The following is a 144,179-nucleotide window of genomic DNA, read 5'->3' on the forward strand; positions in this document are numbered from 1 at the left end:
GGTTCAGTGGAACCATAGTGATGAGAGCTTGAAGCCATTCATTCCTGTTAGAAGAAGACAGAAATAGGCCTCAAGGCCAAACTTATGTCTCTGAGAACAAATTTGACCCAAAATCTCAAAGTTTAGGATTGGCTTTGAACTAAGAATATAAAAGCACATTTTCCAAACTTGTCAGGATTGTGTTTCATTTCTAGACTTTTATTCTCAAAGGGATGATGAGGAAGAGACACGGCTTAAGAAGTTTTGAGCTGAGAAATGAAAAGAAGTCACTTTTCTTTGCTGCCACAGAACTAAGTAGGGGGAAAATTAAGCCCAGGGGTTCATTTAACCTGTTACAACAAAACACAGAAACCAGACGGCACAGTGTCATTTGCAAGGTGATGTGTCTTTGTTGGAACTGAAGGCTGTCGCCGGTCGGCTGTCTCCATGGAGTCCCCATCTGGCCCTGCACTCCCCACAGGGATGATTTCATCAGGAGCTGAAAGAACACAGAGGGATGAGCAAGTGATCGAGCCACAGACTGTCTGTCTGGGCCAGACCCTGGGGAACACGTGTGGACACTATGGGCCTCCTTTTCTACTCAGCGTGATCCTGGACAGGAAGAAGTCTTCACAGCCAAGGCCAAACAGCCCGGACAGACCACTGCCTTGTGGCTATACGATTTCTTTGAATTGCCCTGTGCCATCTTTTTGGTCACACCCACATCTTTGCTACTGCATAACTCACACATTAGCACCAAGTCTCCTTGTCTTCTGGACTGTCCGTGAGTTCTGAGCAGCAGACATGGAGGCTGAAGGTCAGAGCCAGCATTGCCACTACTTGACCTGTAACCCTGGATGAGTTACTGAAGCTCTCTGGGCCTCCGATTTCCTCGTATGAAAAATGGAGAAATAGCACCTACCTTCCAGGGTTGTTATGATCATTAAACTAGATGATTTATACCAAGTGATTCACACAACGCCCCACAGAGCACAAACTCAAAGATGCCAATTAGTATTTCTAAGCATGGGAGGGAGCCCTGGGAGAAGGCCCTGGAGAAAAACTGCCTCCGGGACTGTGAGCCAAGACAAGAGAGAGAGTGGGATCACAGAAGGAATGAGATAGAGGCCGGGTGGAGAACACTGAATCTATCGCCTCCTGCGTTCCCTGCAGTTTCATTTGGAAGGGCAGCGTCTGAGAGTTTAAAGTCATATATCATTCCTATTTCCTTTTTTAGGAATCATTGTCCCAGAGACATTCAAGTACAGAAAGGCGCATGTATTAGGTCTGAGGCTCATGTACATCTAGTGTTATAGAAAGCCGGAAATCAAGAGGGGCTCCTGTCTTCGGCCTTCTCTTGCCAAAATAATGGATGATTTTTTTTCACTATTAGAGGCTGTTAGCACCTCAGACTTCGTCCTGACCCTGGATTAGTGATCAGTTTTGTTTTAAGATCCTAAGAGCACAAACGATGAGACTGAAGCAGGCTCCATTCGTGAATGCACTGCTCATTGAGGAATGTCAGTGATGACATACATGTGGAAAATTTGGGGCTACCAGACCTCTCCCCAGTCTCATCTCAGTCTCAGGCCCAGAATGAGGTGAAAATTGGAGGAAGGGCCCTGGAGCAGAGAAAGGGGGATTCCTGGGACATGTAGGGCCATGTCACTGAGGCAACTTCCAGCAATGATTTACAAGAAGCGTTTAGCTCATGCATATATTGAGGCCAATGTGAAAAGGAATCAAGGTTCATGAAACTCTCAACTGTGACATTTTATAGGTTATGGTGCAACCAGAGTTAGCTAAGTACAGTTGTCATTAGCTATAGGTTCATTTGATTGCTATTACATATTCTGTCTCTCTCTGACACACACATACACATACACACACACACACACGACTGAATTATATTCAGCAGTATTTTATGCTCTTTGGAAATTGTTACTTATTCAGATACAGGGTGTTTTGTTTTTGCTTTTTGCTGATTCTCTGCTAATTTTATTATTCCCAATACCCTCATCTCTTTCATTTTGAATTATGGAGTTTATTGCAGTATTGTATTTTTTGAGATGTAAAAACTATTATAATTAGAACTAAAATTTTCAAAAATGGAAACATGCAGGTTAAATGATAAGAATAGTGTATTTGTGAAATTTGGGTTCCATTTTGTTTTGTCATCATAGCAAATAGAGAAAAAATGAGTTGATTACAGATGGAAGTGTAATTTTTTTTCTGTTGAGAAGACCTGGTCATCTGCCTCCACATCCATCACCACCCAACAGCACTACAAAGGGCAGCTGAACTCTCCCCCAATACTCCTCTGTGCCCCAGTTTCTCCAGATGTAAAACAACACCACACAACACATCTGTCTCCCCCTCAACTCAAAGAAATGTTATAAGAATCTTTGAGAGAAAAAAATATCCACAAAAGTGTTGTGATCCCAGAATTTATTTGTTTTATATCTTTGTAATTGTATGAAAAGCGGAGGTCATTCTAGTGAAAATGAAAACTGAGCTGGAAAGGGCTGGAATTGCTAAAATGAGCGGAAATACGGTAAAGGACACCATTCCCTGTACCCAGCAGCTGTCAGGCTGTGTTCATGATCTGCTCTTGCTTCCTGAGAGCACCATGATTGCTTTGTAACCAAGAGGAATAATCTATTTGCTGGCCTAACTGCTCATAAGGTATTTTGGAAGTGAGCTCAACACTAGGAAATAATATTTTACAGATCTCTTCGTCTCCTCTTTATTCAACACTATTTAATTTTTTTCCCCTTGCAATTTCTCTTCTCAGAAATGTAGCTTTTCAGCGTTGATTCATCTCTCCTGCCTCATAGCACATTTTTCTCTCTTCTAGCCTGACCATTTTTCATTTTTCTCACTTGTATCTTAACTGGATCTTCCATCTCCTCCATTTCTACTCTTATTTCCTTTAAATTCATTTTCTTCTTTCCCTTTTCTCTCCCTAAAGAGTGAACAGACAACAGACAGAAAGGACAATCAGCTAGGATTGTGCTGAGAAAACGAACTGACACAGCACAGTGAAAGTTGGACAAGCCAAATCTGACTCCATCAATTTGGGTTGATGCCTCTAACAATTCAAACAAGACTTGGTCAGCACAGAACTGCAAGGCTGTCTTGGAATTTTCACACATATATGTTTGACATTCTACTCCAATTCAGTTCCACAATCCAGATGGTGGAAGAATTTTGTTTACTTGAGACGAATTCTCATCCATCATCTTTCGCTCCCACAAGACCATTGCTCACAACCCCCAAGGACTGCCTATGAGTACCATCATTTTGTTACAGTTAATGCTCATTGTTGTGCACACCTGGGAAATGTAGGCTTCTGGTTAATTACATTTTCTAATTAATAGAAATTACAAGGTACATCTTCCATGTGTTGCTGACATCTAGACACCTGGGATACTCTAAACACCAAAGCTAACTTGAACAAGTTTAGTCTTTCTTGGAAAATTCAGAGGAAACTTCAGGACTCATGGAACATCAAGGGTACCAAAGTGTGTTGTAGATGTGGGTAGTATAAGATAATTGGGATTTTCATTTGGTACAATGTAAAAGTGGTTTGGGGGTATATAATCGCACAAGTCACATGGGAAATAACGGTACCATGTGAAGCACATTATATCTTTTTTAAATTTTCCTCCTCAGTATTATTAAGTGTTTAAATGTTCAAAGGAAAGAAATTCATGACCTGCCAGATTACAAAACAGTATATACATGAAAATTCCATTTTTGTAAGAAAAAGCATGTCTGTATAGACATACACACAGCCTCCCATATACAAGTCAAGGAAGATATGACCCATATTTTAATAGTAGTCTCTCTGAATGATGTAATTATAGGTGTTTTGGTTTTCTTCTTTTGGTTTATCCGTACTTATTAAAAATTAAATATTTCTTCTATAATACAAATAAACAAATAGTCTTTAATTGGAAAAATCACATAGCTCAGTATTAAAATCAGCACAGCAATCTATCTCAATATAGGTCAAGAACAGATTAAATGAAAAGAATGGTTGCGGAAGAAATCTTCCCATTTGGAAAACACCTATCACGTGAGATTGTCAAACACAAACTTGGAGGCTGGGGGGTAAGGGGCGGTAGTGGCTGCAGCGATAGCAGCGTGGAATGTGAGGAAATGCTGTTGCCTCTGTTGGGGAATAGAGGTGGGATGTGGATCATCACCTGTTATCACAGGCAGGCTCTATGAGTCATACACGATATGATATGGGGTTACAGGAAGGATTCTTACATTTGCCATTAAGATAATCACTTCACAGCATTTCTGCATCTGTTTCTAACCTTCTAAACAGAATAAGATATGGAAGACCACATCTTGGTTTCAACACTGATTCTCCACGACTAGGGTGGAGGGTTTGGCCTGAGCAGGCACTCAGTCGTCTCCAGGGCGCTGCACCACCATGGCTTCACCCAACCCACGGCTTCACCCCATCCTGGTCCTTGACAGCACAGGGCCTGTGCCACCTCCCACCTCTCTCCCCACCCTGGACTGGCCTTTGCTCTGTATGGTCTCCACTTGTGCAGAGCCCTGTACCCCTCCCACTTGCTTCCATCTCAGTTTTCCCAGCATTCACCCTCATCCTAGAGGAAGAGCAGCGGACGTGTGAACAGAGAAAAGAGACACAAATTCCAAAAATGAAATTTTCGGGGAAATTCTACCAGTGAGTGTAGACTTCTACCCTAGTGATACAAAGAGTACAGTGGCATTTCCAGGATAAGGGAAGGGGTGGCTGTTCTAGGATCACGCTGCCTGATTGCCTCTTTCCATCCATGGGCAAAAGAGGCCATGCCGTGCAGGAAATAAATTCCCAGCTTCCAGAAGTCCCCACATTTTCCAGACACCAGAGCAGATCCTTGCCTATTCTCGTTTCTGCTGTTGCGTGCACCTTGTCTAAGAGGTTTTCCAAATCCCAGTGTGTGTTTCAGCATCACTTGTGCACACTGTCACGCTGGAGCACCCTGCACAAGGCTGGGATCCTGACTTCCTGTGTAGATTCCTCTGTCCCATTTGTCTGAAGCTCTTTGCACGCAACAGATTGTACTTAAAAAAAAACAAAAAAACAAAAAAACAAAAAAACCTCTGCAGTACCTCTTACAGTTTTGTGTTAAGACCCATATATTTGTTAAGCAAATGAATGCCCAAGTGACTCAGCAGTCCACACACCTGATACTCTGCTGTTTTCAGATGCTACATACTATCTCATCTATTTCTCAAAGCAACCCTGTGAAGAAGGCCCTCCATTACCCCTGCCTTCAGGATGAGAAAAATGGCTTGAAGAAGACTTGCCCGAAGTAACACACAGGTCACTGACTGCCAGGACCTGGAATTCTGATTTCAGTCTATTGCCCTTTCCATCATGATGGTGATCCCCAAGCCGGTTGGCTTGTCAGAATCCCCTATAAAGTTGGTTAACGAACCAGTCACAGCCCTACTGCAGACTTGCCAAATCCCTCTCAGGTGAGGCTCAGCCGTCTATACTGTCAACAGGTTGTTCCACAGATGATCCGGCTGCCCTCCCACCCATGCCGCCTGTGCTGACCAGCTCTGATTTGACATCTGGTTGATGCTATCAAGGGTGTCAACACAAAACTTCAAGGCTAGCCCTGACGCTGAAAATCCTATGTTCCTCCATTAGTCACCTCCTTGTGTGTGAAGAGTTCATTTATACCTCCCAGGGTCCTCCTTCTGTAGGAGCTAGGTTAACGGCTCAACTTCTAGAAAAACCCAAGGTTAAAAACAGCTGTGACACTCATTAGCCCCAAGGGGGAAAGGTCAGCAAAGTTTGACAGCCGCTCTTAGGAAGGACTGAGAGAGGCTGCAGAAAGCCCTCGGAGCTGAGAACAGGGACCCAGCCTTCCTTAGAAGCCTGGCTCCAAACCAGCTGGGACCCCCCTAATTGGCCACGTCTGGGAAAGGTGCTTGTATAGTCACGACTCTGTAAAGCAAGGGGCAAGGGCCCTGGCAATTAAGTGACCACAAACCCATCCAATAATTACTCATCGGGGGACTGCAAATGGTGGGAAAGTTCTTCCTGTTTGGAAAAGTGAGTGAAATTTGGAGGGAATCAGCAACCCGCCCCCCTCCAGCAGCAGACCACTAAAGTCTAACCCCATCAGGAGAGAGACCCTCACCACTCAAGTTCTCCAGAGGAATAATTAGGAGTTGATTGAGAATTCCCCCAAGCTGACTTAACCTGCCACGAACCCAGCAAGCAGACGCCCTCTGACTGTGATTTATAAGGAAGGGGTCGCCTCCAGAGAGGGGCCTGGGCTACTTGCCTAAGTGCTGTGTGCAGGTCAGCCTGGAAACCATTATTATCATCAGCAGGAGGATCAGTTAGGAGACAAGTTGAAGCAAGTTGAAATTTGAAAAACACATTAACAGGGGCCTGACGAGATGCCAGAAGAGTCTGCCAGCAGGGACAGCTGGAAGGCCAATTTCTGAGTCAATACTGAAAGGTGGTTGCTTAAATATCTGAGTCAACACACACTGATTTCTCTCCGGCTCAATACTCCCGTTTAATTGCACTGGGGAGTCTCTCCACTGACACATCTAACACCAAGATACATAGTTAAGTGAAAGAAAAGCATGTTATTGAAGTGCAAATGAGGTCCTCCGTGCAGCCTGCAGGCCTGGGTCCCGCTGAGCGCTCCCTACTGCCCTGGCAGAAGGTGGCTGGGCCTTGCAGGGACTCCATGTGGCCCCCTTTTTAAAGAGGGTTGAGAGACGCGTGAGCCCCAGGCCTCAGCTGGCCAGCAGAGAGAAGTCTAGGTGCGCTGCAGCTGCACAGGCTACCAAGACTCTGAGATACTTTGTCAGGATCCATGGTCCTCTCCGGGGAGAGGGGGCCAGGAGTGCCTGTTTCCCACCCAAGAGATCCAAGTCAGATGGAATGGTGTGCAACTGAAGAGCCATGTGTTTGGCAGCCAGGTGACCACCTGGTGAGGTTGGTGGCAGAGATGACGAATGAAGCAAGTCTTGAATGTCCACCCAGCTGCCTGGAGCCTGGGAAGCAGGTTGGTCTCTGAGGAGTCCAGACAGGTCATGGCTACTGATGGAGACACTTCCCCATCGTGATGCCCACATAGGGGCCGGGCACGATGGCCCAGGGGTAGTGGCGAGGGTGGGGGCTCCCACAGTGACACTCTGGCAGCCTTCACTGACTTCAGAGCTAAGCATGATATAGGAGACCTAGCTGGACCTGAAAACCCATGAGAACCAGGACCCGAACCACAGTGAAGAGGCAGGTCCCATAAGCAGGTGGCATGAGTCCTCCACTGCTAAATTCTTTTTTTTTTTCTTCTTGGTTTTTTTTTTTTTTTTTTTTTTTTGAGACGGAATCTCGCTCTGTCGCCCAGGCTGGAGTGCAGTGGCGCAATCTCGGCTCACTGCAAGCTCCGCCTCCCGGGTTCACGCCATTCTCCTGCCTCAGCCTCTCCGAGTAGCTGGGACTACAGGCGCCCGCCACCACACCTGGCTAATATTTTTGTATTTTTAGTAGAGATGGGGTTTCACCGTTGTCTCGATCTCCTGACCTCGTGATCTGCCCACCTCGGCCTCCCAAAGTGCTGGGATTACAAGCGTGAGCCACTGCGCCCGGCCTCCACTGCTAAATTCTATGTCTGCTGCCAACTGTCAGAGATGAGGAAGAAGCCCATGTCAGTGGTAAACCCAAACTCAGATTACTGGGGCACATTGTGAAAGGGCAGTTTCACAGTTCAGTACGTCTGGGTGTGGGTAGCTTTGGGTCCAGTGGCACTCCTGGTGCACATCGGTCTGTCATGAACCCACAGTGTGGGAGTGCTTCCTCATTAATACACCTGCTAATACACTGAACAATCAGAGATCTGTTCAGATGGGGCCCGGAGGATCTGAGACACACATGGCTGGGCCATTGTCAACCCAAGCAGTTCAAGTGCAGTGGCCACCACTTAGGGAAACTATGGAATTGTCTTGGTCTGATGTTCAAAACGAACTCACAGGGAAGTGATCTGCCCAAGATAAACAAATCTAAAATGAAGATCAAATGCTATTTCTTCCACTTACTAGTTGTGGGACCTTATATAACTGTTGTGTAAATAAGATAATGTGGGTAAAATGCCTGGCACAAGTAGTTGCCAAAAAAATGCCAGTTCACCCCTCGAGTTTCCCACCAAAACTGAGGTGGCCTCAATTTTTCCTTCTCTAGTTCAATGTTGCTTTTTGTCCAGGAAAGCCACAGTTAGAAGAGGTGCTGTGAAATTTCTGTCTCTCACCTCTAAGCAAGACATCCAGCCCTGCTGGTCCCTGTGGCAGGACCTTCCCATCTCCCACGCAGCAGAAGTTTGAAAAATTAATTTACTCATCTTCCTGGAGCATAAAGAGTTTTTAGACCTTCCCTTCTGAGCTGTTTATGGAACCGCCATTTAGGAATTCAAATGGCAGAGCCATTCTCCCTCTGAAGGTCCCCGGGAGCCCCAGCACCTCCTCACCTACCCCTTATTTCATGCTCATGCTTTTTTGCACGTCGATAAGCAGTCTCAAGGCCAAGACTGTCCCAGGTCCCCACGCACCTGTCTGATTTCATCCTTATGTCTCCCTTCCTCTTGCAGCCCTTTCCAGGCACACTGGTCTTCTTGTCTCCTGTGAACTTGCCAAGGCGGTTTCTGCCTTGGGCACAGCGCTGCCTGGAAGCCCCTACCCAGGTAGCCACATGGGGGTTCTTCCTTCATCCAAGTCTCAGCCGAAATGCTGCTCCCTCTCAGAAGACTTCACTGGCCCTTTACTTAGTTTTATTTTTTTCTTAACATTCATCACTACCCAAATGATCTTATTTGTTTAGTTACATGTTAATTGTCTGTTTCCCTCTACTAAACCACAAGCTGCCCAAAGGCAGGGACCTCACGTGTTTAGTTCAGTGAGCATTGCAGATCCCAGGACTGACTAGACGCTTTGTCCATTCCTGCAGCAGCAAGTTTTCCAATGAACACTATCAAATGGATCTATGAGTGTTATAATTCTATATTATAATTCTGTAATAGGTTGGACAACTACTCAGGGTTTTGGGCACTGCCAGAAACATGCAACTCCAGGAAGGAGAAGAGTGGGGACGGGAGGGAAATGCCTCCAGGCAATGGCAAAAACTTTGCTTTGAGCTTCTCATGTCCCAGAATGCAAATGTCCATCTGACCCCAGGATCAGAGTGAGAGAAGTTTTGCTCTGTCTCCTCTCACCTGAAATGAACAGGGGGCTGCTGTTCATTCCCTCAACCTCAGGTTCTAGGATCAAGCTAGACAGAAGCCTTCGGGCATCAGGGCAATGCCAACGCCAAGGGCTCAAGCAACACTCAACTTTAGAGATATTGTCTAATAAAGATAACAAGAGCTAGACTTTTTATATGGATTATTAAGCTGTTCTAATTCATCACATGAATCATTTCATTTGTCTTAAGAAATTGTCTCAGTGACCAGAGATGGTTTTTAGAAAATGCATGAGATGTGATCCCCTCTAACAAACATATACTGTGGCCGTGCCGCATTTAACTCCACACGGATCACCTAGCATGGGGGTTCTAGAAAAGGATGGGTGAGCTGCTGCTACAGGGGTTCATGTTGTCCACCCATCCCTGGTTCTTCATTATTCCTTTGTGACTCCATACTCAAAACCAAGCCTTGTCAGTCCTGAGAATGGCTCTGGCTCCGAGGGAGCTGAATGACTGCCAAGGTCATCCAGAATAAGCATGAATTAAGCAAACCCTCCTGTCCCTACGACCCTCAGGACAAAGTGGAGAAGAGAGTAACTGGGCTACTCTGTGGAAGTGTCAATTCCCTGAGGTCTCTGTAAAGCACCAGATAGTGCAGGAAGAGGAAGTCTCAGCTCTCAGCAAGACAAGGCAAGCTACTGAGGGCCACGCTGTCCAGAGAAACTTCGTTTTGTGGATGCACAGAAAGTAATACGTTTTTCTGGTATTAGAGATTCTTTTGGAAGCGAGTATAGAAGGCCCTGCCAGAATGAGAGCCCTTGGGACACCTGGGATGGGGGTGCTTAAAACAACAGTTTATTCAAAATACAGCGAGCAAGTCAGTAGCATCCTGCCCCAGGACCCCAAACTTCACCTGTGCTATCCCTTCCCAGCTCTTTCTCACTGCCCATGAAGTGACCTCTGAAGTGTCTGATTGTCTTTATGAGCAATGCAAGACTGGAAGTATTTTAGACCAGGCCTGCTGTACTCACCGTCTGCATCTGCTGCATCTCTGTCGGGGGTCAGCTGCTGACTGTCGGCATAGCTCATGACGGCAACAGTTCTCCTGTCTTGATTTCCCTGAGCACTTGCTTCTGCAAAAAACCGTGAGAGGAAGGAAAAGTGAGGATAGTTGCATGAGTGGGTTTCATGGCGGCCAAATTGGGAGAACATTGGCTGCCCCTGGCAGGTTTCCCACAGGTGCCCATCATGTGAAGGACTGGATGGAAGTTCCAGCTGTTGGATGTCGTGCTAGGGAGGCTGAAGGACATTTAACGTGTTTCATGTACTCATTACCTAGAACGAGGAAATGCACTGTCTGAGAACAAAGTGGAGGAGAGGAGGCTCATTTGAGGAAGAGCTCTCCTGGACACTATCCTTTTTGTTCCTGTCACCTTCTGGGTCTCTTTGTGCTAGGGTGGAGTGGGGCACAAGAAAGACCCCGTAGGGCCCTTTTAGACATAGTTCTTAATGCTGACTGCACATTAGAATCACTGAAGTGCCCTCACTCCTGCTCCTCCCTAAGTAACCCCCACAAAAATAGTGTGTGTCCCATGGGAGATAATCTGAGGGAATAGACCCATGTGCAAAGAGTATCAGTGAACATAACAGTGTTTCCATGCCCCTCCCCTATCACTGTCTTTGAGAGGCTCTATCTTGCCTCATGGAGATGTCAGTGGTCACTGGGAGAAAACACCCTGGCCCCCGGAAGTTAATGGGGTTCCTTAGGAAGCAGTATCTGCATGAGGTCTCCCCTGAGAGTTCCTGGCCTTCCTGCTGGAGCCCCCGTGCTGCACTCAGGGCAGATGAAGGTAGGCAGGGAGAGACAGACTCACTCTCCTCCAGAGCCTGGTGGCTGAGGCTCACAGCAGGAAATCCAAGGTTGCTGGGGAAAGGGAGAGGGGACTGGGAAATGCACAGAAGCATGAAAAGGGTTGGGATCCTTCCTTCCCGGGACCACATATATGTTCGTGCAGTTTTCTCTACATGGAGGCACCTGGCCAAGGGGTTCGGGGTGAGGACTGACCTCAGCCCACACAGAGGGTTGCCATTTTCCTCTATGATAAGCCATGTCTGGGGGCTGTCGACCCCATAGCCCACAAAGGGGTCCTTGTTCTTAATTTGCATAGAGACACTGATTGGGGCCTCGGGGGATGGGGGCTGCTATCCCCTGACCTCCTTTCACACCTACCCTCCCTCCTCTTTCTCAGGCTCCGTTCTGAGGGCTCCCGGTTGAGGCACCCTTCCTCACTTTCTACTCAGGGCTGCTTTTCCCTAGCTCAGAACTGAAAGCGGGTTTGATTCTAGTGACTCAGACCTTGCTCCAGAGCACTGGTTCTCTAAGAAGTGTGGGAACCCTCAGCGGATGAGTGGGAGAGAGCAGTGTGGGGTTAGAGCCAGGCACAGCTGAGACCCATCTGCCCTGTCCTGTGCCAAAGCCTCCAGCCCTGCCTTCCCCTCTCCAATGATCACGTGGCATGATGCCCCCTCCCCACTTTACTTTGTCCATTTCTTGACGAGGAAGAGAAAAGGGGGGAAAGTTTGTTTGCCTGCTCTCTAGAAACCCCTTGTACTGTGGGGCTGGCATGATGGTGGGTGGGAGGGAGTCGGAGATAGCAGTGGATGAGGTGCTCAGAGCCTGGAAATTCTGGGGCTAAAACCTCTAATGAGGACTGCTCCTGGTCCTTATTACCAAAGTTATTTCTTGTTTTTTATTTAGATATTTGTATCTCAGTGTCTACAACAGTAAAATGTGGCCTAAACCAACTATAGCTCACAGGGATACTATGGTGAGCTGATATTAGAATGAAAGCATTATGACAAGAATTTTAAAAATTCTTCAAATAATCCATCTTTTCTTTGGGATAACCCCCACTTTTAAAAATAGTCATCATAATCCACATGTCCCAAAGAGACATACTGCATATAATAGCTGTGTAAATAAGGAACCTCTGGACTTTGAGATTCCCCCTGTGGGCCTCTGGAGTGGCTAAAGATTAGCTCCTGTCAGAAGGAATTCATTCCCTTCTTGGAGGTTCAGAAAGGCTTGCCTCCTGCTACCGGGTTTCCCCTTCAGGTCAGCACTTCCATCTTAGCCAGGCTGTAGCTAAGGGACCCTGAGTGTGTGGCATTGACCAGCCTTGCAGCTGATGGAGACCTCGCCACTGGATTCCAGCTTCTTTTTGGGGGTACCATGAGCCATACAGTAATCCTGGTCCAGCTTAGTACTGGGTTGTTTTACCCTAAACTCCCACCCTCTTGTCATTCCTGGAGCTGGGTGAGTCACAAATTTTGTCCCTCATCCCAGTTTTGGAAGCTAGAACAAAATGTGGAAGGCAAAAGGCTCCAGCATGCGAGGGAAGCCTGTGCTGGAGCCTCTGAGGCTACAGAGCAGACGAAGCACTCACAAATCATTCCCCAGCTACCAGAGAGCAGCATGGGAAACGCCGAGAGAAGAACCTTGAAGACTAATGTATGTAGAACTCTTCAGCTGGATCTATCGGCCCAGCTCAAAGAACATCATAATTACCAGGATGCAAGAGAAGAGTGTTCAGGGCAAGATGGTTGAACTGAACCCTGGAGCTTGGTGGTGGGCAGGGATGCTATCTGTGTTGACCCTGCAGATACTAAACATATCTGAAGTGGTTAGTGGAAAAACTACTCAACACTAATGACAAAGCTTCTCTTTTTTGCTTACCCTTGTGATCAAGTGGGGTTTTAGATCTCCCCATGATCTCATCCTCTGTGGCATTCAAGTTCTGGATCAAAAAGTATGTGGTCATTTTCCCTTTACCTTTCACTTCGATTTCACCCCTCTCAATGATTTCAAATCCTTGATTTTTCAAGGCTCTGCACAGAGAAAAAAAGTGCATCAGATATCAAAGATTGTGGGTCTGTAACTCAAGAGTTGGCTACAATGCAAAGGGCTACTCAAGAGGAAAAGTCCAGGACAGAGGACACACAACAGCAGGGGAGGGAAGATCCCAGACATCCGCCTGCTGAAGCAGGACAGAGGCCATGGGGAAAGTGAGGATAAGATATTCTGAACAGGATGCCAAAGGCCAAAAGAGAACACAGGGACCCATCAAAACCCTCCCAACCCTGCCACCAATTTTCCTCCCTCCAGCTCACCCCTCGTATGGGCATCTCTCATGTTTCTACACACCATGCTGTCAGTGCCCATGTGGACACCACCTTTCATGGTTCTGCCACGTAAGACTCTTGGGTATCAACACTCTTCTTTCCATCTTCCCCAAGTGCACCATATACCCCATGCTTGCTACTATGCTCATCCTAACTACCCAAGCTTTCTCCACCATAATTTCTGTCTGCCAAGGAACTGGGGAGGAGGACTATAGGGTAGGGACCATGAAAAGAGACAGAGCTATGGGGTAATTTCAAAATGTTTCCCTGTTTATTTATTTACTGGCCACCAAGTGATGTTGGAGAAAAGCCAAAGAACCACTCAGACCAATGAAGATTCAAATTCATGACCACCTGCCTCGGCACTCCATCGAGCCTTCCCTTGTCCTTGGCCAGGTTGGTAGAGAGTTCAGACCTTCAGCACCCTCCTCATGTGCCTCCATTTGGCATCTGCTCCCCTCACTCATACACTAGTGGCTGTGCCTCCTACTTTATGCCCTGATTCATCTACAAAATTACACTGATTACAGGTGAGAGCCTGTGACTTCTCACCCCATGACCACACCATCCTGTCCCCCAATCTCCAAGGATGAGGTATCTTTCTTGTCCAGGGGCTCCTCACCCATGCCACCTTCCCACCACCTCTGGGCCTTGCTCCATTGGCCACCCCACGCTCATCTTCAGCTCCCATTCCATTTGCCTTTCTCCTTCTGCTTTTCAGTGTGCTTATGTCTCTTCCATCCTAAACAGAAGCAAACAAAACAGCCTCTCACCTGCTTTAATCTCATACAAATTTTCTCTTTTTTATTCTTCAGCCCAAGGTCTATCACACCATTCTACTACAACCACTTTTGAGAATGTCCCCAAAACCTCTAGTGAGTATTTTTCAGTCCTTATTACTACATTTGACATTTTTGTTCAATTCCTCCTTCCTAAAGTCATCCACAAGAGTGCTTCTCACCCTCAACTCTCCTGGTCCTTTCTGAGTATTTCTTCTCCTGTCTCTTCCCTGGGCTCCTCTTCCTTCTGTGCCACTTAAATGTTGGTTCTGCACAGGATTCCATTCTTTTCCCACTGTTCTTTGCACACTACATCCTTCCCTGGGTTGATCTCATCAACTCTCATGACTGTAATTACCACCGATATGTTACTTACTCCAAGTCTGGATCTTCAATAACTCAACTCCATCCATTTTGTGGCACCTCTAGCTGAATGTTCCACAGTACTTTTGAACCCAATGTGTCCAACCTAAACTCATTGCCTGCCCCTATGATCTGGGATACTTCTCATTTGTCCCATTGCAGATGGCGAGGCCACCATTCAAGCCCTAGTCACCCAGAATGGAGACCTGGGCTCCTCTTTTCTTCTCCTCCCCCATTTCTAACTACTTTAGCTGGTTTTATTTTCCCCCATATTCCCACCACTAATGTTCTGATTCAGACCAAACTCCTAACAGGTATCATCTATCTCATTTTCTGGTTCTCAAATATGTCCTTTCAGGGTCTCTAGAGTGGTCAGTGTCAAATAGGACCCTGACCCTGTCACTGTCTTCAACCTCACATTCCTTGGGGACTTTTCCTCATCTACGGCACAGGGCCCTTGCCCTTCAGTAAGGCATGTGCAGCTCTCATTGCTCCTGCCTCATATTTTCCAATACAGAAAAGCTCAGGTGTTTATAGTTCTCTGCACCTATTCTACATGTGAGCCTCTACCCACTTTTTACACCCAATACCCCAATTTTGGCTAAATTTTACTCTGGAACTCCTTGCTCAAGGTTCAGCTCAGGAATCTCCTCCATGAAGCCCTTTTTTTTACTGGGTCAAGCACCCTTGCCCTGGGCTCTCATGGCACCCCCGGTGACTACCTTGAGGATAAGAGTGCAGCAGTTAAAGGGGGAACACTGAACTCTGACTCTGTGGGCAGCATCTGAGCTATTCTCCTTCCTAGCCTACCTGGTCCTGAGGCAAATGATTAACCTTTTTGTGCCTTTTCTTTCATGTAAATAATAATAATAATGTATCTTCACAGAGCTGTTGCAACTGTAAATGAATTAATATATAAAAGAACTTAGAATAGAATGTGGCCTATTTTAAGTGCTCAAGAAACTATAAGTATTGTTTTATGCACATATTTATCATTGTACTTATCTCACTTTAAAAATAATCAACTACAACTTTTCTTTTTTCTTCTGCTAGACCAAAGGTCAGCACACTTTTTATATAAATAAAGACCAGATAGTAAATATTTTAGACTTTGTGTATCATATGGTCTTTGTTGCAGTGATTCAACTCTGCCTTTGTAGCATGACATCAGCCATAGACAATATGTAAATGAAAGTGCATGGCTGTGTTCCAATAAAACTTTATTTACAAAAATGATCAGCAGACTAGATTTGGTCTGTGGGGTTATAATTTGCTGTTCTCTGAACTAAACTATATGCTCCTTGAGAGTAAAAACTATGTTACAGTTAGAAGAGCAGCTAAATTTATTATCTGCCACAATATCTTCTGTAAGCCATTGAGACATGGAAGAAAAAACATGAGTTTCCTGCACTACCCCAACCCATGGCTGCTAGGCACTCTGTAAGTTCTAGAAAGAGGGAGGGACAAAGGAAGGCATGAATAAATGGAAGGCTACCTGTAGGCTGTGGGGCTGAGGTGCACTTTGTTGGGAAGCCCATGACTTTCCATCCTAGAAGCTGTGTTCACAGTGTCACCAAACAAGCAGTACCGTGGCATCTTGTCTCCTACAACACCTGCTAAGACTGGTCCAGTATGGATCCCCACTCTGATCTGTACAGAGAGAGCATCACTGAAAAGAGAACATCTAATACTCTTGCTTTTATCTGTAAGTTGAGATATAATTTACATAAAATAAAAAAAACCAAATATTAAAGTGTTTAGCTCCATGAGTTTTGACGAGTGCTTATATCCCTGTAACCACCACCCAAAATAAAATGTAAACTAGTTCCATTACCTTGAAAAATTATCTTGTGCCCCTTCTAGTTAAGCTGTCTCCCCATCTTCTTCAGCAGAGATAACTACATTTTCATTTCTTCTTTTTTCTTTTTTGAGATGGAGTTTCACTCTTGTTGCCCAGGCTGGAGTGCAGTGGCGCGATCTCAGCTCACTGCAACCTCCGCCTCCCGGGTTCAAGCGATTCTCCTGCCTCAGCCTCCAGAGTAGCTAAGATTACAGGCGCCCCCCACCACGCCTGACTAATTTTTGTATTTTTATTAGAGACACGGTTTCACCATGTTGGCCAGCTGGCCAGTCTGGTCTCGAACTCCTGAACTCAGGTGATCCACCTGCCTCAGCCTCCCAAAGTGCTGAGACAATAGGCATGAGCCACCGCGCCCAGCCTTTTTTATTTCTTTTACCAAAGAATGATTTGCCTGTTCTAGAACATCACATATGTACAATCATATAGTATATACTGTTTTATATCCGGTTTCATTTACTCAACATAATGTTTTTGAGATTCATCTATATTGTCTTACATATCAGTAGTTCATTATTTTTATCACTGAATAGTATTCTATTGTAAGAATACACCATATTCATTATCCAGTCTCCTTTTCACAAACATTTAGATTATTTTTCAGTTTGAATCTATTAAGATTAAGGCTGCTATAAACATTTCTGTACAGATATTTTTGTAGACATGTTTTCCTTTCTCTTAAGTAAATACCTAGAAGTGGAATTTCTGAGTCACAAGGTAGATACATATTTAATTTTATTTTTTAATAAAACAAGCAAAAAAACTACCCAGCAATTCTCCAAAATTGTTCTACTGTTTTACATTTCTATCAGCAACGTGACACTTTCAGTTGCTCCCATTTTCACCATCATTTGGCCTTCTTGTGGGTGTGAAATGATATCTCACTGTGGTCTTAATTTGCGTTAAATTGGTGACTAATGATGTTAAATTAAGCACATTGTCACACACATATTGGCCGTTCATATATTTTCTTTTGTAAAAAGTCTGTTCCATTTTTTGCCTGTTTTAAAAATTGAGCTGTTTGTCTTTTATTGTTAATGTGTATGAGAAGTACACATATTTGGATATGTAATATGTATGTATTACAAATATTTTTATCAGTCTGTGGGTTTGTGTATTTATTTTCTTTAATAAGCAGAATGTTTTAATTTTGATGAATGTATTCATCTGCTTAGGCTGCCATAGCAAAATACCACAGGCTGTGTAGCTTAAACAATGGAAATTATTTCTCACAATTCTGGAGCCTGGAAGGCCAAGATCAAGCTGTGGGCAGGGTTGGTTTCTCCTGAGGCCTCTCTGCTTGGCTTGTAGATGTCGACCTTTTTGCTGTGTCCTCACACGGTCCTTCCTCTGTGCACATGCATTCTTAGTGTCTCTTTATGTCCAAATTTCATCTTCTTATAAGGACATCAGGCACATTGGATGAGGGCTCACTGTTAAGGCCTCATTTTACTCAGTAAAGGCTCTAGCTCCAAAGACAGTCATGTTCTGAGTACTAGAGTTTCAAAACAAGAATTTTGGGCAGGACACAATTCAGCCCGTAACAATGAAGTTTGTCATTTTTTTCCCTTCATGGTCAGTGCTTTTTGTGTCCTATCTAGAAAAAAAAAATCATTGTTTACCCCAAAGTCATGATGCTATTCTTTATTTCCATCAAGAAGTTTTATGATTCAGATTTTATGTCTAGATTTGTGATATATATCAAATGTTTTTTTGTATATGGGGTAAGGTAGAACTGAGGTACATTTTTTCTTTCCATATGATATTCAATGGTAACAGAATCATTTTTTAAAAAGAGGTTGCCTTCCCCACTCAGTTGTTTGGTGCCTTTGTCAAAAATCAATGGACTAAACATGGAGTCTATGTCTGGACACTCTGTGCTGCTCCAGTGGTCTCTTTGTCTATTCTTCTCCCAATCTCACTCTGTATTTTTTTTACTATTGCTTTAGAATAAGTCTTAAAATTAGTGTGTACATCCTCCAATTTTGTTATTTTCTAAGAGTGTTTGGGTTAGTCTAGATTCTTTACATTTCCATATAAATTTTAAAATCAGCTTGTGAATATTTTCTAAGAAGCCTGCAGGGATTTTGATTGGTATTCTACTGAATCTATACATCAATTTGGGGAAAATGGACAGCTTAAATATATTGAGTTTTCCAATGAATACGGTATATCTCTCCATTTAATTAGGTCTTCTTTAATTTCCCTAAGCAATATCTTATAGTTTTAAGCATAGAGGTCATGTATATCTTTTGTTAGATTTATTCCTAGAAATTTAATTTTATTTTCTTTTTATTTGATTTTCAATTTTTTGTCCTTAGCATATAAAAATTTAATTAATTTTCCTCTATTTATGCTATGACCTCGCTAAACTCATTTATTAGATCTTGTGGTTTCCTGTAGTTTGTATAAGATTTTCTAGGTGAACCATTATTTGTTCTGTGAATAATGATAATTTTATTTCTTCATTCATTTCCAAACTTAATGTCTTATATTTCTTCTTCTTGCTTATTGCACTGGGTAGGGTTTTTGGTATGCTTTAACTGGAAGTGGTTGCCTTTGTATTTATTCTGCTTGGGTTTGCTGAGCTCTGGATGTCTGCATTGATATCCTTCATGTTGAAAAATTCTCAACTATTATCTTTTCAAATATTTCTTCTTACCCATTCTCACTCTGTTCTCATTCTAGCATTTCAGTTACATATATGGGAGTCCATTTGATATTGTTCTACAGATATAGAGTGTCTTGTTCCCCTTTTTTACCCTGTTTTCTTCTTTGCATTTCAGTTTGGATGATTTCTATTTCTCTGTCTTCAAATTCCCTGATTTTTTTCTCTATTGTGTCTAGTCTTTGTTAAGCCCATAAAATTAATTCTTTATTTCTGATTTCTGATGTCATAGTTTTCTGTTAGATATAGATATAGATGTAAATATAGACAGTATGTATGTATTTCCCATATCTTCACACTTGTTTTGCTCTTTTTATTATAGACCCTTTAAAATATTTATCAGACTTATTTTAAAGATTCTATCTGATAATTCCAACATCTAGGCTATTTCTGGACCTGCTTCTATTGGCTATTTTCTCTATTGGCTGTCCACTACATTACTATTTTCTTGTTTCTTCTTGCATCTCATATTTTTCATTATCTAATTGAATGACCCATATTGTGTGTGAAAATACAGTAGAGACTGAAGTAGATAATATTTATCCTCCAGAAAATGTTACATCCCTACAGAATTAGGCTGCTGGAATGGGCAGTAAGTAAATCTAATCCATATTTGAGTTGGGTCAGGGCTTTTCTAGAAATATTGGTAGATTCCATGCACCACTGGTTTCAAATATTATGAAGGCTGAATCAGAACTTTCAGTACAGCAGAGCTTAGAATCTGAGCACCAGCAAGGCTCTGAGGACCTTGAATACTGTACAGCCAATCCACAGCTTTTGGAATTGTAGGAGATCTCCTTCTGCATTACAGCCCAATAGTGAGATTTTCAGAAGTCTCTTTGCTCTTCAGTCCCACCCTGGCTCTCTGCACCTTGGGAAAATTTTCTCTGCCACTCCTCCTTGCCCTCATATTTCAAAAGGTCATCGTAGTGTACTTGGTGAAGACGAAGAGTACTTCAGCTGGATTTCTCTCAGTTCTCTTACTCTAACATTAGCCTTTAATGGGCCACTGCTTTGCATTTGGGAAAGGCCCCAAACACCTCAGGGACTCGGGAGTTCTCTCAGCTCTCCTCTCCTGTCCTAGTTTTTGGCTGACTAATCCCCTGCACCTGGCCTATGAGGAAGAGTTGGTAGATGAGTACAGACTCTGTGGCTGGGACTCTTTGGCATTCTAACCTGTTGTTTCAGCCCTGTGACCATTAAAAATCCACTAAAATTTAGACAGGCTTATCCCTACCCTCACCTCTGGTGGATTACTTCTTCTGCTGCCCTGCCAAGATTGAATGCAATTATGGGTGACTTCTCTTTGAAAGGGTTTGTCACTTCCTGGAATTTAGTTTATTTTGATTCCTTTGCTTTCTGGTGGGAAAAAAAAAAAAAAAAAAAAAAAACAACTGCTAGCATGGGAACAACAGTCTCTTACAGCTTTCTACAACCTAATCAGATTGCTTGTTGTTTTTACTTTCTAGATTTTCTTCTCCTTGAAATAAAATTGTAACTTCCTCTAGGAAAAGAGGATTCTCTGAACCCTTCAAAGCACTGAGTAATACTGTCTCATACATGGATGGATCTCAGTAAATGTATATTAAAGCTATATGAATAAAATAATAGAATATCTCAGTGCAAAATAATTGCACAATTCTGTTAAGAGAGAAAGTATTTCCAGTTCTTTCCCCTACATCCTTGAATAAACCCATGTGGTATGCTGTTTCTGGTGGATATTTAATGATGCTCCTAATTATGTCCATAGTCTTACCTTGGAATTGCTAACATCCTTTCCTATTTTTTTCTTGGTAAATCCACCTTGAGAGTTTCCCAGAATTCATTGTCTAATCTCATTCTTATTGGTGTAGCATTATTTTCATCTCTGGCGCTATGACCCTTTCATACACACATGCACACACACACACACACACACACACACACACACACGCACACTACGCTTTCCATTTTTATTTTTATTTTTTCACCAGTGACTTACACAAGCGTCCTTTAACTGAAACATTTATCTCTTACCTAACCTTCTTATATCTCTTCCCTCATTACCTCTCATCCTGATTTTTTATTTATTACATTGGATTTTTATTCCACTGATGCACACTGTGTTTACAATGAGTCATTATGGCAGCTGTCTTGTTCTTGTGACTATCTAAGGCCAGCTTTTACTTAGAAGACTACAGTAGATGCTGTAGCCATGATCTGCACTGTTTCTCAGCTTGTAACTCACCATGGTCAGAGTGAGTGCAGCACATTTTCAGAATCTCCTGTAAAAAGGTTATAATGTGGAAAAATCATATTCCATCTTATAGTTGGCTTTGTTTATTTTGAATTGACTAGTTTATTTTGAATTTCTGACTGATATTAGCAGAGGAAGGATTTAGAAATCAAAGGCAGAGAGACGCCGCTCTCAGCCATCCGAGGAGCATTAGGATCTGCTGAGCCAGCAGAGGAAGACATTCATTTTTCATCTCCAAAACTGTTCAAATTTTTTAGAGTGTGAACAAACTTCCAGACTTGGAAGCGTACTTTTCTGTGAGAAAGGCGAGCAGATGTCTCGCTAGTGGCCACGTGGTGGAAGGAAAGCCATTCTGAATATCTTTTTTTTTTAATTTTATTATTATTATACTTTAAGTTTTAGGGTACATGTGCACATATCTTACGGCATCACGGTGCCTGGCCTGCTGACTGCAGGCAGCTTCACACCTCAGCCTGAGTTCTGAACCTGTCAGATGGCATGCTGGAGACATAATTTCCTAAGCAGGAAAAGTTGGCTGCTCACTAAACCTGAACCACTTGTTGAAATGCTTGAACAAAAAAGCAGGAATTATAAATGAGCTGGTTTTTAAGATGGATTGAGCCCTGCTAGGTAAATAGGAAGAACTGCTCAGCACTGTCCTAAATTACCAACAAAGGAAGCTTGCAGTCAATCGTAGGAAAACCTTGAGCACCGCAGCAGCCTCTGAAATTTGAGAAAAGTTGAGACTATAGTAGCCTTAGGAATATCTCTATTAGGGACATATGCAAGAGAAGAAAAGGGCTAGGATACATTACCCATTTTAATGACGGCAACTTACCCAGTAATCACCTAAGCACATAAGCAGAATTCTACTTTCATGTGCGAGATGTTTGGCATTAAGCCAAGTACTCAGTTGCTCTGTACCTGGATGGATTCTCCAGTAACAGGATTCATCACTTCCTTTGCAGAAATTCTCATCCCCAAGGCAAAATTAGCCACTCTTTGAGCATGGCTTCCAATAGGCACTGGTACACCTCCTACCACCATATAAGCATCTCCTACTGTTTCTACCTATCAGAGAAAAAAAAAATAGGTATTCAGAGGGATTCCTTCATGCACTAAACATGTCACTACACTTTTTTTCATTTTCCATATATTGACAAAGGGACTATACTAAAGCTGGTGATTGATTCTTTGCTAAGGGTATGAGGGGCATGAGGGAGGAGGTGAGAAGGAAAAGGACTCAGGAAACAACCATGAGAGAGCCAAAAGGCCTTTCCTGCTTTTGGTGGAAACAAATCCCAGAGAAGTGGAAGCTCCTGGAGTAGTTACGTGATGGTATATATGAGATAACACATTGTTTGGGTTCTATTTTCTGCTGAATTTAGGAGTAGGAGAACTATGCTCTAGGAAAACATCTGACATCCAGGTGCCCCTCAAGGACACCAGAGTGCCATCTTAGCACTGAGCATTCTAAAAACAATTCCTAAAAACTAGAATTCCTAAAATACTTCCAATTCCCTTTCAGCTTTTATTCTGACCCCACACTCATGCACACCAAACCCCAGACCAACGCAGACAGAGGCAAAGGGAGACTTCGAATCAAGCACTCGCCCTGCGTGAGCACACCGTGAAACATCCCACATTGCACAGACACTTACTTTATAGACCGCGTGCACACTGGTTAATCTGTCAAACTTGGAGTACATGGAGTTCAGCATGTTCACTATTTGTATAGGTTCACAGGCAGTACAGATGTTAGTAAATGTCACTACATCGCTGAAAAGAATCATGCAGCTTTTAAATTCTCCTACAACAGAAACCAGGTATCAGTGAGAAACAAGGAGATCGACTAATAAGTCCATGAATTCTGGATTAAGAGGCCCTGTGAGAATCAAACCTGCCTGTGCCTTGTGGGAAAAGGAGCCGGATGCCATTCTCCATTCAACATCACCCAACACACGTTTACTGAGTGCCCGCTGCAAGCTAGTCCTACTAGGAGAATCATATCACAGGGGTCAAGCAGACCAGGCGCTCGCCCCCAAGGAGCCCCCAGTCTAATGAAGGAGACATAAAAGTGAACAAATGCTTCTAGTAAGATGCGACCAGTGCTGTGAGAGGACAGAAGGGGCCCCTAGCAAGTGGGCCAAGCAGAGCCTGAGCTACAGGAGGCCTGGGGACAGGGCTGACAGAGACTGGTCACTGTGAAGTGGAGGGTCCCCGTCTTTGTATGGCAGGGAAGCTACCTTGTCCTGAACACTTGCTCCTAAATCATGCCCCTGATTCCACCTTGGCCCCCATTCATGCTAACTTCCACATAGCAGCCAGATGCCCTGTTTAAGTCAGATCTCCTATTCTTTGATCTCAAATCTTTCATGACTTCCATCACACTTAGAATGCAACCCAAAGTCCTGACCATGGCCTACAGAGAGGACCCCCCACCTCTGTCCCTGCCACCTCTCTGACCCCATGTCCCTCTGGCTTCCTCCACTCTGGCCACACTGGCCTCATGGGCTTTCTCCAGCATGCCAAGTGCCTCCTGCCTTCGGGCTTCTACACCTAAAAAAAACAGGTGTTTCCTCTGCCTGACACTTTTCTCAAATATCTACAGGGCCTGTTACTCACATTTCAAATGTAACCAACTCAGTGAGAACTCTCTTGACCACCCTGTATAAAATAGCCCCTAGACTGGCTAACCTCTTAGCTCAATTGCCTTCCACCCACTCCATACACATGTGACATTATATATATATATATACATATATATACACACATATATATGTGTATGTATATGTATGTGTATATATATATGTGTGCATATATATTTACATATATATACATACACATATATGTGTATATATGTATGTGTATATATATATGTGTGCATATATATTTACATATATATGCACACATATGTGTATATATAGTGTGTATATGTAAATATATATATTTAAATGTATATATGTAAATATATATACACAATATATATGTGTGTGTATATGTAAATATATACACACATATACATATATGCATCTATATGTGTGTGTGTATATGTAAATATATATACACATATATATATATTTTTTGAGACAAAAGTCTCGCTCTGTCACCCAGGCTAGAGTGCAGTGGCACGATCTCGGCTCACTGCAACCTCCACCTCTTGGGTTCAAGCATTTCTCTTGCCTCAGCCTCCCAAGTAGCTGGGACTACAGGCACATGCCGCCATGCCTGGCTAATTTTTTGTATTTTTAGTAGAGACAGGGTTTCACCGTGTTGTCCAGGCTGGTCTCGAACTCCTGAGCTGAGGCAATCTGCCCGCCCAGCCTCCCAAAGTGCTGGGATTACAGGCGTGAGCCACCACGCCCGGCCTCATATTTCGTATGGAATGGTTTATTTGGTTATTGTCTACCTCCCCATTAGAATACAAAGCTCCATGAGACAGGAGACTGTCAGTTTAGATCTCTGCCATATCCCAAGCACCTAAAGCAGGGCCTGGCACATAGGAAATGCTCAATAAACATCGAGTGAGTGAATCAATGACTCCTTGAACACAGCCGGGTGCCTTCTTTGTTAGTTAAGGCTCTGATGGTAATTTCCCGTTTGTGGAACTTTCCCTTCTCCTTGGCTTCTGGCCTATCGTCCTCTCTTCATATTCCTCCTGTCTTTCTGATCTCCTTGTTTTATATCTTTCCTTGGCTTCTCAACCTTCTTAAAAGTTCCCTAAAGAGTAATACTCCACTCTCTTCTCACTTCCTGTCCTCTATGTGATCTTATCCACCATTCACAGAGTCTATGATTAACCCTGCCCACACTGCAATAACTGCCAGATGTATAGCTCCATGCCACAATGTTCCTATGAGCTCTCACTAAGATTCCTACCACGATCAGGCTATGTGGAGTATCCCACAGACATCTCCAGCTCAATGGTTCTAAAATGGACCTTATTATTCTCCCCCAACCCTGCTCTTCTTTCTGGCCCTGTCTTAGGATAAAGCATCCCATTTTTCCATGCAAGAAGCCTCAGACCCATGCCTGCCTCCTCTGTCTTACCTTCCCCATCTAGTCAGTGAGGAAATCCTGCTGATTCTTCCTCAGGCTGCCCTAGTTCAGGCCTCTACCATCAATCAGCTGTGCCCTTATGGGCTTTCAGCCCCACCTCACACATTCACTACACTGCAGCCAAAATCGGATTTATAAAACTCATCATGTCGCTTCCATAATAAGAGAAGAAACTTCAATGAATTCTCACTGCCTACAAAATAAAAGACAATTTCCTTTTCCTTAATAGTCCAGATTCATCACTGCATCACCTGAACCCCACCCTACCCACTCAGTGTCACCAGACCCCACTTTTCCACATATCCCATGCTCTGGGAACATGCCCCATGGTATTTATTTGCACATTGCCTTAACTTTGCTCTTACTAGCCCATTCTCTGGAAATGCCTTTTTCCTCTTTGCTTGCTGAAATTCAGCCTCAAGGCCCAACTCCAGTGTCACACACTTTTGAGAGGTGCCTCCACAACTCCAACCCACCCCCCATCTCCTTATCTCCTGACATCTATTTATTATTAATTTGCCTGTCCCCATGTTGCCATAGCACCTTATGTGATGGAAAGAGTATGGATTTTGGAGTTAGATGGCCTTAACACAGTTAGTCTCCAGCTCTTTCATTTATCAGCTGTGCTGAATGTCAATATGCTCAGCAATATGGTATGGACAACACCTCCCTCATAGAAATGTTGAGAAAATTTAATGAAACAGCACATGTAAGATGTCTAACATGGATCCTGGCACAATAATTGCTCCTTAATGCAAATTAGTTTCTTTTCCTTTGGTCATTTCCACCCCCATTAATTTATTCTGCATATATCTATCAAACTCACAAGGCTGTAAACTCCTCTGTGTCCCCAGATCTGGAGCAGCACCCTGGCACAGAGTAAGTTTGCCAGGCATGTCTGGTGAATGAACACAATCCCATGACAAATGGAAAGTGAGTTCAGGGTAAACACGGCATGCCTGCCTCCATAAATAGTATACTGTCCCAGAATGGTCCTCAGAAGAACCCTATGATTTAACTAGTGTGCGAGTGTAGTATTTCTAGTTATAGTTAAGAACCCTACCCATTGTCACTGAGTAATGAGGCCAGTCTCAGGACACATCCTTAAATTCTTAGAGAATTTAATGTGTGTGTGGTTGACAACCATTTTTATATAATTCATGTTTCACTCCTGTATTACTTTTATTATTATTATTATCAATGTAGAGAGAACAAACCTAAGAATGTGCAGGTGGAGTAGTTACCCCAAGATCATGTCACTTACAAGTGACAGAGCCAGAATTCAAAACCACTTCTGTCTGGCTTCAAAGCCTGTGGCTCTGACCACTAAGACATACCACCCTCTGCTCAGAGGACCCTGTGCAGGAGAGGGTGCCTTACCTGCAGCCACCTTTTTGCCCTCCCTTAGCTGGTTGGCCACATGTTTGGGCAGCATGGCATAAAGCAAGGTCTCTGTTTTCTTCTTTTCAATGGCCAAGTGCTTGGAGAGGACCCGTAGCTCCTCCTTCTTCCTTTCCAGCTGGTTGGACAGCTCTATCTCAGCCAGCCGCTGCTGGTTCAGGAGGATGAGATCCCTGGTGATGTCATGGGGGGCAATGTCAGAAAGATGCATATTGAGTTCTTCCAGCTCTTGCAGGCTGCGGAGCTTCGGAGAACACAGGTACACCATGCACCGCATGGACTCCATCCAGATCATCTGGCCTTGCCGTCATGGAGAGAAATGCAACAATAGAGTATGTCACCAGTAGGGACTGAGACGAGCTCGCTGGACAACCAATCATCTCCCACACTGTGTGCTTCTAGCCACTGCACAGTCACGCTCTTTCTCTTTTACCCAAGGTCTGTGAGAACTTATTCATCTCCCCTCTTTCCCTAGCAGCTCTGGCCATTGCCTACATTGAAGTGGCTACCATCTATCAATGGCCTCCATGCTACTGATGCCAACACAAGTTTCTTGGCCTTTTCTTTACTCAGCCTTTCTGCTGTTTGATGCTGTTAACCAGACCCTTCTTCCTGAAATCTCACTTCCTAGGACTTCTCTGACACTGCTTTCTCTCTGAGATGTCCCCTAATTCTTTGAATTTTTTATTTACATTATTTTAATCTCATTCCTTAAACGTTAGTGTTCCTGAGGGTTCTGTCTTGGTATTCTCATTTAGCATCACACAACTGCATCCTACACCATGCTGACTGAATCTGAATTTCCAGAGAAACCTTGCTTCCTGAACTCAATATGTGTATTTCTTTAAAAATAGATATGTTTGTTATGTTATTGTAAAAGCAGTACACATTCACTGTGGAAAACAAAAAAAGTGAAAGAAAATAGTAAACATCACCCATAATCATACCACATGGAAAATTACTGTTAATATTTTGTAGTATGTCTTTGTTTTACAAAAAAAGAGGAATTACATGGCATCTTCTTTTCATAATCTGAATTTTTCACTTAAAATATATAACATATTCTTTCATAGTATTAAATATAGATATGCATCTTAATTTTTGCTGGTTACCTTGCTCGTACTGCATTTTATTAAATAATAAGCTAGTATTGATTGTATTATATCTAGCTTATCATTGTATAAACAACATTGCGATGAATAAGCTTGAGGCAGTCTTTGTGTATAATCATGGCTAGTTAGTTTGTTAAAAAGATATATTCTCAGACACGGGTTACTTAGACAAAGAATATGCTCATTTTTAAGGCTTTTGATACATATTGCCAAAGTACCCTCTAGGATGATTGTGACAATTAATACCTCCATGAATAGTGTTTCTTTTTCTTCTGTTCTCCCTATTAGGTATCTGTTCATGGATATCTGCACTGAACTCATCTTCAATCCCCTACACAAATCTTGTCTTTCTATTAGTTCTTTCATTACATATGTGGTTAGTCCCTATGATGAGCTAGGCACACCGTTTTAAGCATTGAGGATACAGCAGTGACTCAAACTGACAAAAATCCCTGCCTCAAGGACATTACGTCTTTTTTTCAGTTAATTGCACCTTCATCACCCAGTTACCCAATCAAGGAAGCTAATTATTATCCTAACGATTCTCTTCCACCCCCTACATCCAGTCACCAAGTCCTGCCTTAATTATCTTGTGAGTCTATCCTCCAATTGCCACCCCAGTGCCACTGCCAGAGTTTAGCACCTTAGAGTTTCTTCCCTGCACTCCAGAAGCAGCCTTTGTCTGGCCTCCCAGGATCCATTTTCTCTACACTCGGACCCATCCTTCACACACCTCCAGAGTGATCATTCTAAACATCAAATCTGATCATGGCAGACACTTCAACATGTTTCCAGCTGCATGATAGAGTTCAAGTCCTCATCTTGCCAGCCTCCTCTCCCATCACTCCACTCTATACCTCACTCGGGTTCCCAGAACACGTCATTCTCCCCTTGGACATCCCCCCAGCTCTACCTGTGCTTATCCCTGGAATAACTAAACATCCCTCTAATAGAAAGATAGCTCAAAATGTGTGCCCTTTCATGGCATATACAAAAATTTGCTCAAAATGAATCAAAGACCTAAATGTAAGAGCTAAAACATAAACTCTTAAAAGAAAACATAGAAGAAAAGTTTCACAACATCAGATTTGGCAACAGTTTCTTGGATGTGGCACCAAAATCACTGGCAACAAAAGAGAAAATAGATAAATTGGATTTCATCAAAATTAAAATCTTTTGTGCATCAAAGGACACAACCAACAGTGAAAAGGTAACACACAGAATATATTTGCAGATTATATATCTGATAAGAGGTTAACATTCAGAATGTACAAGAAATTCCTACAACTCAACTGCAAAAGCAAACAACCCAATTAAAAATGGACAGAAGACTTGAATAGACATTTTTCTGAAGAATAAGAATTGGCCATTAAGCACATGAAAAGATGCTCAATATCACTAATCATTAGAGAAATACAGATCAAAACCACAATGAGATACCACTTCACACCCATTAAGATGGCTACTATTTTTTAAAAAGCAAATAAGTGTTCATGAGGATGTGGAGAAATTGGAACACTTGTCCATTGATGTCCATGATAGGAATGTAACATAGAGCAGCCACTATGAAAATCAGTATGGAAGTTCCTAATTTTAATAAATTAAAAATAAAATTACCATATAATCCAGCAATGCCACTTCTGAATATATATTCCAAATAAATGATGGCAGGGACTCAAGGAGACATTTGTATGCCAACATTTGTAGTAGTATTATTTGCAATAGCAAAGTGGTGGAAGAAATCCAAGTGTCCATTGATGGGTGAATGGATACAGAAAATGTTGTATATTCATACAATGGAATATTATTCAGCCTTAAAAAGGCAGGAAATTCTGACACATGCTACAATATGGATGAACTTTAAAGACATTATGCTAATCGAAATAGGCCAGTCACAAAAGGACAAGTACCGTATTATTCCACTTATATGAGGTATCAAGACTTGTCAAATTCATAGGAACAGAAGGTACAATGCTGGTTACCAGGGAATTGAGGAAGGACAAATGAGTTATTGTTTAATAGGCAGAGTTTCAGTTTTGCACAATATAAAAAAGTTCTGGAAATGGATGGTAGTGAATGTGCTTAATACCAATGAACTGTACATTTAAAAATTATTAAAATGGTGAATTTTGTTATGTAAATTTTACTAAAATTAAAAACAAAATGTGGGCCCTACTAATAGTGAGTTCGATGATCATGTTGCTACAGAAAATACAGACATTAATTTAATACCAATAGTACCTCATGCATTCTGAAAATTTTGGTAACATATCAGAATTTTATAATTACATAATGTATATACTTTTATAATTATGTATGTAACTATATTACATATATAGTTTATGTCTAAACCAGAGATGGTTGAGGAAATAAAATATATTCTTTACAGATCAAGTCAAGTGGAAACGTCAGAAGAAAGAAAACATGTTCTCAATGTAGCTCCTATCCCACTTTTTAGGAAATTGGAAAACTTTGCCTCTTCCCTTTCTGATCAATCTCTCAAACAGGCAGGGAACAACAGGAAAGGAGTGAGTGATTACCTCGAAGTTTGAGTGTGGTCTGACTTTGCCATGCTACAGGCATCATTTCTCTCCATGTCTTCAGGACAAATTGACTGTTGATAAATTTGCGGATGCTGAAAATGTTGACGGTAACTTGAGGATGAATGATGGAGAAATACTCATCCAGTTGAATCTTCTGGGTTTGGAGTCCTGGTACGTACTTCTGAATGTTCACTCTGGCTTGCTTCACCCTTAGCTATCCACAGAGGACAGATATAAGACTGAGGAATAGAAAGCAACCCCTCTCCCCATAAACTTTCCCTTGGAAATAACATTCTAGCCATGTTCTGTGGCTCACTATCGGGAAAGGGGGTCAGTAACGGAATCAATGTCATGGAAGTAATAAATTTTTTTGAAACAATCAAATCTGTGCTAATGTCTGAAAGAGAAAAGAATAGTACAAGAGTGCTGAGAGGCTTATTTCTGACTAAAGAGAACTGAGGTTACAGCTCTCTATTGGGCTAATAGTTCCTCCCTCACTCTCTGAGACAACACTCTCTCTCACTCTCTCTAGCATTTACTAATGAAGAAACTAGCAAATTCTATAGCATTGGATCTATCACCCAGGCCTGGGTGAAGAAATCCATCAAGGGGGTGGGGGGATAACTTTCACTACTATCTCCAGTGAACACACAGAAAGAAGAAGTAAAATAGGTGTCCTTTAAATGAGTTCATAATCAATTCAGTTGACATATATTTTATCCATGGAAATGGATTAACAATCAAACTTAAATAGTTACGCTCACAACTCTCACAGAGCAGTGGCTTGAGTTGACATGACCCCTTCCCTGTATTCAAGATGCAGAATGTGAAGCTGGGTGGGATGGAGACATACATGGTGGTCAGAAGGATGGGAAGAGTTCATGGGTAGAATTCCACCCTATTGTTGCTACTGACTGTGTTCTGTTGTCTCTTTATGTAGTGAATTTTAGCGTCACTTCCTTTTCCCCTTTTTTCTAATGGTAAGCTTTCCCATGCACTTACTAGTTCAAACCTCCCTTTCTACCCTATGAAGAAGATTCTGCATTCTGGATTCTGGAGGATACCACAATATGAAAAGGAAATCAATGGTCCTGCCAGGGTAAAGCCTAGTCTTCCAAGCCCTGGGAATTTCTCAGGGACTTGAAAATCTCCACTGTTCATGAAGGACTGTAAATCATGCTCACTTCCCTGGCTTAGCCCCAATTCTAAGCTACAGAGGGAAGAGTCTCTTACTGATTCATCAAACATAATGTGGAAAGGAAAAGCGTTGCAGAATGTCTTCTCTTCAATCCAGAGTCTCTCAGGATAAATTGGCTCAAAGGTGTTCAAGAGATGCCCTGGACATAGAAAAAGAAAGTGCTGATGAGAAGCAGCTCCCACCTCCACCCTTGCACAGAGCAGAACTTGGGATAGGGATAGTATCTTAAGTGTTTCACAAGCAAAGTGCAATCTCACTTCTTTTGCATGGGCTCCCTCAGCATCTCCAGATGGCCACAGCAATTCTTCTTCCAAATTAAAACAAACAGAAAACTTGCTACCAGGTTGAGAAGCCCTCCTGCCCCCTGCCAAGTTTCTGCCTGCCACTGAAGAGTTTCTGGGCCAATTGAGTATGTCTCGCCATGAACACAGAGTCGGCATTGAAATGGTGACAGCCAGACAATGAGCTAGCAGAGCAGAGCGTGTGCTCCGGGCCCAGCATCAGGGACATTTGCCATGGAGCTTTTTAGACTGACAGTTTTGGGTGGCACGTGAAAATTTAACCAACAGTCCTATTTGGCAGGGGGTAGAGATTCGAAATGGAGCCTTTTTGATATGAAAATCTCCTAGACAAAGGATGTCAATTGCGTGTTTGACTCACTTGCCATGGCTTGAAGGACGCAAAATGCAGCCCTTTGAGCCCTGCAGACCTTCTCCCAGATGCGTGTCACCTGGCCCATTGAGCCGTGACTCAGAGCACCCTAACTCCCTTCTCCCAGTGGATCAGAGCCCTTATTCAGACTCAGGCGTTAGGTGCTAATCGTTAAACGGGCTCAGTGCCCACAGGGGTACCTTAGCAAGCCTAATGCCTGCATTTTGCAAATGAGAAGATGGAGACTCTTGTCCAGGGTCACACAGCTCCTTAGGCACAGAGCCAGAAACTTGCTTTCTTGGCTCTTGATCTAGTGTCGTTTGCTGGGCGACTAGGGTTGTTATCCACAGATCTCCAGTCCAGAAATGTGTCCAAATGGAGAAGCCCTGACTGCAGAAGAGGAGCTGTGGAAAATTCATTGTTCCTGATGGCACATCAGTGCTCATCTTCCTTCTCTCCACCCATCACCTGTTGGGGGTGATTCCAATTGTGTCTCCAAAAACTTTTTCTTAGGACGGGGAGACGATGTCTCCATGTCACCTGGCACAAATAATGAGAGGCAATGGAAGGACAATTAGAGCCTGACATTTTAAAGTTAAAAACCATGGTCACCAAATCCAAGCTTTGCAGAAACGAGTGCCAACATAATTGCAGAGGGCTTGGCCCTGTCAGTGTACACTGGTAGCTACTCCTGAGAATCAAGCAATCTTTCTGATCTCAGAGCTGAGCTTGGGAGAATCACTCACTTACCTTTTCCAAACATGACTATGCTTCTCACAACATCCCAGTGGGATTTTTTTCACAGGACAAGCAGAGACATTCAAATATTTCTCCTTCATCCTGAGGAAAGCTGCCTGGAGGGCCTGCAGATGGCAGGGAGACAGGTACCTGGTCACATGACTGGAGAAGCACAAACCCCATTTGCTGTGATGGGGTCCACCTTTAAATAAGGAACTGTATCCATGGCCAGAGGAATATCAGGAGGGCTTACAAGATCAATTCTACCAAGACTTTAGCGTTCCCGGTATTTTTTAACCAAATTAGTCCTCATGCTGTTTCTCTATCAAAGAAAGCAATAACTTTTTAGAAAATCTCAAGAGGGAACTAGGATGATATCTGGTAAGAAAATCATGCACGAACATTTCTTCCTGTAGTTGAAGATTCTGCAGTGAACAGACTCTGAGATGGACTTTGAAAATACTCTAAGGAATCACAGACTAATCCTAATCTGGGTATTTTCACAAGCTATGTGCATGGAGAGCTGTTTACCTAACATACGTGGTAACCTAAGCAGGCAATGATCACCCTATCAGTTGCAACTGAGGTGGCCAAGTACAGAGTCTTGAGTTGACTCAGGACCTATGACTGGTTCCAGCTGCAGAAGTGGGCACTGAAGACTGGAAAGATCAATTTATTTGAGGAGGATTGAAAAAAAAAAAGCCATCAAGTTCAAACTTCAAACCCTTCATATGGTTATTGTTATAGGTGAAAAATTGTCCAGGCTCAGGTACATCCCAGAATGCTTCCCAGTATATATCCACTTAACCTTAACCCAGCAATTCTCAACTGGGAATGATTTTATCCATTACCCCCACTATGCAGACACTTGGCAATGCCAGGAGACATTTCTTTTTCTTTCTTTCTATTTTTTTTTTTTTTTTTTTTTTTTGCCACAAATGAGGCGATGAGGTTCTACTAGTAGGAAAAGACCAGGGATGCTGCTAAGCACACTATAATGTGAAAGATACCCCATCAACACCAAAGAATTATCTGGTTCAAAATGTCAGTAGTGCCAAAATTGAGAAACTTTGCCTTAATTCCACTATTAGAAGGTCCAGTTGGTCTCCCATCCAAGCACTAACCAGGACCAACTCTGCTTAACTGCCGAGATCAGTCACATTCAAGGTGGTATAGCTGTAGACACTCATAAGTGGGAATTGAACAGTGAGAACACATGGACACAGGGAGAGGAGAATCACACATCAGGGCCTGTCAGGGGGCAGGGGGCAAGGAGAGGGAGAGCATTAGGACAAATACCTAATGCATGCGGGGCTTAAAACCTAGATGATGGGTTGATAGGTGCAGCAAACCACCATGGCACATGCATACCTATGTAACACACCTGCACGTTCAAAACATGTAACCCAGAACTTAAAGGAAAATGTAAAAAACCAAAACAAAAAAACAAAAGGTCCAGTTGATTCTGTTGTTTGTATAGATTTTTCCAAGACTGGTAGCTCTACTTAAGTGCAACTGTTCTTTCTAAAGGCACAGCAAACCCAGGACCTCTTGGTCTCTCTCGATGCCCTGACTGTCTTGTAACCTTTTTGGCTTTGTCTTTCTCATCTTCCTGCGAGCCTTCTGTACAATTAGAAACACAACATGCTCCTTCTCCCCTGTCCTCTCCACTTCTTCATTCATGTCAAGAATGTCCATGGTTACATCAATGTCAAAGAAGTCTTTGGCCACAGCCTCAATGATACCTGCAGCAGAAGGACACCTATTGTCAAGGGATGGCCAAAGGCAACTTTATCAGCAAAAATCATAAAATAATCAAATTGTAAAACTTCTAATTAATATTCTGAAGTTCACCAAGCCCAGGCCCTGCTTCAAATCAGACCTCAGTAATAGCCAATTAAATAAAAATATGCAGAGACTGAAGTTATACATGTTTGGATACCAAATATATCCATGCCACTTTAATTTCTAGTTTGGCATCTATTCATTTGTTTGTTATTTCAGGTAGGCATTTAACTCATTAAACAAACAAATAAACCTAGAGATAATGTAAGCAAAATTCAGTTGTAAAAGCATTAAGGATCAAGTTTAAAAAAGTGTTCCCCTGGGAATCTATCCCAAGTTTATATACAAAATATAGGGAAAGCACCGGGCGCGGTGGCTCACGCCTGTAATCCCAGCACTTTGGGAGGCTGAGGCAGTTGGATCACAAGGTCAGGAGATCAAGACTATCCTGGTTAACACAGTGAAACACTGTCTCTACTAAAAATACAAAAAATTAGCCAGGTGTGGCGGTGGGCACCTGTAGTCCCAGCTACTTGGGAGGCTGATGCAGGAGAATGGCGTGAATCCGGGAGGCGGAGCTTGCAGTGAGCCAAGATCGCACCACTGCACTGCAGCCTGGGCAACAGAGCGAGACTCCGTCTCAAAAAAAAAAGAAAAAAAAAATATATATATATGGAAACCATGTATGAAGATGTTCATGATAGCATTGTTTACAAAAGCAAAAGATTAGCATCAATGGAAAATTTAATAATAGGAGATTAGTTAAGATAATTACAATATGGAATATCATTCAGCCATTTAATATGTGGTTTTAAAGATTATGTGGAAACATGCTTTTTCTACAATGCTAAATGCAAATAAAGAGCTGATACAAAATAATATATGCAGAATTATCACAACTATGTAAAAACCTGTATAATTTAAAATGTTGAAAGAAAAATACAAATTACTCGTTTTTGTGGAATTTTGGAAACTTATTTTAAAAGCTCAAGGACTTTGGGAGCAGTGGTCAAGATGATATGAAGTCACACATTCTAAGAGAGTCTTAACTTCTTACCGGTAGCCAGTTATTAGCCATCCTGGAAAATCTATGGGGAAACCTTCCTCACTTCAGAAGCCCCATAGCTCTGCGGCCAGCTAAGCCATTTCCATACCTGGTACAATGTGACACAGACCACTTCTATCCAAGTAGTAATGGAGAAACATTTTCCCATCTGCTCCTCTCTCCACACGAAACGATGGTGCATTCATCTCCTAATTAAAAGACACATTTTTCCCAGTGGACACAAATTGTGTAAATTATGCTTTTGAGGCTTTGTGAAACACTAGTATTTATCCATTACATCATACAGAACTATATCCCAACCCTCTCTCCAATCACATAAAAACTCCCACTGTTTCTGCTCCTGTATGTCAGGAATTTTATACTATACCTACTGTACTTTAAACAACTCTATATGGCAAGTACTAGTTTCATTTTAAGAGGAAGAAACTGAGGCTCAGGGAAGGTAAACCTAGGTTAATGGTAGAACAACATTTGATTCCCAAATGAGCCTTTGCACCGTGCCATGCTGTTTCTACCCATATTTCAAAAGCAGCTGTCTGCTGGTAACAGGAAGCCTTAGTGAGTTTCCGCTGCGCTTGGCCTGTGACCAAGTGACCATGGGCATCTTCACTTTCCAACATATCAGGGAATCAGAGAATTTGCAAGTAGATTTAATCAATGTCTTGTTCTGAAAGGATAATGTCATCTGTGATGTCAATTTGAACATTTAGAAAGTAGAACCTTCCACCGGGCGTGGTCACTCATGCCTGTAATCCCAGCACTCTGGGAGGCCAAGGCGGGCGGATCATGAGGTCAGGAGATAGAGACCATCCTGACTAACACGGTGAAACCCCGTCTCTACTAAAAATACGAATAAATTAGCCGGGCATAGTGGCACATGCCTGTAGTCCCAGCTACTCGGGAGACTGAGGCAGGAGAATCGCTTGAACCCAGGAGGCGGATGTTGCCATGTGCCGAGATGGCGCCACTGCACTCCAGCCTGGGCGACAGATAGAGCGATCTCAAAAAAAAAAAAAAAAAAAGGGGGAGAACCTTCAAGGATACATCAGAAGAGATCCCCTTTCTTCAGAAATATTGACATTCAAGTACGTATCATTTCACAGTAAATGAGATGTACACTAGGAAAGAAGGATAGAGACTTTTCCTAGGGGAGTCTCTAGCTAGTTAGTGGGCAACTCAGCACCCTGGACACACAGCTTTTGGTCCAAGTGAGGGAATAGGTAAAGGAGATGGGTTCCTTCCAAGATCTTTGTCATCTTCCATGGTGAAAGGTTGTTAGTTAAAATGGGTTTCTTTTTTTTCCCCAAATACTTTTTTATTTTTTTTTTTTAGATAGGGTCATGCTCTGTTGCCCAGGCTGGAATGCAGTGGCACGATCACGGCTCACTGCAGCCTCTGCCTCCTAGGCTCAAATGATCTTCCCACCTCAGGCTTCTCAGTAGCTGGGATTACAGGCATGCCACCTGCATGCCCGGCTACTTTTTTTTTTTTGTATTTTTTGTGGAGATGTGGCTTTGCTGTGTTGCCCAGGCTGCTCTCAAACTCCTGGGCGTAAATGATCTTGTCCACCTCGGCTTCCAAAAGTGCTAAGATTACAGGCATGAGCCACCACACCCAGCCCTCAAATACCATTTTTTTTTTTATAATTCCAAAAGTATGTACCTAGAGAAAGTACATATATTTATTTGTATGTATGTGTGTTTACATCTTTACAAAATGTAAAGAGTAGTTGAGGTAGCACATATAAAAAGCATAAATAAAATAGGAAATTAACAGTTAATTTAAAAATTATACCCAAATCCTACATAGTGAAAATAAAGTAACACAATATAGAGGACTGAAAGAAAGTCCACGTGATCCTGTTTCATGCCCCTCACTTCTTACCCCCTGCCCAGAGACACTTCCAAAGGTTTGTGCTTTTAGTTCTTCAGGTCAATGTCACTAAGTCTCTAAATAATATAGTTATGCTTTTATTTCTTGCTTCAAATAGGGCTTTTTAAAAGTGGAGAATTAGGGCAAAGAATAACAGAATAAAAAAATATTTTTGCCTAAAGAGACAATCTATAATACTTTGCCCAGAATAAAGTACTATACAGCTGTTAGGTATCATTACAGAACAGAATAGAAAGCCCAGAAATAAGGCTGTACACCTAAAGCCATGTGATCTTTGACAAAGTTCTCATTATTCCCAAGAATAATGAGAACAGCACAGGGCAGGATCTTTGGAGACCGGTGTGGGTTTGGGTCCAGCTCAGCCACCATGCCTGGGTGATTTGGGGACAGTTACTTGACCTTTCTGGACCTCAGTTTTCTCATCTGAATAACAGGAAAAATAAGACTGCCTACTCTTATGGCATCAAGAAGGTAAGTCAATGTTGACACATTACTTAGCCTAGCATCTGCCTCATAATTAGCACTCAATAAAGGTTAGCTAAAGCATAACAAGATTAAAGGCTCAGTTATAACCAGAAATATATACCTTAAGGGCACTGCCAAATTACTAGATAGACACAAAAAAACTGAACATTATCTTACTTTATTATTTTTGCCTAAAGAGACAATCTATAATACTTTGCCCAGAAAAAAGCACTATATAGCTGTTAGGTATCATTGCATGTATTTTCTTCCAACTTGTATATTATAATATTTAAATATTTTATTTATCTCATTATATGCAAAATGTCCTCAAATACCACCAGAGAAGTTCTATCCTATTGATCTCTAGCATCACTTATAAGTGAGAGCTAAACGTTGAAATACACATAGACATAAAGATGGCAACAACAGACACTGGGGACTACTAGAGGAGGGAGGAAGGGATGGGGGTCGAGGGTTGAAAAACTATTGGGTACTATGCTTGCTACCCGGGTGTTAGCGTCAGTCATACCCCAAACCTCAGCATCATGCAATATACCCATGTAAAAAACCTGCATTTGTACCCTCTGAATCTTTTTTTAAAAATTGAAATTATAAAAAAGCAAAGAAAAAAAGATCACAGGATAAAAAATATATGTCTTAGAAAAAAATTAAAAGGGCCTAACTGTATTTCTTTATATCCTAATTGTTGTGCTTTAGCTAAGAAATTGAAAGGAAGTTGTCATGCAAATTATCGTAATTCTTAAACTGGCCATATTGAACAGAGAGAAAAGAAAGGGGAAGGAATAGAGTTATTATTTATTTATGGAAAGCTGATTTTTCTGGGCTGATTACAATGCTAGAGACTTTTACATCTTATCTCTTGTAATCCACATATTGCTATGAGGTAGGTTATTTTTTCCCTATTTATTCCTTTTTGTCTCTGTTTGTGTCCAATACCTTAAAAAGTACTTGATACATAGTATCACTCAATAAATATTAGTTACCCAGTAAATATTATTAAATAAAATAAATTGAGATTCAGAGATGGCAACTAACCTGCCCAGGATTGCACAGCTGTTAAGTGGTAGAGCCAGTGGGACAGTCTCATGGGCCCATCTGACCCCATAAGCAGGGCTGTTTCCACTTCCTCAACCCTTGAGTAGTTCACATGATAACAATAGGACAGGCCCAGCTATTCATGCCCAACTATTCATGACTCATAATTGAAGTCAATTAAGGCTTCCAAGCCTCTGATTCCTTATATGAAAAATGGAGAAAATAATACTTATCCCATTTATCGTCTATGGGGGGGTGTAAGGGTTGCTGAGGCTTTTTAACATCCACAATCCCATTTTGTCCCCATGACAACCCTGAAAGGGTGGATATGAACACCAATATAGAAATGGTGAAGGAAGAATCTCGGTGAAGTATAAAAGGCCCTAAAATTAAACTATGTTCTATAAAGTAATAAACTATTATTATGATATATATAAATGCTCTTTCACCTTTTCTTGTCCAAAAAATAAAAGAGAATCTAGGCATTTGAATTTCCAGTGAGCTCTACAAACAAGAAACCCAAGGAAAGAACTCCAGAAGGATATATCCCAGTAGGGAAATTAGTTTCCTAACACCTCAGTCAGTCACCCATGGGTTAATCAGAATTGGATGGTTTCGATTCTGGCTCTTAGCCCTGTCAAGTCTTCCCTTCTGATACATGAATAACATGAATCTGGCTGCATATGCAATTTATCAGCTCCATCCTGGCCAGGAAACCTTAGGAGAGCTTTTGCAAATGCACTGAAACCTGACTGTTTTCCAGCCTTTGTTCCAACTGTAATGAGTCTCCAGGATTTAATTCCAAATCAACACCACACCCTATCTGAAAAGGCCATCCCATCGGTTTTTGTGAGCCAGTTTATAAAAGTGGCCAGCAGGTGTTTCTTTTTCATTCTCTTCCAAAAAGAACTCCTGAGCCCACCAACACCAGGTACCAAGGACTCTGCAGATGGGAGAGTTCTCCTGCAACCGCGCCTCTGTTGGGGGAGGCGGGGAGCTGGCCCAGGACTGCCACAGCATTTGCTTCCTCTTGGGCAGCCAAGACCAGACTCAAGTGGCCTAACCTGATAAGAGAGTGCCAGGTAACTGTGGAGGGCATCCAGGTTTTCAGTAAACTCCATGAGATTTCCTCCCAGTGTCCGTAGCATCCTGTCATAGCCAAACATCTTACAGAATTGAAAGAAGTATTCTCCAAAGAGTTTCAGGATGGCTTCCATGGAGACACCTGTAGAAACCAAAGCATATCCCCTAAATAAAATCCCCTGGAGGTGTGTTTTGTCCTTTGTGTGGTCTTCATTTATTTCCAAAGGGTTCACATCCTGGCTGTGTGACACTATTGAGCTACTCTCTAAGCTGTCACTTGCCTCCTTGGTAAAATGCCAATAACCACATTGATGTCATGGGGCTTTTGTGAGGAGCCCCGTGCAGCCTGGCACTGGGTAGGTGCTTGTGAAACATAAGTCTCCATGACAAATATTTCCTCAAAGACGAGAAAGGGATGCAGAGATGCTGTACCCGCTTAGCTTCTGAAGCCAGTGCCCAGAACAAGCTTCACTCTGGGTGGGGAGGGCGCAACCCTCCACAATCACTCCCAATACCTCCCACATCTTTAAATGTAACAGTCAGTCTCTAACAAGAATACAGGGATGCCTCTGAGAAATAACTAATACACAATGAAAAAACTATGCCTTCAAGGCTACAGGATCCTGATTTACCAAAAAGATGATACCAAATACTTGCAGTGTCTTTCCCTTTCTCTCCTGACCTCATCAGATCCTGGCCTCCCCGTGAGGCCCAGTGTCCATGTTCCATTCTCCATAAAGATTTCTCTGAATTCTCTCTTCCTAAGTGTTGCATTTTTTTTTCTTCCTAATTCATGGTAATTCTGGAAAGAAGCAACCTGGTCCTATACGTTCTCTGTGCTAAACACAGCGTAGGTGCCTGATGAACACCTGGAGGTAGATTTGCAGCATTAGTTGGGGCTGCTGCCCACCTCCCCACTCCCCAGTCTGCACTGTTGGAATAGACAGTGAGCAAGTGTCCGCTTTATGGGAGAGACAGAAAACATTTTAAAAGAATATTTTATAGTTCTGACAACACACATTAATTATGGTTCTGTTACTCAATGTTTGCCCAGCTCTTATAAGGTAGCTAACCTTATTATCATATCCTTTTTACAGCTGAGCCTGTTGGGGCTGAGTCATCTTTGTGAACTGACTCCAGTCACATAGAGTTGCAGAGGCCAGAATTGTTGAAGAGGCTCCAACTCTAAGTTTAGCACTTTTTGTACCACATCCCCCAGCCTCTGAAGCAGCAATGAGAGAAGCAAGGAGTCTCCCCAAGGCAAGCGCTGCTTATGCATTGGCATCACTGACATAGGAGACAGGGCATCCATCCATGCTGCTGGTCTGGAGCTCCTGTGAGAAACGCCCTCTTATTTACAATGAGGCTGTGACACATGTGAGTCCTGGGGGCTGGGGCAAATGTCTGTAATGCCCAGGTTTATGGAAGGCCTGAAGAGCTCACCATCACCAGTATCTGTGGTTGCATCCTTGAATAACTCTGTGATGCTCTGGCTGGATTTGGAATTCACAGCAAGGGACATTCCAGGTCTCGTGAGCTATCCAGGGCTAAATCCTACAGAGGACAGACCAAGGAGGTCTAGGCACTCTCCAGCCCCTGCTTGCTTCCTAGGATGGTCTGAAGAGCAGTTTCCCTACAGCTCATAGTCCACAGCCAGACCATGGGGCAGATAATTGTTCTGTAAACTGAGCAGGATAGAGTCCCCACTGAATTGGTCTAGTTTTGTCAGAGATTAGTTGTACATATTTTCCAAGATGAGTTATACATATTTTCCAAAAACTGATTAGTCTGATCTGAATCTAGACGAAGCTTGGGATGGTAGAGAAGCCAGTGGTGATGGCCTGTGTTAATTGTCTCCATCGGATTCTTTGCTTGTGGGTGCATCCTGGCTGGCTGCAGGCAGGCTTGTCTATACCAGTATTCAGGGGCCACCTGCTAACCCCTAGGAGATCTGAGACAACTTCTACCAAGTTCCTTTCCAATGCCTGAGTCTCTGGGAGGAGGACTGCTAAAAGGTAGACAGACAGATGGGAAATTGTCCTTCTGCTCTCCTGCTTCCATCCCTCTGTTACCTCTAAATCTAGCTTATTCAGACTAAGAAAAAACAGCTGTTCTGTGCATCCTGGAGGCTGGAGCTCTGAGCAGGTGCATCCTGTTACCTGCCAGGAAAAGCAGGGGTCCCAGTGACCCCCCCTTCTCCCAAGAACCTCTGCCAGGAGGACTGGGCTGCCTATAAGCCAAGCAAAGTTATATTCAAGTGAGAGTGCCAGCTTTGGGTAAAAGACTGCCTGTTTGACTTTTAAATCTTTAAACTTACAAAAATCCATGAAGCTGTTTGTTCCAGGCTCTGGTTATTTTGTTTGTGGATGCCCAGCTCTGTTAAAAGGAAAGGACATCTGGCTGAGAGATGAACTGTTTCCCAAACAAGGATCTTGGGTTTAAGTGTGATGTTTTCCACCTGTAATGGGTTTGGAGCTTCTTCTAGAATTCTTAGTTGAGAATGCTTGTCCAGCAGAGAATAAAGGCCACTTTTTAAAAAAAAATCAACACCTGTCTTAGTCTTTTATATAGTTTCACCTCACTGTATTTAAGATTCCAAAAACCCGCTAAGTCATAGGGGATCCAAGATATAAAGGAAATGGTTAGAAACTGCAAGAAAGAACTAAACTAATTTAGGTGCCTTAAAATGTTTTTTGATAGTGCAGGGGAGAATTTTTACTATGCTTAGTATTCTTTAATGTAAGAAAGAAGGGAAAACAAGGAAATAAACATCTATTTGCCTACTTGTGCAACATTAAACACCAGAAGGATAAACCTGGATCTATTGAGATTGGTTACCTACAGGACATTGGTAGGGAATGGGGTGGAAAGATTAGAAAAATCGTGGAGTTGAGGAAAATGACATTTTTCTGAGCATAACTTTTTGAACAGTTCTGGTTTGGGGAGTCATGTTAATGTTTCATATGCTTATAATAAATAAAATATAAGATCAACAAGGATAGAGAAAACCCCTAAGATGGAGTACAAACAGAAACAAATTCACAGAACAGCATTTCAACAGAACAATGTTTTTTTTTTTTTGAGACGGAGTCTCGCTCTGTCACCCAGGCTGGAGTGCAGTGGCGCAGTCTCGGCTCACTGCAAGCTCCGCCTCCCAGGTTCACGCCATTCTCCTGCCTCAGCCTCTCCGAGTAGCTGGGACTACAGGCGCCCGCCACCACGCCTGGCTAATTTTTTTTTGTATTTTTAGTAGAGACAGGGTTTCACCGTGGTCTCGATCTCCTGACCTCGTGATCTGCCCGCCTCGGCCTCCCAAAGTGCTGGGATTACAAGCGTGAGCCACCGCGCCCGGCCAACAGAACAGTTTTGAATAACATAATTACCTAGGAAAAAAATTAACCCAGTAATATTTGAACATAGTATTTACACTACTGTGTCCTCAGGCCAAAAAAAAAAAAAAAAAAAGAACTTTAAACAAATATTTTACTGCAGTTAGTAGGCTTCTTTTTCACAGCAGTGTGGGTTAGCAATTCTGAAACTATGTTCTGAACATGTAACTATATTGTGGATAGTGGGAGCCAGGTTCTTCACTATCTGAGAATGAAGTTACAGTTATGGAAAGGGGAGGAATGAAACCTGTGCCTCTGGATTAGAAAATCTAACATAATAAAACAATTAAATCTATCATGGTTTTAGATAGATATATATATATATTTTATATATCTACATCTATATCTATATTATATATATTTATATATATATATATAGAGAGAGAGAGAGAGAGAAAGAGGGATGTATGTATGTGTATATGTGTGTGTGGGTTTGGGTGTGTGTATATGACATCTATTTTCCAGTACTGCCCACTAAGAGGGCCTAAAAGCAGTGACATCCCAGTAGCAGTGGGGTTGCCTAATGTCTAGATCTCAGTTTTTAAATGACCTTCTCTTGTAAAAGGAATCAGGGCCTTGGAGAAATGGCAGATTCCAGGGCTGGGGCAGGGAAAGGATGAGATCAGCCTATAATATCTTGTTATGCAAGAAGGTAAAGAAGTGATCAAAGAATGATGGGGACATGTCAAAAGGACACGGGGGCCAGTTTAGGGGGGCTCTCACTGGCTAACTCTTGCAGAATTTGAGCATCAAAATAAATAATAAAAGGAAAGGATTACGGCCTGTTTTTAAAAAATAAGAATCACAAATCTACGTTGATATAAGTAAATAAATACATGGGGGAGAGGGGGAAATTCTTCCTTACAGAAACTCAATGAATAAATACAAAAGGAATAATATCTTAGAAAATCACCATTTGACTTCCATCATAAGTAGCGATTCAGAAAAGAATCATAAATAAATACTAAAACTATGAAAGAGGGAGTTTGAGAAATGACAAGATATTTGCATAATCTGAAAGTATCTCCTCACAAGATACTAATTACAAAGGGAAAAGGTGACTTTACAGTGGAGAAAGCTGGCAAATTCTACGTAAATCAAGTGATCAAAGTTAGCCTCACTAATAATAGGACAGATCAATGCAATATGCCTCCTGATATGATAAACTGGGAAGGAAAAAGATCACGTCTGTGATCTTCCTGCCAAGAAAGCATAACCTGAATTATATCATGAGGAATATCAGATAATCCTGAATTGGGGGACATTTTGCAAAATGTCTGACCAGAACTTTCCAAAGATACCAATTTAATAAAACATCAAGAGACTCAGAAACTGTTCCAAGCCAAAGAATACTGAAGAGACATGATAAGTGACATGATCCAGGATTTTCTTTTGTTCTAAAGGACATCATTGGGTCAACTGGAAAACTCTCAATAAGGACTATAGATTAGATAATAGCACTATATCTATGTTCATTTCCTGAGATTGATTGTTGTACTGTAGTTATTTAAGAGAATTTTTAAGGACAAAAAGGCATCACATTTGCAACATACTAACAATTTCAGGAAAAAAGTATAAATCTAGATATAAAGAGAAAGATAGACACTATATGGTAAAATGTCAACATTTGGGAAATATGGGTAAAGACTACATGGGAATTCTTTGTATTACTCTTGTAAGCCTTTTGCTAGTTTGAAATTATGTCAAAGTAAAAAAGAGTCTGTTGATTGCTTCTGAAAAGACCATAGGCAATATTACATAATAAGACCATAAAGGCCACGTTTATCCATGGCCAGCTGAAATACAGCTGCAGCCCAGGCCTCTGTAATGTTATGAATTTTGTTAGTTATAATCGGGGCATTATCAGTATATTTTTAATGTCTATATCTTGTTAGAGACTCATACTGAAATATTTATGGATGAAATTGTGAGAAACCTGGTAATTGCTTTAAAGCACTCCAGAAAAAATAAAACCAGAAAAAGAGTGGAGGAATCAGATAGACAAAATAAGATTGGCAAAATATTGTTAATTAGTGAAGCTGGGTGGAGGGTATGTGGGCTTCTGTAAACAATTCTCTCTACTTCTGTGTATGTATTAAAACATGTTTTTTAAAATAAATAAATAAAAGAATTGAGTTTTTTTTGGTTGGTTTTTTTTTGTTTGTTTGTTTGTTTGTTTTTCCTTTGTTTTTTTTTTTTTTCAGACAGGGTCTCACTCTGTTGCCCAGGCTGGAGTGCAATGGTGCTATCATGGCTCACGCAGCTTCAACCTCCCCAGGCTCAGGTGATCCTCCTGCCTCAGCCTCCTAAGTAGCTGGGACTACAGGTGTGTGCCATCATGCCTGGTTAATTTTTGTATTTTTTGTAGAGATGGGAGTTTCGCCATGTTGCCCAGGCTGGTCTTAAACTCCTGGGCTCAAGTGATCCACCCGCCTTGACCTCCCAAAGTGATGGGATTACAGCACCCAGACAAGACTTTTTTTCCGGAAGGAAAATGATGGTCACAAAGCTTCTATGCTTGGTTCCCCAGGTGTGGAGACCTCTAACAAGCTTTTACATTGGAATGTTGCATGAACTCAAACTTTCTGACTTAACAAGCATGGGTCTTCTTTGTCACTGGGAAACATTTGCTTCTTGCTGGGTTTCAGCTCAAGGTACTGGAAAGAGTAGAGTTGGGCTGTCAAGGGCAGAGGGACAGAGGGCACCTGTTGAAGCCCCAGTGAGGAGGCTGGCAGGGACACCATAGCCACCAGAGCAGAGCCTCCTGGACAAACAGCCTACTCACAGCCAGACTTGCAAGAACCCTGCCCACCTCCCATCACCCAAGTCACAGGCAACAAGAGCTATTCCTCATGGCACTCTTCCTGAGTCACCCAGCAAAACATACGCTCTTCAACAGGAAAGAGAAGTACATGCTCTACATTTGACAAAGTTTTCCATTGAAAATGGGTAATTTCCCCCCAAAGTGTTGGTATCCAAAGGATTACTCTTCAGATACCTGAAAAGAGCCATAATCTCACATACTCTTTTTCTCCAATGATATCACTAATGTCAGGCATGAGTTAGTTTATGGGGAAATATTTTGGAGTAGGAGAAAGAGGAGTTTAAGAAAAAGAAAGAAAAATCTGCCCGTGTCCATGCTGTAGTTTGCAAGGAGGAAGAAGACTCTAAAGTGGGAGGGTTGGGTTTCAGAAGTAGTCGTAAGTTTATACAGGCATAGAGAAAAAATAAACTGGAAGTCCATTAAGGAAGGTGGTGCTCTGCAGGGATGAAGCAATTCCGCTGAAGCCTGGTAGAGAAGAAGCCTCCTGGTTCCCGTCAAACCTTGGAACAGAGTAGTCAGCCCTATCATGGCCACAGCAGAGGGCCAGGGGTCTATCTGGTGGCGAGCAGGGGTGAGGGACAGGGCGAGGTACCTTGTTGTGTACCCACTTGGTGTCAGGCATTTTGCTCACCTTATTTGATTTCTTCTGTAGATGAAACCCCCTGGGTTGTTGTCCTACAGAAGAAATCAAATAAGGTGAGCAAAACGTCACAGGTATCATTGCTGCATTACCAGGGGAACATTTACCCCAGGTTATATTATCAGGAGCCGGTGTAGCCAGGGGGCTCACCCAGGTCTGTCTGATTCCAAAGCCCTTGCTCTAGACATTGTCAACTTCCCCTCCAGTCTGTGGGATTAAGCATCAGCCTTGGAATCAGCAGACCTGAATTCAAGTCTCCATTCGTGGCTGGTTGCACAGCCTGGGTTACTTGTCCCATCTTCAGAGGAGAATAGTGAAGAGCAGACATTATAATGCCTGATTTCAAGACTTTGTCAATTTTGTGTTGTTCTTATTTTTAAAGACGTGAGTGCAGAGAGGCTTGCTGGCATTTGCTGATAGCTAACTGTTGAAACACATTTTACTATGGGTGTCTTCGCAAGCAAAGTCTAGACGGACACAGCTGTGCCAAATGGCTGTTGTGTGTTGTTTTGAATTTTGTCACTTCAGATCACTAATAACCCACTTACACACTAAGTAGGCACTTATTCATATACAGAACAATTCCTTATGCAGTGCTCAACCTGCCATCTGGTCCCCTCCTGAATTATGCTAATTGGAAAGCACAGAGCTATGCAGTGGCAGAGCGGTCTGGAAAAGTCCCAGCAATTGCTTCAAGGTAGGGAAATTGCATTCTGAAGCCCGCATGGAAAGCAAAGCCCTCGCTAGTGGTGACTAAGCACTCTTATTCCTTTGTCAAAGGGAGGATTTTCAACTGACCAGTATATTTTGTCAGAGAGTAAAATGTCCTTCCTGTAGCCTTCTCTTTGGCTGGGTCTTGCTCTCTCAGACTCATGGGAGTTGTAGACATACAGAATCACCACGGGCTTCCTGGGGCAATCCTGATTCCACATCTCATACATGTGTTCACTCGATTTTGCATCCCAACTTCTTGTTTGAAAAATGCATTCACCATACTCATTTACTCTTTCAGATAGATACAGGCCAATAGATGTTATGGAAATAAACGACAAGAAGAAAAGACTTCTGACATTCAAAGCTAGGCAAAGAGAAACCACAGTGATGTACGTTGGCTTTCGGTGGAAAGGTGATGTGGACCAGCCCACACATTGGTCTATAGACTGGCTGCTGCCTCTGCTCATGTTGATTGGGTTGGGAATGTGACGGCAGTGGGGCAGGTATGTGATGGCATCTCACTGCTGAAGGTACTGCCACACCGTTTGATGTACATGAGCACAGACAGCCACAAAAATGGACTGGGGTGATATGATCATACAGAGTATTTCTTTCTGGAGATATACAAGCTGATTCAAGTTCTTATATTAGTCCAGTAGGGCCACCGTGACAAAATGCCATAGATGGGGTGGCTTAAACAACAGATATTTATTTTCTCAGAGTTCTGGAGGTCAGAAGTCTGAGATCAAGGAGATAACATGGTTACTTGGCTTGTAGAGGGTCACCTTCTCACCATGTCCCCATGTGACAGGGAGTGAGAGAGCCAGCGCTCTGGTATCTCTCCTATAAGAGCTCCAATCCTATCAAGAGGGCCCCACCCTCATGAGTTCATCTTAACCTAATTATTTCCCAAAGGCCCCATTTCCAAATATGAATTTGGGGCATGGGGGCACAATTCAGTCCAGAGCAGTTCTTAGGTTAAAGGATATTTTTAGAATCTTGAAAAAGATCTGCATCCACCCTTGAGAGCATGAAATGACCAACTTTTCCTGTAAAGGGCAGATAGTAAATAATAAATGTTTTCGGCTTTGCAGGTCATATGGTCTCTGTGCAGCTACTCAGCCCTGCCACTGTAACACAAAAGCAGCCATGGACGATGTGTAAGCAAAGGGGCACAGCTGTGTTCCAATAAAACTTGATTTACACAAACAGGTAAGGGCCCAGATCTGGCCCATAAGCTGTATGTAGTTTGCTGACCACTAATCAGAGAGCTCAGAACATAATTTTTTTTTTTTTGAGACAGAGTCTTGCTCTGTTGCCCAGGCTGGAGTGCAGTGGCACGATCTTGGCTCACTGCAGCATCCGCCTCCCAGGTTCAAGTGATTCTCCTGCCTAAGCCTCCTAAGTAGCTGAGATTACAGGGGCACACCACCACGCCCAGCTAATTTTTTTTTTTTTTTTTTTTTTTTTTTTTGCATTTTTAGTAGAGACGGGGTTTTACCATGTTGCCCAGGCTGGTTTTGAACTCCTGACCTCAAGTGATCCACCCATCTCAGTCTCCCAAAGTGCTGGGATTACAGGCCTGAGCCACTGCACCTGGCCCATAATTTATTTTATTTTATTATTTTTAAGTTCCAAGGTACATGTGCAGGATGTGCAGGTTTGTTACACACATAAACGTGTGCCATGGTGCTTTGCTGCACGGATCAACCCATCACCTAGGTATTAAGCCCAGCATACATTAGCTAATTTTCCTAATGCTCTCCTTTCCGTCGACCCCCACAACAGGCCCCAGTGTGTGTTTTTCCCCTCCCTGTGTACATGTAGAACATAATTTTTTACCACAGCCATTTGAAGTGAACAGCAAAGCCTGTCTTCTTATAAGGGACAGTATCTAGAGGTACAAAACATAGAAATACCCCCATCCTTCCTTCAGATTCAACATTCGGCTGACATTTACCAAACACCCAGTATGTGCCATGCATGTTGCTAAGTGCCTTACATTTGTTATTTGATTTAATTCATTCCTTCCCACAACCCTGTAAGGTATTATTCCTTTTGCAGGAGATCAACGCTCAGTGAAATTCTAGCCCAAGGTCACACAGCTGGTGTGACAGAAAAGAATCCACCCTCCATTCTCATTCTGGAATAACGAGACGTTCTTTCGCAGAGGGCTCAGACCAAATCAAGACTATACGATACAGCCACTACGTCCTTCTGCTGCTGGGCTCCCTTGGAATAAAATCAAGAAAAGACTAAAGGTGGGCTTAATTTCACTACTCATTCTAAGCTTTTTTGCCCTTTTATTTCGAAAGCTCTGTCAAAACTCCAGATTTTCAGCTCAAAAGTAGTCATCTCTCATTACAGAATTTCCACCTAATGATTTGTATTCTTCCTGTGGAAGGAAGGTTACCAGATGCTCGTCTTACTTAGCTAGAAGAAAGGAGGTAATTGCAAACCACTGGACTTGCTTGTGGACCTCCAGCCCTCACTAGGATCACAGATGTGCAGAATTGTCAGCCACAAGGGCAGCACCTAGGCTTTGCCTATGTGGGGTGGACATGTTAGAATCAAGAGGGGATCTGTCTGTCTGGTTTGCAAAAGCATATTTAACATCGTAATCACATACTTTTAAAAAAATTAAAGTGATGCTTAAGAAAATAAAACAGGTAATCTCCTTGGCAGGTGTGTCAAGCACGAAGGCTGACAGGTGACCCTCTGGGGTGGTTGTGCTGCTGCCACCTGTTGAACAAAAAGGCCGTAGCTGGGGAGCAGAGCTGAGTCGAGAACCCAGGTCTCCAGGCTGCAGCCCCTGGGAGCAGCACAGTGCTGTAAAGAGGACACATCCCACGTTCAGACTCGAGCGCAGAAAGCTCGATGCTGTGTGCTTTTTGATAGCCCAGCCGCACAGAAACCTCCCCTGGTGTTAGCTTCTGGAGAGACAAAAGGGCCTGGGAGTCCCCCCAAAACAGGCTGGACAGGATAGGGGTGAGGTTTGCAGGTACCACTGACACTTCCCAGTTCCTGGGCCAGCTTTGGCCTGGAATCTCTCTCTGTAAGCTGCTTTGGAGAGCAGAGTTGGTTGGTGGATTCGGGGAGAGGCCCAGCTGTGATTCTTGGGAAGCCACGTGAGCCCTGTCTGCCAGCTGCCTGCGTCCTCCCTCTAAGTGCTGCCGTGGTGGCAGGCTGGGAACTGGCTTCAGGAAGCATCCGGGAGATGTTGCTGCTCTTGGCGCCTGAATTCCAGGAGCTGAAGGAGCAAATGACTGTTTCAATCCTTGTGCCTTATTTCCAGCCTCAGATACAACCTTGGTTCTATCAAAAGATGCAGGTGGGAAGTGACCAGGGGCTAAAATACATCTGGTTGGAAGTTGTTTTAACAACCAGTTGGGACACCAGATTCCTCCTAGCTATGATCACCATCACCTGCCAGGCCTCGTTGGCAGCTCTGGCCCCTGCTTGGCCCTGTGGCTCCAAGAGAGCAACATGATGAGATGAGACAGCAGGTGGCCCAGAGTGGGCAGGGGAAGCAGGTGACCACCTGTTACCAGAGAGGACTCTGAGCACCACACACATCTAGCTTCCTCAGCCTCAATGACTTCCCCCTCCCAGCTTGGCAGAGACTTTGGACCTCTCCTGGATACGGATCCCTGGAAGGTCTTCTGAATCCAGGAGATGACCAGGAACATGAGAAGAGATGTAGATATCAGTCACATCGCCATGTGAAAGCCATGGGAAAAGTCCTCTCATCTGTCAGATCCAGTTGCCTGCGAGTAAAGCTGGCACTATCTTTTTAATATTCAGATAATTTTTCTGAAATCCAAAGGAAAGGGAAATAAGCTCAATGCCTCACATGACACAGGCACTTTCCACATCACTGCTGCGCTCTGGAGAAGCTGCCTGTCCCTGGGGGGCTTAGCATTAGCTAGCTGCCCTGGCGTGTTCTCAGGCACGCCTGCTGGGCTGATGACTGTGATACCTGGTACTGGCTTAAACCTATATCATTTCACAAATTGTTCCTGAGAATGGCAAGCCAATTTGCTAGGCCCTCAGAGGCACCATGAAACCAACTCAAAACCATGGCCCCTGCTGCCAGATCCTCTGCAGGCTGCATAAGAGCCAGCTTGCACACTCCTGGGGACTGGGCATAGCCTGACACTTCCAACAGGGCTATACCCGGTACCAGGTGCCAACCATGAGGCCTGATGCAGCGTCTGCCTGGAATCATCCTTAAATGCCATCTCACATTCTCACAGTGATCCAAGGCAGCACTGCCTATGAGGAATGGGTGAAGAAAGTTCAATGGGAATGGAAAGAGGGACCTCATCAAAGATCCTGGAAGTACAGAGGGGGGTTTCGGCTTCCTGCATAGATCCCTGGAGCCTGGGACAGTGGAGGCTGCCTGCCCCTCCTTCCCCTCAGGCCTGCCCTGGCTCATTGAGTACTCAGTGCTGGTGAGAAGGAAAGATAAAGAAAGGGAGGGTGTACTGGGTTGCATAGTGTGCCCCCAAATTCATGTCCACCCAGAACCTCAGACTGTGATCTTATTTGAAAAGAGAGCAGATGTAACTAGTTAAAATAAGGTAAGGACATAAGGGATTATGGTGGGCCCTAAATCCAATGGCTGCTGTCCATATGAGAAGGTCACGTGAACACACAGGGAAGAAGGCCTGTGGAGATGGGGACAGAGATTGGGGACATGTGTCTACAGGCTAAGCGGTGCCAGCAACTGCCAGAAGCTGAGAGCGAAGCAAGAGACAAGTTTTCCCTAGAGCTTCCAGGGGAATGAACCCAGCCAACACCTTGGCTTTACACTTCTGGCCTCCAGAACTGGGAGAGAATTGATGTTTATTGTTTGAAGCCACCTGGTTGTTGGTACTTTGTTACAGCAGCCCAGCAAACACAAAGGGGAGGGAGGGAAGAAAGAAGAAAGGAAGGGAAGGAGGGAGGGAGGGAGGGAGGGAGGGAAGGAGGAAGGGAGGAAATGTTTTCTGAAAGCCTATTATATGCCAGATACCACATATGATATTTTCACATACATTTTCTCATTTAATCCTCCAAATAACTCTGAAGAGTAGATCTTGTTCAACCAATGAGAAAACTATGACTATTTAGGTCATTTGTCCTCAGTCATTAAACTAGAAAGAGGCAGAGCTAATGTCTTTGTTTTTTTTTTTTTTTTCTTGTTTTTTTTTTTGTCCTGTACCTTTTCCCCTCTGGGCCTAGGGAGTGAGCAGATAAACAAGATTAAAAAATCCAGTGCTAATACATCCACAGCAAAAACCATCCTGGGAGGACATGTACATTGTCAGTGGGACCATCCACACATGGTCCCCCTCCTATGACCCTGTCAATGGCATTTTCATGTCCAGGCAGATGGGAAAATATGCGATGGAGAGCAGACGGGGGAAGGGCCCTCAGCACGCTGCAGTGCACCCCACGTCCATTTCCAGGTAAGCACGAGTGTAGGTGGCATAGGTGGATTCTCAATGTTGTTCCTCCTGACACCCAGAGGTAATCATAGCAGACCATTCTAAAGGTATTGCAACACCTGTAAAGCCAACATCGAAGCCAAACATGATGGCAGTGGTGCAGACGGTGCTGCTCATCATTTTTGTCTGTAAGAAGCCTAAGGCCACTCAAATGGAAAGGGTCATACCTGAGCCCTCTCCTGGGTTAGAGTGCCCCCAAAATTCATGTCTACCAGGAACTTGTGAATGTGACATTGTTTGGAAATTGGGTAATCAAGTTAAAATGATGTCATTTAGGATGGACCCTAAATCCAATGTGCTTGATGTCCTAATGAGAAGATGGAAATTTAGACACAGAGACACAAATACAGAGAGAAGACAGCCACGTGAAGACAGAAGCAGAGACTGGAGTTATGCCGCCACTAGCCAAGGAAAGCCTGGGGCCACCCGAAGTTGGAAGAGGGAAAGAATTTTTCCTGAGAGCCTTCAGAGACAGCACGGCCCTGCCAGCAACCTGATTTTGGACTTCTGGTCCCCTGAACCACAGAGAATGAATTTCTGTAGTTTTAAGCCACCCAGGTTGTGATACAGTCGGTCCTCATTATTTGAGGATTTCATATTACAAATTTGGCTACTTATGTATCTGTAGCCCCGAAATCAATACTCACAGAGCTGTCAAGGTCATTCACAGACATAGAATTTCCACCGGCCAACATGAATGCTTCTAGCCAAGGTAGAACAAGGCTGTGCTCTATGTTCTTATTTTAGTTCAAACTATAACCAAGTGTCCTTCTTGCAGTCTATTTAGTGTCATCTTTTTCACATTTTTCTGCTTTTCTGTTGGTGATTTTGCTGTTTAGAATGAACCCCAAGTGTAGGCTGAAGTGCCATCTAGTGTCCCGAAGCACAAGAAGACTGTCACATCCTTCCAGAGAAAAAGCAGTGTTAGATTAGCCCTCCTTCAGGCATGAGTTACGGTATGGTTGGCCAGCAGTTCAATGTGAATGAATCAACTATGTATATTAAATATGTATTTTTTTCACAGAAGCACACATGAAACAAAGTTATGCATTGATTGGTTGGCAAAAATCTTGTGACCAGAGACTTTCAGGAAACTAACCCTGTATTTCCCCTAGGAACAATGGTTTGGTATTCACTAATTCAGTATTGCAGCAGCTTTATAGACTATAACCACTGCAAATAATGAGAATCAACTGGGTTTTGTTACAGCAGCTCTAAGAAAGCAAAACAAGTTCTTTCATACTTACCCAGAATGTTGCAGGCCTCTTGGATGAGCTTAATGGTGATGATGTCATCATACATTGCGTAGGTCATGAAGGCATCTTGTACTTCTGCAGAAGTTCTGGAGGAGAAATCGAGGTGCAGTGAATGCTCATCAGCTGGAGCTTTGCCCAGGAATATATCCACTGACCCAGCAAGATATAATATAGCAATAACCTTCTTGATCATAAGGAATGTGAGACACTGGAGTGTTTGGGTGCCAACTCCTCCAGGAAGCCTTCCCTGGACCTCAGTTTGAGCCTGGAGATCCCTTCTCAAGTACCCAGGATAGGCTATGCATTTCCTCAACTTATATAAAGATTGTTGGTCTTACCCACTAGCCTGGGCTCCTTGAGGATGAGCATTGTGACCTATTTTTATCTTTGAACCCCCAGCAAGTGGCACTGTACTGAGCACATGTTCAGAACTTAATATATGGTAGTAAATTGGAACTCAATGGTCATAGAGTCTTGTTCTCTGAATGGTAGAGCAGCTGCTTGAGTTTCTCACTGTTTTGCAGTGTAGTTGGCTATGTTGCAGGAGTTATGGACGGACTTTAGTCCTCAACAGCTAGCCAAGCCTGCTGAAAAGAGGCTTAGCCTGGGAGTCTGAGACTTGCACCCTTGGCTTGGCCCTTATGTGAGCCATCAAACTGTAGTTGGCAACTGAGTTAACAAATGGGGGAAGGAGGTTGGTCAGGGAATGCTTCTCTAAGAAAGGGAGATTTTGCTGAGACTGAAGGATAGAAAGGCAAAGAAGAGCCTTCTGGGCAGAGAGAACAGGCTTCTAGGCAGCAGAGAGCATGTTTGAAGAACAGAGAGGGGTCAGAGCATTCAAGCTTATCCAGAGCACACCATAGAATCTTGACATTGTGAGAAGTATGGAATTTTCTACATGTCCAATTTTCTAAATGTCCAATTTCTTACTGCACACTATTTCTGACTGCTGGGTTTCCAGTTTCTTCTTGAATGCTTTCAGTGACAACAAGCTTATTCCTTTGCAAGGCAGCACATTCCACTTACCAACTGTTCTCTTTGATGGAAATGTCTTTCTTATGTTCAGATGAAACCCCCTTCTGGGCCCTCATAATACCTCCTATTTATTGAGCATGTGCTTTTGGCCCAAGAGATGACCAGTTTATTACTTATCATTCCTGGTACTGTTGAGAAGGCTGATGCTCAGAGGGATTAAATGTCTTGCTATGGTCACCGGTTGACAAGAGAAGGATCTGGGCTCCGAACTTCAAAGCCCACCACAGCATATACTGTGCTGCTGGGAATTTACTCACTGGCCTTAGTTCTACCCTTTAGGAAAATGCAGACTGGGCTGGTCCCTCTTCTGGATACCTAACCTTCTAATGTTTGAGGATCCTTATTCATCACTAAATTTAACTATCTTTTTATCATCTTTCTGGACTTCATTCAATGTGGCAATTATTATTACCTGCCCTTCCTATCTGCCAGGAGTGTTGGTAAGGATAAAACAGGATAACAAATCTGAAAGAGCTTGGGGAAAATGAGAACCACCATGCAGATCCAAGGAGAGCTGTGATGACAATGAGAACAAAGGGGCTGCGTAGCGAGTGAGATGGTCACCAGGGCTGGGGTTTAGGAGACTTTGGTTCCAAGCTTATGCCTTACACAAATAAGCTCTAAGGGAAAATCACTTTCCCCCTCTGGGCCTTGATTTCTTTATCTGTAAAATAAAGGAAGTACTGGGCAAGATTCGTGTTTCTCCATCTTTTTTAACTTCTCTGCTACACACACATCCACTGGGGAGTCTCAGACAGCCCCAGAAACGCTTGTGCATGCAGTTGAGGATCCTGGACTAGAAGCTGCTTGAATTCTTCTTCACCTGTAAGAGTTCCTGTTTTGGCCCATGCCTATACAGTGCTTTCTAAGCATCTTTGGAGGCAGCTGTTCAGAGAAACCGGCTGTAGGCCTGCTCAGGCGAGGAGTGCTGTACACCACCCCTTCTGCCTAAGTGGGGCACTCTCCACCATGTTGGAGTTGCCTCTTACTCGCCCCCAGGGGCCCACAAGTCTCTGTGAAAACATGTGCCCTCCTTCTGTGCCTATAAGCAAAACAGAAACACATGGACAAGACCCCAGTTTAAACTTGACACATTGTCATAATGTGTTCTGAAGACCTTAGAAAGGGTTAAGTGACCTCCAGGACCGTCAGAAACATAACAAACTCTGTGGCACTCCCCGGCCCTCTGATGGGACCACCCATTCACCCATCTCTGGATCTGGCAGCCTGTTCTTTCCTGTAGGCCAAACTGATCATATTTTAGTGTCAAATATTTATTTGGGTTTGTATATAGGTTGCACGTTGCTGGGATGCCAGACGTGCCCAGACTGTTATGATTATACAGGGATTTTCAGCCTTGTTTATTGATCTCCACGATCCTGCATATAACATTTCCCACAGAGCCAGTGCACACTTGCATATGTAGTCATTCAAGCTGCTTTAGTAAAACAGTATGCTCACCAAGAATTTTTTTAAAATAAATAAACCAATTGATATCTTCCAATGAGATGACAAAGCCTCTCACATGCAGAGGAGAAAGAGAGAAAAATGACTATTGGAAAGCATTTTGAAGAGATCGAGAGTTGGGGATGCAAGAAATGTGAGAAATGAAGTAAGAGTTAGATGTTTCCAGCTCACACAAAGAGGAGTACCTGTCATGGAATATGAACAATGTCAGCCACATAGGTGCTTGTATGCATCCATGTGCAGGAGACTGAGGAATCAGTGTTTAATTGGCACCAGCAGGCATTCAATATATGTTCCTCTTTAGTTAGTTCCAACTAGCAATACCCAAAATATCTGAGCAGAAAATCAGGGCCAGCCTGCCTATAGCAGAGCAACTCACAGAGCAAAATAAATACACAGATTCCTGAGCCCCAGTAGGTGGTGTCTGAAAATCCATATTTTTTTAACCACTTGCCTCAGATGACTGTCCAGGTTTGAAAACCACTGCACAGAAACACTTTCTAGGATTCAGTCTGGCAAGGCAACAGGTTACAAATGATACATTTTACGTGGTTCAACCTTACTAAACTGATGTAATGGTTTTTCAGAGTCCAGGGTGAGCTACAAAGCCCATAGGAAAAATGAACAGCACTTTGTAGCAAGATTCAGGCCAAGAGAATGGGATCAATTTAAGCCATAGGAACTCATTTTTTCAACAGCTCTCTTAATGGTAGGTGGGGAATTCACATAACAAACTTGCCTGTCAATGTGTGACTCAAGGTGTATTTGGGGAAAGGGGGGCCCAGAGAGGCAAAAGATTTGTCCTGGTGTCACGACCATCTGGAATTTAGAAAAAGCACCAGACTGTCTTTGTAGCCTGTCCTCCAGCTAGCCTGTCTGGCTCCCCACAGCTTTCTTAATAAAATCCAGACTTCTTAGGTGGACATACCCAGCTCCACGACCCAACCTCTGCACCCACTCCTCACCTCCAGCCATTTCTCCCATACATCCATTCCTCCAGCTACTCAAGCTCCTCTCTTCCCTGCCTTCCCACAGGCTCTGCTCCACTAGAAAAGCTCTCACTTTCCCTGATCTGGCTAACTTGATCCTTCCTTCCCAACTCAGTGTCAGAATCCCGATTCTGGACATTCTCAGCCACTTGCAGATCCGGGCGTCCCTGCTTTTCGGCCCCCGTCCGAGTCTCTGTATCACCTGTCTTCGTGCTAACTGCGAGTGGAATTGATTTGCCCATCTGCATGCTTCCTAGACTACCAAGTTGAAGGATCGTGACAATGTCATTTGATTTAATATCTTCAATACCTAGCCTTGTACCTGGCACACAACAAGTACTCAATAAATAATTGTAAGATAATTTAGGTGAGAGACCTAACTTGACAGAGGCTCACAGACTCTGTGTCAGGGGGAGACCTAGGAGTTAACCCTGGCTCTACCACCATCTAGCTGGATGACTTGGAGCAAATCTCACTGTGCCTCCATTTCTTCATTTTTACAATGATAGTATTCAATTAGGTCATTGTTGTCATGAAGACTGTCATGTCTGGTCCTCCCCTTCTCTCCCTCAGCCACTAATGATGTCTCCTTCCTTGACCTCTGATTCACTTAGAAGGATGCTTAAGGCATTTAAGCCAGCAGTTCTCAAAGTATGACCCATGGAACCCCTGCGAATACCTACGGTGTTTTTAGGAATCCATGGGGCCAAACTATTTTCAAAACCAAATTAAGACATTATTTGCTTTTTGTACTGATTGGTGTTTGCACTAATGGCACATAAGCATTGGTGAGTAAAATTTGGTGCCTTATAGCATGAATTAAGACAGTGGCACAAAACTAATACATTCTTTATTATATTCTTTTTTAAATCTTCAGTATATTATTTATAGTCGTCATATTCCTCACTGTCACATATGTGCAGTAAAAAAAAAAAATGCCAGTTTCACTTTAGGTTGTTCATTTTGAGGTAGTAAAAATTAACAATGTTATGAAATCTTGACCCTGAGTATATATCTTTTGAATATTTTGTGTAACAGAATGGGAAGTACATACTCAAAGTACTTTTCCTATATGCAGGAGTGTGAATGGTCACTTCCAGGAAAAGTACTTACACGATTGAGTCATGAGCTGAATTAGCCACTTTTTTTAATGGAACATCATTTCCACTTAAAAAACCACTGTCAGACGAACTATGGTTACTCAGACTTGGATATTTGGCACACATTTTCTTAAGAAAAGAACAAAGTTAGCGTGTCACTTCAAGGAAAATAACTGGCAGAATGTGTTGCCAATGACAAAACTCAAGTTTGGGGGGAAAAAATTGCATCTTATACTGTAAGCTTATTAGCATCCTAATCCTTAGAGGCTAAGATGATGATGATATTGACAAATGCAATTTTGATATTGTATAGTGAAACATGTCAACATTTGTAAGATTAGCACAAGTCAGTTAGCTAATAGTTTCCAAATAACTCATGCAAGCTAGTACAAAATGATGCTAAAAAATTTCTATCCAAGTGTAACACAGATCAAGAGATTTTAATATAACAGAGCATGAAGAAGGTCATCAGTACAGTTACAGATTCAACATTATAACTGACCTTTGAGAAAATACCACTTGTCAAGCTTTTGTGAGGTTTAAAAGAATAGGCACAATTATCTGAGAAGAGTGGTACATTCTTCTTCCTTCCATATTTTCTTCATAAGTTTCGACCAAAATCATATTACAGAATACATGCATTGTGGAAGATGGAATCCCACTTCCATTACTTCTATTAAGTCAGATATTAAAAGAGATTTCCAGAACTGTAAAGTAATGCCATCTTGTCATTAATTTATTTGAATAATATAGTTATTTATCGTAAAAATATGTTACACTAACATGTAATATTATGTATTATAGCATAATTATATTATATATTATAACATATAATTATTTTAGATGAATTTTAAAATGTTTTTTTAAATTTGTTTTAATTTCTAATACCATAAATACGCATAGATTAAACAAAAGCTCTGTGGGGTCTTCAATAATTTATGAGAGTATAAAGGCTTCTGAATACCAAAGTGTTTAAGAACTTCTGATTTAAATCAAGAGTGATTCAGGTTTGCTTTAGAAGCTAATGAAGCTGAGGCTTCCAGGACAGGCAGGAAGCAGCCTCACCTGGCCCCCTCTAGCTTGGAGCCATCCCCAGCCTGAGGGGTCACCTTATATGCCCTGGTAGTGGTCCTGCATGCCTGCGGGTGGGGCTGCAGACCACCCAGTCCTCAGGACCATTTGCTTCTGGTAGACTCAACACACATCCAGACTCTACTCTGACCCCCAAAAGGCATCTGAAAGAGAGGCTGCACATTCCCAGTGGGGACTGCCTGGTCCAAGAGGACTTGCCTAAAAGTAGGGGAGAGGGGTGGAACAGGTCGAGGGAGATCAAAGGCTGCAGTTTTCCCAGGACTTGCCACCAGGAAAGAAGAACACTTCAGCAAGAAACTGCTGAGAAAGTTATGGATGTGCATAAAGAAGTTTGTCTAAGCTAACAATGAAAACAAAATACAATAAATACAATTTTCAGCCAGCCATACTAGAATATTCATTCTATCCTCTTTATAGAAAATGACATTATAAAATCATTGTCTGATGAACAGAAAAAGCAAAATACAGCCAAAGATGCAGAAAAGTATTATAAAAGAGGGTTAGTTAATTTATGATACCAATAATAAAACATGTTTCCAGCTTTTGATGTTTATGTTATCCTTCAGCTTTAAAGTTTTCTTCCTTAATTCTAAAAAAAGTACTTATTTTTGTAGCTAAATTTTTATTGGTAATTATATTTTAAAGGAGGCTTCCCAAATTATATAAGCTTCAGGCCTCATGATATCTGTTTCTACTCCTACTAAGTTTATCTTCCAGGCCCTGCGCAGTGGCTCACGCCAGTAATCCCAGCACTTTGGGAGGCCAAGGTGGGCAGATCACTTGAGGTCAGGGGTTCGAGACCAGCCTAGCCAACATGGTGAAACCTTGTCTCTACTAAAAATAAGAAAATGAGCCAGGTGTGGTGGCGTATGCCAGTAATCCCAGCTACTCAGGAGGCTGAGGCAAGAGAATAGCTTGAACCCCAGGAGGCAGAGGTTGCAATGAGCCAAGATTGCCCCACTTCATTTCAGCCTGGGCGACAGAGCGAGACTCCATCTCAAAAAAAAAAAAAAAGAAGAAGAAAAAAAAAATTTGTCTTCCATATAGTCCTACTAAACAAAAGTATTTCTCAAGCTTTACCTTTGACAGCTTTTGTTAGAAAAAAATACTTCTGCTTTGTATATTTAATATTATAATATTCACTATATTTTTAGAATTTCCCACAGATATTCTCATATGATCTTTTGGAGGCTGAGTCCTCTAGGTGAAATGCTCCGACCAGATTGATTTCTAAGGGCCCTTCTGGCTCTGAGGGGCTGTGGTTTCAGGCAGCTAGATGAACCAGGAAAAACATTTGTGGCCAGGAAAGGGACAGAAGTGGGGAGACAAGCAACATTTTTGGATCAAAGTTAAAAATAAAAACTCTCTGCTTTCAGCTACTTTTTAACTAGACTTTATTTATGGGAAAAGTAGGTAACATGGAGGGACAGGGGCTTTCGGTCTTGAAGAGGGGGTAAGAAACTTGGTGAGTCAATTGGATGGACGAGGGACAGCAGAAAAGGGAATGAGTTAATTCTGACTTTTTCTGGCTCAATTAGTTTTGCAATATACTGGGCTTGAAGGAATGCTTCTCAGGATGTCACAATATTAACAGCTTTCTTTTTTTTTTTGAGATGGAGTCTCACACTGTCGCCCAGGCTGGAGTGCAATGGAGCGATCTCGGCTCACTGCAACCTCTGCCTCCCAGGTTCAAGCGATTCTCCGGCCTCAGCCTCCCAAGTAGCTGGCATTACAGGCGCCCGCCACCACACCTAGCTAATATTTTTGTATTTTTAGTAGAGACAGGGGTTTCACTACGTTGGCCAGGCTGGTCTCGAACTCCTGTCCTTGTGATCTGCCCGCCTTGGCCTCCCAAAGTGCTGGGATTACAGGCGTGAGCCACTGTGCCCTGCCAGCATTTCCTATTTAGCAAGAACAAAAATCCCAAGGATTCATAATCAGGGATCCTTGATTTTTTTTAGATTGTAGCGTTCTTAGAGATTCTGATGAAAACTATGAACCCTCTCCCCAGAAAATACATATAGTCACATGTACACGACATTTTAATAGATGACTTCGGAGGGTTCTCAGACCTTCTCAAGCCTATCCATGAATCTTTGGTTAAGAACCCATGACATAGAGAGAAGCCATGTAATCCCACCCAGCTCTCTCCTTAAATGGGTTGGTTGGGCTTGGTAGTCATCCATCCACCTCTCATTCATTTATTCATCTTCCATTCATACACACATGAATCATCCAACCATTCATTCCTTTTTCATGTATTTATTTATACAGTGGAGAATATACATCAGTCCTGATGGCTCTACCCATTACTTCTTCTTAGAGACCCCACCCTCCAAAGTCCATCTGAATGGGATACATATGGACTCCAGACCAAAGACCATCAAACCCTCTTTCTCAGGCATCTGCAATTGAGGTACTGAGAAACAGCCAGTCTGATGATGGTGATCTCTTGAATCCAAAGGGCATATAGAAAAGCTTGGAAGAAACAGAAATTAAGTCCAATCATGGTGGCATATACCTGTAATCCCAGCAGTTTGAGAGGCTGAGGCAAGAGGATCACTTAAAGTCAGGAGTTTGAGACCAGCCTGGGCAACAAAGCAAAGCCTGTCTCACCAAAAACTAGGATAACCAGGCACAGTGCCACGTGCCTCTTATCCTAGCTACTCAGGAGGCTGAGGCAGGAAGATCATTTGAGCCCAGGATTTGTGGCTGCATTGACCTATGAACATGCCACTGCACTCCAGCCTGGGTGACAGAAAAAAAAAAGGAACAGAAATTAAAAGACTTGCAGAGAGAAGAGAGAACCAGGAAAATAGAGTAAACGTGAAGGGAGACGCAGGGTTGGAAACAGGCCTGCTGACTTTCTGTTTCCTCTGAGATTTCTCTGTACTTCCTGCAATTGAGCTCTGTTAGAGTCTTCTGAATCTTTATAGTAACTCCTTTAAACGTTAGCTTACATAGTGGATTGCTGATCCTTGGAAGCAAAATCCTGGACTAAGTTCTGCAACCAAAGTGCCAAGGGGATGTTAGCCGCCTCACCTGTGTTAGCTGCCTCAATCCTCACAAGTGGATGAGATGAGCACCATGATTATCTCCATTCGCAAGTGAGCACACCAAGGCTCAGAAACTTCAGTATCCCACTGCCATTAGAAGAAAAGTTCAACTCCTTCTCATCTTCTACACTTTTATATGTTCTGATCCCTAAAACCCTCTCCACCTTCATCTCCTATCAGACTCCTCATATATGATATTCCAAGCATGTTAGATTTTTTTCTGGGTCTCAACTTCACTGAGCTCAGTCTGACCTCAGGACCTTTGCACTTGCCATTTTCTCTGGAACACATATAACTTCTCTGTCTCGAGGCTGGCTCCTTCCTTCCTTTCAGTTCAAACATTACCTTTACCAAGAGGTTTTCTTTAACCAACTCAGGGCAACTGGCATCTTCTCTCCCCAGTCACCACTAAATACTCTAAATTTAGCTCTTTGCACAACCTGAGTTTTATTTGTTTATTTGCCTGTTTACTGTCCTCCACATTGGAATACATTCCCAGGGAACAGAGCCCTTGCCTATTCCCTTTGCCTCTATTCCCAGTGGCTGAAACTTTGTTCAGCACATCCTAGAAGCTAAATACTTGAATAAATACATTTGCCCAAGTCAAACAGCAAGTAAGCAATCCAGGCAAAATGTAAAGGTTTATCTGATTCCGAAGGCCTTACTCTTCCTAATCCATTAGTTCCTTCTCATTGTTAAGTTTCAATAAAGGTTTTAACCAAAAGATTATAAACAAGCAATTTAGGCCAGGCAGAGTGGTTCACACCTGTAATCCCAGCACTTTGGGAGGCTGAGGCAGGAGGATCTCTTGAGGCCAGGAGTTCACAGACTGGGCAACATAGAGAGATTTTGTCTCTAAAAAAAAAATTTTTTTTTTAATTAGCTGGACATGGCGGTGCATTCCTGTAGTCCCAGCTACTCTGGTGGCTGAGGTGGAAGGATCACTTAAGCTCAAGGGTTTGAGGCTACAGTGAGCTGTGATCGTACCACTGTACTCCAGCCTGAGTGACAGAGTGAGACCCTGTCTCTTAAAAAAAAAAAAAGTGATTTATAATTAGAAATCTACAAATCTAGACTATAAGAGAGGAAAATAACTGCAAGCAAAGGAGGAGAAACATCTGTTTCCTATTTCATGTTAAAATAAAATTTATGTCATAAGGTCTGGAAACATGCTTCATTTTACCTAATCATTTCTTCTTAAAATTTCTGTAGGAATTGATGGGTTTTTTCTTTCTTAGCTGAAATTCTACTCTAAAAGCATTAGGAAATTTGTTATTTAAATTTGGCCTGAAGCAAATCCTTTTGCACAGCCAATAATCTCGCCTTAATTTCTCCTTTAAAAGCTGAGTTTTCTGCACTAGTTTTTTTTTTCTTTTTTTTTTAGTAAATTCTAATATGATGCAATTTTCATAGCTGGTGGACTTCTTAAATTGGCTTTATTTTTGGCTTAAAGATGCATTTCCATTGCAATCGTATAGATGTCTAGTGCTCTGTATACAAACATCCTGAGACCCAATTAAGCAGATAATTGAGACTTCGAGATGAAAGAGATAAAACCTAATGACACATGCGCAGGATGTGCCCTGCTGGGTTCTCTATTCCCAGACATATTTCTCTGGTTCCCTTGCATTCTTGTACCCTCATTCAAATGTCCTTTATCCCCCTGGAGGTCATGTGGATTCCTGTTTGTTTGGGAATGCTATGAGAACTGCTCTTCTAAAGGAAGAAAGAGACGACATTCCAGCCTTTCAGAGAGGTCGCACCAAGGATGCAAAAAGGAAAAAGTCTCTTCCATCCACTTACATATGGAAAGCTGGGGATTTTTTCCCCCTTGATTTGGAAAGATATGCTGAATATCTCAACCAATGAAGGTTCTAGCAGCTGGCCATGCTACCTGTGTTCAGTCATACCCGGAGGGTGAGAGTCCCTCCTTAAACAGCACATCTCAGCTACCTGTCATAGGCAGAGCTGAACGCGTCATTTTACCTCTGCTCATGTCTAAGTGCTCTGGCTATTTCTGGCTATTTTCAATGATTTCCAGAGCCCTGGCCTTTCTCCTAGGAAGGACAGGTTCTTCTAAGCAGCAGCCGAGCTGAGGCTAAAGGTCCTAACCAGGAAATCACATAGTAGAAGATTCATAAGTCAAAAATCAATCAACAAAAATCCATCTCTACCCCTCACGGCCTGGTCCCTAGCATTTATGAGGGTTCCTCAAGGCAGGGTTAGACAGTGGCCCACACTGGGTGTCAGGAGATCAGACTGAAATGAGGAGTGGAGATAAAGCCATTCAGCAAATCACACTAACTTTAGGAGGCAAGGTCTCTGGGCAAAGAGAAAGCCTTTGAGGAACATCTGCTTCTTCAAGATGGAAAGCATCATTATCTGACCAGCAGCAAAGTGGTTCTAATAGTGTCAAGTATAATGTAATCTTAATGTAGCACCTATATCTCAGAGGAGGAGGAAGGATGCTTACTGACTTTCTACTAGGTACTTCTGTGTAGACTGCACCACTCAATTCTCTCCTTAACCCTGGAAGATAGGTACATTATTCCCCCTTTATCAATGAGGAAACAGAGCTTCAGAGAGGTGAAGCAACCCGCTCAGGATCACAGAGCTCTGAGCAGCAGAGCCCAGATGCAAATCCAGTCCAATGGGATGCACGCCACTGCCCCCACCTCTCCCCCAACCCACGTGAGGACCAGCATCTCGAAAATAAGCCAATACCAAGCACTGAAGCAGCCATTATGCAACAGCAGCTTGCATTTGTTGAGTGCTCATCCTGGGCCACTCATTTTTTCTAAGTGCCTGGTTTGTATCATCAATCTCATGTAACACTTGCAATAACCCCATGAGGTTAGCTACTTTTATTATTTTTCTTTTCAGATGAAATACCTGGGTCGCAGAGTGGTTAAGTGCCGTGCCAGGGTCATACATACTGTAGGCCTTGCTTCTGGGCTTTGAGTTCAGCATTGTAGCCCCAGAGCCCCCGCTGAATCCAACGACTCTTCCATTCCTTGCAACAATGCCCTGTTTCTGAGAATGTGAGTATCCTATTTCCCAAGTTGGTTCCCCACCCCACCCTGCAGCGTGCACCCAACAGCTTGGCTGAGCCTGCCGTCTCTCCTTCCTCCTCCTAAGACTGCTCACCCTCTGCATGGGAGCAGCTGATCCTCTGGAAGGCCCAGGTGTGCATGGCTGGAGCTGACCTGCCCCTGTCAAGTCTGTAGCAGAGGAAACGATCCCAGTTTCCCATCTGACATGGCCCTTCAGTACCCTAGTTCCTGTGTTCCGGGCATACCTGTAATGTTTCCACAGATTCTAAAGCCATCCAGGCCAAATGGCTTATATGCTTCTTCAATCCTTCAGTGTTTTTTCGCAGTACCAGGCCTACTATGGGAGCTCAGTAAACACATGTTTAAAGACACACCTCTCTTATTTCACCCAGAGCCCCTGAAAATGAATTCCCGCGTGGTGGCGGGTGCCTATAGTCCCAGCTGCTCGGGAGGCTGAGGCAGAACAATCATTTGAACCCGGGAGGAGGAGGTTGCCGTGAGCCGAGATCACGCCACTGCACTCCAGTCTGGGTGACAGAGTGAGACTCCATCTCACAAAAAAAAGAAAAAAGAAAATGAATTCCCGTTGCCAGTTGCTCTTCCTTTCCCCAGGTAGAATGGCCTAATAGAAAGAGGAGTCTTTGCAGTTACAGACCTGGATTTGTGTCCCCACCCCAGCCCCCTTATGCACTGTGCAGTCTTCAGCATCATCCTCTCCGGGACTGTTCCCTCTTTGGTGAAGCAGGGCAATACCTTGCCTTGCAGTGTTCTTGTTGGGCTTTCATAAGACTGTTACATAAGAGGCGTGGCCCAAAGTAAGTGCTTAAAATAAGAAGACTGCTTTTTCCTGTCCTCTATTCTTACTGAGTTTAGCCTTTACAACACAATGGCTGTTACAAAAAAATAAAAAAGTCTTCAGATGCTTCTCTTCCCACGGCCGCATAGGGGGCTGAAAAGGAGCACTTTAAGGTTCTGACAGCGCATCCTGGCCCTGTTGCCCCCTTGCTGTGCAGTCTTGGCCAAGTCACTTAACCTTTCTGGGCCTCAGTTTCCTCACCTGTCAACTGAGAAGATCTGGGCTAAATAATCTCTCAAGGGTCCACGAGTCCAAGGTTTCTCTGATCACAGTTACTCAGTGCTCCTACTTAAAATATTTGGAAATGAGTATTCTTCGCCTCTATGAGGCCAGAGCTCCTTTTTCCCATCTAAACTTGTGGAGCTGTAAGCAATTTACCCCAGAGATGCTGATTTACCCCTGGGCTGCCTTCCCTAGAATAAGATGGTTGATGGTGCCCTGTGTGTGAGCAGTGGGCTACAGTGCCCAGGCCTGTGCAGGGCCATGGGTCTGGGCAGGACCTAGCTGTGGCAAGTCACTGTGCTCTCAGCTCAATTTATTTTATTTTTAAAATGGGGGTAGGAGGAAGAGGAGGGAAAGTTTGCATTAAGCATTTAAGTTGTTTTTACATTACAAAAGCAATAAAAACATATAGCAAATTTGGGAAATAGAAAAAGAAAATTTGGGAAATAGATGTTAGGAAAAAAAATCATCCAGCATTTTATCTAATTCAGTCACTATTAGTTATTATTTTGGTCTTTCTCTTAATCCTTTTTCATTTGTGTAATTTACCTAGTAGATATGTAACTTGTGTCTTTTTTGTTTTTTTCTTGTTTTTTTAATTTAGTATTGTCATAAAAATTTGCAAGTTGCTTCATGATCTGCAATCATCATATAATAATGCATATTTCTTTTGTCATTCTATTGTTGGTTTGTTTTTAACTACTAAAGAACTTTTTTATTTTATTATTTATAAATACAAAGCTACATTATATCTTTTTGCATATATATGCATATATATGTGCATAAAGGTGTGCATTTCTAACAGAATAGATTCTCAAGAATGGACTTACTGCTTCAAAGGATTTGATCATTTGCACAGCTTTTGGTACATGTTGTCAGATTGCTTTCCAAAGGGGCTGCGCTGATTTACTATGCCATCAGCAATTACCCATTTTGCTGCATCTTAACCAGAACTGGTTATTATCATTTAAATTTTTTGGAGATTTAATAGGCAAAGCAGTGCCTAATTGTTTTAATTTGCATGGCATTGATGAACTGAGGAAGCCAATCATTTTTCCATATTTTTGTTTTCCTCTCCCTTCCTAGGATCAAGTGATTTCTGAGGCACTTTCATCCCCAACCTCTAACACTTTAGGTCTGGGAGCCTCTAGGGAAGCAGACACATAGCACAAGATTGCAAGAGTCAGACAGGAGACTATGTGGAGATATAAATGATGGCATTAAGGGGTTACTGGACAGAGGCAGAGGAAAAAAACCAAGAATTAACTAAAGAACACGTAAGAAGTGATTCTGGTCAAACTTAAAAGGTATCTCCCCTCTTTTGTTTGGCAGCTCCATTGTTGTGCAATGGAAATAATGCAGTTGTTCTCTCTTTTGTGATTGGAAAGAGAAAATGAGAATTCATTCACGAGATAAAAGTTAAAATAATGTTGGTATTATTTACAGTGAGATCCCGTTTTAAGGCTGATTTTAGTAATTAAGACTGATACCTTCATCGAAGACAGATAAGGCGTACCAGGTGTTTTCTGTAGCTAATTCATATGTTTACGGTACTGGAATTGATCTCCCTAGTAACTGAATCTCTTTGAGAACCAGCTGTATCTTTTATGATGGGTTCATTCAACTAACTGGCTTAATCAAAAGGTCAGTAAAAAGCTATAACCTTAAAAACACTGGAGGCTTACCAGTTGCTCCAGAGATACTTCATCTTCCCTTTCATATACTTACTTCAATTTTTCCCATGTTTCTTCGCCAAATTTCTCTATCACAAGAGATTGCAGACAGGTGTTGATAAATCCATACTAGAATACAAAACCAGAAGAAAAATATATATAATAAGGCATGAAATCCCCAGTCATACACATCTTCATGTCTTTTAGGAAATGTGCAATGGCATCCTCTTGGAGAAACTAATTATGCCTTTTCCTTGTTTCTCGTGATTTAATTTAATAGCTCTGCTCATTCCCAACTTAGGGAAAACCTGGCACCCCACCGGTTGGGTTATTTCCATAGAGAAAACATATGAACTACATTTGAAATCAAATTGTAATTAGAGAAAGGTAAAGAAAGTATTTACTGTCAATTATAATCCTCTCCGAAATAAGGAACTGGTTTGTTAGAACAAAGAATTCAAAAACACACCAGTGGCATGGGGGTGTTTACACCTGGCGGAAAGGGAGGGCACACACTTCATGTTAATTCCAAAAAGGCAGTGACAGGGCCGGGCGCGGTGGCTCACGCTTGTAATCCCAGCACTTTGGGAGGCCGAGGCGGGCGAATCACGAGGTCAGAAGATCAAGACCACGGTGAAACCCCGTCTCTACTAAAAATACAAAAAATTAGCCGGGCGTGCTGGCGGGCGCCTGTAGTCCCAGCTACTCGGAGAGGCTGAGGCAGGAGAATGGCGTGAACCCGGGAGGCGGAGCTTGCAGTGAGCCGAGATCGCGCCACTGCACTCCAGCCTGGGCGGCAGAGCGAGACTCCGTCTCAAAAAAAAAAAAAAAAAAAAAAAGGGCAGTGACAGGACGATTTTTTTTTCTTTATAAAAGTGAATCTATACCTGGGTGTGTGTGTGGAGAATATAACGAGTGCAGGAAAACAGAGGAGGAAACTCCAATAAGAAAGACAGCACCAGGTTAGCAGAAAGAACTGTCTTCTGGGTTTGCTCATTAATCTGTGCTCTTTCTTCTTCCTCCATCAGAAAAAAAAAAAAGAAAAGAAGACCCATGAACACTTCTGTGAGGGACAGTGTGCCCCAGGCAGGCCACCTGCCTTCCGCAACTCGGGGCTCCTAACACAAGCGGGGTGATTGAGTTATCTTTGAAAGCACTGTGTGAGCTCAGCTTTCAAAATATTTCTTCCTGAAGGGAAGAATTCTTTTGTCCCACAAATACCAGGCTCCAGATTTATTTTATGAGTTTGGATTTTCATATATGTAGGAATTTCTTAAAGCGAAAGAGCCCAGTGCCAACAGGAAGGAGAGTGTCTAAACTCTGTTAGTTCTTTTCCAGAAATGGAAATATTTGTCCTACTGGGCTATATTTCCAGTTCCCCACCACCAATGTCATCCTTACTCCTTACTCCATCTTGTCCCGGCTCTACGGTCCCCAATATGTGCCTGCACCCTAGCCTGGCATTCAGAGCACTCTCTAGAACTGTCTTAATTTGTTTTATTTTATCACCTACTCCTGCTGCCTTAGGCTCATCCAAAATGCCTACCGCCCTTCCCCAAACAGAGATGTCACTTCTTCAATGGATAGAGTTTCCTCCTTTCTCACCCAGTCAGCCCAGGGCAAGGCCAGGCTCTGATGCTACTGAGTTACTGCCTGGTCTGCAGAACCATTCCCTCTCCCTCTGCCAGACCCAGCCATCATTTCCTGTCAGGCTCACTGCTGGATGCCTCTGTGTCCTCATCACCACAGAGCTGGTGTGTTAAACTATCACATGCACACGCTTGGATTTTGTATCTATCAACACACACATATATATATACACACAGACATATATGTATGGGTGTGCATGTATTTGTATATACTTATTTATATTATGTACGTTTATATGTGGGTATGTATACGTATAAATGCATATGTGTGTATGTATATATATATTTTTTTCCTGTCCTTTGTTAAATTGCAAGCTCCTCAGGGTCAGAAAGTAAGTGTCATTTATCTATATTTTGACTAAAGTGCCAAGACAGTGTCTGCTACATAGGAGGTATTTAACAAATACTTATCAAGTAAGGAAGTACTGAATTGAAGCCTCAAGTCAAAATCTTTAAATAACCACAGTTATTCAACATCAATCCAATATAAACAAAGATAGCAATTGTTCAACTTAGCAATCTTTGCAAAAGTATGCCCAATCAAATAAAACATTATGCCCACTGCCGGAGCACTAGAGACAACCTTCTAGTGTGTAACAAGGGAAACTGAGGCATTGGGGAATTTGAAGTCCGCTGCTGGTTGATAACCACACCATCTACTTCTGGGTCATGACCACCCCGATAGTGTGCCTCTGTTTGATGAATTTAGGGTCATTGAGTCATGTGGTCCAGCATTTGTCTTTGGTGTTCAGCAGTTCCCCAAGCTGGTACCAGAGTTAATCCTTTAGAGACCTTGAGCTTATAGATCAGAGAGTGGCCCCCTCACCCTCTACTGACTATAAACATGTCCCTTTCCTGTCCACTGAAATCAAGTGACTTTCTCTGCCCCTGGAGAGAGCAAAAGAGGCAATGGATCCCACACGATGTGTCCAGCATATGCGGGGACCTTGGTGTTTGCTGCCCACACCCAGGTGGAGGGGGATACTCAGTAGGACACACTCCCTACACATTTGAGGGCCTCATTGAAATAGGTAAGAATGGCAAGCCAGCACCAAAGTTCTCTAACCATCTGGAACTAGTGCTGCTCGACCAGTGAGATCAGCAAGCAGGCAGGGACTCTCATTTGCTGGTGACACCCAAATCTTTCAGAGGCTATTTGGGCCATGGCTGCAGCACCCCGAAAAACATCTGTGTTCCAAAGAAGCAATTAAAATGTCTGAAAATGTTAAGGTTTAGCCAAATCTTTCTCCTGTAAAGATGTTTTCACATTCCATATCCAATCCTACTCACTGTGCCTGCCAGGCATTGGCTGGGGAATGTGGCTTCAAAATAAAATGCAGCCTCAGTAAGCCCAGAGAGGGAGTACAGCTTAGGAGAAAGGGTTTGGGCTCTGGAGCCAGAAGGGTTTCTGTTTCTGTGACTTGTAGCTGTGCAGCTTTGGGTAAATTGCCTAACCTCTCTGAGCCCAGTCTGCTCATGAGCTAAGGTGGAAATAATACCGTTTGCTCTGTTGGAGGATGGTTGTTGGGGTTATAGAGTAACGATTCTGAAGTTAGACCATGAGGGCTCATTGCTGACCCCAAGTCTTATTTGCTGTTTGACTCAGGCCAGATCTTACTCGCCCTCAGTTGTCTCAACTGGAAAATGGGGGTGAGAACGGTCACTTCCTCATAGGGTTTTAGTAAGCATTAAATGAGGTAATATGTGTGAGGTACTTGGCACATAGTAAGCACTCAGGAAACTGTAGCCTCTTAGATAACAGGCATTTTGAACAATAGGTGCTCAACAAACAGAAGCGGAGGGAAAGTCAGGGCCAAGGGTGCTGAGAGCTGCTCACCGTGTTCCTGCCGCAGCTTCTTCTGGGGCCTCAGGGATTGAGATGCAGCAGCAAGCGCCAGCCCTTCCTGCCAGCCCCTAGTCGCTCAGGAGAGAATCCACAGCGTCTCCAGAAGCCTGTCTGGTAGAAGTCTGGGAAGTCCACAGTGAAATTAGGAGCTCATCACTAGCCTCCAAGCAAGGAGCACACTGTTGGGTCCTCAGTCACCTGGGGGGTAAAGTGTAAGGCCGCCACCTCCGATGAACGAGTGGGACCTGCTGCCTGGCACCGCAAGTTGTGCACAACCCAGATGCTAAGCTCTCAGGAGTTCAGCCTGAAACCTGAAGCTTCTCCCCGAGGTGCCAACAGCACAGAACGCCTTTCTGCCAGCACAGAAAAGCGTACACCCCTAAGCTCCTGTAGGAAGACTGCCTTGTAGATGAGGCTGTCTATTGAGTGATCTTTTTAGTGTATCTTTAATTAAACCACAAAGGATGCCATCCAAGAACGGCCTGCCTTGACCAACACTTGGCCCTGCAGTGTCATCATGGGAAGTCCCCTGGTGCCTTGAGCCTTATCCTCTATCCTCATCACTGTTCCGTTTCAGGCTCTGGTGGGCTGTTTGCCAGAGGTCTATTTCCTGAGTATTACTTGTGGTCAGAGGTGAGAAATCCAGCCACTAACCAGGTCCAACAAATGTTGTCTGTAGCTGTTCCAACACACATGCTAGCTTTGGTGTAAAAACAGAGAACAAATAAATAGATTTAGTAAAATCAAAGGCTGGGGTAAGCCCTCCAGGCAGTGTGGAGGTGTGGGGCACTAGATGGATGTGACTCATGGTTAAGGCAGTCTATCGGGAACCACAATGCCATAGACTGGGGCCGTCCACCGAAACGAATGTCCAGGCATCGCACGCCCTCCTGGAAGACTTCAGCATCTTTCCCTTGGCATCCAAAGTTTGCTGAAAGATTCTTCCCTTCTCAGTAGGCACTCCTTCACTCTCCCCTGTTGGCATCCCTCTCCTATCCTGCCTGCCCTTCTTTCTGTCACTCTCCTTAGAAAGACTTCCTGGTCCTCCTTCCACTCAGCCTTTCTGGCTCCCTCGCCTTTACTCTCCTGGCTTAACTCATGCCAGCTCCTCCATAGAAGGACTTAACACCCGGAGAGACTGGTTTCAGCCCCCTCTTCTTTCTGAAGTGGGGACTTTACTTATTCTCAAAAGCTGGACTCTATGCACTGCTCCTCTGTGGAAGGAACATGTGGCAGGAGGAGAAAAAAAAAGGCTCAGGAATAGATGATTTCCATAATTACGCTTCGCAAGCCTTTGCCTCCATTCAGCTGACACTCTTTCTTTCTGCCCTGCCAAGTGGGCTTGCTCTGGCGCTCTCTCACAAACCCCCTCCCCGCCCCCAACCCGCTTTTTCAAACACATACACCAGCACCCTCACATTTCACAATAAGTAAATGGTTTAAAAAAAAAGATCTCCATTTTCTTTTTCATGTGGCAGATGGCAGTTCTCGGGAACTTGGTGGAAATTAGGCTTTCTGATTTTCTAATAAATTTCAACATCTCACACAAAAAGCACAAGCTCATTTTGATTCTGATGTTAAGTACCATATGGCATATCATCCATGGAACGTGGCAGCTTCATAACCAGGGTAACAAGGAAGGGAGGGTCTTTCCTGTAACAACGAGGCTGAGTGGGAACGAACCAATTGGATTCCTGGGTGAATACCATTTGATAATAATATTGTATATGACAGTGGAGTAATTATCCCTCTTTTATGGTATGTGTTAATTTTCACTGCCAGTTTCCCTAATTACAACTGCCACCCAACGGACTACTTTTTGTAAATACTCTGTAAACATTTGAAAAGACATAGACAGTGCTTGTACCAAAAAAAAAAAAAAAAGTCCCTAGATTTTGAAACTGTCTGGAAAATTGGCTGACGTTTTATATGTTTTTCAATTGCATAGACAGCCAGGGAGGAAATTTCACTATATGGAAATTCCCCTTCTCTCCTCCATGACATAATGGACCTCCCTGCCGATACTGTGACTGTCGTTTTGAGGGATATTTTTCGCTGTTACCTTTTTCTATATTAAGTGAGCAGTTTCATGACCTTTGACAAATGTATACAATTGTGTAGCTCACACCCTAATAAAGACAAAGAACATCTCTGTGGTCATAGAAAGTTCTCCCGTACCCCTTCTCAATCAGCCCTACCCCCCCCAGCTGCCCCTATTCCGATTACTATCATATTATCGCCACAGACTAATTTTGCTCGCTCTCAAACTTCACGTGAATACAGTCTGTTCTCTGCTGTGCCTGGCTTAACTTGTTAACTCACTTTTGGTGCATTGAAGGGTTCAAACATCATTCCCCAAATCAGTAACATGTATGCAAACACAGTCTCACTTGATGCGTGTCCTGTGGTATGTGATGAGATCCAATAAGCCACATCTCATCTCCCGTCGTCTATGTATGATGTGCAATGAGAAACACAAATCTTTTATCTTTCATGGACTTGCACGGCGGGCGGGATACCATTGGGAGGTCACTGGAGTAAACCTCTATCATTTAAGGAAAGAAACTAGAGGGAGAATGCAAGGTAAGGGTGTCTGAGAAGAAAATAGAACCCTGATCTGGTTTTTGGTGGTTTGTTTGTGCATTTCTGGGAACGAAGCTGCCTCATTCCTGGTAGGAAGCCTTTCCTGTGGTTGATTTGTTGCCCCCCAGGCTACCTCAGACTTCCTGGCTTCTGAGCCACTGCTGGCTTTCTTTCCAGGGCCTACATCAGCAGAGGAAGGTGTCCCCGGACACAAGACAGGGTGTGGCTGAAGCTGGGCTCCCAGAGGCCTGTCTGTTAAAAAATACGCCCCCCACCCCCCCCACCCCCCAGGCCTGCCAGGTCTCTGAAATTCTCATTCCTTTTAGCTACAACTTGGGAAACTTCTGACAGAATAAAAATATATTCCTTTGGCTAAACAGATTAGCTAGTATTCACCTAAGAAGCAAAAGGACATAGAACAGGTCAACTTTGATGTGTGTGCTTCAGAGGGACTGAGAGGATCAATTTCCACATCAGTCCAAGGCACAGAGTGCTCTCCGAGAGGCAGGCTCTGCAGAGCGAGGTCTCCATCACCTAGAGACCGCAGAGGCACACAATGAAAGAGTTCAGCTTTACTCATGTGGCGGGTGGTACTGGGATGGCCTTGAGTTTTCTCCCTTGGTAGGATTAATATCTCATTGAAAGATGTCTTGAGGCTGGGATAACCTGGCTAAAGGTGGAGCTATGATAAAGAGCCAGATTTCTTTTGGCATATTTGCGTATTAGAAACTTTCGTGTGCAGCAACAACTGAGTCAGCTATCAGTAAGAATCTTCAGGAAAAAAACATCCAGAAGACAGGGCGGTTTGTTTTCCTAAATGTTCGTAGTAAGTGCTTGTACTCTTTTCATGCCAGCTGTGATAATAATCACTCACTTTTACCAAGCCTCACAATATGCCTGGCACAAAGCACTTTCCATGTTTTAGAATGAGCCACATGAAATTGCCATTTTTTACAGGCCAAAGACTTTAGAATTGAACGAATTGAACCACTTTCATTTGGTTCTACTTAATATTAATTCAGCCTTACCACAATCCTATAGTGTAGGTCCTATTATCATGAACACCCTTGACTGATGGGAGCATGGAGGTGAAGAGACATGAAGTAGCTTCCTTGAGGCTCCAAAACTAGTTAGTGTCAGAGCTGGTATTCACAACCAGGCCTATGTCCTATATCACCTTCAAGAGAAGAATAAAACTAGCTGCTGTTAACCCCTCTCTTTTTTCTGGAAGAGGTTTAGGCCTATTTTGGAGTCAGACAATATCTTCAGGAAAAAAATCTCTTTTTCCAGGAACGTCAAAACTCTGGCTTATGTGGGCCCATTTTATTTCATCTGCCACACTGGAAAGTGAGGTTTGATTCACACATGTGGTTGAGTACAACGTTGTGAAAAACACCTGAAAACGGGCTCTGAATGTGGAATTCTGAATCCTTTGATTTCAAACAAGAGGTCCTTTGATTTCCCCTTAGGATGGATGAAACCAGCAAGAACTGAGGCATTTCCTACAGGGTGGTCACCAGCTAGTGAACCCAGTTCACCTCCTCCATTGCTAACAGCCCCATACTCGTTGACAATGATATCTGTGTATTCTAAGAACTAGAAGGCAGGGCTCTTTCCTTTTCAGTTTGATTTTCAAATCTTCAGTGACGCATTAAGAGAACCAGCAGGATTGCTGAGCGTAAAGCGCCACCGTGTGGCCAAAGCCCCACATGCCAACAGGACGCTCTGTAAGTCATTTCCGCAGGAAGGGAGGCAGGAGGTGTGTGGCTCTGAAGACTCACAAATCCTGACTAGGTGGAGGATCACGGCTCAGAGGACTGGGCTCAGGTCTGAGTCTTCACCCTGGAACTGGTACTTGAGGTCTGGATTAATCATGAAAAAGTCCTCTGTCTTCCCCAAGTGATGGTGCCCCTCCGTGTGAATTGAGGCTACGACCTTCTCCAGGTGCAGTGGTCCCAGAACTGCAAAGTGAATATGCATCTGACTTTGTACATTATGTACAGAACCCAGGCAAGAATGGAGGTGAAGTCTCGCAACACTGGCACTCGAGGTAAGGGCTCCTCAAGACCAAAGTCAACAATCTTCAAATCTAACCTAATCTATACTTCCATTTGATAAAGGAAAAGTTGCAAATAAACCAGGTGATCTGGGGACCATATATAAGGAGGTATGACCAAAAAGGATTGTTACATTGTAACCAATTGAATGTAACTTGCAGATTTATGTATTTTGAGAGCCCTAATAATAATAATAATATGAACTGAATATTTATTGTGCTTACTCTGCCAGCCACTGGGCCAAGGGCTTTACGTGCATTATGCTATCAGGTGCTCATGAGGGTCCCATGAAGTAGGCACTTGAGCTTTGTTCATTTTACAGTTAGGAAGCTGGGGCTGGGAGCAGGTGAGTAGCACACTGAAGGCCATCCAGCCGGTGGGTGGAGGAACCAAGATTCAAGCCAGACCTCCTGCCTACAGAGCCCAATCTTAACCACAAGTCGGTGCAGTGCTGTCTTCTTCAAAACAGCTTTCTCAGGAGACTATACTTCCTCCAATTGAAACATTTTGAGAATTTCTCTTTTACAGCTACTTTCAGAGTGTGTGGCACAATTTTTGAATATCCTAAGTGATAGCAAATCAACATTCTTTCATTATGACAATAGTTAACAGTTACTATCTACCAGGTACTTTAACAGGTGTAAATTCATTTAACCTTCACCATGACACTATATGTTAAGAAATGTTATTATCATGCCCAATTCCCATTTGAGAAAAATAAGGCATAGAGGGCCTGAATCATCTGCCCACTTTTACACAGCCAGGGCCTCAGGCCGGCAGCTTGGATGAGACCGTGTGAGACGGGGTGAGGCTGGGTAGTTTGTTCTTTGCGTGAGGGGGTGCTCGGGACCCAGAGTCCATCCGCACTCCCACCCGGTGCAGGCCAGGGACCACTCAGTGAAAGGAGCACCTAAGTCATGAATGACACTTCAGCTGCCCGTGGGCTTCTGCTACAGGCAACTGTCCCTCAGCAGGGCTTGAGTTTTAGAAACAGTCAGAAGGAGTGCAGAGCTGGGTCTCATGAGACGGGTTAGTGAACTCTCTGGGCTGTGGACGGTCCAATTTTGAATCAGAATTGAGACCGCTTTTCTCACCTGGCTGTGAAGCCTGCTCCACCAACCCTGCCGGTCACCCATGCTGCTTCCCCTCTCGCCTTCTGGACTCAGTCCGTACTTCCTCCTCGTTGGCCCACTCTTCCTCGAACCTTACTTGCTCCTCCTTTGCTTAGCTTCTGCATGCTGGGGTACTCCAGGCCTCAGGTGTCAGCTTCCTCCCTCTTACATCTCCACTCAGCACCTACGTGACCTCACCTCCCTGTGGCTTCAAATTCCATCTCTGCGAGGATGGCCCCGGGATTATACCCTAGACCAAGCCACTCCCCTGAGCTCTACACAAAGATATCTAATTTCCCATTTGACATCTCTACTTGGAGGTCTACAGGAAGCTCTAAGTAAACATGCCTAAAATAGATCTCTTGATTTCCCTCACCACCAAATGCCCCTGTGCATCAGCCCATCCCTCATTCAACTCAATAAAGGGAACCTCTATCAGGATCCCATGTCTCCATATTGAATTCACAGCAAACCTAAATACTGGAAGGTTCTCCTTCAGAGTTGATCCTAAATCCAGTCATCTTTAGTTACTTCCCTATCCCCACCCTGATCAAGCTACTCCCTCAGGACCCTACGGAGCTGCTCAACAGCTGTCTCCACCCCACCCCCATCCCCAGTCAAAACCTCACCCAACAGCCAGAATCATCTTTTAAAAACGTGATCAGATGGTGTTATTCCCTTGCTCAGAACCCTCGAGCACTCCTGGGCACCTTCCTTTCTTCTCCTCAAGATCCCTTGATGCTGTTTCACGTGGAGCCTTCCTTTGCCTGGGCAGTTCTCCTTCTGGTCTCCATTAATCCCCCATTTCATTCTGTTAAAGTGTCACCACTTCTGAGAGGCCTCCACTGACTGAACACCCCACCTTCCGCCTCTCTACGCTCTCTGCCTTTCTCCACCAGACTTCACAGCATTTCACCCCCGGCCCTTTATTCTATGTAAATATATATGCATGTCATAGATGACTACTTATTGCCTATACACCTCTGCCCCCAAATTTAAAAGCTCTGAAGGATGGGATCTGGTCCTATTCTGCCTTCAGGGCCTAGAAGAGTGCTTGGCAAATACCGGTGCTCAGTAATGCACTACAGATCAATCAGGGACATCTTGGAGCCGCCTTGCATGAGCCATACTCCTTCCAGCACAGATGCCTTGCCATGGTATTCCCTTGGCCTGAGTCTCTCTCCATGGCCCATGGCCCTTGACTTTTTTTTTATTGTACTTTAAGTTCTAGGGTACATGTGCACAATGTGTAGGTTTGTTACATAGGTATACATGTGTCATGGTGGTTTGCCGCACCCATCAGCTCGTCATTTACATTAGGAATTTCTCAAAATGCTATCCCTCCCCAAGCTTCCCACCCCCCAACGGGCCCTGGTGTGTGATGTTCCCCTCCCTGTGTCCATGTGTTCTCATTGTTCAACTCCCACTTATGAGTGAGAATATGCAGTGTTTGGTTTTCTGTCCTTGTGATATTTTGCTAAGAATGATGGTTTCCAGCTTCATCCATGTCCCTACAAAGGACATGAACTCATCATTTTTTATGACTGCATAGTATTCCATGTTGTATATGTGCCACATTTTCTTTATCCAGTCTATTATTGATGGACATTTGGGTTTGGGTTGGTTACAAGTCTTTGCTATTGTGAATAGTGCCGCAATAAACATACGTGTGCATGTGTCTCTATAGTAGCATGATTTATAATCCTTTGGGTATATACCCAGTAATGGGATTGCTGGGTCTAATGGTATTTCTAGTTCTAGATCCTTGAGGAATCACCACACTGTCTTCCACAATGGTTGAACTAGTTTACAGTCCCACCAATAGCGTAAGAGCATTCCTATTTCTCCACATCCTCCCCAGCATCTGTTGTTTGCGACTTTTTAATGATCGCCATTCTAAATGGCATGAGATGGTATCTCATTATGGTTTTGATTTGCATTTCTCTAATGACCAGTGATGATGAGCATTTTTTCATCTGTCTGTTGGCTGCATAAATGTCTTCTTTTGAGAAGCATCTGTTAATATCTTTTGCCTACTTTTTAATGGGGCTGTTTGTTTTTTTCTTGTAAATTTGTTTAAGTTCTTTGTAGATTCTGGATATTAGCCAGTTGTCAGATGGATAGATTGCAAAAATTTTCTCCCAATTTGTAGGTTGCCTGTTCACTCTGATGATAGTTTCTTTTGCTGTGCAGAAGCTCTTTAGTTTAGTTAGATCCCATTTGTCAATTTTGGCTTTCATTGCCATTGCTTTTGGTGTTTTAGTCATGAAGTCTTTGCCCATGCCTACGTCCTGAATGGTATTGCCTAAGTTTTCTTCTAGGGTTTTTATGGTTTTAGGTCTTAATTTAAGTCTTTAATCCATCTTGAATTAATTTTGTATTATGTGTAAGGAAGGAATCCAGTTTCAGCTTTCTACATATGGCTAGCCAGTTTTCCCAGCACCATTTATTAAACAGGGAATCCTTTCCCCGTTGCTTGTTTTTGTCAGGTTTGTCAAAGATCAGATGGTTGCAGATGTGTGGTGTTATTTCTGAGGCCTCTGTTCTATTCCACTGGTCTATATCTCTGTTTTGATACCAGTACCATGCTGTTTTGGTTACTGTAGACTTGTAGTATAGTTTGAAGTCAGGTAGCATGATGCCTCCAGCTTTGTTCTTTTTGCTTAGGATTGTCTTGGCCATGCGGGCTCTTTTTTGGTTCCATATGAAATTTAATGTAGTTTTTTCCAATTCTGTGAAGAAAGTCAGTGGTAGCTTGATGGGGATAGCATTGAATCTACAAATTACCTTGGGCAGTATGGCCATTTTCACAATATTGATTCTTCTTATCCATGAGCATAGAATTTTCTTCCATTTGTTTGTGTCCTCTTTTATTTCATTGAGCAGTGGTTTGTAGTTCTCCTTGAAGAGGTCTTTCACATCCCTCATAAGTTGGATTCCTAGGTATTTTATTCTCTTTGTAGTAACTGTGAATGGGAGTTCACTCATGATTTGGCTCTCTGTCTGTTCTTGTTGTATAGGAATGCTTGTGATTTTTGCACACTGATTTTGTATCTTGAGACTTTGCTGAAGTTGCTTATCCACTTAAGGAGATTTTGGGCTGAGACAATGGGGTTTTCTAAATATGCAATCATGTCATCTGCAAACAGAGACAATTTGACTGAATGTAGACAGTCAGAGACAATTGAACTGAATACCCTTTATTTCTTTCTCTTGCCTGATTGCCCTGGCCAGAACTTCCAACACTATGTTGAATAGGAGTGGTGAGAGAGGGCATCCTTGTCTTGTGCCAGTTTTCAAAGGGAATGCTTCCAGTTTTTCCCATTCAGTATATTATTGGCTGTGGGTTTGCCATAAATAGCTCTTACTATTTTGAAATACGTTCCATCAGTACCTAGTTCATTGAGCGTTTTTAGCATGAAAGGCTGTTGACTTTTGTTCAAGGCCTTTTCTGCATCTATTGAGATAATTATGTGGTTTTTGTTGTTGGTTCTGTTTATATGCTGGATTACATTTATTGATTTGCTTATGTTGAACCAGTCTTGCATCCCAGGGATGAAGCCAACTTGATCGTGGTGGATAAGCTTTTTGATGTGCTGCTGGATTCAGTTTGCCACTATTTTATTGAGGATTTTCGCATCAATGTTCATCAGGGATATTGACCTAAAATTCTCTTTTTTTTGTTGTGTCTTTGCCAGGCTTTGGTATCAGGATGATGCTGGCCTCATAAAATGAGTTAGGGAGGATTCCTTCTTTTTCTATTGATTGGAATAGTTTCAGAGGGAATGGCACCAGCTCCTCTTTGTACCTCTGGTAGAATTCGGCTGTGAATCTCTCTGGTCCTGGACTTTTGTTCGTTGGTAGGCTATTAATTAGTGCCTCAATTTCAGAACCTGTTATTGGTCTACTCAGAGATTTAACTTCTTCCTGGTTTATTCTTGGGAGGGTGTATGTGTCAGGAATTTATCCATTTCTTCTAAATTTTCTAGTTGATTTGTGTAGAGGTGTTTATAGCATTCTCTGATAGTAGTTTGTATTTCTGTGGGATCTGTGGTGATATCCCCTTTATCATTTTTTATGCCATTTATTTGATTCTTCTCTCTTTTCTTGTTTATTAGTCTTGCTAGCAGTCTATGTATTTTGTTGATCGTTTCAAAAAGCCAGCTCCTGGATTCATTGATTTTTTGAAGGCTTTTTGTGTGTCTGTCTCCTTCAGTTCTGCTCTGATCTTAGTTATTTCTTTTCTTCTGCTAGCTTTTGAATTTGTTTGCTCTTGCTTCTCTAGTTCTTTTAGTTGTGATGTTAGGGTGTCAATTTTAGATCTTTCCTGCTTTCTCTTGTGGGCATTTAGTGCTATAAATTCCCCTCTACAAACTGCTTTAAATGTGTCCCAGATATTCTGGTATGTTGTGTCTTTGTTCTCATTGGTTTCAAAGAACATCTTTATTTCTGCCTTCATTTCGTTATTTATCCAGTAGTCATTCAGGAGCAGGTTGTTGAGTTTCCATGTAGTTGTGCAGTTTTGAGTGAGTTCCTTAATCCTGAGTTCTAATTTGATTGCACTATGGTCTAAGAGACAGTTTGTTGTGATTTCTGTTCTTTTACATTTGCTGAGGAGTTTTTACTTCCAATTTTGTGGTGAATTTTAGAATAAGTGCAATGTGGTGCTGAGAAGAATGTCTATTCTGTTGATTTTGGGTGGAGAGTTCTGTAGATGTCTATTAGGTCTGCTTGGTCCAGAGCTGAGTTCAATTCCTGGATATCCTTGTTAATTTTCTGTCTTGTTGATCTGTCTAATATTGACAGTGGGGTGTTAAAGTCTCCCATTATTATTGTATGAGAGTCTAAGTCTCTTTGTAGGTCTCTAAGAACTTGCTTTATGAATCTGGATGCTCCTGTACTGGGTTCATATATATTTAGGATAGTTAGCTCTTCTTGTTTAATTGATCCCTTTACCATTATGTAATGGCCTTCTTTGTCTCTTTTGATCTTTGTTGGTTTGAAGTCTGTTTTATCAGAGACTAGAATTGCAACCCTTGCTTCTTTCTTTTTTTCTTTCCATTTTCTTGGTAGATCTTCCTCCATCCCTTTATTTTGAGGCTTTGTGTGTCTTTGCATGTGAGATGGGTCTCCTGAATACAGCACACTGATGAGTCTTGACTCTTTATCCAATTTGCCAGTCTGTGTCTTTTAACTGGGGCATTTAGCCCATTTACATTTAAGGTTAATATTGTTATGTGTGGATTTGATCCTGTCTTTATGATGCTAGCTGGTTATTTCACCTGTTAATTGATGCAGTTTCTTCACATCGTTGATGGTCTTTATAATTTGGCATGTTTTTGCAGTGGCTGGTACCAGTTGTTCCTTTCCATGTTTAATGTTTCCTTCAGGAGGTCTTGTAAGGCAGGACTAGTGGTGAAAAAATCTGTCAGCATTTACTTGTCTGTAAAGGATTTCATTTCTCCTTCACTTATGAAGCTTAGTTTGGCTGGATATGAAATTCTGGGTTGAAAATTCTTTTCTTTAAGAATTTTGAATATTGACCCCCACTCCCTTTTGGCTTGTAGAGTTTCTTCCGAGAGATCAGCTGTTAGTCTGATGGGCTTCCCTTTGTGGGTGACCCGACCTTTCTCTCTGGTTGCCCTTAACATTTTTTCCTTCATTTCAACCTTGGTGAATCTGACAATTATGCGTCTTGGGTTTGCTCTTCTTGAGGAGTGTCTGTGGTGTTCTCTGTATTTCCTGAATTTGAATGTTGGCCTGTCTTGCTAGGTTGAGGAATTCCTCCTGGATAATATCCTGAAGAGTGTTTTCCAACTTGGTTCCATTCTCCCTGTCACTTTCAGGTACACCAGTCAAATGTAGATTTGGTCTTTTCACATAGTCCCATATGTCTTGGAGGCTTTGTTCATTTCTTTTCATTCTTTTTTCTCTAATCTTGTCTTCTCGCTTTATTTCATTAATTTGATCTTCAATCACTGATATCCTTTCTTCCACATGATCAAATCACCTATTGAAGCTTGTGTATGCTTCACGAAGTTCTTGTACTGTGGTTTTCAGCTCTGTCATGTCAGTGAAGTTCTTCTCGACACTTGTTACTCTAGTTAGCCATTAGTCTAACTTTTTCAAGGTTTTTAGCTTCTTTGCAATGGGTTAGAACATGCTCCTTTAGCTCGGAGAAGTTTGTTATTACTGACCTTCTGTAGCCTGTTTGTGTCAACTCGTCAAACTCATTCTCCATCCAGTTTTGTTCCCTTGCTGGTGAGGAGTTGTGTTTCTTTGGAGGAGAAGAGGCATTCTGGTTTTTGGAATTTTCAGCCTTTCTGCTCTGGTTTTCCCCCATCTTTGTGGTTTTATCTACCTTTGGTCTTTGATGTTGGTGACCTACAGTTGGAATTCTGTTGTAAATGACCTTTTTGTTGATGTTGATGCTATTCCTTTCTGTTTGTTGATGCTATTCCTTTGTTAGTTTTCCTTCTAACAGACAGGCCCCTCAGCTGCAGATCTATTGGAGTTTGCTAGAGGTCCACTCCAGACCCTTTTTGCCTGGATATCACCAGCGGAGACTGCAGAACAGCAAATATTGCTGTCTGATCCTTCCTCTGGAGGCTTCCTCCCAGAGGGGCCCCCACCTGTATGAGGTGTCTGTCAGCCCCTACTGGGAGGTGTCTCCCAGTCAGGCTACACGGGGGCCAGGGACACACTTAAGGAGGCAGTCTGTCCGTTATCAGAGCTCAAATGCCGTGCTGGGAGAACCACTGCTCTCTTCAGGGCTGTCAGGCAGGGGACATTTAAGTCTGCAGAAGCTGTCTGCTGCCTTTTGTTCAGATATGTCCTGCCCCCAGAGGTGGAATCTAGAGAGGCGGTAGGACTTGCTCAGCGGCAGTGGGCTCCACTCAGTTTAAGCTTCCCTGCTGCTTTGTTTACACTGTGAGCATAGAACTGCCTTCTCAAGCCTCAGCAATGGTGGATGCCCCCCCCCCCCGCCAAGCTCCAGTGTCCCAGGTTGATCTCAGACTGCTGCGCAAGCAGTGAGCAAGGCTCTGTGAGTGTGGGACCCGCCAAGCCAGGCATGGGAGGGAATCTCCTGGTCTGCCGGTTGTGAAGACCATGGGAAAAGCACAGTATTTGGGCAGGATAGTACCATTCTTCCAGGTACAGTCACCCACGGCTTCCCTTGGCTAGGAAAGGGAAATCCCCGAACGCCTTGTGCTTCCAGGGTGAGGTGACACCCCGCCTTGCTTCAGTTTGCCCTCCGTGGGCTACACCCACTGTTTGACCAGTCTCAATGAGATGAACCAGGTACCTCAGTAGGAAATGCAGAAATCACCCGTTTTCTGCATCGATCTCACTGGGAGCTGTAGACCAGAGCTATTCCTATTCGGCCATCTTGGAAGTGACCTCCAGCCCTTGACATTTTGATACTTCATGGTCTCCTGCCGGTCTCAGCTCATGGTCATTTCATTCATTTACTCAATCTGTCAATCATTCAGTCAACACACAGTTGGTGTAGTTCTAAGTCCCAGGGATAGAGTGAACAGAGCAGACTAAGCTCTTGCCCACATGGGTCTCAAGTCTAATGGGGACATAGATATGTGTGCATGCATGTGTGTGTCTGTGTGTGTGCATTAGATCATGGTAAACACAACAAAGAAAACTTCAGCATGGTAGGGATGAAGCAGTGATGCTTGAGATCCAGTGGTTAGGAGAGGCCTCTCCGAGAAAGCAACTGTTGAGTGCTGGAGCCTAACAAATGAAACCACGTGGGATCTAGAGTGTCCTCCCCAAGCCACCCTGCCCTGACTAGCTCAGATTCCTCTGTTACAACTTTTTAGGGACACCCTGGGCCTCTGGCACAGCACATACTACAATTCTGATTCACATGTGTTGGTGCAATCCTTTGGTTAATGTCTGTCTCTTCTGTGAGATTAAAAGCTCTGTGAGAGGCTCTTTTTATGATATATCCCAAGACACAGGGCTGGGACATAGCACATGCTCAATGGTATTTGTCAAATGACAGACGAAAGGATAAACAAACATAGGCAATTCCCCCAAGAGAATGTCCAGCAGACTTTGGCATTCTCTGTGTCCTGTGAGATCAACCAAACTGGCTATGAATGACTATGTGAATTGATTTACAAAGTGTGCCTGCCCAAACCTCTACTCCTCTCATCACACTCCCCCTCCTCCTTTCAAGGAGACCTGCATAGAACCAGAGTGTTTATGAAGAACTGGAGGTGGTGCTGAGCACCCAGTGTTTGATCAGGGATGCTGGAACGGCTGAAGGAAGACAGTGCCTGAGGATGCAGGCGAACGACATGGGACCATGGGTAAGACCTGCCACAGGAGTCTGATCTGGCCAGATCTGGGGAGTTTAGGGGCAAACACCACACCCTGGGGAGGAAAGAAGTCAAAGAGGATGGAGAAACCAAGGGAGGCAGCGGACAGTCAGGAGTGGGACAAAGGCTGTAGAGTCTCTCTTGCTGAGGACATGGGCAGCTTGGATTGGTTTAAGCCCACAATGTTTCAGGGGACAGCCTTAGGGATCCCACTCCTCCCCCTAACTGTACTGGATTCTACTTCACCTTTCCACTCTCCAACTCGAGATGCAATAATGGTGCAATTCTTTATCCCCGTCTACCCAACTCTATGCCCCTCCTTTGACTTCTTCCAACCTTTTCAGTCTGATTTCCTATGGCTGCTTGATAGAAACCCTGCCCTTCAGTCAAGGGTGCTTCTTTACTGTCCCCCATCCTTTCCGCTATTGTTTCCATGGCTGTGCTTTTTCATGCTGTTCCCCATCAGCCGTCTTATGCTAAAGTCCAAATCCATCTTTCAAGGCTCCACCCCAGCCACGACGTTTTTCCCAACACCTCAAGCTCCGTGGGCTCTCTCCCTTCCCAGAGCTCCTTTTGTAGGTAGACAGTGACACTCAGTGAAGCAGAAGGAGCTCAGCACAGCTTCTCTGTGTTCATCCTGTTTTCTCCCTTTGGATCACCAACTGCTGAAGGGCAGAAAGCAGATGAAGTGTTCTTTTGCTTGGCAAGTAGCAGTTGCTTAATAAAGCAATTGATGGACTCATTGAAGGAAAACATCACTCTTGACCAGCAGCGATGTTTATCTAGAACCATTGCCCATTCCTCATCCTTATAGGGTTGAAGTGACATGTTTTTCCACTTGGGAATTTGATATAATTGAAAAGTCTTTCTGAAATTGGAACCTGTCAGACAAGACAGAATTTCACCTTAATCAAATTACAAGGGAGGAGCTGGAACCAAAGGAGTTTGTAAATGAAAGCATGTAAATGTAAAGTCAGAATTAGCCACAGATATTGGGCTTTTATAATGAAGCTTAAAAGGGAATTGGGCTGGGTCTGTTAGAAGGACTAGAACATCTTGTGATGCTGTATGGTTGGCTAGATAATGGCTTCCCAAAGATGTTTCCATCCTAATCCCCAGAACCTGTGAATGTCATTTTATACAGCAAAAGATATTTTGCAGATTTGATTAAGGATTTGGAGATGGAGAGATTGCTCAGGTGAGAGTGATGTAATCACAAAGATCCTTATAAATGGACCGGGCACGTAGGCTCACACCTGTAATCCCAGCACTTTGGGAGGCCAAGGTGGGCAGATCAGCTGAGGTCGGGAGTTCGAGACCAGCCTGACCAACATGGGGAAACCCCATATCTACTAAAAATACAAAATTAGCCGGGCGTGGTGGCACATGCCTGTAATCCCAGCTACTCAGGAGGCTGAGGCAAGGGAATCGCTTGAACCCAGGAGGCAGAGGTTGCGGTGAGCCAAGATCACGCGCATTGCACTCCAGCCTGGGCGACAAGAGCAAAACTCTGTCTCAAAAAAAAAAAAAAAAAAAAAAACCTTATAAATGGGAAGCAGAAGCACAGACTGAGCAGGTGGAGATGTGATGATGCAATCAACAGGTTGGAGTGATGCAAGGATGGGGTCACCAGCCAAGGAATGCAGGAAGCCCCTGAAAGCTGAAAAAGGCAAGGAAATGGATTCTCCTCTAAAGCCTCCAGAAGGAACACAGCTCTGCCAACACCTTGACCTAACCTGGTGAAACTGATTTTGGTTCTTTTGACTTCCAGACTGTCAGAGCATAAATATATATTGTTTTAAGGCTTTAAGTCTGTGGTAATTTATTACAGCAGCAACAGAAAACTCATCCTCTATGCAAAGGCAATCAGTGGTGAGAGGAACACAGTGTCCTGTTAGAGACACTTTGGGCTCTGTGTCTGAGAATGGGCACCAGGAAGGTCGATCTTGGCAGCAATGCTCTCAGTTGCATGGCACACGGCTGGGTACACACGATTCAAATCGAACTAGCAGCTCCATGCATCTTGCCCCACGAAGCAGAAAACAGTCTGTAGTGACAGCTAGAAACCAGGGGCTAAAAAACAAGCCAGATGCCAGGAATGCACATCCTCTCTTTTTGACATTCTTTCTAGGGATAGGTAGATTTTCATGTATCAAAACTGAGAATCCTGGGAAAGCCGGAGATGCTAACATAGCCCCAGTGACCGGCTTGATTCCATTGAACAACTGGCCAATCTAAGGAAGAAACGAGTCTGTCAACTCAACTGGGTTTTCTGAATTGACTTTTATTGTTTCAGATTTGATTTATCTCAAACCCCACCAGACACCATCTCAAGATTCCCCAGTCAGAGCCCAGATCCTTGGGTTTATCACCATCTTCAAACACCTAAAAATGATCCCCAAAGATAAGACAACCTTCTGTTTCCCAATCATGGAATTTTTCAGGCTGTGTATAGTCTCGTGAAAGACAAAAAACATACAAAACAAAGCAAAATAAGACAGCACAGCTTCATGTGCCATAAGCAATAAATGCTTTAAAAAAAAATCAGGACTCCAAACATCCTCTCAGTCATGTTTATTTTTTCTTATCTTTAAAAACAAAATGTACACCGTATCTTCACCACATAATTTCAGGGTGGATCTATGATAAACTGTAGTTTGATAAGAGGCAGAGTAAAGACACCTTTATCCTGAGTTTATCCCCAACAATGAACTTTTATAGATGAGGCTTCAAACGGCCACATTTAGAGAAAAGAAAAGATCTGTGGTGATAAATGGCAGTGCTTTAATGCAGTTTATAAAACAAATCTCCTAAACATTTATTTTCCAGTCAAGCTTCTGGCTATAGTTGGGTTAGTACAAGCAACAAAATGAAAGAAACCTTCCAAACATTGACATTGGCACTCGAAAAATAATAAAGAGAAGTATTAAAACATTTCCAGTATGGTTTCATTCTGAAAACATGTTGAGATAAAATTTCTAAGAATGCAATATAATTACTAGCTGTCTTTTATTTGTAAGAGTTGCATATTCTTAGATTCATATGATCAGGTTCACATAAACAAAAGGGTCTTCCTAAAAAATGGAACAATAAGAATATCATCCCAGAGGCATGGCAGAAAGGAAGCCTCTGTTCAGTTCTTAGCCTGACCTTAGCCTAGAACATCCTTGGCTTAATTCAAATGATTGGTTGTGTTTTGTTTTGTTTTGTTTTCTGTTTTTTGTCTCTCTCCCTTCCTTCTGCCCAAAGGCCCTTATACATGCACAGACTGGTTTACAAGAAAATGCCAAAAAAAGAAGTGAGAATGGATAAAGTTCAGTATATTCTCCAAACCAGTGGTTCTCCAGCTTGAATAGGCACAACTATTGCAAAAAGGTAAAAAGTATTTAGAAATACAAAGAATATATTTTAAATGTAATTCTGATTCAGATAGTTCCTAAAATACAGAAATCCTTTCTATACCAAAAGAACGTAATGATTCTGATCTCTTAACTGGGGAAACGGAAAGGTGTGGCCTGTCATAAACTGGTTCCGTGGATGTTTAAAAAGATTTTTCTGGGTAAGAGTTAGAAGAAAAAGAAAAAGAATCTCCCCATCTCTCTTCTTCTCTTGTCAATTGCCTATGTGAAGGGGAGCTGAGTTTTTGGGCCTGAGGAAACAGTGTAGCCCCCAGGCAGGCTCGAGACATACGCCTTCCCTCACCCCATTGCCAGGGCATTAGCCTCGTCTTAGCTTAATGCAGCAGGAGTTTCTGGAAAACTCTGAAAAGAGAGCAAAGGGAGCTGCTTTCTCAACTGCATTCTGCACACAAGAAGGCAACCTCAGTGCAGATCCAGCGTGTCTCTGAGCCTCATAGAAAGAGGAGCTACCTCTTTGAAGCTTTGGCCCAGAAATCTACAGGTGAGTTCATTTCTGGTACTGAGCACATTGCTAGCAGCCACCTGGACAGACACGTGGAGAATGAGGACCAGGCCAGGTGAGGTCAGGGGAGTGAGCCCAGACACTCCACTCAAGACCTTCCATTCCTTCAGCTCTTCAAGACCAGCCAGGCTGTAAGTCCCTGCTCATCAGCCCACGCAGAGAAACTCAAGCTCTGAGAGTGTCCTGAGACCTGTCCCCTGGGAAGCCACAGGTCTGTTTGGCACTAGCGCGGCACCAGCAGGCAGTGTGCTGAGGGGGTTGACTGTGTTACAATTTGCATTTTCAACTCTACCAAATACCTCATGCTGCGCTGAAAGCGGAAAGCTTCTCAGGGACCCAGCCTGAGACACGTCAAGGAATCCAGATGGAGTCAGGGCACCGTCCGCTCCCAAAGTCTTTCTCGAAGCAGCCACTGTCCTTTGGGGTTCTCTGTCTCATAGTAGTCCTCCCCAGGAGACACCTGGGGCTCCAATGCAAAGAGCTCTGCATCCCACTCCATATCTTCTCCTGAGAAGTTGAAAAGGATCTGTCTGGAGCTCCCCAGGCTGGAAGGAAGGAATGAGGCGGGAGGTTTAAGTTCGGCTTGGCCGGCCACACAGAAGGAAGGGATGCTCGATGACCACCATTCTCATGGAGACCCTCAGATTGCTGCCCTAGTCCTGGGTCTTGGGGAGGACCAAATGGTGTCGCGATGGGGGCCATGGGTGGACCTCAGCTGGACCTTGGCCTGGCCTTGAAGGAGAAGGATGGGTGGTGAGGGCTGGGTTGTGATTTTAATATGTCCAGTGCATGGTCTGTTACCGTAGGAGGGAAATGCTATCTAGAAAGCCCCCAAATCCAACAGGGTTTAGTGGCTTTTGTAGAAGCAAAGGAAGACAGCTGATGAGGCTTGACATGCCCTTCTGTTGTGACAGGCAAGGCCCTGAAGCATGGCCTGGGTTGCCCAAACCCAGAAAGAGCTTATTGCTCTGAGTGAGTGGATAACAGGAATTTGACGGTTAGTGACGGTAACTAGGCCTCGGGGAGGAGGATCTAAAAGGAGAGAGGCCAGAGGAGATGGTGGTAAGATGGCCCAAGAGGGGCCTGGCCAGCAAGAAGTTCTACGTCTCGGAGCCTGCCCGGTGCGTTTTAGAGAGGGGCATCTGATTCATTTAATGTTGGTTTCCTCTTGGTGCTATGCTCTGTTGAACCTCAGACTCATTAAAAGTCTGTAGCACGCAATGCGTCAGTGGCACTGGGGGGAATCCATGAAGGCGGATGGCACAGTGCATGGGCTAAGTGGGCCGGAAAGAAAGGGAGGCAGACCCAGGAAGAAGCAAGTTAGGAGCAGGCAACAGCAGTGCACCAGGCTAGAGTGCAGACTACCAAAAAAAAAATGTTGAAACTAAGACCTCACCACCACCACCACCACCACCAACAACAACAACAACAACAACAACAAAAAAAAATATATACATATGTATATAAGAATAATATTTGGCATGTAAGATGGGGCTCAAGGCACCTTAAGGATCACCCCAAGCGTCTGGAGGCCACAAGAACATCTTGGTCATGCTATTTAGGTCAAGCACTTACTCTTTTTTGCAGGCTTTGGGCTTAAATTTCCAGGTGTTGAAGGCCCCTTCCACAGCCTTGGGCAAATAAATGGGGTGCCTCTCGAGTCTCCTCTGAGTGCCCACGGTCCTGCACTCGGTGCTCCTTCGAAACTGGCCGTCTACAGTATGCACAGTGTGGGCAGCGATATCCTCAGAGCGTCTGCGCGGCGCCCGCAGGATCCAGTTAGAATGCAAGCTGTGCTCCCTGGAGCTGGTGGCCACTGGAAGAGAAAAGCGTGTGACCCGGGAAGGAAGGGCTTGCCATTGGGAGGCGCATAAAGCAAAGGAGAGGGCGGATTGGACTGAACACTCACAGGAAATGGGTATAGGCAACCATGTTCCTAATAGCCAAGCAAAGCAGATTTGACTCTGCAGTTGTGGTGCAGGAGGAATGCAATGGAATATATGTCCATTAAAAATGAGGACATAGGCCGGGTGCAGGGGCTCACGCCTGTAATCCCAGCACTTTGGGAGTTCGAGGCAGGCGGATCACCTGAGGCCAGGAGTTGAGACCAGCCTGGCCAACATGGTGAAACCCCATCTCTATTAAAAATACAAAAATTAGCCGGGCGTGGTGGCAGGCGCCTGTAATCACAGCTACTGGGGAGGCAGAGGTAGCAGTGAGCCGAGACCGTACCACTGCACTCCAGCCTGGATGACAGAGCAAGAATCCATCTCAAAAAAAAAAAAAAAAGGCCAGGCGCAGTGGCTCACACCTGTAATCCCAGCACTTTGGGAGGCTGAGGCCTGCGGATCACTAGGTAAGGAGATTGAGACCATCCTGGCTAACACGGTGAAACCCCATCTCTACTGAAAAATACAAAAAATTAGCCGGGCGTGGTGGCGAGTGCCTGTAGTCCCAGCTACTCGGGAGGCTGAGGCAGGAGAATGGCATGAACCCGGGAGGTGGAGCTTGCAGTGAGCTGAGATCACGCCACTGCACTGCAGCCTGGGCGATGGAGCGAGACTCTGTCTCAAAAAAAAAAAAAAAAAAAAAACATGAAGACACAGATCTATATTTATTGGCTTGGAAAGTAGCCCAAGACATATTGTAAATTGTTAAATGAAAGGACGTCCTAGTTTTATGTCAAAAAAATTAAAATGAGTCTGTGAGTTTGTGTGTGTGTATGTGTGTGTGTGTGTGTGAGAGAGTGTGTGAGAGAGAGAGAATGTGTGTGTGTGTGTGTTAAAACCACACTCAAAAAGACATATCCCCAAATGTTAATGGTGATGATTATCTCTAGGTGGTAGTTTTGCAGGTCATATTTTTTACTTTCTTCTTTACGCTTTGGTATGTTTTTTGTTATCAGAGGAGAAAAGTGGCCATTTCATGAACTTAATAAAAATGACTTGGTCACACTCATTTTTATTAAAAATTATAACTCTGAAAATGACCCTTGCATCCTTAGTGGATTTTGTCATCCTTTCACCAATATCCTGAATTTCCTAGGCCTCCTCACTCCCAGGGGCAGGGCTGCTGTCTGTCAGGGACCAGAGGGGCTGTGTGGGAGAGGAGGAGGATGAGAATAAGCTTGGGGAGCAGGGTTAACCCTCTGTGAAACTGCAAAGAACCCAATTTGAAACCCCAAATCCCACAGATACACATCTATCAAGGCCAGAACAACAACAACAAATCACAAGCTTCTTTCAAGCATTAGAGAAAACACTCATGAATTATTTAATACTGGTACCAAAAGCTTTGACCTTAGTATAAGGGGCCAGTGAGCCCCCTGAATAAAACTATCATTAATTTACACCATGGGGGGCAAGTCAAAGGTTAAACAAACTGATAGTCGCATAACGGAATGTAAAGGGTGCTCAACTGATGAATGTGTTTGGATTCTTTGCTCTCCATCAGGAGGGGTGCCCCAGGACACGCCTTGGTGAGGAGGGAAGCATGGCCTCAGGCCTCATCCCACTCCAGCTCCAGCAGTCCAGGCTGGGTCTGGGCAGCCACCATGGGCCTCTCCTGCCCTATGCACCACCCTACTACCTAGCCTATGTATGGTCAGAAGCTGGATTCTCAAATACAGTTTGTCCATTTCGTTTCATTTTTTTAAGTTGTGGTGAAGCATACAGAACATAAAATTTACCATCATCACTATTTTTTAAGTGCGCCGTTCAGTCATGTTCAGTATATTCACGTTGTTTTGCAAGCGATCTCTGGAACTTTTTCATCTCAAAAAACTGAAACTGTACCCTTTAAATGACACCCCTCATCGATTCTCCTTCCTTCATCATTTCCCTATTGCTGTCCTTCTTGGAGTCTTAGGAAAGTCCCACCTATCTCAGCCATGGTAAGTGGACCACAGGGAAAACATTGTCCAAACATGGCGCCAGAGTGTTGGAGGGGCAGGCTGGAGCCGTGGCAGCAGAGAAAACTGAAGTAAGAGATCCCCACAGAGGATGAGCTCAGGGCCAGGCTCCAGCTTGGAGGTGTAGGGTTTCCTTTTAATCAGGGAGGTGGGATTCCTGATGGCCCATCCTGTAAGTCCACCCCAGAGCCCCCAGCCCATCCTCACAGCATCACAGCCCCACCTGCCTTCAGCCACCATCTTCCCACTGCCTTCCTGGCACTCACCATCAAAGTCCACATCTTCATTTGGCAGGCTGGCCTCGGCAGCCCGGGGCCGTCTGTCTGTATCCAGCTCTGCAATGATGGAGTCAAAGAAAGCAATGGCCTCAGCCACATCGGCACTGAACTGTGAGTATTTCTTTGAGGTTGCTTTCTGCAAGAGGTGAAGGGGAGAAGAGAGAGTTGCCTGGGCCAGTAAGCCAGAGACTCAGAAAAGGGTGAAATGTTGCTAAAACGAAATGTGCATGGGGTTAGGGATTTGTGAGGTTTCAAAGGTAACTATGAATAAGTGCCCTGTGGAAGGAAGGTAGATACTCCAGGTCCATAATTGCTGTAGGTCAATGGATTTCTAATTATCTCAAGAAGGGAGAGTGAAAGGACAACCAGATCTACTTCTTTCTTCATCACAGATTTGCTGTCAGACATTAGGCAAAATAATTAGTCTTTTTTTAGCCTTGTTCCTTGCTGATAAACACCAAATTAGGAGATTGTGCAGTTCCTTAAGTAGGTGGTGAGACGCTCACCACAGGAAAGAGATGATAGATCTCCAGATATGTTGAAAATGCTCTAAGAGTTGTCAGTTTCTATAATAACTCAATTCTACATTTTAAAATAGCTGAAAGAGTATAACTGGATTTTTCGAAACACAAAGGATAAATGCTTGAGGGGATGGATACCGCGTTTTCCATGATGTGATTATTTCACATTGCATGCCTGTCTCAAAACATCTCATGTACCCCATAAATATATACCTACTATGTACCCACAAAAATTAAAAATAAAAATTTTTTTAAAGATGTTTTCAGTTTCTAAAGGAACCAAATTTACACTCAAATCGTGGAATAAATTAAAATTAGTATGGTTGTTTGAAAAGTACAAGGAATAATAGAGAGTTTCAAGAATCTATTCAGTAGCTAACGAGGTTCCAGGCTCTTTCCTGACTGTTCCCTTCATGATCTTCACAACAGTCCGGTCATGAGTGACTGATACCATGGAAGTTCAAGATCCAAGATGGGTTTCAGTGGAGAACTCATTGTCTCTAGAACTGACCAAATCAATATGTGTACTAATAAAAAAAACTCTCTGAGGAATTTAGGAAATAAGAGGACTTGGGGAGAGAAAAAAAGGGACAGATGTGTTAATATGGGTATTTTGATTCAATGTAGAGTTATTTTATTTTATATGGGCATTCTGAAAATAGGATGGTATTAAAAGTGAATATGATTTAGTTATAGACTGGTGTGTCAGGAAAGAAAACAGCATCTCTGTGTGTACAAGATGTTTATTAAGTGTACGCATTTTGTACTACTAAGAAACATTTTTAAATAGAGAGGTTTCTTCCTTTTATACTTGCAAAATATCAAAGGAAAGCTCTAAGAGCTTTCTTAGAGGAAGATGTTGAAGGAACACAATATACACCTTGATATGATTTGGCTCTGTGTCCCTACCCAAATCTCATCCTGAATTGTAATCCCCACATGTCAAGGGAGAGACTGGGTGGGAGGTGATTGGATCATGGGGACGGTTTCCTCCTTGCTGTTCTCATGATAGTGAGTGAGTTCTCATGAGATCTGATGGTTTAAAAGTGTGGCACCTCCCCTTTGCTCGCCCTCTCTCTCCTGCTGCCTTGTGAAGAAGCTGCCTACTCTCCCTTCACCTTCCACCATGATTGTAAGTTTCCTGAGGCCTCCCCAGCCATGTGGAACTGTGAGTCAATTAAACCTCTTTTATTTACAAATTACCAGTCTTGGGTAGGATCTTTACAGCAGTGTCTCCTGGTGCTTCTGCTCCAACACATTCGTCACTCTCCACCTGATTTCTGACTGGCAGAAGCTTTTGGAAATCTCTCTTCCACAGATGGCCTTTCTGTTTTAAAATGAAACTGAGGAGAGGAAAAGTAGAAACCTCAAGAACAAAGAGAACAAGAGAAAGGCCAACCATGGAAGAGAAATTTCCAAAACCTTTTGCCAGTCAGAAAGCAGGTGGAGAGGTGACTAATGTGATGGAGCAGAAGGACTAGGTCCCAGAACATCACGGGTGGGGTGGCAGCTGAGAAGAGGGACAATTCAACCTTCAGGAAGTGGAGATGCTCTAGACTGGGTGACACCAGGCACAACAAGGGCTGGGCATGGGATGAAACTAAAAAACCAGGAGGCTCAGTCTCTTAGTACAGCAGGCCCAGCTGCCAGGCGTCCTTCTTGAAGGCAGGTGACAGAAGGCTCACACCTGGAGGTAGGTCCACACTTGTTTATTCTCCCTGCATTTTCTCTTGCTGCTTCCTTTGCCTTGGATGTTCTCATTGGCTGACTCCAAATTCATCCATTGAATCTTGGCTGGAACTGCTCCTTCTCCAGGAAGCCTACCCCTCTCCTGGGCTAAGTTTCCATCCTCTAGGTTCCCATGGGTCTCAGTACCTAACCTAAGTCTGCGATGACAGATATCACTTTATAGATTTTTGGTGAAGTGGAGAAGAGAGAAACAAAGAATAGACAAAGCCATTCTTTGGCTGACCCCTGAGGGTCAGGCTGACGCAGCCTGACCCCTGAGGAAGGATGGGTATTATTTAATAGTAATGCAAGGTCCATGGTGGTTTTGCACCTCAAAACCCACCTCCACATGGAGGGGACATCTCCAAGTCTTCAGAAGGCAACTGTCATCAGCATTTAGCTTAATGCAAAGGTCTCAGTCTTGTTTATGTTCATCATATTCTTTTTTATCTGGGTTACCCTATTATTTGATTTAAGTGATTCAGTCCTAAGTGTCTCTGGAGGGAGGGTTTGGCTAGCAGCTCAAAGCAGCCTGAGTCAGTTGCTGTTAGAGAGTTAGGAAAAGAGTCAATGTTGGTGTCTTAGCTATTAAAGGCTAAGAAAGCATCCCGCCATTGGCTAGCTTAACATGAATGTTGTCTTGTTGTGAATCTCCTGAATCTCCTCAAGTATTATCCTCTGAGGATAACATTTATAAACTAAAAAAAGAAAACACTACCATAGAAATCACCACCTCAGCCACTGAATTCTCTGTCATCCAAGCTAGTGGACAATAGCCCTTTCAGCTGCACCTTTTCTGGAGGTGAGATTCCAAATATTCAAACATGTCGCCTATTTCCAAAACTTCAGCTTTAGGATTCAAGACTTGGGTCACTTTCCCACACCCTGACATTTCTGCTAAGCTCAGCAGCAATTACCGTCCCAGGATCACTCTGAAACACTGACAAGTGAGCTCCTTGGCTGACACTAAAGAGCCTGTTCTTCCAGGTCCCACTTCCTGGGCTCTGCTGGCCCAGTCAATCCATGGTCATTATAAAACTCATTTCTGTTGAAAAATCTTTTGGATCCTGCTGTGGCTGGGGAGTGAGTCAGTGGCGGCACACTGGTGACATTATTTGTGGCTGACCCATATGTGCCTGTGTGACTAACTCTCATCACAAAAGAGGGCTTTCCTCCACTTGTCCGATTATCTTCATTAGTCCCCCCACTGCCTTGCCCCAAATCCTTCATGGGATAAGGCAGGGGCATAAACAAGTGTAAGTGAATAAACAAATTGCTTTATTCTCCTACTTAGCCCTGCCTGCCTTCCCCGCCTGCTTTCCCTGCCCCTTGACCCAGTCTGAGATCCCAGTCCTGAGAGTGATAATGCTATCCCCCATCAGTGTCAGGGTGACTCTGTAACAGTGGTAGCTAATCCCAGTGGTTGTTAGATTCTCCTGGGGTGCTTTTAAACAATATCTATGCCTGCCCTTTTCCTAAACCAATTAATTTAGACAATTAAGTGATTCTAATATACAGTGGCTGAATCATCACTCTACAGGGACCTGAACATAGGGGAGACAGCAAAGGGGCCCACGATCTCCATCTCAATGACTGGTTTAGAGTGGAAAACCTCAAATCCTGGTTACACTCCCTGGGTTTGCAAGAGCAGACAGGAGTGTCTCCATGATGACAAGAACACAGGGGACATGACACAAGGGGACAGGATACAGGTCACTGAGGGATGAGAACAAAACTCTGGGTTAAAGGGCCCAGACTCTTCATGTCTTTGTGTCCTTCCTATGGCTTAGCACACAAAGAAGCCCAGGTAACGGGACTCCATCCATCCCCTGCTGCTCTCTCCTATTGGCCCAAAGTATAAGAACATCTCACCCACAGGGGCGCACTTTCCCATTCCCAAACTTTACCTAAGCCACCTCCTAGGCAGACATTTCCTCTGCTTGTATTCATGCAGTTTTGTTTGCTTCCTGAATTAATGTTTGGCATTCATCCCTGCCAGACTTCATTCTGGCTAGAAACAGCTGCTGCTCTAATGTGTTAAAAACGGCTTGGGATTCTAATCCTATCTCTTATTGTCCAGGGGACAAAACATCCTGGTGTGCTCAGGAATCATCCCAGTTTACACCTGTTATCCCAGTGGGATTATGCGTAGTACCTCTTTCCACTCTCCAACGTGTCCCTAGTTGGGGGATAAATTACCCGGTCCTTTATCATATAAACCACAAGTTGTGCCACCTCCTCCAAGTCTGTTACCACCTGCAATAAGCTGCATTTTATTATCAAGTTACTGTAAATATGTATAACATTTTCCTAAATTCCTCACTTTAATCCATGTTTTTTGATCACCAATCTTTTGAATAGGATTTATTCATTTGAATTATTCATTTGTTTTCACCTAAATCTTATCCACAATATCTCATCTAAAATTTCCGGATTTGGTTTATTTAAAGTGATCTAGGCACCTGAGAAAAAAACTTGAGTGTAAAATCCTTCTAGCTCTTTATAATTTATAATTTTTTTTTCAAATCTCTCACATTTGCTTTGTCGAAACCTCATTTTTTTGCTTTTTAAAAACCAACTCTCTATTAGTGAATCTTTCTAAAACACTCAACTTAGTTTCCATAAAAGAAATTATATTTTATCGTTCATATATTACCATATTTAATTAAAATACATGACTATAAATTACAATAAGTCCAAATTATATAAACCAGTTTGGGAAGAAATATAACAATTTTAATAAGCAAGTCTTTCAACTTGTGAAGCTGAGAAGTACATAGGCATATCCTAGTTTTAAAAATGTTTTATTATAAAAATTTTTTCAATACAAAAACTATAGAAAATAGTACCGTGAACCTCATATACTCATCATCAGCAACAACCATCACCTTTCTGCCGTTTTTGTTCATCTATCAACCTCTCACTTTTTTTTCTGAAAGCTAATCCTAAAAAAAGATAATTTTACTCATAAATACTTCAAAATGTATCTTTAACAGATAAGAGTTTTCAGCAACATTATCCACAATATAATACTCAACAAAACTGATAATTTCTTAATATCAGCAAGTACCTAGTTTATGTTCTATTTTTCTTGACTGACTCAAACATGTCTTGTGCAAGTTGGTTTGTTCAAGTTAGGATCCAAACAAGGTCCACATTTAGTTGCTACCTGTTTAAGTCTCTTTAATGATTTATGCAGGTCATTTAATTGAAGAATCTGCATCTCTCGTTCTATAGACTTTCTCACATTCTAGATTTGACTGACTCCTTCTTCTGGGTATTGGTTCACATGTTTCTCTCTTCCTCAAATTCCCTATAACTGGTCCTCAGATCTGGAGCAGGTCTGTCCAGTAGGACTTTCTGTAGTGCTGGGAATGTTCTACATCTACACTGTCCAATATGGCAGCCACTAGCCACGTGTGGCTATTGAGTACTTGAAAAGTGGCTACCGTGATTGAGGAACTGAACTTTTAATTCTTAAATTTAAATTTAAATAGCCATATGTGACTGGTGGCTACTGAATTGCAAAGTTCAGATTTAAAGGTTTAATTCAATTCAGATTTAATTTTTTTAATAATAAGGTTAGTGGTGCTGTGTATCACACACCAGGAGGCACACAGTGCATGTTTTCCTGTTTCATGCAATGTTGACATTGATTGGGGGTTTATGTGATGTTGGCTTGATCCATCTACTAGAAAATCTGCCACCTACCTTTTACTTAATGCTTTTAGCAATCATTGTCTAGATTCATTATTTTACTACTAGTTGCAAAATGTTGCTTTTCCAGTTCTTCAACCTTCCTGCATTTATTAACTGTGCTTTTGGTATGAAGAACTTTCCCTCATCAACCACATAGTCTGTTTAGGAATGGCAGAATACTTGCTCTTTTTTTCCCATATAATAAATTGATACCCTAGAAAGTTTTCGAGGTAACCAATAAGGTTCACTTGCTTGTTTGTTTTGGGGGGGTATTATTTAAAATTCATGTATTTTTAACATATTGGACGTCTTTTCATCAGTTGTAATTATCCTTTTTGATGCTCACACTGTCCTGTATTTTGAGAGCAAGAACTCTTTCATGGTGGATCCTGAGTCTCTTTGACACAATCCTGGTATCTTTGAGAACCTCTGAACTTTTTTTTTTTTTTTTTTTTGAGACGGAGTCTCGCTCTGTCGCCCAGGCTGGAGTGCAGTGGCGCGATCTCGGCTCACTGCAAGCTCCACCTCCCGGGAGAACCTCTGAACTTTTAGACATAACAAACGCCCAATATTCATCTTGTACATTTTCTACTCCAGACCTGGATTCTGTTACTTCTCCAAAAAAAACCTAATTTTTAGTTGGAAGTGGCATCTAGACAGCACAATATACATGTTAGGGATTTTATTGCTACAGAGTTGTCATTACTTCTAGGCCTTTTCAGTGCAATAAACGAGGGAATACTAATTTTTTAGAAATAAAAATTCTTGAGTTCATACTGATATTTGCAACTCAAATTAAAACGATGTGTTCACAGTTCCTCTTCACACACTTTGTATTATTGCTACAATACATTTCACTTTTAATTATGCTGTAAACACACAATATATTCTACCCTCTTTGCTTTAGGCAATTAGTTATAATTTAGAGAATTTTAAAATGTTTTAAACCCACAAATTGTATTTTTACCTTTTTCCAGTCCTCCTCACCTCTTTGTGTGGATCTAAGTTTCATCTGGTACCACATTTACTCTTCAAAAAGTATCCTCAATATTTATTGTACTACAGGTCTGCTGAAAAATGAATTCTCACAGTTTTTGCTTGTCTAACAAATATTTCTTTTGCTTTCATGTCTTAAAAGATATTTCCACTGGGTATAGAACTCTGTTGATAAGTATTATTTCTCTTTCTTTCAGCACTTTAAAGATACCACTTTTAATATGGTTAGGCTGTGTCCCCACCCAAACCTCATCTTGAATTGTAGCTCCCATAATTCCCATGTGTCATGGGAAGGACCCTGTGGGAGATAATGGAATCATGGGGGTGTGTCTTTCCCATGCTTTTTTCATGATAGTGAGTCTCTTGAGATTTGATGGTTTTATAAAGGGGAGTTCCCCTGTGCATGCTGTCTTGCTTGCTGTCATGTAAGATGTGCCTTTGTTTCTCCTTTGCCTTCCGCCATGATTGTGAGTCCTCTCCAGCCATGTGGAACTGTGAGTCCATTAAACCTCTTTCTTTTATAAATTACCCAGTCTTGGGTATGTCTTCATTAGCAGTGTGAGAACAGACTAATACAACTCCATTGTTTCCTGGCTTGCATCATCTCTGATAAGAAATTTATTGTAATTTTTATCTTAGTTATGCTGTGCAATGTGTCATTTTTCTCTGTCTTTTTAGCAATTTAATTATGATATATGTAGGTTTTATCACTGTTGTTGCTGTTGTTGTTGTTATTGATCCTGCTTGGTGTTTTCTTGACTTCTTAGATCTGTGTTTGTTGTTATGTGTGTTGTTCTTAGATCACTGTTGTTGTTGTTATTGATCCTGCTTGATGTTTTCTTAACTTCTTTAATCTGTGGTTTATTATATGTCACTAATTTGGGGGAAAATCTCAGCCATTGTTCCTTCAAATATTTCTCATACCCCCTTCTCTCTTTCTTCTTCTCTGGGATTCCAACTACACTTATATTAGACCCCTTGATGTTGTCCCATAGTTCTTGGATGCTCTGTTTTTTATTTATTTACTTATTTGGTTTTTTTTTAACTATATCTTCTTTTTGTGTTAGTTTTGGTCATCTCTTTGGACCCATCTTCAAGTCTGCTGATTTTTTCCATGGCTGTATCAAGTCTACTGATGAGCCCAGCAAAGGCATTCTTCATCTCTGTTCTGTGCTGCTCATTTCTGGTCTTTTCATTTAGTTCTTTCTTATGGTTTCCATCTTTCTGCTGGAATTATCCATCTGATCTTGTGTGTGTTTTCCACCTGTTCCATTAGGGCTTTTAACATATTAATTATAATTTTTTAAAATTTTCCTGTCTGATAGTTCCAATGTTCATGTCATATCTGAGTCTAGTTCTATCAGTTGCTTTGTTGCTTGGTACTTCATTGTTATTTTCTTGCTTTTTCATATACTTCATAATTTTTTTGTTGAAAGCCAGGCATTTTATGTAGGTCAGTAGACACTGAGGTTTTTATGCCTGCAAATGGTCTTTCCTTTGGCTAGGCCTTTAGTTTGGTTTTGAGTCAATCTAGATAAGATTTTAGCTGGGACTGGGCCTGTTGTTGCTATGGTTACTCGAAGTACATCACAGATTTTAAATCTTTCTAGAAATACCTTGTGTTTAAAGTACAGGCTAATTTTCCAGAGAGTTTGTCCTCAATGTCTGCTGCATCCTCAGCTTTAGGTCTTTCCTATCTGCTTTCCTAAAGAGAGGGTTTCCCTCCTCACTTTTGCCCCTCTGTTAGCAGTATTCCACTGTCAGTTTCTACCTGATGCTTGTTAGGATGGTGGTGAGAGGCAAGAGGGCATTCACTGTTTTCTGATAAAGCCCCAGTCTCAGGCAGGTGCTGTGTCCCTGGGAATGTGGCCTTCTCCATGGCCTTGTAAGGTTGAGAGTGACATTCTTTCCTGCTCTCCACACCCTGAGCAGAAACTGACAGTCTCTCTAATTCAAATTGAATAGTAGAGGTTTCATACTTAACTTCTTTAGTTCATATTTGTATCTCTATTAAACTGAATATCTTGGTTCCATGCAACATTAACAAGATTATTTATTTATTTTACCCTACTATATATAATCATTTCAAAATAGTAACATCAACATTCCAATAGTAAGCCCACTGAATGCAGTTTAAGATGTGTGTGTGCATCTGCATGTGTGTGTGTGTTTTGTCGTTGGACTGTATAAACCAAAATTCTGTTTTAAAGTCTCTTGAAATAATGCTTTTCTGTGTGATTATGCTTTTGACTTGGTAATTTGTTAGATTCCTCTGCTTCAGTTGAGTTTCCTGTTTAAGGATTGCTTTTTTCTTTTTGCTTTAATATTTTAAAACTATGTAAATAATATGCATGGCTCCAAAATCAAAACTATAACTAACATTCAAGAGAGGGCTTGCTTTCATGTCAGTCCCTTCTCCTCATTTCCTCTATCTTTGCTTTAGTATTTTGTTTATCTTTCTATCATTTCTTCAAAAATACAACCAAGCATATTTGTATTTACTGCTTTTTAAAAAAACAAAAAGGAGCATACCATGTACACCTGTGAGTATTGCTTTCTTCACTCAATGTATCCTGAGGATCACTCTATAGCAGTAAATAGAGATCCTCCTCATCCCTTTTAATAGCTGCGTAGTTCTCCATTGTACAGACATGCATAGATGCAAACAACAGTCCCCGATTGATAGATCTTTGGGTAGTTTGCAATCTTTTGCTATTAGTGCGGCAATGAAAATCTTGTCATATGTCATTTTGTATTTTGTCTGTAATACTGTAGTTAGAGATAGGCTTCCATTTATAAATACCCAGCTTGCTCTGGGTGTCTCAATGAGAGAATGGTGAGCATCAAGTAATCTGGCAAGTTAGTTAAGTAGGGTTTGGTTAATAGACCTTCTATTGTCCTTTTATAAATTATACTTTTAAAGGTCACCAAATAGATTCTATGATGATTTTCTAAGTACCAAGTCTAAACTACCAGTCAGGGGCTGAGCCTTTTCTATTCCTGGATTGAACTCATGCTGAGCTCAGCTTTTTCTGCCTTCTCACAATTTCCATGGGGCTTTCTAACGTACACTATGACATTCCCGCAGTGATTCCTTCAGGGCTCAGGCTATTGTCACAGGAAAATCTACTTTACAAAGAGGTGGTTGTGCAAAATGAGACTTCAGTCATCAACACCCCGAGATGAAACCCAGAAGTTTTCCCTCCCTGAACTCACAACTCCAAGCAAAAGTGGATTGCTTCTCTCTCAATCTTGATTTTTTTTTCCTAGCCCAGACCTTTTGGTCTTTGGAAATGCCAAATGTAATGCAGGCTGTTTCCTGCTGCAGCCTTCCCGGCTGAGTTTCACAGGGTCCGTGTCCCTTTGCCATCAGCCCTGAAGTAGCCCAGGGAGACGAAGTTTTCTCTAAGAGCATCTGTATCTCATTGCCAGCTCCACTCCAGTTTGCCTTTCACATTTAACCCTCCATGGCCTTAGGGTTATCATTTTCCGAGTCTTCCCTGCTCCACCTCCCCACCCCAGGCCTGAGCCTCGGATTACTCTTCTCAGATGGAATCCTTTGCACTTTCCAAACAAAACTCCTTTGTATTTCTCATTTCAATTTCTAATTCCTTGAAGGAAGTTTCTAATTTTATATTATTTATTTTTTTGCATTTCGTATCAGTTTGCCATCCTGCTTGGCTTCACCACCCTCTGGGTACCTGAGATGCTCCCTTCCCCAGTCTGTTCATTTTCTTCTGGGCTCTGTCAGTATTTTTCTGCAAGAGATCTAAATTCCACAAAATAAACTTCCGGTTGTAAACAGCAACATTGTGTCAGAAAGGAGAACCCAGCCAATGCCAAGGAGACAACTGCTATGCATCCAGCCCCCTCTCACCTCTTCTACTTAGCAGTTCCCCTCATCTCCTCAGAGGGTCAGCTCATGTGTCATCTCCTCTCTGAATCTTTCACCAGTTGCTGCAGACAGACCCAGGCACATCTTTTCTATGCTCATTTTCTATCTCATTGGATAGCTCCACATCGCACACTGTATAAATTCACACTGGACCAATGATCCTCAACCTCTTCTGTGAGATGACTTTGGCAAATAACACTCACAAATATGACATACCCCTATTGATAAATGCACACTGCCAGCTGCTGCATACATGAGACAGGTTGTAGGATATTCACAACTCCCAATGTTCTGGTTGTAATTCCGCCTGTTTCTCATCCAAGGCACCTCAACACACCAGTGTGGCTCAAACAATGACACTGAGAGTTGCTGCCTCAGGCTATGGGCTGCATTAGGGCAAATATATTGTCTTTATGTATGAACATCGAGCATCTATTTCAGTGCCTGATGCACTGAAATAACTATTTGTTGAGTGAAGGAATGTACACCGTTATATACATGCCATTACCTAATTATATTTTCCAACCAATTCATATGTTGCTAATTTATACTTTGGGACTTAATTTGGCAAATCTTAGGAACTCTACTTTCAATTTCTGTGAAGTACTAATAATACTTTCTTGGGATAATCATACCTAGGTATCTGAATGTCAATATTGGTGATGAAATTTCCAGGGTAAAATGTGGAATTGGTCCTGATTGAGAAGGTCATTTTACACTTGGATCATTCAACTGGGTGAAATTAAATGCAAAACAAGTCAAATTTACCCACAAGCAATTTAATATTACCAAATAAGGTTTTTCTGGTTTTAAACCTTAAAAGTTCCATCTAGTGCATCTTTTTTTGCCTTTTGCTATCCTTGGGATGGTGGTACAGGACCAAGTCAAAAGTGATACTTATCTATTTCTTTTACATTACAGCACCCAAGGAAATGTATGCTTATAATTGAATAGGGTTTTATGGAAAAAGAATGGGAGTTTATGAAACAAGAACTGTAGACTAAGAAGAAAAAAACTTAGAAAAAAGTATCATCACTGAAATTTAAGTACATAGGCACACATAGCCACATACAAATTTTCAATAGATGAGCTAAATAGTCAACTTGCCAGGGCTGAAGAAAAAATCAGTGAAATAGACAATTGAGCTGAGAAAATTATCACAAAGAGATAAAAATAAGAAGTTTGTCAGAAACTCTAGTATAACTAAACCATGGTATTATCTATTATAACTAAATACTAAAATAGTTTTGGGAGAACAGCTGCATATCTTTCGTTTCTGGTAACAGAGGTTGTAGACTCACTGGATCCAACTAACAGTTTTAGGCTTACTTTTTCCCCAGCTTTATAATGTTTGTTTTTGTTTGTTTAGAGGCAGAATATCTCTCTGTCACTCAGGCTGGAGTGCAGTGCCGTGACCATCATTCACAGTGGCCTCGAACTCCTGGCCTCAAGCAATCCTCCTACCTCAGTTTCCCAAAGTGCTGGGATTATAGGGATGAGCCACCTCACCTGGCCCAGCTTTATAATCTTAAAGCCATTACTTATTTTGTCAGCCCCTTGTAACTCCTGGCCTTATATGTCATGTAAATGATCATTTGGCTTTAACAAAACACTGAGTTAATAAAATGTTGCTCATATATATGAAACTGTTAGAAGCCTAACTGATAGAACTGAATTAACAGACTTAAAGCATAGTGTAAAATCTTCACATACAGTAAGTGAAATGTCACAATCCACTAAGAGAAGGAATGTACACCCTTATATACATGCCAGTTGTCAATAAATAGTGTTGGAAAACTTTGCTATTTGGGAAAATTCAAGTTGTGTTCTCAGTTCCTACTACGTATCCAAATAAATTGCTGATAGACAAAGGGATTGGTTTAAAAAAAAAAAAAGAAAAATGGAACTATTAAAAAAAGGATAATATGGCAAATATGCAATTGACTTTGGAACATGGAAGGACTTTCTAAGCATGAAAGCAATAGAAGAAATTACAGACGAAAATTGAAGACACAAAAATAAGTAGTATCTGCACATCAGAAATGTCAAATAAATGAAAAGATGTATAATAACTTGGAGAAAATATTTTAAAATATATGGAAGACAATGCACTAATATCCTCAAAAATCCCTGTAAATAACAAAATATAAGAAGTGTCCCTGTAAATAAATAACAAAACTTTAATACAGCCAAAAGAAAATGTATAAAGACATGAATGAATAATCCACTAAATAAGAAGTATGCATTTTTATGACGATAAAAAAGGTCATTCTTCACTGACCCTTTGCAAAGGTCATTATGCAAGCAATAATAAAAGTACCTTAAGATACTGCAATTTATCTATCAAATTGGCAAACTTTTAAAATTAATGACAGTACTTGATGCTGATAAAATGCAAATAGAAGAGCTTATTAGAAACCTACCGTTGATGAAAAGCAAAAATTGATAAAATGTTTCTGGAAAGTAGTATGTAAAAGAATCCCTAAAAAATAATGACCTTTGGCTTTCAACCCATTAATCACACTTTAGGAATCTCTGCTAAAAAATGCCTTATAGACATAGAGTACAATGTGTTTATTTATAACGTTTAACAATTGTTTAAAGAAGGTGAGTTGTTAAATTTGCCTTTTAAGCTTTTGTTTTCAAAAAGTAGTTAATGAGATGGAAAAGAACTGACAATATATAACATTAACTGAGAAGAGAATACAAAGATGTATATATGGTATGAACCAAATTTAGTACATTTATACATATATGGACATTAGGTTTGCCAGGTTTAACAAATTAAAATAAAGTATGGCAGTTGAAGTCTAATTTCAGATAAACAATGAATAATTTTTCATATACATACATGCCAAATATTACATGGGACATCCTTATACTAAAAAATTCTAATTTTTGCTAGGCATTCTTCATTTTATCTTACAACCCCAATGCACATATGTGCAAATACACAGGAAAATATGACTAAAATAAAATATACCTAAAAATTATATAGTGAGTACCTCTATCTAGATGGTAGGATTCTAAGATATTTTTATTTTCTTCCCTATACTTTTCTGTATATTATGAATTTCATCTTATAAGCAAATAGAACTTTATTATCAGAAAAAAATGTATAGCGTATGTTTTTGATGGTGGGCTCTAATCAATTACATAATGGCTATTTTAATTATAGGATATGATTCCACGTGAATATACTCAAACTATATTCTATTCCACTAAAAAAAAAAAAGGCATCAAAACCACACACCTATGACTTTTCCAGATCTTCCATCAAAGTTTATAACAGTTTCCTTCTTAAATTACAATTGGAGTTTCTCAAGTAATTGGTTTACTGAGCATCTACCATGTGCTTAAAACCATGCTAGAGGTCGGAGTTAAAAAGATAAATAAGATATAATGCCTCTGCTCAATGAGCTCACAGTTAGTGGCATAGATAAGCAAAAGAACAGACAATTACAGTGTGCTGAGTGCTAAAACAAGGCTCAGACATAGGGAGGAGGGAAATCCACTGTGTTGAATTGTGGATGTGAGAAAAGGCTTCCCAGGAAGTGCTCTCTGCTGTCTCAAAGGACAGGAAGTTAGCCAGGTGAACAAGGTGGTATGGGGGAGAGAAAAAAGGGAGGAAGAAGTATTGTTTCTAGGCAGAGCAAACAGCTTGTGCTCAGAGGATAGATTAGGAATATAATTACACGTCTTGTGGCTTGACTGAGAGGGACTACAGGAATCATATGCATGGTTATCAATCATTATTATACTGTCTGCCATCTTGCGGAGAACTCTGCCAAGCATAATAGGAAATTTTTTGCAGTTCATATTGAATTTTTACTGCCTTTCAACTATATAAACCAGACACTGGCCAAGTGATAGAGACAGCTCCCCAGCCCCTGCCAGTAACTGATGCTCACAGAAAACCTGCATTTTAATATCACTGTGTTTGCAGAAATTCTCAACAGACCTGAAAAATAATTCTCAATGGTGTAAAACAGATCCAGAAACTGCTTCCTATCCCATATGCAATTAATATACAGATGATTTGGAGTCTTTTTAGATGAATCGGATTCAGACCCTCCTGCCATAGAGGAGAAAGAGCCTCTACAGGCTGTTGATATGGTCTCATTTTATGAGCCAAGGTTGAGTGGTCTTAATAGAAAATTAATTCTGAAAGCTAACTATTTTCAGAATAAAACTGTTTTCACTAAAAATCAATCACTTTTGACAGTTATTCTTCAGAACTCAATGGGTTCTTTTTAAACCATTCTTATAACAGGTGAGTTTCATTAGTTGAGGGTCAGGGAAGGGTGTCTATTTTGCAACTAGTTCATCCAGGCAGACATATCAGAAATCCAAGCTACTCAGGGATCCATAACAGAATTAATGAGGTTTCTTCTGATTGTGGTGAGTGACCAGCATATTAGTCCATGTTCACACTGAGACTGGGTAATTTATCAAGGAAAGAGGTTAATTGACTCACAGTTCCACATGGCTGGGGGAGCCTCAGGAAACTTACAGTCATGGCAGAAGGTGAAGGAGAAGCAAGTACCTTCTTCATAAGGCATCAGGAAAGAGAAGAGCAAGCGAGAGAGGAAGCGCCACACTTTTAAAACAACCTGATCCCATGAGAACTCCCTCGCTACCATGACAGCATGGGGTAAACCGCCCCCATAATCCAATCACCTCCCTCCCTTGACACGTGGGGATTACAATTTGAGATGAGATTTGGGTGGAGACACAAAGTCAAGTCATATCAACAGGTAACCCCGCCTGAGAAAATGTCCAACGTGAACCATCTGGACTTCATGGGAGCCATGGGGTTCCATAGGGTTCTGCTGCCAACCCCAAAACAGCAGCCTGGCTCTGTCACTAGCCTCCCGAGCCTCTTCTCTGTGATCTAGCCAGGCTTGGGTCCACTTAGATGGCCCATTTCTCAAAGTGGCCTGTGGTTGTTGCTGTTTCTCTGGCCCTGAAAGTGTGGGGAGTTGTCCTCAGGGAGGACCCCAAATGCCAGCAAGCACTCTAGTCAGATGCAGAGCACAGGCTTCAACTTTTCCTCTTCACCTCCCATTGAAACCAAGACTGATCAGTCATAGAAAGAAAGGACGTTCTGGGCCGGGTGCGGTGGCTCACACCTGTAATCCCAGCACTTTGGGAGGCTGAGGCAGGCAGATCATGAGGCCAGGAGTTCGAGACCAGCCTGCCCAACATAGTGAAACCCCATCTGTACTAAAAATACAAAAATTAGCCGGGCATGGTGGTGAGCGCCTGTAGTCCCAGCTACTCAGGAGGCTGAGGGAGGAGAATCACTTGAACCCGGGAGGCAGAGATTGCAGCTAGCCAAGATCATGCCACTGCATACCAGCCCGGGCCACAGTGCGAGACTCTGTCTCAAAAAATGAAAAGAAAGAAAGAAAGGAAGGAAGGAAGCTCTGACACAAGTGGCAACACAGACAAGCCTTGAAGACGTTGTGCTAAGTGCCATAAGCCAGACACAGAAGAACGAGTATGATTCCACTTATGTCAGGTGCTAAAATGGGCAAATTCACAGAGACAGAAATTAGAACAGAGACTACCATGGACTGGGGAAAGGGGGAAATGAGGAGTTTGTGTTCGATGGGTGAGTTTCTGTTTGGAATGAAAAAGTTGTGGAGATGGATGGTAGTGATTGCTACACAACATTGTGAATGTACTTAATGCCACTGTATTGTACGCTTTAAAATAGTTAAAATGGTAATTTTAAAATATTTTACTTTAAAAGACTGTTTCATATTTAAAGAAATAATTGTCAAACCTTTTATAAAAACATTTTCCTGATTTCTAAATGAGGTACTTTGAGAGGGTCCACGATCTTTTAAGGAATTCATTTTCTAGGGTACTACTAACAATACTTTCATAAAGTGTTCTAAAAATACATTAATTAGGGCTTAATAATCCCTTGGATGAATTATTATACATTTATATAAACAATAATTTGGAAAAGCTCATGGGAGACTAGTGTGAAAGACCCTGGTTATTGTCTAGCTATTAACATTTTGAAGGATATCTAGTAGTATACACTTTTACTTTTAAAGAAATTGATACAAAGTCATTCAAAGAAAAGCATTTAGTACATGGAGCGTGGTGGCTCGCACCTGTAATCCCAGGACTCTGGGAGGCTGAGGTGGGCGGATTGCCTGAGTCCAGGAGTTCGAGAAAAGTATTTAATTTCTTAAGAATTTGTTAACTGTAATAGACTTCATTACCCATAATCTGAGGACACTAAAAAGCACTCATTTCAGGAACCGTGAAGTGCTGTGTGAAAATGGTAAAAGTTATGTTACATTTATTGTACCACACCAAAATAAAGCTTAAATTTGTAATGAAAATGTTTACAAATTAGATGGTGGTGAAGATTACACAATACTGAATCGATTAAAAACCACTGACTTGTACACTGTGAAAGAGTGAGTTTTATGTATGTGAATTAAAGCTATTATATTTTTTTAAAAAAGCCAAGCTAAGAAAAGTGATGTTTATGAGTAGGTGAGAAAAGAGAGAAGTAAAATAACCCAGGGCTTATCATAGCAGGAGAGGACTGCAGCTTGAAGAAATCAACAAGAACAAGCAAGTAAGGATAGGCACACACAGAGGCTGAAGCCAGTCACATCCCATACGTGACCCTGGAACAAACTCCACAGGGAGCAATCGGCTGTCTAACATGCTAGGATGCAGGGTGGAGTGGGAATAGCAAAAAACACAGCAAGACAACTTGTTACTTTTCACAGACATTTTTCTCTCCTGGGGTGAATCAATTCTTCAGAGGATTTTGACAAAGGCCATTGGAAGGGTGTGTGATCTATCTATACTTCTGGCATTTGAATTCTTCCCTGGGCTCAGAAGGGACTGGCAGAAGCTACTGAGCTCAGCTGAGCTGCCAATCCGTAGTCTCTCACTAAGATGCAGTTCAGGACCACACCCTGTGTGGTTACAGCTGGGGCTCTGAGAAATCACCATAGGAACGCTGGTCTTGCTCTCTCACAAGACCGACTGCCCCCATGAGGACAGGGACTTTGTCTTCTTCACCAGCATCTAGAACAGCTCCTGACACATAGTATGTGCTCAATCAATATGTGTTAAGGGACAAGTGAGTGATATATTAATAAGGTGTTACTAAAATAGTATTAAGGGCATCACTAACCATATCACACAAGACTCCCTGAGTCAAGTGCCATATGAGATATTTTGAAATTCAAAGCCAGGGGGAAAATCTCACTCCCCTAAGCAATGGGTATGGTTCTTCTCAGATCATCAGAATTTTGAAACAAGTCCAGCTCTTTTTATCTTAGTTTCCAGCAAGGACAGAGCCAAATCTAAGGCTCATCTATGGCAGCTGAATTAGCTTCTATGGCTGCATATTATTTTGAGTGGTCTCGATTTTTTATGATTTTTTTTCTCTCCTGATTTTCCAATTTCTGGTGCTACTTAACAATTCTGTATGCTCTTAAATCTTGTATGTTATACAAGATCAAAATATGTTTTCCAGTCAAAAGATGCTGTAGACATATTGACAGTATGAGTTCTGACATGATACAGAAGCTAATTCAGCTACACAGAAGCTAATTCAGCTGCCATAGATACTTCATCTCAGATACTTTGTAGAATGACCTGGAGATATGAAAGCATATTGTTGAAAAATGATTTCAGGACATAATACCTACCCATCATGAAGTTCCGATTGTAGCTGTGCTTGCACTGTTTCCTCAGCTCTTTTCCTAGTGTGTACTGAGAAGTGCAAAAGTAGATGATATACAAACTCAATATTTCAATGCTATGGAGACCTAGAGTAAAACTGGAATCACAGGTAGCCATGTGAAAAGAAGTCAAGATGGAGATAAATTCCATCCACGGATTGTGGAAAGAAAACAATTTAAAGCATACCTTCTGGCCACTTCCTTTCAGCCAGGTTTCTCTTGAACAAAAGAAGCCCAGTCTCTCCCACTTTGGGAGGGCTTCACCCTACACAGAATCCACATGCAGTATGATGTAGCTACCTCCCTAATGACTCTCCCTGGCCCAGGTGTGCAGGATAAAGCAGCCTCTGCACTGCATCCTAAGGTGCACACTCTTGCATCTTCTATGTTATACAAGATCAAAACATGTTTTCCAGTCAAAAGATGCTGTGGATACATTGACAAGAGTGTGACTTCTGGCACGATACAGACTGGGATCAAATCCTGGCTTTCTTTTCATCAGGAGCATGGCCTTACACAAATCTCTTAACGCCCCCAAGCCCCAGTTTTCTCCTTTATAGAATGAGGCTAATAGCCAACAGGTCAGGTTTGGAGAGTGATTAGAAGTCAGGAATAACAGCTGATTGTTCCTGACTGTGCCTGGGCTATGGCACGGGAGCAGGGGAAGTGGATGTAGAGGAGAACATCGTTGCTCCTCTTCACTGGCAAGAAACACCCAAGGTGCCCAGAGCAGGAGGAGGCTTGTCCTATTGGTTCAGAGACTCTACATTCCTTGACAAGACACACTTCAAACATGCCATCCTTCTGCCACACACATTATGCCCTGGGTTAGAAATTCTAACTTTTTAGCACCTAAACAATGAGTCCCAAACTGCAGCTCATTCCCAACACTGCACAAAAATCCTCACATATGGATTTTTGTTGTTGTTTTGATTTTAAAATGTTGCAAAAAGGGTATCTCATTCATTTTTATAATGACCTATTCTGAGGGAGGAGTACATTGCCACAGGGCCTGGCAGAGACTCCCACCATGCAGGGTCCCAGGAGGGGCTCCCAGACCCACCTGAGGCTCATCTCACTTCCAGTGTGTCCTGACTTCCTCCTCCCATCAACCCACATGGGTGGTCTTCTAGGCTCTGGGTATCTCCAGGGGGCTGGGGTAACAGACCATTTGGTACCCTGACCTTGGATGCCATTCACATGTCAATGGGACCCGTTAGAAAGCCTCACTCCAGAGTATGAAAGCCATATGTCTTGATCCAGTAATGGCTTGTGAAATCAAGTTATTGTGTCATGACAATTTTTTAAAAAAAAATTAGAATAGCATGGAATGCTTTGGAAAACATCAGAGTGCTAAGCAAGGAACAGGAGTAAGTCTATTTCATAAAACTTTTGTTTCGTTTGTGTGTTTGGGTAAACTGGGTCAGTAGCTAAAATATGTTTCTTACTGCAATGGATTCTAATCAAAATAGTTTAAAAGCCACTATCTTACCACGAAAGAGGGACAGACAAGGGAACTTAGGTCCTGTGGCCAGGCCAGGGGCTTGCATCTGGATGGAGGGAGGGCAGCAGAGAGGGCCTGCCATGGTGCCCTGGAGTCACAGAGAACACTGCTCCCTCCCTATATGGAGGCCGGCTCTCCCCTCTGTATGGCACAAAAGACATCAGACTTTTAAAGGCTACAAAGCATCTACAAATGACTGATAGTATTCACTCTTATGCTCTGGAGATAGAAAAATGAGAAAGATACTGTTTCAGCTTCAAGCTCACCAAGTTCACTGCAGTCCACCGGGGAGACACACATTTTAACAAACCACAGTAGGATGTGATGAAAGCTAAAATAGAGGTGTGTTCAGACCAATGCTGGAGAAGAGAAGAGGCTAATTCTATAGAGGGGTATATTCAATTCCTAGGGCCACTGTAACAAAGCACCACAAACTGGGTGGCTTCTGTAGCTTAGAGCTACAGATCTCACAGTTCTGGAGGCCAGAAGGTGTCCGCAGGGCATGCTCCCTCTGAAGGTGCTGGTGAAGGGTCTGTTCCAGGCCTTTCTCCTGGCTTCTGGTAGGTCCTTGGCTTCTGTCCATGGCATTCTCCCTGCATCTCTGTGTCCCCACATGGCCATCTTCTTATGAAAACACCAGGCCTATAGGATTAGAGGCCCACCCTACTCCAGCATGACCTCATCTTAACTAATTACATCTGCAATCACAGAGTTTCTAACTGAGGTGGTACTGGGGGTTAGGACTTCCACATATACATTTTGAGGGGATACAGTTCAACTCATAGTAGGTAGTCAGGGGAAAGAATGGTGTTTTCCCTAAACCTGGAATGTCAGCAGGGCTTTCTCCCAAAGCATAGGGTAACGGCATTCCAGGGCAAAGGAGTCCTTCTGGTCCCCTGTCCCGGCAATGCACAGAGACCCAGGCAGCCATGGGCCACCCCACCAGCCATGAAGCCTGAACCCATCATTTCACAGGCAGGCCCAGCGTACAGCTGTTTCTGTCAGTGCCATGGGGAAAGACAGCAGCTGAAAAGACTGCTAAGAGCCTCCTGTACCCAACATTTCAGAGTCAGTGAACGCTGGAGTCAGTACCTGGTATGTGCTAGGAAAAATTACGTGCAGGAGCCTACGCCTCACATTATCATTTCCATTACTACCTGATAGAAAAACAGACCCAGAGAGGTGAACTTCCCTTAACAAAGGCACACAGCTGGTAAATAGCAGAACTAAAATTCAAATTTTGTTCTGACTGACTTGTGTCCTTTCAAAACTCTTTCCTGATTGCGCTGTGGTGAGAGGCATCTCTGAAGGAGATCCCTGCATTCTATCAGGCCCATGTGCCTCTGCACAGCCATTCAAAGGGCTAGAGCTGGTCATTCTGCTTCAATTCCCTCCCTCTATCTTCAAATAGCTCAACAAGGAAGGGAGGTAGGTCCTATAAGAGAGAGCTCCATTTGCAGAGAAATGTAGTACCTAGAGGAAACCTAGCCAGTGCCTACTACCCCAAAATATCCAAGCTGGAAAGGAGTCCAGAAACCACTGCAACCCCCTCTGTCATCAGAGGTGGCTGGCCCACAGATCTACAGCTGGCTGGCCACAGAGTCAGCATCAGGACCCGCGACTAGGACCCTTTTGTATGGGCCCCCAACACTGACATACTTTTAGAGTTAAAATGATTATTTAAACTGTTCCCATCTGGTATAACATGCAGACAGTTGAAACCAATTGGGTTAGGCCAAGCCCTAGAGATTTGATAGTGGGCCAATCAGTCATTCAACATTAATGGAGCTTGCACGGCCTACAGGACACTCTGGGGAGAAAGCAAGGAAGCGGGAGACAGGCCTGCTTCAAACATCTCATCTGGTCACCAAGAAAATGATTGATAGAAGTATACAACAAAACAGCCTCAACCTACGGGCATTAGAAATAAATAAAAGCAGGCTGAGTTTGGTGACTCACACCTGTAACCCCAGCACTTTGGGAGACCAAGGCGGGAGGACTGCTTGAGGTCAGGAGTTTGAGACCAGCCTGAGCAACAAAGCAAGACTCCCGTCTCTACAAAAATTTTTTTTAAATTAGCCAGGTGGCAGGTGCCTGTAGTCCCAACTACTTGGGAAGCTGAGGTGGGAGGATCACTTGAGTCCAGGAGGTTGAGGTTGCAGTGAGCTATGATCGTGCCACTGCACTCCAGCCTGAGCAACAGGAGACTCTGTCTCTAAATAAATACAAGTCTGAGGAAATGAAGGAAAGGGTAACTGAATGAATTCCCAGCTCATAATTAAAATTAGGTGACCTAGCACCTAGAGGCGCGTCACCAAGCCTCAGTTTGCCCTTCTGTGATACTGAAGGAGTTCCTCCCCACCTACTGTACTGGCTTTACTGGGATGCTCAAGAAAAGATGATATATACAAAACACCGCAATAAGTATAAACAAAGAGATAAATGCAAATTATTTCTTTCACTCATTTCATGCTTGTGACTGTCTGGAGACCTCCAGTGCCCAAAGCCATCCGGGAATCTCCCAAGAGACACAGACTCTCTCTGTGGCATGCCTGAGCCACCACATGCCTGGTCTGAGGTACAGATGGAGGAATCTTCCAGTTGTTTGGCTTGCGTGGGGCTAAGCACCTCAATGTTTGAAAACATCTAGTCATATGATGATTTCACTTTTCACCAGGATTTTTAGATGTGACAGCAATAATTTTTTAAAACCCAACAATTTGTTGAAAAGTGATTTGCTGTCATCCAAATGCCATGCAAGTATTATCTCACCTATAACACTGGGCAGTAAATGACAGATGTGCAATGCAAATACGGTGCCGCCTGACACCAAAACCCATGTCTTCCCCACCGAGCTGCTCTGTGGACAACATTACCTGCTCCTTTTTGCTTCCTGGGTATTAAAAATAAACATGGATCAAGAAACTACCAATCAGGCACTATGCTTGTTACCTGGGTGACAAAATAATCTGTACACCAAACCCTTGTGACACACAATCTACCTATATAACAAACCCGCATGTGTACCCCTGAACCTAAAATAAAGTTAATAATAAATAAATAAGTAATAAACATAGGCTTAGCCACCCTTCTCCAGGCTGGGGAGATGGCCGCATAAAGCATCTGAGGACTATTGCGCCGTGGCTCAGAATGTGTCAGATTAATTAAGCCATGCAGAGGTGGGAAGAAGCTTTCAAACAGTTGTCCAAGGCTCTCGGAAAAACCCTCATCTAAACTGTACTGCTCAGCAGCACTTACCTTTATTTCTTTGGGAGTAGACCGGACAGGAGTCTTTTTCCCTCCCTTGGAGGATTTGGAGGAGGTTGAGGAAGTCTCCTGGGTGCGGTGGGCCTTCAGATCACTGAAGCTGCTGAGATATTTTTTGCGCAACGCCAGCAGCTCCTGCAGGTACTGCAGGCAGTCCTGGGTGCGCGAATACATCCACGCCCGGTCCTCCTCCTGCCGCAAGTAGTACAGGCTGGTGTCCATGCTACTGGTGCTTTTGTACTTCTTTAAGGACTCGCTAAATTTCTCCCCGTGGTCCCCGACCACATACATGGAGCTGCTTCGCATCAGCTTCACTGCGGGGCTGGCTCCTTCGTAGAAGGGGCTCTCGGCCGCCGTCTTTCTCTGTGGGCTGGAGTTAAAGATGGAGTGGATCTTTCTGAACATAGTGCTCGATTTCTTTCTGTGGGTACCTTCCAGCTGCCTGTGCTACCGCCACTTGATCTAGATGCGGGGAGAGGAGCCGACATCCAGGCCTCGCACCATCTGCCTTCCAGGAGGCCTCTGATCTCTGGCATCCCAGGGAGCGCTGGCTTGATCAGGTGGGTGACCTGCACATCTCCCGTGGGGGATGTTTACATCCCATAACCAAGAGGCCATAAACAACCCGAAGATAGAAGGTAGTGCACTGTGAGCTCAAAAGCGAGTGCCCTGGCTGGTTTTATGAAGCATTGGGTGTAAATACCTTCTGTGCTCTCCCGTGGAAGGCCCCAGCTGGATGGAGAAAGTGGGACAGAGCTTTGCCTGCTCAGTTTTCTTTCCTTTTCACTTTCCATCGCTGGCCATGGTCTCACTCAGTTTGAGTTCTTGGTGTGGATTTTTACATTTCCACCTGGGCTGAGCTGGCTCCAGTTCTGAATTCTCTGAATCCAAAATGAAATTCTACTTAGCAGGGACAGCCCTTACCCAAAAATCATGTGTTGCTCAGGGTAAAATCTAGTCCCCTAAGATGGGCCAGGGTGGACACACCAGGGCTTTGACAGGAGCTCGCAGATCCCCCGATAAGCCGGGCTCTGAGCAGGCATCTGAGCGTCCTGAAAGAGCCTCGCCCTGCGGTAATGGGACCTCACAGCCGTCACCGGATAGCAGCCCATTGTGGAGGCAGGAGGAGGATTCAGATATCCAGACCACGACTTTTTGCACAAAAGCATCGGTGAGCTGAAGGGTGGCCACATTTATGGGGCAGACACTTTCTTTAGCCTGAGCACATTTTTAACTTAGACTAGTTAACATCAGACATAAACTGTTTTTTTCAGGAGGGTTGTATGAATCTATTAGAATTCCAGAGATGTTCTCTGTAGCATTTTTCTCAGGCAGATGCTAAACATTGTTATTTTGTTCATTCTTCTATGCAGTCTATTTCTCTCCTAGACTACAGTCAGAGAGTACAAGCCTGCACCAGTCTCTAGGTCAGGCATTTTCTTAAGCTATGAGCTAAGAGAAACTATGAGCCCTCAGAAATTGTATGTAGAGCATTACTGAATAAATATATTAGCATGGTTTATTTTTGCTGTTTGCTCTGTGTGGTGTGTGTGTGTGTGTGTGTGTGTGTGTGTGTGTTTTAAGAGAAAGAAAAGATTCATGGTTTTATCAGATATTCAGAGGTCTGCGATGCAAATAAAAACATTTTTAAATGTTTCTATCCTGCATCAGAACAATAACCATACTTTTCTTTATATGACTGTAAAATATCATTATAAATGTTTTCCTACTGAGGGCATCCTCTGCCTGTGGCATTCTTCTAAGCACTGGGGTGGCACAGCCCCTCACATGTGGAGCATTTCAGCTTCACAGTTGTAGCATGCTTTAGGGATGATAAAGCATCTCCACACATATTAACTTATTTAATATTTGTAGCTTCCTTGGAAGAGAAGCATTATTTCCATTATCATCTTTAGTGGTCATCAATTCACAGATGAAGAAGGGGCGCCCTGGAGAGGTTATGAGACTTGTCTGTGGTCTCAGTCAGGTGAGTGCAGAACCAGTCCTCAGACCCAATTGTCCAGCTTCCAGCCCGTTATGCTGGTCCCAGTGCCCCCTCACTGCAATGATCTCATAAAGTCACCGAGTTCCCAGGTATCCAGGGGAAGTCTTTCTCCAAAACACTTCTCTACCTTGACTGATGCATAATATCAAAGCACCCGGGACGGGTAAGTGCTGACTGAACTTCTTCTCAGAGGTATCCACAGGCTATGACTACACAGCCTTTCTCAGTAGCTTGTGCCAGTGAGTTTACGATTACGCTTATTCTACATGGATTTGGAGAGTTTAAATCAATAAAAATGAAGTCTACCTCCATATCCAGAATGCCACAAGCAACCTAACATCTTGATCACAAAGGGAATAAAACTGTCTTCCTCTACATTCTCCTTTCTTCACTCCTACCTCCTGCTGGATTCTTCCCAAGGGTCAGACCTAGAAAGAAAATTGAGAGAAAATTCTACTGACATCAACCTGCGGAACATTTCATGAACACGAAATGGACAGGACATTAAGCAGCAGCCATGACCCAGCAGCTGACTCCCATCAGTCACCTCCCATGCCAGTCCTGTCCTGAGGCCGCCTCCCTCCTGGAGCTCCTACTGAGTTGGGTGAGGGGAAAGAATGCTTTCTCCCTACAAAATGCTCGTCACCTCTGCTGGTGCAGGAAATTCATCCAGAATAGTGACTGCCTCTAATGTATCTTACTTAGATTTTCTCACAGCCTACGCTATAAGAAACAGGTGTGAAATCACCTTGTGGTTTTCCAAAGTATATTTCGTGTGTGTGTGTGTGTGTGTGCATGTGTACGTGTGTGTGTGTGTTTTAAGTAGAGACAGGATCTTGCTATGTTGCCCAGGCTGGTCTTGAACTCCTGGTCTCAGCAATCCTCCTGCCTTGGCCTCCCAAAGTGCCTGGATTACAGGAGTGAGCAACCATACCTAGCCACAAAGTGTATCACAAGGAAACTACAAATGCCCATCAAACCCCAAATCAGCCCCCCAGGCTTGACTCTTTTTACACATTGTGGAATGTGGACAAACATCCAAGCAGGGAGAGAGAAGAGCCTGCATCCTCTCCCCCAGCCTAGCCCCTCCACACCAGCCCCACTGCCTATGTGCTCCTCACTGGGCTCAGACCAGATTTCCTCTTCCTAGTGGTGTCAGAGCCTTGAGGCTTGGCCAGAGAATCTGCATAAAGTGACTTGTGTAACAAAACTTGCTTTACTGCAGAATTTCTCAAATGTAAAGGGCAGAACCCCAGAGTGACGGCTGAGCAGTCCAGAGGATTTGCCACGTAGCAGTGCTAGGCGGGGGCAGCTACAGGCAGCAGGTGTAGAAGAGCTGACTGAGCCTCTGCCTGCTCCTAGACGAGCCTGGTCTTGTGGTGTTGCTCATGACTGGAAGGGCAGGCCAGGGTAGCAGGAGAGAATGAGAGTATGGGCCTTACTCAGAGTTTGAATCACAGCTCAACTACCTACCAGCTTAAGAAAGTTATTTAAACCTCTGAACTCTGGATCTCTCACCTCCAAAACTGGATACCACCTATTTCATAGTGCTGGTGTAATGATTAAATGAGATACTATATCCTTTGACCTACATCTTCTCATTCCTCCCTGCACCCCTACCCTGCCTCTGGTAAATACTGTTTTATTCTCTATCTCTGTGTATTTGACTTTTTTTTTTTAAGATTCCACATATAGGGAGATCGTACAGAATTTTTATTTCTGGGTCTGGCTTATTTCACTTATCATAATGTCCTCCAGGTTCACCCATGTTGTGGTGACTGGCAGAATCTTCTTTTTTAAAGCTAATAGTATTCTACTACAGATAGATGATAGATAGATAGATAGATGATAGATAGATAGATAGATAGATGATAGATAGACAGATAGATAGATGTAGATAGATGATAGATGATAGATAGATAGATAGATAGATAGATAGATAGATAGATACACAGCTTCTTTATCCATTCATCCATCAGTGAACACTTTGGTTGTTTCCGTATCTTGGCTATTGTGAGTAATGCTGCAATGCGCAGATATGTAGGATGAACAAGTCTAGGACTCTAACGTACAACATGAGGAGTACATCAAATAATAATGTGTTGTATTTGAGATTTCTGCCAAAATGGGTTTTAGGTGTTCTTGTAAAAAAAGGAGGGAGATGGATAACCATGTGGGATGATAGATATGTTAATTTGCTTCACTGTAGTAACCATATCACTTTGTATATCAAAAGATCATGTCATATAACTTAAATAAATACAATTAAAAAACAAAAATAAATGAGATAATAGAGAGCACTTAATATGCATATTTGCCCAATCATAGTAATTATTACTTATAGGAATATAAAAATATGATTACTACTACTTCTACTTCACAGTTCCCAGCATATAGTTGCCAAGCTATTATTCCAGGCAAATATTTGGAATCCAATTATAATTCAAGGGGCCTTTCATCCTGCAATATTTGTAGAGATCACAGGCTCAAATGGGCCATCCTTAATAATAATCAGCTAGAAACTGCTAGTTTCACCCACTATCCTGAAGAGTGCTAAGTTTCCCTAAGATGTTCATTGGTTCCCCCTATCGTGACTAGCACACCTGCTTACGGGGCATTTGACCAGGCATCCTGTCCCTTTCAGGCATGGATTCAGGTGAGCACCTCATCATTTTCCTCCCTACAGTTGGGGACGTTGCCTCGTATCATGGTGTAACCAGGGATAGTCTGTGGCACACAACTCTCAAGGTCATGACTCCTTTAATCCCACCAGCCTGCAACTGTACTTCACCTAGAGTCCTGAGTCAAAGAAAACAATCAGCACCTTGGTCCCTAACTGCACATCTAGAAATCCCCTCTACCACTCCCCTGACAGGAAGGTGACTCTGAGTTGGTCCTTCCCAGAGGCAGGGAGGTAGGGGTGGGGGGGAACGAAGGAAGAGTGCAGAAGAAGAAGGGGACGCTGAGAAAAGGAAGAGATCAAATAAATGTGTTGAATATTGAATGAAGGGTAAGATTACAAAGTTCGACAACGTGTATCCCATGTCATGAAGTCCAAGTCCATTTGCACAGTGTATTGGAACATTTAGCTTTCTGGTTGCACTATGAATTCTGAGGAAAGAATTTTCCCTGGAGACCAGCTTCCCTGGCTTAGACAGCGAGGCCTTGTGCTTTAGATCTTTGACAGATGAAGCACAGTTCCCTGGGGAAAGAGCAGCTCCAAATCTCCCTGGGCTCGGCCCTCCACATGCGAAGACCAAAAGCAGAATAACACATCTCTACACCATCCCTTCTTCCTTTAACATGCTTGGAAACCTCTAAAAAAAAAAAAAAAAAAAAAAAAAAAAGTCCCTGTAAGCAAACATTAGATCCTCTGAGGTTTACAAGACTGAAAATGTCCTGGTGCTCGAGTACACAAAGGGCTGGTGGCGGGACTATATCCTCCTTTAGAAGGCGTGGTCCTAATTTGGGAGCATCGTGTACATTGCTGCCCATCAGGCAGAATGGGCACATCTGACAACGGGAGGTAGGGTAACCCAGCTAAGCCAAGCTTGGAGATGAGTAATGAGAGGCTGGGTTGGAGAAAGTTGGAAGGGAAGGGCAAAGGTGGCAACAGGCAGTTAAAGGAGGGTCTTAAAGGCCAGTTCAACAACTTTCGATTTAATTCTACAAGGTGCCTGTTATCAGACCTCTGGGAGCCCATAAGACATTTTCACTCAATTTAGAAAAAGTGCTCTCTCCAGGTGAAGGCCAGGTAAGCAGTCCCCACTGGCTCCCTTGGCAGGTGTCCTGGTACAGTGTACAACCCACACAACAGTATATGGTGACCCTGGCTGGTTAAAAACTTAGAACAGAAGATGATGTGGCAAATGGAATTGTGAGAAAATTCCTTTTAGGAAACTTAAGTAGGAGCTCCATATGATTCAAGAAAGGCTAATTATTTATCTATTACTGTGTACAAACCATCCCAAGACTTTTCTGGCTTAAAATAATGATCATTATATTTGCTCACAAATCTGCAATTTAGCTGGGCTTCTGTTAGGTGTGCCAGTGGCACTTGTGTGGCTGCATTCAGTGATGGGTTGTCTGGGTCTAGGCACAAATGGGGAGTCTCTCCCTCTCCACATGGTCTCTCTAGCGAGGTGGCTGGAATACTTAAATGGCTGCTCAGGGCGTCCAACGGTTGAAAGGTGGACATGGCCAAGCCTCAGGCTGAAACTGGGAACTAGCGCCCTGGTTTTCCTGCCCAATTCTATTGATTTAGTCAAATCACAGGACCAACTCAGATTAAGGGGAGGGGACTACACAGGGGTGTGAGTACTAGAAGAATGGCTCACTGGGGCCACAGGTATAGTAGACTGCCACAGTTCCTTAGGAAGCTAAGATGGCCATCCAGGTGGAAGTGGGGAGGACTTCATTGGACAGCAGCCAGTGAACAGATTTTTCTAAGAATAAGCTCCAAATTATTTGTAGTTGGCTTTGAGAATACTATACATCCTAGTCAGTTTATTTTTCTAAATGTATTCAGCAAAGACTAATAGCAAAATAGATTATAGTGCCTAAAATCGAGTTTCATAAATCATTGTAGGAATAGGTCTCATTTTCCGAAAATGTAAAAGGAAAGTGAATAATTAGGAGTGGATTATATAATACTTTGGAAAGACAAATTCAGGGACTGAGCCTTATCTTTAATCATTTTAAAGTGATATACTGCAGCATTTTACTGGAACTTTTAGAAAAAAGATATAGTCTTCTCATGAATGCTCATGCTTCCTTATCAAACATTTACATGACAATCAACAGAAAAAGTGCGTGTGAATTTCCAAACCCAAGGTAGAAGTCTGAGACTGATGATACTTTTGGGGTTGGAATAAATAAAATATCTGCAGTCCAGTATTTTTTTTCACATTCTCCTGCACCTACCTCCTACTTACCACTCTTCACAGACTTTCCTCTCCCCTCCTATTTTTTTTCTTTTTTCTCTAATTTAAGGCTATCTAGTATCAGTTTGGCTACCATAACTGAAATAAGGATATACATATTTATTTTTCTCTTGTGTAACAGTGCAGAGGAAGCTAATCCAGGGGAGATGTCTCTACTCCACGTGAACACTCAGGGACCCAGGCTCCTGCCATGTCATTGCTCCCTCACTCCCTAAGTATGTTGCTCTTGCCTGCATGGTCAAAAGTGGCTCAGAAGAAAGTATCCTTGTTTCAGCCAATAGAAAAATGGGAAAGAAAAGGCTTTGCACATTCCTCTCACTTGTAATCACCTCCCATTGACCAGAATTTACTCACAAGGTACCCAGAGCTGCATGGGGAGCTAAGAAATGTGGTCTTTTGTGGGATGATCTTGTGTCCAGTTCCAACTTCTGTTGCTATAGCAGCTCTGGGGTCAGGGGGAGGCAACCAACAATCTCTGATAGATGGCTCAGTTTCATTTGTGGGAGTTAGGAAGGAGAAGAGAAATAAGATGAGGAAGACATTTTCTTCATCTAGACCTCGAGTAGTGACATCGAGGGAAAAACAACTTTCTAGCTTTTCACAAGATCAAAGTCTACTTTACTATTTATCCCCTGACGGGGAATTGGTCTGGCTGCCTCCTCCACAACAGTCCTCCAAAAGACACCTGGAGAGGGGCACGACAGGCCTCCTACCTCACGCTTCCTCATGTCTTCACCTCCTCAATCAATGGAAGGACACTGATTGCTTTGTGGGGCTCCAAGTGTTGGGCCACCAGGCATTTGCTGTTGGATTAACCTCAGTGAGTCTTCCCTAGAATCAGGAGTCAGTCAACACTGGGGCAGAGAGTGAAGCTGCCCTGATGGGGGTATTCAAGGTGGTGGTATTTTTACACAGGCAGCCTCAGCTATCTGCTTTCATCGATGAGAGGTGGTGACTCTTCTTCAGGCAGCAGCAAGAACTCAGAACATATTTAGGTGAAACAATCCCTGTACATAGAGTGACCATACATCCGGTTTGTCTACTACTTGTCTATGGCATAATTACGAATAGCACCCCAAATAGATGATCTTGTAGCCTAGGGTGCTAGTGACACAGCCAGCCTGGCCTTATTTGCATGCTTGGGCATACAGTATGCCCAGGGGTATAGTATGCCCAGGAATACAGCATGCCTAGGTGTACAGCATGCCCAAGGGTACAGTATGCCCAGGTGTACTGTGTGCACAGGTGTATGGCATGCCCTGGTGTATGGTGTGCCCAGGCGTACGGCATGACCTGGTGTATAGTGTGCCCAGGTGTATGGCATGCCCAAGAGTACAGTATGCCCAGGTGTATGGTGTGCCCAGGCATATGGCATGCCCTGGTGTATGGTGTGCCCAGGTGTACGGCATGCCCAGGTGTACAGTATGTCCGGGTGTACAGTATGCCCAGGTGTACAGTATCCCCAGGCGTACGGCATGCCCAGGTGTATGGCACGCCCTGTGGCTGCAAGCATGGAGTGAGCCGCAGATCCTCAAGTCGTCAAGAGGAAATGGGAGGTTTCAGAAGTGGTTCAGTCAATAACACCTGGGTGCACTGGGAAAGGAGTGTTTGTTCGGAATTTAGTAACCTTCACTAAACCTGGTGAATTCACAGGTGATATCAGTGGGTGCGAAATGCTCAAAAAGAGTCCTCGTTTGTCTGATCAGCTTGTCTCTAGCAGAGCCAGAAAAGCATTGAATGCTTTCTTGCTGCCATGGTGTACAGAGTGAGAGGGGAAATCGCCAAGAGGTGGAAGCAACCCAAATGCCCATCAACAGATGCATAGATAACCAAATGTCGTCTATACCTGCCATGAAATAGCACCCAGCCTTGAAAGGGAGGGAAATTCTGACACACCCTACAACATGGATGAGCCTTGAAGACATGATGCGAAGTGAAGTAAGACAGACACAAAAACACAAATACTGTATGATTCCACTTATATGAGGTGCCCAGAGTAATGAAATTCATAGAGACAGAAAGAATGGTGGTTGCCAAGGGCAGAGGGGAGGGGAAAATGGGAAGTTGGTGTTTGATGTGGACAGAGTTTCAGTTTGGGAAGATGAAAAGAGTTCTGGAGGCGGATGGCGGTGGCTGCACAGTGTGAATGTACTTAACGCCACTGAATTGTACACTTAAAAATGGCTAAAATGATAAATTTAAAAACAAATAGATTCCCAAGATCCTCTAGAGGAACTCCTGACTCAAGGAGATTGGAGAATCTGGGAATTTTTCCTTTAAAAAAAAAAAAAAGAAAAGCATCCCAGAGGATTATTACCATCAAGGAAGTTTAGGAAAGTACTGAAGTCCACGCTGATTTATAGGCACTCAATAAATGGTCACTCAATAATAGTTGCCATCGTTATTAATAATGCAAATGGTTTCATCTGTAGAGGTTCCACTTGAGAATTACAGTAATAATCATGGTTAATATTTGCAAGCACTGATGACGTATGCTGGGCTTTTACATGTGTCATCTCACTGAATCTTATAACTTTACCTATCAGGTATGATTATTGTCCCCACTACAGAGATGGGGACATTTAGAAGTGGACCTTTTTAAGTAACGTGCCTGGCATCCTGTATCTATTGTGTGACAGAGCCGAGATGTGCACGCAGAAGCTGTGTCACTGGAAGTGAGCATCCTTGCCGCATTATGAGAAGCTCCACTGGGGCAGGAATTGTGGATGCTTTTGCTCCCTGCTGTATCCACAATACCTTTCTAGATATGTAGTAGGAGCTTTATAAATATGTGTTAAATGAGATTCAACCTTTTTGTGGTCATAAAAAATGGTTATCTGAATATTTGTCAAAGGAGAAATGCCTTGAGACTGTTTCCACCGCTTCCCAGCTTCTTTATTTGTCTCTAACTTCAGAGGTCCTGAAAAGGCACCAGATACGGAGTTAGAAGACCTGGGTTCTATTTTCGGATCTGTCAATTATTGCTGTGTGACTTTGGGAAAGCCTTTGGTTTCTTCTTCAGTAAAATGCCCGTCATAGGTGCAGTGACTCACGCCTGTAATCCCAGCACTTTGGGAGGCTGAGGCAGGTGCATCACTTGAGGTCAGGAGTTCAAGACCAGCCTGGCCAATATGGTGAAACACTGTCTCTACTAAAAATACAAAAATTAGCCGGGTGTGGTGACACGTGCCTGTAATCTCAGCTACTGGAGAGGCTGAGGCAGGAGAATCTCTTGAACCTGGGAGGCAGCGGTTGCAGTGAGCTGAGATCGCGCCACTGCACTCCAATCTGAGCGACCAAGCAAGACTCCATCTCAATAAACAAATAAATGCCCGTCGTAATAGACCCTGCCCTCTTCTGCCCCCTGGTGGTTGGGTTTTAAGGATTCTCGACCCACACAAGCTTTGTGGTTGGTAGCTGAGCTCAGGGTTGAGAGCAGGACGGAGTTGCCCTTCTGCACTCAAAAGGGCGCAGAGCTATCCTGAGGAACACTGCGAAGAATTCACCAAGCAGATCAGAGCCCAGAGACCTAGAACGGTGCCGCGGGAAGTGTGGAATGATTCCAAACTGCATACCTCACTGACGACCAAAGACATTTAAATTAAAATAAAACCACATTTAATACTTGTTAGACCAGACTTTGAGAAAAATAATACCCGGGGTTGCAAGGGTGGGGAAAGTTTCAGGGAAAAGTTACTCTAATATGCTGTTAGTGACAGCATCTATTGGAATAACTTTTGTATGGGGTATTTTGGAAATACATGTCAAAATCCTTAAAATTGTGCATTCGCTTTGATTTGGCTATTCCACTTCTAGTAATCTAGCCTGAAAAAAATTTTCTTTTTTTTTTTTTTGAGACAAAGTCTCACTCTGCTGCCCAGGCTGGAGTGCAATGGTACGGTCTCAGCTCACTGCAACCTCCACCTCCCAGGTTCAAGTGATTCTCCTGCCTCAGGCTCCCGAGTAGCTGGGATTACAGGCATGTGCCACAACGCCTGGCTAATTTTTTGTATTTTTAGTAGAGACGGGGTTTCACCATGTTGGCCAGGCTGGTCCCAAACTCCTGACCTCGTGATCCACCCGCCTCGGCCTCCCAAAGTGCTGGAATTACAGGCGTGAGCCACCACATCTGGCCTCGCAAATTTTCTACAACTGAGAATTAGCTAAATAAATTACACTCATATAATGGAACACAGCAGTTACTAAAAATGATGTCTTAGAGCAATAATTAATAATGTTAAAAAGATATTCACAATGTAATGGGAAAAGTCCAGTGTAAAACAGTATATATAATACATTCCCTTTTATGTGTCTGTATAATAAATATTTCATATATTAAGTACACAAATGTGTTGTTTTGAAGTCATGTAGAAAAAGAATATTTAAATACACAAATATTTTTAGTATATTAAGAGAAAAAGGAAGGTTGAAAATATATAAATAGTAAATATGGTATAATGTAAATACTGAAAATACATATTTACATATATAAAGAATATATGTCAGAAATATATATGACCAGAATATATGATTAGAAAAGAAAGCACTGGGCTGGGCACAGTGGCTCATGCCTATAATCCCAGCACTTTGGGAGGCCGAGGCAGGTGGATCACTTGAGGTCAGGAGTTTGAGACCACCCTGGCCAACATGGTGAAACCCTGTCTCTACCAAAAATACAAAAACTAGCCAGGTATCATGGTGCATGCCTGTAATCCCAGCTACTCAGGAGGCTGAAGCAGGAGAATTGCTTGAACTCAGGAGGCGGAGGTTGCAGTGAACCAAGATTGCACCACTGCACTCCGGCCTGGGCGACAGAGCAAGAACTGTTCCAAAAAGAAAAAAAAAAAAGAAAAGAAAGAAAAAGAAAAGACAGCATTTACAAGCTTAAAAATTTTTTTTAACTGTCATCTTGTTATAAAGTGCTAGCTCAGCTGTTTTGTGCTTGAATTCCTGCCCACTACAAGTAGATTTGACTGATACACCAAGCTAGAGCCTTATCAATTCCCCTGAAATAACCTGTGACCAGTCTTAAAATTGGATGGTAAATCCTTAGGGCCTTGTGGATCTCTATTCTGATCATTTCTTTTCTTCAGTTTTGTTCTTGTTTCTGATTATCATGTTAGAAATAATTTTTAAAACACCCACTGTTATTCTATCCTCACCAATCTTGTGGTGATCAGTTCACCGTCATCTAAAGTCAAACCAAGAGGCAGGGGCAGTGCATGCTGAAAACAACGGGGGAGAAAGGAGATGTTCTGATAGCATTAGAAAGATAGATTGATACTTGTGGTCTGTTTTGCCCACTGCTGTATCTCCTTAGCTAATGTGTTTTCTTTGATCTTCTCCAGAGAGCAAGCTAAGCCAAAGCCACACGTGGTGAATGATTAACCAATGTACAAGGCAATCTGGAAAAAGTTCCTCCCTCCCCCAGGGACGCTAGCACCGCTCATTGTTCTCACTCTTGTTACAGGTCGGTCAGGATGGGCTACTTTTGCTGTGACAACAAATAACTCCAAACTCTTATAGGCTTGTTACACAGATTTCTTTCTCAATCATATTGCATATCTATTGCAGGTCAGCTGGCAGGGGGCGGCGGCGGGGGGCCTCTGCTTAGTCTCTTGGGACTAAGGCTGACCCAAGCTTCATCTCAACAGATTGATCATGGCAGGGGGAAGACAGCATGGTGAATCATGGATCATTCCTAAACCTTCCAAATGCAAATTACACACATCACTTCTGCTCACACTTTGTGGACCAAAGCAAGTCATACGCTGTCTTCAAATTTCAAAGCAGGTGGGGAAGTACAATCTTAGCATGTGCCTGGAGGAGAGCCAGAATATTTCTGAACAGCCCTAAAAATGCCTGTGCATCATCACGGTTTGTGTATTCAAACCATTTTCTCCCTTTTAGTTCAATGTCAGCTCACATGGGGCAGGAATAAATTCTTCTACATAAGTTAAATCCACCTCTATCACCTAACCCAATTCCTGACACACCACAAGTACTTACTATTTATTGAGTGCATGAATGAATAATTTGTCCCACATAATGGAAACCGCCTTTGCAAAATTATAACTGAGAAAATTATGACAGTGAAAGATATCAGACTTACCTGACCCCATCTTGCTTTTAACCTCTAAACAGTCCCTGTTCATTCCTGGGCGTAGTCTGAACTAGCCTTGGGAAGGAATTCAGTTTATAGTTTAAAGCTAAACTGTCCCTGTAAAACAAATGAAAAGCTACCAGCCACCAAGTTAGAATAAGAGGGGCTGGAATTCTAAATATTACCAGCCATTATTCTGGAGGTCATAAGATTTGCAACTTCCCCACTTGCTCTTGAAGGTAACATCACTATTGTGAACCTAGGATCCGCCTTTTGAGATGTCTTTTCCAGTTTTTGCATTTCTAGCAACTGAATAACCCCACCTGGACCTGCCAACCAGTTCTGTGGCCCCACCCAGGAACTGACTCAGCATAAGAGAACAGCTTCGACTCCCTACAATTTCATCCCCGGGGCCAACCAATCAGCACTCCAGATTCACAGGCCTACCCACCAAATTATCCTTAAAAACCCTGATCCCCAAGTTTCCGGGGAGACTGATTTGAGTAATAATAAAACTCAGGTCTCCTGCACAGCCAGCTCTGTGTGAATTACTATTTCTCTATTGCAGTTCCCCTGTCTTGATAAATTGGCTCTGTCTAGGCTGCGGACAAGGTGAACCCATTGGGCGGTTACATAATGAGGAGGTAAATGTAGGAATTTAAGTGCTTTCAGGTTGTGCTACGTTGTTAGTTGTCAGCTTTGCATCACTTTCATCTGCTTCTCACTGGATCTTTCTTTCCTAGAATCTCCTGCCTTTTACAGGTTGAGCTCAATTTCCCAATGAGAGAAACTTGCCTAAGCTTTGGAAGACAGTAAAGAGAGGCAATTCTCCTCAGGTCCTGGGGGCCACAGCAGACACAAGGTTCACAATGGCTTCTAGGCTTCTTGTCAAGCACCAGGTTTGGTAGGAGGTTTTCCAGAGTTTCTTGAAAATTGCAGCAGTTTCCTGGCAAATGTTAGAGAACCACCCACTTAGGTATTCAGTCTGACCCTCCAGCTGCTTCCATGACCTTCCAGCTGGTTTCACTCCCCCAGCTCTTGTTCCTTCATACAAACCCTAATTCTTATATTAAACCTCGTTGTCCTCATAACACACAGAGTGGCTTTAATGCAGGGTCTTCCTTTATTTTTTCTGAGGGTTAAACGAATTTTTTTTTCCTTTTGGTCACACTCCAAAGAAACTTGTTACATTTACTCTGTAGGCAAGCCCTCTGTGTAAGGTTTACTAGTGTTTTTCTTCTCAAGTCTTAGCTGGAAAAAGGGCCTAAAGATCGTTTCAGAGCTCTAAGGATACAGTACCTGCTAGCAGCCTGCCTTGCCTCTCCATTCATTAACAGCCTCTCTGCTGGGCAAAGGTGCCAGTCTTATTTGTGACAAGTAAATTAGGAACAGGTATAGCTAGAGGTCGTAAATCTTTCAAGGTTTGCAGGAAGATTGGCAAACGTGTCTATCCTGACCTATAATTGCATTATCTTCCCACTAAATTCTCAGCTCCCTGGTTTGCCCCTTTCAGCAAAGCATGTTATTTTCTTCTTGGAAGGAACTTGAGTGAAACTGCTACTTCATATCAAATATTGGTGCCTGGTTCAGTTGAGGTTTTTAGGGCATAGATTGTGCTTGTGGAGAATGTATATTTTATCCCTACGCTTTTAAACTCCCTTTGAGTGGAAAATGGCTGGCCCTTTCAATGCTGTAACTCAAAAAGCTGATGGAGAGAAGCCACACACCTCTCTAACAGTGCTGGGTGGATTAATCAATTGCTGAAAGTGAATATTAAAAAAATTCAAGACTCAGCAGGATTCTCGGTGCTTGTGAAGAATCACTGAGGTCACTGTGGATGCCAGCACCAAGATCCACCCCACAGTGTCTATGAATCAACATCTACAGCACCTAGGCTTATCCTTTTAATTAATCAGCAAATATTTGCTGGGAGCTACTCTGTGCTCATCACTGGCCTGGGCTCTGTGAGGGTTTTCCTCGGGCTGTTCCTTCTCTGTCTCCTTCACAGTTTTCTCTTCATCTATCAGGTCATTAAATAAATGCAATGACGACAGCTAACTGAGCTCTTAATATGGTGACTGTTTTCTTTCATTTGGCTGACCATGCAAGTCTTCTCAATTCCACCAGGGGGCAGCACGTCCGCAGGATCAGCCCTGGTCCTGCTCCGTGTGACTAGCAAAGCAAGGACAATCCACGCCATTACAATAACAGGTGCACCGAGATGGAGAGGAAGCCTGTCAGAATTAGTGAATGTATGCAAATTTCATGTGCCTGTGTGCCTACGTGTGTGGCCGGGTGGATGTATATTCACATCTTAAAAGTTGTGGCAAAGACATTGTCACTATTTTGTTCAACATGCATTCAGCACCTACCATATGCCAAAACTGGTGCCACTTGCCTTAGTTTTTGTCTTTAAAATGAAATTATTTATAATTAGCATTTTATATGAAGAGCAGTGCCAGTGAAATGCATTGAGGTGTATTTGTTTTGACACTGAAGTAAAATAAGCATTTCCCTCTAATCTGTTGACTGCCATTTAATTGGCTTATAAAGCACCTATTCTATTAAGAAGAACATTTTAAAATTAATTACATTCAGGCAAAACTCTATCTTTAATGAGCTGGAGATGAGACAGAGATGCAGGAGGGCATATTAAAATTATTTCCTTGAAGTTAAAACATTCCAGAATTTACCTACAAATTTAAAAAGCATTACTTTCGGCTCCATTTGTTAAATTGTCCACATGCACCCAGTGTTCTGTGATGCTTTTTTTGAAAACAGTGATGTATTTACAAATGGAAGGTGCCAGGCAAAAAGGAAGCCCCTCACCAGGTCCAAAATAACTTCTGAGAGTGCTGCCTGCGTTGTCCTGGGCTGGGAAGTGGCTACCCAAGGACTGAGGGCCAGGGACGATGGGAGTGAACTACCAAGGGGGGTTCCTGCCCAAGACTGGGGGAGATGGTTGCCAGTTCTTTCTGATGGACAAAGGCCAATGCCACACCTGATTATTCTGACAAATGAAGAATTCAATAGTGGTCAAGGGCCAGGTGTCTGAGGAATTTTAAAAGATGAGAGAAGGGAGAGGCCGGGCGCGGTGGCTCACGCTTGTAATCCCAGCACTTTGGGAGGCCGAGGCGGGCGAATCACGAGGTCAGGAGATCGAGACCATTGTGAAACCCCGTCTCTACCAAAAATACAAAAAAAATTAGCCGGGCGTGGTGGCGGGCGCCTGTAGTCCCAGCTACTCGGAGAGGCTGAGGCAGGAGAATGGCGTGAACCCAGGAGGCGGAGCTTGCAGTGAGCCGAGATTGCGCCACTGCACTCCAGCCTGGGCGACAGAGCGAGACTCCGTCTCAAAAAAAAAATAAATAAATAAAGATAAGAGAAGGGCCTGGTGCAGTGGCTCACGCCTATAATCCCAGCACTCTGGGATGCCAAGGTGGGTGGATTCTTTGAGCCAAGGAGTTCAAGACCAGCCTGTGTAACATGACGAAACCCTTCTCTACAGAAAAGAAATACAAAAAGATAGCTGGGCGTGGTGGCAGGTGCCTATAGTCCCAGCTACTCAGGAAACTCAGGCAGGAGGATCACTTGAGCCAGGGAGGACAAGGCTACAGTGAGCTGCGATCGCACCACTGCACTCCAGCCTGGACCACAGAGCAAGACTGTGTCTTTTTTTTTTTTTAATTAAAATTGCCTTTTAATCTCACCACCCTGAAATTGCCTTGTTTACTATTTTTTCACATTTCCTTCCAGTCCTTTTCCTTTTTCTTTTTTTTTTTATTATTATATTTTAAGTTTTAGGGTACATGTGCACAACATGCAGGTTTGTTACATATGTATACATGTGCCACGTTGGTGTGCTGCACCCATTAACTCATCACTTAGCATTAGGTATATCTCCTAATGCTATCCCTCCCCTGTCCCTCCACCCCACAACAGTCCCCAGTGTGTGATGTTCCCCTTCCTGTGTCCATGTGTTCTCATTGTTCAATTCCCACCTATAAGTGAGAACATGCGGTGTTTGGTTTTTTGTCCTTGAGATAGTTTGCTAAGAATGATGGTTTCCAGCTTCATCCATGTCCCTACAAAGGACGTGAACTCATCATTTTTTATGGCTGCATAGTATTCCATGGTGTATATGTGCCACATTTTCTTAATTCAGTCTATCATTGTTGGACATTTGGCTTGGTTCCAAGTCTTTGCTATTGTGAATAGTGCCGCAGTAAACATACATGTGCATGTGTCTTTATAGCAGCATGATTTATAGTCCTTTGGGTATATACCCAGTAATGGGATGGCTGGGTCAAATGATATTTCTAGTTCTAGATCCCTGAGGAATCGCCACACTGACTTCCACAATGGTTGAACTAGTTTACAGTCCCACCAACAGTGTAAAGTGTTCCTATTTCTCCACATCCTCTCCAGCACCTGTTGTTTCCTGACTTTTTAATGATCACCATTCTAACTGGTGTGAGACGGTATCTCATTGCGGTTTTGATTTGCATTTCTCTGATGGCCAGTGATGATGAGCATTTTTTCATGTGTTTTTTGGCTGCATAAATGTCTTATTTTGAGAAGTGTCTGTTCATATCCTTTGCCCACTTTTTGATGGGCTTGTTTTTTTCTTGTAAATTTGTTTGAGTTCATTGTAGATTCTGGATATTAGCCCTTTGTCAGATGAGTAGGTTGCAAAAATTTTCTCCCATTCTGTAGGTTGCCTGTTCACTCTGATGGTGGTTTCTTTTGTTGTGCAGAAGCTCTTTAGTTTAATTAGATCCCATTTGTCAATTCTGGCTTTAGTTGCCATTGCTTTTGGTATTTTAGATGTGAAGTCCTTGCCCATGCCTATGTCCTGAATGGTATTGCCTAGGTTTTGTTCTAGGGTTTTTATGGTTTTAGGTCTAACATGTAAGTCTTTAATCCATCTTGAATTAATTTTTGTATAAGGTGTAAAGAAGGGGTCCAGTTTCAGCTTTCTACATATGGCTAGCCAGTTTTCCCAGCACCATTTATTAAATAGGGAATCCTTTCCCCATTGCTTGTTTGTGTCAGGTTTGTCAAAGATCAGATAGTTGTAGATATGTGGCATTATTTCTGAGGGCTCTGTTCTGTTCCATTGGTCTATATCTCTGTTTTGGTACTAGTACCATGCTGTTTTGGTTACTGTAGCCTTGTAGTATAGTTTGAAGTCAGGTAGTGTGATGCCTCCAGCTTTGTTTTTTTGGCTTAGGATTGACTTGGCAATGCGGGCTCTTTTTTGGTTCCATATGAACTTTAAAGTAGTTTTTTCCAATTCTGTGAAGAAAGTAATTGGTAGCTTGATGGGGATGGCATTGAATCTATAAATTACCTTGGGCAGTATGGCCATTTTCACGATATTGATTCCTCCATTTGTTTGTATCCTTTTTTATTTCATTGAGCAGTGGTCTGTAGTTCTCCTTGAAGAGGTCCTTCACATCCCTTGTAAGTTGGATTCCTAGGTATTTTATTCTCTTTGAAGCAATTGTGAATGGGAGTTCACTCATGATTTGGCTCTCTGTTTGTCTGTTATTGGTGTATAAGAATGCTTGTGATTTTTGCACACGGATTTTGTATCCTGAGACTTTGCTGAAGTTGCTTATCCACTTAAGGAGATTTTGGGCTGAGATGATGGGGTTTTCATGGAAACTGCCATCATTTGAACCAGGGAGGACAAGGCTACAGTGAGCTGTGATCACACCACTGCACTCTAGCCTGGACCACGGCACAAGACTGTGTCTTAAAAAAATGAAAATAAAAAAATACGAGACAAGGGGGAATAAATGGAAAGGGCCACAGAGAAGTTGTAGCCACATCTTGAAGGAATAACAACCAGCCTCAGTCTAGGCAATTTACTGACTCACTCAATCCTGATGATAGCAATGAGGAGGTAGATATTAGTATGACCATCCCCATTTTTCAGAAGAGAAGTGGATTCACAGAAAGGTTGTGTAACTTGTCCATAGCCACACAGCTAGTAGGGAAGCTGGATTTGAGTTCAGGCAGGCAGCTCAGGGTCCCTTATTATCCTCTCTACTACCCTGCTTCTCTGTGTGTGAACCCGCAAGGAAGACTGGCTTATTAGTCAGTGGAACCTGACTCAGTGAAAACTTTATGAAAATAATTATGAGGCAAACACTGCAAAGTGTTACCTTCCATGAAATCCAGGTGGTGGGGGTCTTGGGTGTCCATTATAGTACTTCCTCAAATTTTGAAATATGTTAATAATTTAAACAATTTATATGCCTATAAGACAATGTAGTACAAAATTTACATTTTTAAAAAACTATACATATTGAAAACATTACACTAAGTGAAATGAGCCAGGCACAAAAGAAGAAATGCTGTATTATTCCACTCATTCTAGGTACATATGTCAGAGGCGTATGAACCAGAGCAACTCCATCTTGAATAGGGGCTGGGTAAAATGACGCTGAGACCTAATGGGCTGCATTCCCAGACAGTTAGTCATTCTAAGTCATAAGATGAGATAGGAGGTCGGCACAAGATACAGGTCATAAAGACCTTGCTGATAAAACAGCTTGCAGTAAAGAAGCCGGCCACAACCCACCAACACCAAGATGGCAACAACAATCACCTCTGGTTGTCCTCACTGCTACACTCCCACCAGCACCATGAGAGTTTACAAATGCCATGGCAATGTCAGGAAGTTACGGTCTAAACAGGGGAGGCATGAATAATCCAACCCTTGTTTAGCATATCATCAAGAAATAACCATAAAAATGGGCAACTAGCAGCCCTTGGGGCTGTTCTACCTATGGAGTAGCCATTCTTTATTTCTTTACTTTCTTAAGAAGCTTGCATTCACTTTACTCTATGGACTTGCCCTGAATTCTGTCCTGTGCGAGATCCAAGAACCTTCTCTTGGAGTCTGGATTGAGACTCCATTCCGGCAATATCTTTCTGTTGAACCATGCAAGGGACGACACTGAGGAGAACCCCGACCCCAAGGAAATAGACGGCAGCACTGATGGGCCAACTTTGGGTAAGTGGGTTGCATATACCTGGGTAAAGGATGGGATTGGGTTACAGGCCCAACTTAGGGGAGTTAAAGTCTCTCCTAAGACAGAGTGGGCTAAAGGCCCCACTCAATAAAAGGCAAGGACACTTGACTGAACTTGGGTTTGAGGCTCAGCATAGGAAGGTTAGAGTCCTTCCTAAGATTTAGGGGGTTAGAGGCCCCTCTCAGTAAACTCCCTCTCGGCTAAGAATGGATTTGGCTTTATGGGATGTTAACTGCTATTCTCTTTGGATTAATCTGTCTTGCACTCTTTGCTGATGTTGGGATTCACTCAGGATGGTGGCAGAAATATTAAAGGGAAATATTAGGGAAAGTTATAGGGAATAGTCACAAACCTTTTGGAAGGCCGAAAGGTTACATAGCTTGTAATAACTGAACAGACTGAAGGCAGCCAGTTCTTACTTTGGAGCATTAGGTCATAGGGTAAATACTAGGGACAATAGAGGCTTCCCCAGTTAAGCCTGTTTACCCTACCTCCATTAACCAATCTTTGCGCTAGATGACCCTCTCAGGTGGATGTCGACAAGCGATATTGCCCCCAATGGTATTTACTTTAGACCGGGGTACCTGAGCTTTAATCATTCCTAGAACTACTCTCTTAACCATGTTAATTATCCGCAAGTGTACTCAAAGCTTCTGTTGTTAATTGTATACCAAATTAATGTCTGGAGTGCGAGCTGCTCGGGGCCGGCCACAGTGACAAACCTCTCTTGCTGTGTAGGCAGTCGGACACTCAGCTGGACTGGCAAAAGAGAATATCTGTTTGTCAGTGTGCGTTTTATTCATCCATCATTTGGGTCAGGGTCTGTGGGCAGACCCTGCAGCTAATGCCCTCAAGTGTGAGGAGCAACACCTCATGCTGGCAGCTGGGGGTGACAGAATTAGGCATGTACAGGATCATGGGACTTAGGGTGCTTTTTCCTTCCTAAAAAAGGAAACTTGAGAGCTGATGGATGGCTGGAAAAGATCCCTTCATGACTGACAAGGGACTGCCTGAAGATCCCTTCATGACTGACAAGGGATCACCTGAAATTTTGATTCAGTGTCGGCCGCAATGGTCATGTCTTTCTCTGGCTTCCCTGAGTGCCTCGCCTTCCCCATCCTGCCACAGACAATGCTTTTCTCCCTTCCCTTTCCTTTCTTTCTCTGTGCAAACCAGTTGAACGAATGACAAAAATCATTGTTTATCTCCTCTGTAAAGTTTTGGTTAATAGAAAAAAGGATTTGTGAGCCTAGTCTTAAGCTGTAGTGAATCTGGTGTGCTTTGTGTGTCTTTCTGTATTGTTCTGTCATAAAGAGGGGTACCTTAGGATAGAACATGGCCTTAGAACCCATAAGCCTACTCTTCAAGATGGCCTAGCAAACTGGTCAGTTATAAACTTTGCTGCAGATGCGTGAAAAAGAAAAAAAACTGGATGGGGTTTCCCTCCTGTCTTCTATGTCTTTGGGAACCATGTGGCCTTGCTTTCTCTTTCCACAATGGCAGCCCGGGTTCAGGGATCAATTCCTGGCTTATGGAATGAGTCCTTTACCTGCTGAATGTCTGTGTATTTATATGTGTTGTGTGTGTGATATGAAAGAGCTTTGATTAATTGGTTTAAAAATAAGTGCTTAAATAAAATATTTTGTCAGAAAAGTAAAAAGTGTAATGCCTTTTAGTTCACATGACTTTAGTAATCTTTGGGAAATAAAAACAGCTTTAAAGATTATTGGTAAAACAAAGACATTTGGTCTAAATTATGCAGGTCAGATACTAAGTTTGCTAAATGCTATAAGGTCATAAACTGCTTCTTTGACTTTTGAAAATTGTTCAATTTATTTTGGAGCATTAGATTCTAGATAAGGCCTGGGGACATGTGAAATTGGCCATGCCCCCTATCTATGCAAAGAAGGTTATAAGGAAAAGAGATTTTATATAAGAAAGGATTTTGTATGGTAAATTCTTGTCCTAAAGTACAATGACTAGTTGTTTAAAAAGAGGGATGTTTAGGACAAGTCAGAAAGGCCAAGCAGGTTGCAGATGGTCTGTGTACATTGTAAAAGAATTTATAAAGGGAATTTATGCAAGAAATGTACAATTTAAAGGTGATTAGGCCTCCTAAATACTTCAAAAAAATGCCACTATGACTTTTAAATGTACAGCTTGGTAAGGCCCGGGACACACGGAGTTGGACAATGGAAAGAATCAGACCTTATCTGCACTTCTGACTGGGTCCTAGGCTCCACACTAGTATATAATTAAAACCCTGAACTTACCAAGGTTTTCACCAAAAGTAAAAGTTGCTAAGAGTTAACATTGTAACATGTAGTTAAGACTACTAAAGAAACAGTTCTATGTGTAAGGCATGTAAGGAAAGTGAAATGTGTTTTTGGTTAAAAAAAAAAAAAAAAATCATAAAAAGTCAAGGAAATGTGGATTCTTTTTTTGCCTAGATTAAAGGGTTAAAGTGTTGTTTTGAGTTAGGATAAAGCCGAAGGTTTGAACAAGTTGTAGAAGGTTTGTGAACAATTAATTGTAAAAGAGATTCCATGTGCGAACATATTAGCTAAAGCTAAAGGAGCATTCAGTTTTTCTGTAAATTAAACATTGAAGTAATCTTTTTTGACTTTTTGCTTAAAACAGTACTGATCCTTTGTTTTGTTTTTCAAAGTCAAGGAAACTTAAGCTATTTACAGCTTTTGACAATTAAGAAATTATACTCCTGTGAACAAAATTTGGAGCACATTTGTTTCTCTCTACCTGATTCCTCCAGAATTTGGAAACTATTTGTGAGTATCTCAACTTATGGCAATATAGTGCAATAAGAATCTGTTTCTTTTGCAACAGGACACAATTGGAAAAACTGGTTATTATTACCAAGGCTTTGACTGGAATGGTGTGTTTTCCTTTAAGGAATTAAACTTGACTTATAGATCCAATAAAAGCCCCTTGGGAAAACTGGCCTCACCTTGTCTACACAGTCCCTGTACAGGGTTCCTGACCTGTGGTAAGTAAAGAACGTCACTTTTTAACGGGCCTAGGACCCCCCCCCCCAAGTTATCTGGGAAAAGGCCTAGGAGCCCCAAGTTATCTGGGAACCTCAAGAGGAGAGGAATTTACTCAACTCATTGGTATTTGAGGGTACAAATCCATGGCTCGGCTCTAAAAAGGTCTTATCTAAGATTCCTTCTATGGAACAGAGTTCCATCAAAGCCAATTTAAAAAGAGCTTATGTGAAAAATAATTATTCTTGCTGCACTTTATACAAATAATCAGGCCAAGTATAATAAACCAAATCAGTCTTACCATGATTTGTCTTTAGTGAAAAATGGGAAACTAGAGAGAGAAAAATTATGTTTCAAGAACTATGGTACACTTGTTATTAAACTTTAGTCTCATCAGTTATTTTTAAGTTTTTTCCTGTAATTTAGACTAGCCCTGCTTATTCCTATGAAGCAACCAGTGATCTCTGGCTGCTGCTTAGAAGAAACAAGAGGGATGGGTAATATAAAAATCTGGATCAATATTCTAATCCTGAGCATGTATTGGAATCATCTAGCAACCCCATATCAGCTTGGTTCCAATAGTTGCCCAGTTCATGGAAAGCCTTCTAATTTAGTTAACTTGAGATAATTTTGCTTATTTTGCTTTACTGTTGTGGAATATATTGTTGTACTCTTTGTGTAGTAATGCAGGATAAGCGGCCGGGCATGGTGGCTCACACCTGTAATCCCAGCACTTTGGGAGGCTGAGGCAGGCAGATCACAAGGTCAGGAGATCAAGACCATCCTGGCCAATATCGTGAAACCCCGGCTCTACTAAAAATACAAAAATTAGCTGGACGTGGTGGCATAATCCTAGCTACTCAGGAGGCTGAGGCAGAAGAATCACTTGAACTGGGGAGTCAGAGGTTGCAGTGAGCTAGGATCGTGCCACTGCACTCCAGCCTGGTGACAGACAGAGACTCCGTCTCAAAAAAAAAAAAAAAAAAAGAAATGCAGGATAAGCTTACCGAATGTTTTCTTAAATTAAACACTTATTCATCTTCCGGATATCACCTTTTGTTGGAACTCAGAGTTATGAGTGTCCCTCAACATACTTATGCTTTCTAAGCTCCTCTCTATCCTGAACACAAGAGACCTTAATAGTTAGTGAGGAATATCATCGCCCCTATTCAGCCCAAAGAAGTAACAGAAAATGATGGATCTTCGTCCCTCTGCAACCCTTAGGATTAAGGGTTTTCTTATTTAAAAAGCGGGGAAAATGTCAGAGGCATCTGAACTAGAACAACTCCATCTTGAATAGGGGCTGGATAAAATGACGCTGAGACGTGCTGAGCCACTTTCCCAGGAGGTTAAGGCATTTTAAGTCACAGGATGAAATAGGAGGTTGGCACAAGGTACAGGTCATAAAGACCTTGCTGATAAAACAGCTTGCAGTAAAGAAGCCGGCTAAAACCCACCAAAACCAAGATGATGATGAGAGTGACCACTGGTCGTCCTCACTACTATACCCCCACCAGCGCCGTGACAGTTTACAAATGACACAGCAACATCAGGAAGTTACACTATATGGTCTACAAAGGGGAGGCATGAATAATCCACCCCTTGTTTGGCATACAATCAAGAAATAACCATAAAAATGGGCGACCAGCAGCCTTTGGGGCTGCTCTGTCTGTGGAGTAGCCATTCTTTTATTCCTCTACTTTCTTAATAAACTTACTTTCACTTTACTGTACGGACTCACCGCGAATTCTTTCTTGCACAAGATCCAAGAACCCTCTCTTGAGATCTGGATTGGTACCCCTTTCCAGTAACACCTAGATTAGTCAGATTCATGGAGAAAGGAAATAGAATGTGGTTACCAAGAGCTGGGAGAGGGGAGGATGGGGAGTTGCTATTTAATGGGCACAGAGTTTCTGTTTGAGGGAATGGGGAAATTCTAGAGATGGGTAGTGATGTTTGCACAACATTGGGAATGTACTTAATGCCACTCATTGTACACTTAAAGATGGTTAAATTTGTGAATTTTAGTTATGTATATTTTACCACAATTTTAAAAACTATAAAAAGAGAAATTTCCTCTACTGAACATTTACCATTTTTAATTTTTTAATTTATTAAATATATATTTTTGAATTAAATTTGGCAATTTCAGAAACACTCTGGGAGCCCTGGGGCTGGGTCAGCCTGCCCTGCAGCACAGCCCCGATGGGCCCCAGGAAAGGTGTTGGTGCCCGGGTGCCTTCACTTGGTCTGAGCACTATTCTGTGTGCACTGAGGTCTGGTGCACATGGGCCTTCCCAGTGGCTGTCAACATTTTGCCTCCTGCATCTCGAACTCTGTGCCACCGTGTGTCCAAGAGAAAAATGAGACAGAAGAGGGGGCTCTGTGATACCAGACATCTGGAAACTCCAACTCCAAAGGGCCTGTGCTGAGCAACATGGAGTTTTACAAGGGACAGAAGCTACCTTGAGGACAGGGGACAAAAGTCAGGGAAGCCTTTCTGGGGTCCTCTACACCAGCCTTCAGGAGTGCAAGCATCCACACACCTGCAGCATCCTGTACATGCTCACACCATGGCCCTTCCACTCACCATCCACCAACACCACTGCTCCCAGAAACTCCCTTGGGAAGGTGAGCCTGTAGGTAATTTATGGTTTGTTTGCAGCATTTCCTGAAAATCTAGTCCATTTACCTGCCTTCTCAGGACCAAAGACAGCAGCAATCTAGCCCAAATCCTCACCTCCCTGTGTCCCTTGACCCTAATATGTCCCAAACTTTCCCAATTTTAACCCACCCCCACATCAAAAATTCACTCACTCAGGATTCAACACACTCAATGACCA

General features: G+C 42.8%; 2 protein-coding genes across 2 annotated transcripts; both read right to left on the minus strand.

Annotated features, from left to right (window-relative positions):
• Positions 1–307: 307 nt before the first annotated feature.
• LOC129463770 (guanylate cyclase soluble subunit beta-2-like) lies at positions 308–76,842 on the minus strand. Its single transcript, XM_063618513.1, is given in 17 exon segments — positions 308–478; positions 10,240–10,341; positions 12,945–13,096; positions 16,028–16,182; positions 22,219–22,365; positions 22,956–23,104; positions 26,734–27,054; positions 30,407–30,623; positions 31,643–31,746; positions 33,009–33,057; positions 33,059–33,121; positions 34,545–34,741; positions 35,936–36,035; positions 40,326–40,486; positions 54,651–54,745; positions 69,258–69,331; positions 76,819–76,842. Coding segments are annotated over 17 exon segments (2,256 nt in total). The 3' UTR covers positions 308–332.
• A 12,163-nt stretch (positions 76,843–89,005) lies between these two features.
• Positions 89,006–118,707, minus strand: C15H13orf42 (chromosome 15 C13orf42 homolog). The gene is made up of 4 exons (XM_055244587.2): positions 118,229–118,707; positions 94,886–95,033; positions 92,285–92,525; positions 89,006–91,254 (listed from the first exon to the last, which is right to left on the minus strand). Exons 1-4 carry the CDS (start codon positions 118,640–118,642, stop codon positions 91,080–91,082), a joined length of 978 nt encoding a protein of 325 aa, XP_055100562.1. The 5' UTR covers positions 118,643–118,707; the 3' UTR covers positions 89,006–91,079.
• Between the last annotated feature and the right edge of the window lie 25,472 nt (positions 118,708–144,179).

Source organism: Symphalangus syndactylus, chromosome 15 (assembly GCF_028878055.3).
Source record: "Symphalangus syndactylus isolate Jambi chromosome 15, NHGRI_mSymSyn1-v2.1_pri, whole genome shotgun sequence".
NCBI classification, from domain to species: domain Eukaryota; kingdom Metazoa; phylum Chordata; class Mammalia; order Primates; family Hylobatidae; genus Symphalangus; species Symphalangus syndactylus.

Excerpts from the sequence above, each read along its gene's own strand:
- C15H13orf42 (XM_055244587.2), bottom strand. The coding sequence starts at position 118,642 with ATGTTCAGAAAGATCCACTCCATCTTTAACTCCAGCCCACAGAGAAAG. Across the intron at positions 95,034-118,228 it reads CTACTCCCAAAGAAATAAAG|AAAGCAACCTCAAAGAAATA; the intron begins GTAAGTGCTGCT and ends CACCTCTTGCAG. Across the intron at positions 91,255-92,284 it reads CCCAAAGCCTGCAAAAAAGA|CCTGGGGAGCTCCAGACAGA; the intron begins GTAAGTGCTTGA and ends CCTTCCTTCCAG.